Consider the following 144,179-nt stretch of genomic DNA (forward strand, 5'->3'; position numbering starts at 1 on the left):
TCAGAGCTTCTCCCATGTCTGTTGTCTCTCACAATAATCCTTATGCCAAAGAGACATATTTTGGCACAGACTATTCTGCTACCTTTCAGGGGAAAAAAGCAAATTAACAAATGCAGAAGAATACACAAAGTATTACACCATTTTTATAAAGTTCAATACTAAATAATATGTTCAATACTAATAATATGCAATACTAAAGAATATGTTATACATGGCAAATCTATAAAGGAAGGCAAGGGGATGACCTAACAAATTTAGGACAAGGGTCACCCTATGGGATGAGGCGGGATGGAAGACAGAGCAATGAGATAGACAGAAATCCATAGAGAATGTCAAGAGTATTCCATGCTGAGGGACTGGCTCATAGGTGTTTATATTATATTACATCTCCTAACTTACATGGTATTTTATTTATTCTCTTGGAGGTATAAAATATTTTATTATTTCCAAATGAAATAAAAGATTTAAATGATTTAGAGTAGGAAATGTATATCCCTCTATCCCTGTGCCCCACAGACGTTCCAAGCACATACAACTATGGGTACATCTATACACATTTTTACACATATGGTACCATAACACACAGAGCGCACTACATCCTGTATTAGACTGTTGCATTATAACATATTTGACTGTCTTATTCTATATCCACCTTGTTTTCCTGTTGAGTTGTTGAGCTCTTTCACATTTATTTGCAGGAGCTCCTTTTATTTTTTTTCAATAGCTTTTTCATATGCAAATGTATTTGCCTCAGCTTGTCTCTTATCGCCTGATTTTGTTGATATTTTTCCAAAACACTTTTAAGTCTTAATACTGCTGATTCATCAAACTCTGTGGGTTTGTTTATGGCTGTCTTCATGCTTAGAAAGGCCTTTCCCATTCTAAGTGTTAGTTCCCATATTTTCTAAGGACACTTTTATGGATTTGTTCTTAAATATTTTTTTATCATCTGTAATTTTTTTTAAAGATTTTATTTTATTTATTTATTTATTTATTTGACAGACAGAGATCACAAGTAGGCGGAGAGGCAGGCAGAGAGAGAGAAAGAGGGGAAGAAACAGGTTCCATGCTGAGCAAACTGTATCTATCTGAGCAGAGAGATGTGGGGCTCGATCCCAGAACCCTGGGATCATGACCTGAGCTGAAGGCAGAAGCTTTAACCCACTGAGCCACCCAGGCGCCCTATCATTCTTCTGGCGTGTTAAAAAAAAAAAAAAAAAAAAAAAAATTCAACCAGGTAAATTGAAAGATCTAATTGATTTTATTCAACAATTCATGAGCCAGGCAGCATCCCACCTAGTAGGTGGAAAGGAGCTCCAAGGAGCTGTACAAGATGGAAGGATTTTCTAGGCAAGAGGATGGAACAAGGAAGTTAAGAGTGGATTATTTCAGACAAGACTTGCTTCCCTTAGGGGAAGTCAGAGGGTCTGAAGCAGGTTACCTCACTAGTCTCCTGATGAGTAAACGGAGCAAAATTTGCCACAGAATGTATCTCTTTGGCATGTAAATTATTCTAGGCGAATTATGTCTAAGAAACAGAAGGCCCTGGAAGAACCTTTGGTATTCCCCTCATCTCTCTAAAAGAATGCAGATAACTGCAGGATAATATAAACTAGACAGGGAGTATCGTAGCAAAGTCTGTTAAAATTTCTCTCTATGGTCCACCGTTTCTGTACGGCTCAGCACACATTTGTTTACCAACAATCTATTCTTTCATATTCCTGTGAATTGCAATCCTTCCCTCTGAAGTCCCAGACTCCTTGGCTCTGGATGGCATATGCCTGTGGGCCTCATGTTCTTAGAGAGCCGAAGTACGGACATAACTAAATTTGATTTTCTCCTGTTAACCTGTCTCACCTTAGTTTAATTCTTAGACCAGCCAAAAAAAACCAGTTAAGGTTAGAGGCAATTCTTCCTCCCGAACATCAGAGAATTCCAGACTGACTGGTTTAAAATTCCACTCCCATAGAGGCTGAAACTGTGATCAGGTTAGGTATTCTTGCTGTGGCTTAGAAGTGACTCCATTTTAGGCAGGTTGTTTCTTTTTAATAGATATAAAAAGTGAAATTGGGATCTCACTTTTTTTTTTTTTTCCTAAACGGTCATGTGTTTTTCCAGCGCCATGCCCTAAGTCAGTCATATTTTCCCCCACTAATCTGATATGCCGCCTTTTTCATAGGTGAAATATGAAACTCATATTTCATAGTAAAGGCAACAATTTGGAGAGAGTAGGGAGGGTAGGTAGGGGAATTCCAAGGCGCCTGAGGCAGGCCCTGCTTCCCAAGATCAGTCTGCACAGGGGGAGAGGACCAAGAAGAATGTAGTTAGGAATTCAGCATTGATTCCCTTGATGAGGTTTAGCTCCTGGACCCAGCCAGAGAGCTCCTTTAGCCTGTGCTAAGTAAGGGCAAGCATTCTCTTTTTCCTACGTAACCGTTTCCCTCTGGCACGTTTTCTCTTGTATTTGAAACAGAAGCCAGGATCTCCCGGGCTCTGCCAGTCACTGCTGCCTCGGCCTTCCACATGGCTGCTGCTAACGAGGTTCTCATTAGAAGACCATTTACTGTCTTTCCACCTTATTTCACTAAATACTAACACCCCCTCCATCCTGACATAACAAACAAATCACTGCCTTTGTTCGTCCAGCCCCATAAATTCTATTTTGCTTCCTCCTTGAGTGACAGAGGTTAAGAAAACACAATCAAAGTATGCCTTAATTATGCTGTCAGAATGAGGCTTTTCTAGGATATTTATCGGGTCTACAGGGGTGGAAGAGAACAAACATAGGGGAAAGCCATGTTTTCAAAGATTTAAAGATGCATGAAATTCATGTTTAATGAGAAACAGATGTACCGTAACTAATCGAACGAAAGTTTTTTTGAAAACAACGGGCCCTAACTGGAACCTACCAAAAATGCCAAGTCCAAAGCCGAGGGTGACAGCAGCAAAAATAAAGATAAATGGCAGCTACTCAGGAAAAATAAAGATCGGACATCACCTCTAACCAGGCGAGACAGGGCCAGTATTTAGAATGCATTCGATTTGCCTAACCTAATCAAAGGCAGAAGGTGGCCCTAGAATCACATCAGCACCGAGGGGATGGGTTCAGGGAGTCTGCTCTGTACAGCGTAGTGAGCTCTTATAAAAGGTAGATCAGATGATGTCACACCCTCCGGGACCCTCCTCAGACCCTCTTCACCTTTCTGACCTCCCCTTTGACCCCCTTCTCCATGGCTCCACCACCCTGGCCGACCTACAGATTTCCTGACAAAGCACCACAATATCGTGTAGGCTCAGTGCCCTGGGCACTCTTCTGCCAGACACCTGCTGGCACCCTTCTCGGTGAGGCCGTGGAGACTGGAGCAGCCCTCCTGCCCCCGAGACCCCAACACGCCTACTCTACTCCACTTTTCCCATATCACTGATCACTAGCTAGCATAATACAATGAATATATTCTATTCTATTTGTTCTTTCTTTCCTATCTGCATCTCCCAGAATGTAAGAACATAAAGATAGGAATTTTTGCTGCTCATTGGTTTACGTCCAAAACAGCGCACAACACAGAGTTGGTCCTCAGTGAATACTGTGAGATGAGTAAGTGACATTTATACCAGCAAAAGTATTGTTGTTCGTTTCTAAATGATAACCAAATTACAGTTGACCCTTGAACAGTGCAGGGATTTGAGACATTGACCCCCTGCATAGTCAAAAACCCAAATATAACTTTCAACACCCCAGGAAAACTACTGATAGCCCACTATTGACCAGAAGCCTTACTCATAACATAAACAGTCAGTGAACATGTATTTTGTATGTTACATGTACTATATACTGCATTCCTATAATAAAGTAAGCTACAGAGAATATGTTATTAAGAAAATCATAAGGGGGTACCTGGGTGGCTCAGTTGATTAAGCATCTGCTTTGGCTCAGCTCATGGTCCCAGGGTCCTGGGATCGAGCCCCACATCAGGCTTCTTGCTCAGTGGGGATCCTGCTTCTCTCCCCCCTCTGCTTGTGGTCTCTCACTCTCTCGCTCTACGTCTCAAATAAATTTAATTAAATTAAAATAAATAATTAAAAGAAAATCATAAGGAAATAGTAGGTCATAAATAAGGCCTCAGCAAGAATAAAAAGTCTGAGATCACATCATGTATATTTTCTCACCACAATGCTATGAAACTTGAAGTCAACCACAAGAAAAAATGTGGAAAGACCACAGGTACATGGAGGTTAAACAACACGCTACAAAACAATGAACAGGTCAACCAGGAAATCAAAGAAAAAAAATTTTAAAATACATGGAAACAAATGAAAATGAAAACACAAGGGTCCAAAACCTTTAGGATGCAGCAAAAGCAGTCCTAAGAGGAAAGCAGACAACATTACAGACCTACATGAAGAAGCAAGAGAAATCTCAAATAAATAGCCTAACCTTACACCTGAAGGAGTTAGAAAAAAAACAACAAATGAAGCCTAAAGCCAGCAGAAGAAAGGAAATAATAAAGATTAGAGCAGAAGTAAATGACATGTAAACTTTAAAAAAAAGTAGAACAGATCAATGAAATCAAGAGTTAGTTCTTTTAAAAAATTAACAAAGTTGATAAGCCCCCTAGCCAGACTTATCAAAAAGAAAAGAGAAAGAACCCAAGTTAAAAAATCACAGAGAAGAGAAAGAAAAACCAATACCACCGAAATATAAACAATTATAAATGAATATTATGAAAAACTCTATGCCAACAAATTGGACAAACTGGAAGAAATGTGTAAATTCCTAGAAACATATAAATTACCAAAACTGAAACAGGAAGAAACAGAAAACTTGAACAGACCTATAACCAGCAAAGAAATTGAATCGGTAATAAAAAAAATCTCTCAACAAACAAAAGCTCAGGGCTACAGGCAAAATTTTACCACTGACAGAAGAATTAATACCTATTCTTCTCAAACTATTTCAAAAAATGAAAAAGGAAGGAAAACTTCCAAATTCATTCTGTGAGGCCAGCATTACCGAGATACCAGAACCAGATAAGGATCCCACTAAAAAGGAGAACTATATCCAATATCCCTAATGAACATGGATGCAAAAATTCTCAATAAAATGCTAGCATACCAAGTCCAACAGAGTATTATAAGAATCCTTGGCCAATATCAAGTGGGATTTATTCTTGGGTTTCAAGAGTGGTTCAATATTTAGAAATCAATCATTGTGACACACCACATTAATAAAAGAAAGGATAAGAATCATATGATACTTTCAATAGATGCCGAAAGGGCATTTGACAAAGTACAACATCCATTCTTGATGAAAACCTTCAACTAAGTAGGATAAAGGGAACATACCACAACATAATAAAGTCCATATACAAAAAACCCACAGCTAATATCATCCTCGATGGGGAAAACTTGAGAGTTCTTCTTCTACAGCCAGGAGCAAGACAGGGATGTCCACTCTCGCCAATGCTACTTAACAGTACTGGAAGTCCTAGCCTCAGCAATCAGACAACAAAACGAAATAAAAGACATCCAAACTGGCAAGGAAGAAGAAAAACTTTCGCTGTTTGCAGACATGACATTCTATATAGAAAATCCCTAAGACTCCACCAAAAAAACTGCTAGAACTGAATCCAGTAAAGTTGTAGGATATAAAATCAATGCACAGAAGCCTGTTGCATTTCTGTGCACCTATAATGAATCAGCAGAAAGAAAAATCAAGGAGTCAGTCCCATTTACAACTGCACCAAAAACCATAAGATACCTAGGAATAAACCTAACCGAAGAGGTAAAAAACCTGTATCTGAAAACTATGAAACACTGATGAAAGAAACTGAAGATGACACAAGCATCCCATGCTCATGGATTAGAAGAACAAATATTGTTAAAATGTCTCTACTACCCAGAGCAATCTACAAACTTAATGCAATCCTGATCAAAATACTGACAGCATTTTTCACAGAACTAGAACAAACAATCCTAAAATTTGTGTGGAACCACAAAAGACCCTGAGTGGCCAATGCAAACTTGAAAAAGAAAAGCGAGGTTGGAGGCATCACAATTCCAGGCTTCAAGTTACATTACAAAACCACAGGGATCAAGACAGTATGGTAGGGTGACTGGGTGGCTCAATCTGTTAAGACTAGACTCTTGATTTTGGCTCAGGTCATGATCTCAGGGTCATGAGATCAAGCCCTGCACTGGGCGCCATCTTCTGCACAGAGTCTGCCTGTTCCTCTCCTTCTGCTCCTCCCCCCACTCATTCTCTCTCGCTCACTCTTGCTCTCGTTCTTTCTCTCTCTCTCTCTCAAATAAATAAATAAAATATTTTTTTAAATAAATAAATAAATAAAAGACTTCTAGGAGCGCCTGGCTGGTTCAGTGGGTTAAGGCTCTGCCTTCAGCTCAGGTCATGGTCTCAGGATCCTGGGCTCGAGCCCCACATCGGGCTCTCTGCTTAGCAAGGAGTCCGCTTCCCCCTCTCTCTCTGCCTGCGTCTCTGCCTACTTGTGATCTCTCTTTCTGTCAAACAAATAAAAATAAAATATTTTTTTTAAAAAAAGACCAAAAAAAAAAAAAAAGTATGATACTGACACAAAAATAGACATGTAGATCAAGGAAACTGAATAGAAAACCCAGAAATGAACCCACAACTCTATGGTAAACTAATCTTCGACAAAGCAGGAAAGAATGTCCAATGGAAAAAAGAGTCTCTTCAAGAAATGGTGCTCGGAAAATTAGTCAGTTACATGCAAAAGAATGAAACCAGACAACTTCCTTACATTATACACAAAAATAAATTCAAAATGGTTTAAAGACCTAAATGCGAGACAGGAAACCATTAAAATCCTAGAGAAGAACACAGCCAGTAACCTCTTTGACATCAGCCAGAGCAACTTCTTACTAGAAATGTCTCCTGAGGCGAGGGAAACAAAAGCAAAAATAAATTTTTGGGACTTCATCAAAATAAAAGCTTCTGCACAGCACAGGAAACGATCAACAAAACTAAAAGGCAAAAAACCTACAGAATGGGAGAAGGTATTTTACAAATGGCATATCTGATAAACAGTATCCAAAATGTATAAAGAACTTATATAATAACTCAACCCCAAAAACAGATAATCTAGTTGAAAAATTGGCAGAAGACATGAACAGACATTTTCCCAAAGAAGACATCCAGATGGCCGACAGAAATATGAAAAGATGCTCAACATCACTCATCATCAGGGAGATGCAAATCAAAACTACAATGAGATGTCACCTCCCACCTGTCAGAATGGCTAAAATTAGCAACACAGGAAACAACAGATGTTGGCAAGGATGCGGAGAAAAGAGAACCCTATTTCACTGTTGATGGGAATGCAAACTGGTGCCGCCACTGTAGAAAACAGGACAGAGAGTCCTCAAAAAGTTAAAAAATAGAACTACCCTACGACCGGGCAATTGCACTACTAGGCATTTAGCCAAATAATACAAAAGTACTAATTCAAAAGGATACGTGTACCCCGATGTTTATAGGGGCATTATCTGTAATAGCCAAATTATGGAAAGAGCCCAAATATCCATCACCTGATGAATGGATAAAGAATATGTGGCATATCCATACAATTGAATATTACTCAGCCATAAAAAAGAATGAAATCTTGCCATTTGCAATGACTTGGAAGCTACAGAGTATAATGCTAAGCAAAATAAGTCAGAGCAAGACAATATGTCAGAGAGACAAAATATGTCAGAGAAAAACATACGATTTCACTCATATGTGGAATTTAAGAAACAAAACAGACAATCATGTGGAGGGGGTGCAGGGTAGAGAGAGGCAAACTAAGAAACAAACTCTTAGCTACAGAGAACAAACTAACGGTTACCACAAGGGAGGTAGGTGGGGGATGGGTTAAATAGGTGGTGGGGATTAAGGAGGGCACTTGTTGTGATGAGCACTGAGTGTTGTATGGAAGGGCTGAATCACTAAATTGTACACCTGAAACTAGTATTACACTGTATGTTAAATAATTGAAATTCAAATAAAAACCTATTTTAAAAATGAAAATCATAAAGAGTAGAGAGTACATCTACAGTACATTCTGTACCATACTTAATGTTCAAAGCTGTAATTTAACATGTTTAAGAGTTTTATGTCCGTATCTTCAAGTTGTGGGAGGAGAAGATAAATGCTATATTCCTGATTTGTTAAAAGGACAGGTTAGTTGAAGGGTTGGACCATAGCATTCTCCAAAGCCATTGGTGGGGAGGGGGCATTTTGCCTGGTCTTTTCATTCACATGTGTCAACAGCTTCTGTAAAGAAAGAGTATGTTTCAGGGCACCTGGGTGGCTCAGTGGGTTGAGGCCTCTGCCTTCGGCTCAGGTCATGATCCCAGGGTCCTGGGATGGAGCCCTTCGTTGGGCTCTCTGCTCAGCAGGGAGACTGCTTCCCCTTCTCTCTCTGCCTGCCTCTCTGCCTACTTGTGATCTCTCTGTCTGTGTCAAATAAATAAAATCTTTAAAACAAAAAGAAAGAAAGAAAGAGTATGTTTCTTAGGATAGTTGGGAAATTTCTGAGTTTGACTTTAGTAGGAAGCAAACCAACCCCCTTGAACAACCACACTGCGTTATAAACTCACCTCATTTTGTCTTTATTTTAACTTTTCATTGGAAAAAAAAAGTCACCCTTCATAAAAGAATACTGCAATACATACCTATATATCCCTCATCTAGATTCACTGACATTTTGCTACATTTGCTTTTCTGTCTCTTGTAATACCCTGAGAATTTTTAAACATCAAGACTTCTTCTCTAACTACTTCAGCTGTACTGAAATCCATGATAATGAGCTCTAAGGAGACAGCAAAATCACTTGAACTTCTTTGAGTTTAGTGTTAAGTGTCAGGTTGCTACTGAAGTTGACAGTGTAGTTATAGGAAGCTGGAACCAAAGGATTAGCAAACCAACCCCTTTCATTTCATAGACAAAGGAAACAAAGCCCCCAAATCAAGGGTAGTCATTATGGGAAACCGTTGGACCCAAGTCAGGTCAAGGCACTAGGATATGGGAGACACTCAGACAAGGTGGACAGACTGTGATGCATACATAATTGGTCTTGGACCCAGTTAAGTAAGACATGACTCATTGCAGGCAGCACTGGACAGGGAATGAATCACCTGCCTGTATACTGTTGTGTATTTGAGGAATGAGGGTCCTGAGCTTTGGGGTCAAAGAAAGAAAAGAAGTAGCAGAAAGCTGAAGATTCCCACATGTCCCTGCAGTTAGTTTTTTGGTGTGTGTGGTACACCGATGTTTGAATCCTTTGAAAAATAATATAATTTAAGGTGGCAGATCTTTGCAATGCTCTGGCTTGTTTTATCCACGATGAGAGTTAAGAACTGGAGATCAAATTGAAGTCATTGATAAATACTATTACTTAGGCAGCCCAGGTTGAGGTGTTTTGGCAGTGATCAGGGACAAGTAGTCGGCCGCTTTTTATCAGAAAGGCCTCATTCCAGAGGCTACTTGGCTATAGGAGAGACATTGTGGTTCACATAATGAACGTCACAGATAGGTTTTTCATTGGTGAAATTAATAGGCTTCGTAATCAGCATAAGATTGTTAAAAGTGAGCTTTTTTAAAACAAAGATTTTATTTAGTTATTTGAGAGGGAGAGAGCATGCATGCGTGAGCTCAGGGGAAAGGGCAGAAGGAGGGAGAGAATCTGAGAGTCCCCACTGAGTGTGGAGCCTGACACAGGGCCCATCTCGTGACCCTGAGATCATGACCTGAGCCAAAGCCAAGAGTTCATCGCCTGACAGCCACTTATGCACCCCAAAAGTGAGCTTTTATTTAGGGAAATTAATGGTATTCATGATATGTGGATTGGTTCAAATATTTCAGAGACTCTACCCAATCATCAATAACCCAAACAGAATAAAAGAACCCAGGGATATCTGTCACCTGTGATCTTAGGGACCATGCCCCAAGCTAAATCCTATATTGTCCCACCGTGATCTCAGTGTGCTGATTACCTGATGTAACCATCAGTCTAACAGAATCCTACCTTAGAGCACAGTTTCTCAAACTTGGCTCTGTTGCTATTTTGCCCAGATAATTCTTTTTTGTTGACAACTATCCTAAGCACTGTAGGATTTTGAGCAGTAGCCCTGGACCCAGCCCTCTCTTCTGACAACCAAAACATCCCCAGATATTACCAAATGTTCTCGAGGGAGATAAATTGCTCTCAAGTACTGCTATTCAATAGAATTTTCTGTGATGTTGAAAATGTTCTACATCTGCATGAGTCCAACACAGAAACCATTATCACATAAGCCTTATTAACTTTAAAATGTGCTTAATGAGTCCAAATAAGTGAGTTTTTAGTTTTACTTCGTTTCAATTCATTCCAGTTGAAATCTGAATAGCCACGTGTGGCTAAAGTCTACCACACCGGACAACACAGCTCTAGAACATACCAGATCTGCCTTGAGTCAACCCTTCATGGAAGGTGGTGGCCAGAGTGTCTACAAAGAGAATTGAGACTTTATTAAGGTGCCAAAACAAGTTGTATGAACTGGGTTTATGACAGCTAGCTACCAAATGTTTGTTTTATAGATTGAGAGGAAGAAAAAGGAAAGAAAAAACAAACAAACAAACAAACAAAAACACTCCAACCAGATCTGTCCAGGGCCATTTTCTTTCCATTTTTAAAAATTGGGTTTTACTATTTACATGTTTCCATCCAGCCATATCCTACACTATAATATTTTGCAGAGAATTTTTTCTTACACAAAGAAAAATGGAGCAAAAGGAAATGACCATAGGTTTTTTCGGGATTTGTTAGATCTATTACTTAGAGATAAATCTTCGTCTTTCTTTTCCCTCATATTCATAATTTTTTCAGTTCACATTTTATCTTTTCTTTATTATCTAGTCTTCCAAAGGTCTCTGATCCAAGGTAATAAAAACTATGATCCCAGCCTTTCATCTTTTATCAAAATAATCTTTCAATATATTCAAATAATTTTTTCATTTTAAAAGTAAATATTTAATTCAACATTGCAATAAGAATTGAACAGTATTAAAAACAGAAGCATATTAGTGGTTTTAAAAAGTGTATGTTAATCTCTAGTCTCCTTTGGAGATTTTAATTGCCAGCTCTCTACAATGAAATGATACTAGGAAAATAGGTATCAAATAGTATCTGGATAAAGATTCTGACTTCTCCAGTAGCAGAAACTGATGATTGGATATATTTGTAACAGTCATTCTAGAACTTTGAAACAACAGTATTCTAAGGTGGGGAAGGAGCAAAGCCAACAGCACAATGAATCATGTCTAGATAGGGATTATGACAATCCTCATATTGTGAATGAGACAAAATTGAGGTCCAAAAAGGTTAAATGACTCTCCAGAATGGGAAAATCTTGTCTGTAAAATGGACTTGATCTTGTGTCTTCTGACCCCATATCTAATGTTGCTGCTGCTTCTATTCTTTAAACATAAGTTGGAAACAAGAGAATTTATGATTGGTTTTTAGAATGTGTATTTTCCTACACCCCTGATAACTGTACTGAAATCACAGAAATAATCTCATTTTAGAAATGGAATTATCATAACATCCTAAGTATAAAAGGAGTACTTTGTTGATTTTGGAGAAAAAAAAAAAAAAAAAACAATGGGGCGCTTGGCTGGCTCAATGTCTGTCTTCAGTTCAGATCGTGATCCCAGGATCCTAGGGTCGAGTCCCACCTCGGGCTCCCTACTCAGCAGGGAGCCTGCTTCTCCCTCTCCCTCTGCCTCTCCTCCTGCTTGTGTTCTCTGTCTCTCTCTCACTCTCTCTCTCAAATAAATAAAATATTTTAAAAATAAACAAATAATAGTAGAACTACCAGCAATCCTACTTTTCGGTATATGTCCAAAGAAAATGAAAACAATACCTAGAAGAGATACAATTGCACTCCCATGTTCAATGCCCCATTGTTCACAACAGCCGAGACTTGGAAACACCCTGTGTCCTTCAACAGATGAATGGTCAAATAAAATGTGGTGTATGGATAGAATGGCATATTATTCAGCCATAAAAAAATAAAATAAGAAAATCCCACTATTTGTGACAACCTGAACCCTGAGGACATTATGCTAAGGAAAGTAGGTCAGAGAAAGATAAATAACGTATGATAAAACTTATGTGTGGAATCTAAAAAAGTTGAACTTGAAGAAGCAAAGGTGGGTTTGGTGATCGCCAAGGCTGAGGAAAGGTGAAATGGGGGAAAGGAGTGATGTTGGTCAAAGTGTATAAACTTCCAGTTATAAGAGGACTAAGTTTTAGAGGTTGAATGTATTTCATGGTAACTATAATTAATAATACCACATTATATACTTGAAATTTGCAGAGATTAGATTTTAAATATTCTTAGCGTACACACAAAAAATTCTAACGATATGAGGTGATGGATGTGTTACTAACTTTATTGTGGTAATAGCTTCACAATGTGTATGTATCAAATCATCATGTAAACTTACAGAAAGCTATATGTCAATTACATCTCAATAAAGCAGAGGTAAAAGAATTTAAAGGGAATCATGAACAACCTTGAATTTCAAATCCTTAAAAAAAAATAAATAAAGGTGTCGGGTTCAGGAGTCTGGTTAAATCCAGGCTATCTCCCTATCTTTGGATAATTTATGTAACCTTTCCTGCCCTGATTTCATATACTGAGTGGACGTATTTATAAAAGAATTGTTGTAAGAATTAAAATCACGAATATTGAACGCCTATTACAGAGTAAGTGGCCATTGCTTCTGTATTCCCAGACTGTATTCCCAGAAACTTTGCTTGGCATATTGTTGGAGTTGACAAAAACTAGTAAATGGATGGATAGATGGGTGGATAGCATGGATAAATGGATGAATGGATGCATGGATGGATGGATGAATGGATGGATGGATGAAAGAGTGAATGAAAGAAAATGAACAAACAAACAATGGGAATGGTCCAACAGAGAGGAATCTGAAGTGCTCTACATAGTAAATCCCAATATACAAATGCAGGATTATAAACAATGCAGATCTTTGGATCCTTCCCCACAGACATTTTCTTCTCTTGGCTTCTTGACTCCACCCTCTCCTGGCTCCTGTTTTACCTCACTTCTGGCACCGTCTCAGGGTGCAGAGGAAGAGGAGCTCGAAGAGATTAGAGTACATAGACAAAGAAGAACAAGGGGATCAATCTCGAAGAGATTGAGATGGTGCCAGCAGTGAGGTAGGAGACAGTTTGTCGCCAATAGATCACAAACATTTTCACATTACACTGGAGTTGTTCCAGGTATCTGAAGATATCATTTACTTTTTTATTACTTTGAAATTACGGTCATAATTTCTCAGAGCTTGGGTTGTTAGTTTAACCCATCTTCCTACTAGACCTGTTACTGAATGTATTAATACAGGAGCATGTTATATTACTCATCACAATTTTTTTTAAGATTTTATTTATTGAGGGGTGCCTGGGTGGCTCAGTGGGTTAAAGCCTCTGCCTTTGGCTCAGGTCATGATCCCAGGGTCCTGGGATCGAGCCCCACATCAGACAGTCTGCTCGGCAGGGAGCCTGCTTCCCTTCCTCTCTCTGCCTGCCTCTCTGCCTCCTTGTGATCTCTCTCTCTCTCTCAAATAAATAAATAAATAAAATATTTTTTTAAAAAGATTTCAAATCCTTAAATTTCAAAAAGATTTTATTTATTCATTTGACAGACAGAGATCACAAGTAGGCAGAGAGGCAGGCAGACAGAGAGGAGGAAGCAGGCTCCCTGCTAAGCAGAAAGCCCGATGCAGGACTTGATCCCAGGACCCTGAGACCACGACCCGAGCTGAAGGCAGAGGCCTCAACCCACTGAACCACCCAGGTGCCCACTACTCATCACAATTTTTAAAAACTTGCTTATATTTTAATGTGGTTTCCTGTGTAATCATATGCATTTTATGTTATGCATGTAAAAACATCATTGTAAGAAAAAATCTAGTGGCTTCACTAGATTCCACAGGGGTCCATGGCATAAGAAAAGTGAATCACTCTTGATCTAAGTGCTAAGTCCTAAATTTCTATCTTCAGTTCTGAGTTGGCTATAATGGCAGCCTCAAGAATTCTGTTGCCTCCTTGACCCCTCTATCATGGGTGTTCAGAAGGCATCTCAACATCAGACACAGAGAAATAAGCTCAGGGGTTCCAACCTTAGCTACTCTTCCAGTCCCCCTTCAAATCGCTGGAACTCCAGGACCACCACCTCCAGAACAGCCCCTGAAATTCTCTAGTCAATGAGCTTCAGGAAAAATTAACAAGCCAGGTGTCCCCCAGAAAAGGCAAGTTGATTCTTTTTTCTTTCTTTAGAGATTTTATTTATTTATTTGACAGACAGAGATCACAAGTAGGCAGAGAGACAGATGGGGGGGGGGGGGGGGCGGGGGAAGCAGGCTCCCTGCTGAGCAGAGAGCCCGACTCGGGGCTCGATCCCAGGACCCTGGGATCATGACCTGAGCCGAAGGCAGAGGTTTTAACCCACTGAGCCACCCAGGAGCCCCACAAGTTGATTCTTATTTTGAAGAAAGGAGCACAAAAGGATTGGAATAGCTAGGAGGAGACTTCAGAAAATTTCCAAACCAGAAACTTCCCTTAGTAGTTACTAGGGATGAATTCTATCCCCACCCCCCTCCCTAGAGTTGAAAAATTCTTATTGTCCATCCTTGTGAGGTCTACCCTGGGGTAGGACAAATCAGGGTGGGTGGGGCAGAGTGGAGGATGAAAACAAACAGATCCTTTAAAATGGGTTTATCCACACCCAGCCACTAAGACTCACAAGGCATTCTCAAAGGGTATAAGGCACAGGTGAGCTGGGGAGTGAAACTGGCATCTGGCCCTCCCATCAGATCCACCAGGAAGGAGGCACAGGAAAGTGTAGAGATCATCTGTGGCTCCAATGGTGGCACAGAGAACCAAATTTCCTTTCCTGAAATGGTTTTCTTTGTGTAACTCAGCAAGTGGGTGACGGGCTCATATTCTGATTTAGCCCCATGACCTATTTGTATGTTTAGCCTTTAAGGTCACTCTGGTTTGGGATTAATCGTTGACTATGAGCTCATTGAACAAGTATTTTGTGAGGAGAGGGAAACTAACATCTACTGAGTGTGTGTCCCATTCCAGGCACAATGCTGGAGGTTTTTAATGTGTGATACCATTTAATCTTCGATGAAATGTCAGATCTCTTGGGATTAATACTGGACCATTGGCTCATGTTCACCCTACATGTCTACATGCTGTCAACTCATGTTTCTACCTTCAGCATGGCTTCTAAGGGCACATCCAAACTCACTCAAACTTCCCTCTCTACTTCTCTGCTCACATCCCTTATGAGAATCCCAAACATCGCCAGGACTCTCCATGCCCTCCCCACGTCACCCCACGAAACTACTAATCTCTAAGGTGGCTTTTCTAAGTAAATGATAGCCAGATTACCTTTAAAGACTCCATATATTTTTTCCACATTGCCGCTATCCTTCGCCCTAATCACCAAATGCTAGCCTAACTCTCCATATCTGTCCAGATGGTATCCCAGCTTCCAGTCTGGCCTCTTCAATAATTCATTCTCCCTCACTCAGAATATCCCAGTGGCTTCTCATAGTTTCTTAGAACAGAATGCAGTTGTCTTAAGGGGAAGCCCCAGACTTTGGCTTTATTTTCTGCCACTCTAGCCACAAAGGCCTTGCAGATTCCAGATTCCATCCCATGTCAGGATCGTAACCTCCTCCACACCCATATAGACACAATAGTAGTCTTTAGATTTTTTGCAATTTAATACTTTACAGCAAGGTCCTGTCATTTGCTCTTAGGCTCTGATACCAGCTGTAGCTTTCAGGTTAAGTCCAAAGACGTTTTCATTTGGACACCCCGTTTTAAACCTTGATGTATACTTCATGCACATGCTTTCAAACGCACCCGCAAACAGAATGATATACAATTATTGTGCACCAAATTACTCTTTTAAAATGTAACTTGCAGAATCCTTTTATATTGATTCTTACAGATGTGCTTTATTCTTTCTGTTGCTTACTCTCTCCTGGTATGAGTGTACCATAATTCGCAGTTTCCCCTAGGAGCTGTTCTAACGTTTTTCTTTTATTAATGCTACAATGAACATCTTTGTACATGTGTCCCTGAAAACTTGAGTGTTTCTGTAAGTCAGTTTCCTACAAGTGGAATGCTGGAGCATATATGAAATGAGCATTTTAAATGTTCATCTCTTTTGTCTAGCTGTCCTGAACCCAGGTATTAGAGAGCATGTGGTCGGTCTCTTGTGCTTTGTAACAGAAGAGGAAAACTTACAACAAAATGCCCAGGCAGCAATTGGAGACCAAAACAGAGCTAGGATGGGAGGAAGAGGCAAGAGAGGGCGATTTGAAAGCCTCCTGGTGGTGATGGGAGGGTGAGTCCTCTGGGACTACCTCTAGAGGAGCAGCACCCTCCAAGGTTGGGAAGGGCAGAGAAGCACCAGCAGGAGTGAAGAGAATCCAGCAGAGTGTCCAGCAGAAGGCAGCACTATCAGTAGAGCCAGGGGTCAGGTAAGTTAAAGAGAATGAGACCTGAGGAAAGTTGCTTGCATTTGGCAAGGAGGGTTTTCCGGAGCGTGGTTTCTGAAATTCTTTTTTTTCTCTATGCCTCAGTTTATTATTATTATTATTATTTTTTAGTTTTTTATTTAAATATCAGTAAGTTAAAATACAGTGTAATAATTAGTCTCAGGTGTACAACATAGCGATGGTCTGGATTCTTATCAAGGATGTATCTGAGTTTCGGAATGTAGAAACTAGTACCATTTATTGGCTGTTTGCCCCTAAAGCCCTCTAGACCACCTCTGAGACAGGGAGGTCAAGGACCCACCATCACACAGCGGTGAGGGGTTAAGACGTCACCTGAGTCAGTGTTCCCTGGACACAGAGAGCTGACTGTGTCTCCTGAGCTAGATCAGAAGATCCCAGCTGCAAAAGTGTTGAGTTAGCTAGTCGTCCCCACCCAGACGAAGGATGGAAGCGCTTATTACCGTGAACCTCCTGACCATTTCCACCAGGGCTCAGTTCCCGCCCAGCCTGGCCACCCACGCGGACCACGCCTACCAGACACACCCACTCCAGGCCACACCCACAGCCGGCAGCGTGGAGGGACCCATCCCAGCAAGCAGGTAAGCGAGGCTCACCTGGCAGCCTGACGGGTTCACTCACTTGTGTCACTTCAGGAGCTGCTCTCTTTGATGACGCTACTGTTGTCTGAGTGCGCAGGTGAAGAGTGTCTACAGGGGCCGACCATTTAGCTTCGCCACTTATTAGCCAAGTAATGTGGACCCAGTTATTTGATGCCTCTGAGCCTTCGTTTCCTTGTCTGAAAAGAGAGGAAAGTAACAGAACCTGCCTTGGGGTTATTGTGAGGATTAAATGAGGTAATATATGTGGTGAGCTTAGGAAAACGCTTTTTAGATGAATGAAAGCTGGGAGGGGGCGAGCGGGACCGGGGACCGGGTGGAAAGGCAGTGTGGTACAGAGCGCGGACTCTGGATGTGGTCTGGCTGGTTTGAGTCCTGCTCTAACAGAGTCCTGCACTCTGTCTAATCCACCTGTACGTCAGCTGCCTCAGCGATGAACGGGGATGAGGGACAACACCACAGACTACTGGGAGGAGCCCGGAGGAGGCGTTGAGAGCCATGGCTGGCCCAGGACACCACGAAAGCATTTGCCATCCTTCGGCATTCTCCCCCCAGCTGTTCGTAGAGGAGCTAGTGCCTGATGGGCACCCTGCTTCCTCAAAGGCATGATGAATTAATTCCCTAAGAATTCTCCGAAAATGTCTTCTTTTGAGTTCCTTATTTTACACATTCATTCAGAAAATGTACTTAATTCTTACTAGGCTAAGTGAAATAAGTCAGACAAAGAAAGACAAAGACCCTATGATTTCACTTATATGTGGAATCAAAAAAAAAAAAAAAAAAAAAAAAACCCACCCACACAGCCAGAGAACAAACTGGCAGTGGCCAGGGGGAGTAGATGGAGGCAGGGGCAAAATGCAGGAAGGGGAGTGGGAGAGACACGCTTCCAGGTGCCCCCCCCGCAAAAAAAGAAGTCCTGATTTCTTAAAATAAAAAAGTACTACCTTTGTCTGTTATTAAGAATTCTTTTCTCACTGGTGGAGAACTTCCAGAGTTCTCTGCCTAGTTAGTTCTAGGCTCTGAGGGAAAAAAATTGAAAACACAGTCTTTGCATTCAAGGCAGAGGACATAAGGTATGTACATAATCACTGCAAAGTGCACGGAGCTCTGGGTGCGGTACCACCTCACTATCTTGTTTAATCCCCACAGTCACAAATAAACCTCAACCTGCCATAGAGGAATGGGTGACACAAATGAAATTAAATGAGCGACAAGCACATGTGAGTTGTAAAATTCTCCCTTCGCCCCCTTTTAGCTTGGAAAGATTTAGATGCCCAGACCTCTGCATGCAGGCTTTCTTTTTGTTCCTTCCATTAATCTTGCTTTGGTTCTCTATATACAGAGCAAGAGTGCTGCCCTGTGTAAATCATTTAAGGTTGTAGAGCCTTGCTTTAGTGTAAAATGAAAATGCAGTGGTGGGGGGGTGAAACTTGGAGGTGTGTAGCTAGGTGGGCTAACCCGGGAAGTGCGCAGATCCCAGGAGTCTGGCTTATGTCACCTAGGAAAGCCAGGAAGCATAACAGAGGAGGCATCCCTTGAAGGAGAAGCTTGAAGGGTAGGGGGAGATTTGCCTGGTAAATTGGATGGGGAGAATGAGGGGGCAGGGGTGAGGAGGTGGAACGTGATGTTCCCTACCGAGAAGCTGAATTCGCAAAGCAGAGTGAGAAAGCTTAGCATATTCTAGAGGCCATGGGGAGTTCAGCATTGCTGAACCAAATCACGCTGGAGAATTAAAAGATGATGGAAAGTGGCAGGCAAGGACCAAGGTCTTCCTTACCGGGTTCAGGTGTCTTTTTCGGTGAGCAATGGGAAGCCACTGACGAATACTGAGAATGAGAGTGACATGATTAAATGTGCGTGTATGAAATACTTGGGCAGTCACGTGAAGATGGACTAGACAAATGAATGAGAGGCAGGACATTGGCAAGGAAACTATAGCTCTGATTGAGGTGCGTATCTGAACAGGGCAGATGCCGAAGGATGGAAAGAAAGTAAGGATGGAGAGGGAAAACTGGTGATTGGCTGGGTGTGAGACGTAAGAGCAAGTTTTAACCCACTAAACGCTCCCTCGAGGTTCTGACTTGGGAAGCAGGGGGAAGGGCAAAGCCACGCACAGGTGATGGGAAAACAGGAACAGGAACCTGTTTGGGGGGTTGATGTCAGTTTTAGTCACATTGGGCTGGAAGCACCTGTGGGAGCATCAGGTGGAGATGTCCAATGGGCAGTTTCCAAATATGGGTGTGGAGCGTCTGCCACCTGCAAACTTGGACTTCATCCGTGTCCTTCCCTCCCTTCCTCCTACCCTCTCCCCACAGGTTCTTATGGGGTTGTGGGTTCTCAAGAATGATGAGAGCTCCAGACCCTTTCTTCAGGAAAATACATATGGACACGTGTTGAAGAGACACCTGTTCTCTCCCTGGGCATCTCCTTTACTCTCACACGACTACCAAGCCATGGGCTTCTATCCCACAACAGGCAATTCTGTGACACCAGTTGGGTGTCCCGCAATTTAACACCATTCTGACACCATCTGTCTGGAGATAGCAGCAGATCCCACAGATTAAGGGCTCAGTCCCACAAGACCACAAGACTCTCCATCTCCACCCCCACCTTTGCCCCCCCCACCACCACACACACACTCCAGACACCAGTCCCAAGTCCAGGTTGTCACCTGTGCCTCTGACCCATTGGCTCTAAATCAGAGGCTTCCACAAACCCCTCACCAGGTTCCGTTAATTTGCTAGAAGGCTCACAGCACTCAGGAACACAGTTTACTTACAATTTACCAGTTTATGGGGAGGGAGAGGATAATGGATACAAGAGGAATCTCCAGAGAGAAGAAAGGCATAGAGAAAGGTCGGTGGGAAGGAGAGAAGAGCCCCCATGTCCTGTCTACACACACCACTCTCCCCACATGTCCATGTTTCCACCAGCCCAGAAGACTTCTGAGCCCCATCCTACTGAGATCTTTACGGAGGCATCGTGTGCATGACTGGTCAATGGCTCCGTTTTCGGCCCCGTGTCCCCTCTCTGCAGAATGGGAGTTGGAGCTGAAAATTCCAAGCTTCTAATCATGTTCAAGTCTTTCTGGAGACTGGGCCCCATCCAGGAGCCATCCAGGAGCCATCCTGAGTCACCTCAATAGAACAAAAGATGACCTCAGTGCTCTTATCACTTAGGGATTTACACGGGTTTGGGGGAGCTCTGTGCCAAGAACAGGGAACAATATCCCAACAGCATTTTTTAAATTTAAGTCACAGTACCCCAGCATGCATGCTAAACAGGCTCTCAGGAGAGCCTATGCATGGATTCTTATTAGCAAAACTGAGTCACACACCCATGGCAGAGTGAAAGGAAGCCCTTGGGACACTCCAAGGGTAGGAGAAGGGGAGCCACAAAGGCAACTAAGGGGGAGTGGCTGAAAGAGGAGGTGCAAGAGGGGCCCTGGGGGCCAAAGTGTGGGGCCACTGCGACCAGGGCGGGCCAGGATCCAGCATCACCACCACCAGCACTGCCAAGGGTTTACGGAGTCGCTGCTGGCATCGGTGAAGATTCTGTAGTGTGATGAGTGAGACACAAGGAGCCCCGCAGATCAAGTGGGTTTAATGAGTGCAGACTTTTCTCCCAGCTCGGGTCTGGTGAGATCTGAGGTCGTCATTCACAGATCGCCGCGGAGCCCCCTGCTCCCCGTAACCAGTCATCACTGTGTCTTTCAACAGTTCTCGTCTCTTAGGAATTGAACGTCGGGGATGGTGCGAATACTTTGAAGAAAGAGTAAGGAAACAGGGAGCGGTGAGCGGAGGAGGAAACAAAAGCTACGGAGAGATGTGAGTCACAGAGGGAATCACTGACTCGGGAATTATATGACACTCTGTGCATGCATGAGTAGGTTCCCCTAAGGACTAAAGCCTGAGTTATCTGCTCTCCTATTCTATATGCACAGCCAGGAATTAATAAACATGCTGGGAGTGTCATCGCACTTAAGAGGCAATATACAAAGATCTCTTTCCTCTCGGATTTGGTTTGCAAACTAATTGAAGGAGAAAAAAACTTACTGTGCTTCAAGATAGACATGCACTTAAATAATCCACGTCTGCAGTGAGGCTGATTCACCCCACACGTACACAGCAAGGTTTATCACGGAAAGATCGATGATAAGAGCAGCAAGGAAACAATTTTGAAGAATAAGAGAGAGAGAGAGAGCACCAGCCTTGTTATCTAGAAGGGTGTGAAAACAGCCTTGGTGTTTTGCTTCTTGGAATTCATGCTTCCTGCTTACACATTACTAATTCTTCCTGGAAACACAAGGAAGAGTCTTTTTTTCCTGCGATGTCACTGAGGGCATCAGGTAAATGCTCTGGGCGTCTACAAGGCCCCCTACATGGAGGGGCCTTCCCTCCAGGGCCAGCTCATGGTCTCATGGTTCACTCCACACACAGACCCACATGGAGGGAGTCTTAGGGCCTCAGCAGAGCTTCTTTACTCAAGACCGCAGGATTTCTTTGCAGTTATAAAATCCTAGGAATATTCTGTTGATTAATTATAATTACTTATCATTCTATTCTTAATTCTAAGAACAAGAACAGGCAACACTTCAATAGCCCTTAGCTACGTGCTAAGAATGAGTCTGTGTGCTTTCCACATAAACTCACTCAATCTTTATAACATGAGAACAGAGAGACTGGCTGAGTCACTGCCCAAGGCCACACAGCTAATAAGTAACAGAGTTGGAATTGAAGCCAGGTACCTGTTCCTAACCACCACCACCTCGTTCTAATCTGTATGCTTACCACACAGAAAATGCAAGAGTGAAATAAGAAACAACCACGTTCCCACCAGTCAGAACTGACTACCAACATTGAATCCAATTCACGCTATGACATTTCTTTTTTGAAGAGTCGAAATAGTGCCTACAGACAACTCTTGTCAAGGACCCCTGGGCCACTGGCCCATCCTTCCTCCTCGTGCACTGTAATTATTGTCACAAATATAACTCATCTTCTTCCAACCCGATTGGTTGGTGCCACTGGCACTAACAGGTAAAACGGTGCCCTTTACTGTCACCTGACTGCTGCCTGTCTCCTGTTTAAGGAACATGACAGTGGCCCGCACCTCCCAAAATCCCACCCTTCTTTACTGCACTCAGATGCCATTACCAAACCAAAGACTGAGATAAAACTGAAGTACGGTGACTAATAAAGCTCCATCTGGAGAATAGGTTTTTTTTTGGTTTTTTTTTTTTTTAAAGATTTTATTATTTGACAGACAGAGATCACAAGTAGGCAGAGAGGCAGGCAGAGAGGAAGAAGCAGGCTCCCTGCATAGCAGAGAGCCCGATGCGGGGCTCAATCCCAGGACCCTGGGATCATGACCTGAGCCGAAGGCAGAGGCTTTAACCCACTGAGCCACCCAGGTGCCCCTGGAGAATAGGTTTTAATGTTCAGGCAGATTATGTGGCAGAATATTCGGGCAGGACAGGGGAGGAGCAAGGATCACTTCTACAAGGGGCTTTAAGAGCCGGACTCTCAGCTCTGCTCCCAGGACTACCCACCACAGACTCCATCCCAGGCCACGGTGACTCCTTCCAGGAGCTCAGGCCAAGTTCTTGGCATGATCTTCAGCTCTTTCTCCTGAATTCCATGGCCCCCAGAGGTCTTTGTTTTGTCCCCTGATGACTTCCAGGTGTCTAGAAGAGTGCCTAGCTCCTGGTAAGCTCTCAGTACCTATTTGTGAGGGAACTGAAGGTGCTAAAGGCAGACAGGAAACACCTGTCTATTGAGGGGGAAGCCCAAGTCTATAAGAGAGACAGGCTGGGTTGGATTGAGTCTGGGCAAAACCCAACCTTCTGTGTATTGTGGACACACATTACACATCCTTACATCAGACCTCACCTGTGCTCTCCAACACCCCTGGTGTTTCCCTGGCTCAAAACAGTCTTGGATGGAGACAAGTGAATATACCCATTTTACAGACTGTTAGATATAAGCCCTGTATTTTATAAAAGCAATCAATATCCATGCTGCCAACTTAAGATTTTTGAACAATTAAGAAAATATGTGCCAAATATTAAGTGTATGTCAGGTACAGCTGTCGGTGTTGCAGATGCATCAATGAGCAAAACAAAAATCTCTGCCTTCATGGAGCTTGCAGCCTAGCTGGGGAAGCAGGCAATCAGTGTAGTCAATAGCACATTGCAGTGTTTTAAAAGGGGTGAAGGACAAGGAACTTTTATTCTGGAATAAGAATAATGATCATTTAAAAAATGAAAGGATATAATAAACCCATATTTGCTCACTAAATCCTGGAAGGACTAGAATCAGGACAGCCCTCAGTTTTATTTTGGAAAAATTAAGAAAAACAGGGTCAGTGTGCTGTCCCCTGAGTGGGAGAACCATCACATTTTATCTAACATACAAAGTGCCCTGGGGTTTAGAACATAGTCATGCTGAAGACCACCTTCCTGCGTGGTCTGTGTGGTCTTTCTCCCTCATATGCTGCCCATTTGATGCACTATCCTCTTCGCCCACCTCCTTTCCAGGCTCATGATCAGGAAACTGAGGATCAGAGCCCTTGAGTGACTCGCTCAGGTCCTGCACGTGGGCTAATGACGGGAGAATGGGGAGCCCAGGCTCTGACACGTGTAGGTGTTCTCGAATCATCCCTGGGCTACAAGTGTAGAATCTCAAGGGCTGGACTGGGGTGGGTGAAGGGAGAGATGAGATCCAGAGGTATAGACAGCTCTCGTGGCTACAGTATTCCTTTATTCAGGAAGGACAGCACACTCAGGGGACAGCACACTGACCCTGTTTTTCTTAATTTTTCCAAAATAAAACTGAGGGCTGTCCTGATTCTAGTCCTTCCAGGATTCAGTGAGCTCTCGTGGCTACAGTATTCCTTTATTCAGGAAGTAATTATTTATAATAAAATAAAACTAATCTACTGAGCATAGTATGGTCCAGCCCTGGTCCACCCTTTCATAAATAGTCTAATTAGATCCTCATAAAATCCTAAGGCGTCTAGGAAACTGAGGATCTGAGATGTTGCATGAACTGCTCAAGTCCCCAACCTAAAAGTGGGGGAATCGGGAGCGGACAGACCCCTGCAGTCTCACTTCTGAGCTCTGAGGAAAAAAGAAACCAAAACATACGCACTCAAAAAGAGAAGCGATAACACATACTTCATATTACTTCGCATCAGAGGCTCCTAATGGCTGGTAGACCCACTTAAAAAAATGGAGGAAGGCTGCTCGGTGGTTCGGTGGGTTAAGCGACTGAGTCCTGATTTAGGTCATGATCTCCGAGGTGGGGGAAGGCAGGGCGGGTATTGTGAGACTGAGCCCCGCATGGGGCTATGTGCTAAGCAGGAGTCTACCTCAGATTCTCTCCTCCCTCCACTTGCACTGTTTCTAATTTAAAAAATAAAAATTAAAAAAAAAAAAAAGTGGAGGAGGTCGCATTTGCATTAAAATTAGCCTGATGTCCTTATTCTGCTATTTTGTGGCTCCCTGTACTGGTATGTCCTCTATGTGTAGAGACTCTGGCTGCATGGAATGTCCAGCTCTTCACGAACTATCCACCAAATAATTTAATGCCAACCAATCAACCTTACTTAGGGGTCTCCAAACCACACCTTTGGAATCTTAGCGTTCCTCTTCTATTTATGCTAGCATTGTTACATAAAGTGTAGCTCCTCATAGACTGGGCTATTTGATTACCCTGAAATGCAATCCCTACCAGTCAATATAAATGTTCATTTTACCCCTTAACTACTTTCACAGTAAGGAATTAATCCTGCTTAAGTGAACACAAAGATGAGAGGTATTTTCTAGAATTTTTTTTTTAAATCTTCATGGACTTGTGAGTTTTCATATACTTGGTGTCCTTCCACTATGAACATTGTTCTTTTTGGTATGCAAATCACCTTGACTTGGACTCCTTTTGATTTCTTTTTAAGATCACTCCTTCAGATACAAACTCAGGCTTAAAAGCTTCCTTGTTTGCAGAACTTGTTTACAAGTTCTTAAGTGTCCTATCTGCTTCCTATTAGGACGATAGCATATAGAAGCCAAGATCCTGGCCCTAAGAACTTCTATATAGCTCCCCGCTGCAGCCCCCAGGAAGGGTCCTGTCCTGGAGAGGAGATTCTATGGTGCACAAGACAGTCAGGTCCTTGACAAGAGGTGGGCTAGCTCTTAGAAGATTCAGAGGTTTGAGACAGCTCAGTGGGGAGCTGAGGACCAAGCAATGTGAAAGAACCAGTCCAAGTTCAAGTGAAAATTCTCCAAGGCCAGTCTGAGGGGCCAGGAAGATTAGTGGGCAAGGAAGACAACAGGACAGGATGAGTCGAGGCCAAGGTGTTTCTGCCCTATTCCTCTGCCAACAGAGAACAATGGTGAACAATATCCCAGTGTGTGCAATTCTCAGAAGAGAAAGCTGAACATAGGATTTCTTTTTTTTTTCTTTTAGTCATTAAAATTTGCACAGAGTGAATGAATAGAAGTTACTGGAATTTTTTATAAGTTTTGATAAGTTTTGAAACCTGCCAATGAATGCTAACAAAGCAAAGGATGTATAATAAACTAAAATTAACGGAAGAACTCAGGAACCAAAGTTTTCTTGCCTAATTTTACCTAGTTTTGACAATTTGTGATTGTGATTGTTACAGTGCATATGTAGAATATAGTCCTTTTCTGCTTGTAAACTGTTTCTAGCACAGTAGATCAAATAGAACAAAATACTGATATTTCCCAGTGTCCCCAAATACTGTCCAGATGTTCTAACACCCGGTTCAAGATCCCCAACACTACCTTAAGCTTCTGCCAATATGTGAAGTAATAGGGTAGTGATTGGTAAGGCTGAAATGAAAGTGAGCTCAAGATGTCATTCAAACATTTCCTTTCACACTTAGAGCAAATGTTAGAGCAACTTACAACATTTGGGGTACATCCTTAAGTTCTTTAAATTCAATGTCACTGATTTGAATTTTTATATCACTGTTGGCATTTCTGTAATCAGGAGCTACTCTGCTTGACCAAGTCATCCCAAATCTTACCATTTTATGGGTGTGTTGTATAAGAGGAAACCCCTATACCAAAAGTCGTAACTTCCATCAATAACAGAATTTTTTATGTTGTTATTAATAAATCCATCCCAACTCTGACCTCAAATGACAGAATGTGTATGGAATCGGCACTTGACCACATAGGAGGAATGTGTGGAATAATTATAGATTCAAAGATTTAATACACACACACACACACACGTGCACGCACACACACACACACACACACACATACATACATATACATGGGTCCATATATATATGGGCTTTCTGGGGATGGTGAGCGGCTGGTCAGTAGCGGAACATGTCAACAAGCACTTAGCTCAGCCAGCCGGGTCTACTTCCTCCAAGTGGGATAAGAGACCTTTGAGTCAGAATATCCTCAGTGATATGTGGCTGCCAAACCCCTTTTACAAGAGAAGACTGAAACGACACAGCCCTCATCGGCCAGTATGGAAAACCATTAGTCAACACTGGATGAATTGCAAGCCTTCCATTCCTCCACCTAGGAAGTAGCTACCATGCATCCAAGTGCAAGGTCCACTCCAACCTGCTTAGCAGGCATCCAAGTGCAAGGTCCACACCAACCTGCCTACCATGCATCTGAGAGCAAGGTCCACACCGTCCCACATAACACAGTCCCACTGAATGTCTCACAACAGAGCTCTGAGACCAGCATGGCCCACCTACACGACAAATGGGTCCCTAAGGAAGACAGGCACGTGGCTGACGTTAGCTCCCACTTTCAAGAAGCATAAACTTTATTGACTGTGTCAGGGAATAGGGAGGCAAGGTTCTGGTCCACTGCGAGGCTAGGATCTCCTGTTCACCCATCATCTGCATGGCTTAGCTCATGAAGACCAAGTAGGTTGCCTAAAAGGGGCCTTATATTACATCAAGCAGGGGAGTATGATCTCACCCAACTTTGGCCTCATGGGCCAGGTCCAGCGGGATCAATCTGGCATCCTGCCTTCCACACCTGCCTCCAGACTCCCTCCAGGCAAGGGGATGCAGCAAGCAGGCTCTTCATTTACGGACGGTTTGCAGTCACTGAGCCCTGACGTGCAGAGTTCCTATGGCACACACGCTATTTCAGTACCCCACCTACCTGATGGAAGTCCATGGGCACAGGCACATCCTGCTAAACCTGGGGTGGGGGCAGGGCCCCTGGGTGGCTCAGTCAGTTAAGCGTCTACCTGTGGCTCAGGTCACGATCCTAGGGTCCTGGAATGGAGCCCCATGTTGGTCTCCCTACTCAGCGGGAAGCCTGCTTTGCCCTCTCCTCCTGTTCTTGCTTTCTCCCTCGCTCTCTATCTCTATCTCTCAAATAAATAAATAAAATCTTAAAGAAAAAAAAATAAAGCTGGTGTAGGGCAAACAGCCCAGCCCTAAGAGCAACTGTGATTTTCTTTTTGGCTCATGTACTTTCCATACCTGTGCCATGCTAAAGACCTCACTCTGTTCCCCTATCCCAGGGGGAGAGTGAGCAGTCACCAGGCTTGCGGATGAACTTCAGACAAACCTGTGGGGTAGGTTCTCAGGGCCGAAGGAAGGCCAGGCCATCATGAGAGCACAGTGAGTACCGACTCCCGCACTTTCTGACCCCCGCCTTCTCAGGGCTGCCCAGTCGCTGCACCTAAGAGCTGCCCTTTCACTTGGAGCCTCGGTAATAAACACGGGCAACAACAGGGAAGACAGCAGCTGCTAGCCTGGGGGGAGACAGGCACAAACACAATTCATTTTTGTTTTTTTTAAGATTTTATTTATTTATTTGACACAGAGAGAGAGATCACAAGTAGGCGGAGAGGCAGGACAGAGAGAGACAGGAGGAAGCAGGCTCCCCACCGAGCAGAGAGCCCGATGCAGGGCTCAATCCCAGGAGCCCGGGAACATGACCTGAGCTGAAGGCAGAGGCTTCAACCCACTGAGCCACCCAGGTGCCTCCCAATTCATTTTGAAGGAAGCAGCACTTCCATCTTAGTTTTTAACATTGGTGGCCTCCATGTCTGTCTCTGTTACCTCAGGACACACATTCATCACCATGCAGGAAAATAACCCTACAGGTTTTGTAGGGACACCATATATATGCTGACCCCTCAAATTTTTTGAGGTTCCCTCTCGAGTCCAACAGAGACAGTTGGTTGAAGTAGCAAGATATTGACATCCTGAGTCTCCTTTTCCCTGTAGGTTCTTCCCTGACCTTGACCTTCTGCTTCGGCATGATTCTTATTCACACTTGAACATTTCTCCTCGCACAACTCCTCAAACACACTCTGTGTCATTCGAAAAAACATTCTTCAGACCATAGACCAAAACTCATCCCTTTGAGGCGGCAGCACTGGGCGCCAAGAGAAAAAGGGTACCTTACTGTGTACTCCGGGTCCGTGGTGTTGAAAACAGAAGTGATCCGTTTCCACAGCTCAGGGTCCATCTCTTGCAACAAGTGTGTTTGCTTCCCTGCCCCTGGGGGTCGTCTCCAAGCTACTGACTTCGGCAATCACCCATTTCACAAGGTGGTACTGCTTTTTTGTCTGTAGATTATTTCTCCAAGGGAAAAAGCAGTGCCTTCCTAAAATCTGTATGAATGGGAAGAAAAACTCTGTTATGGGTTCTTGTTTTCTATAGGGCAAAATAAAAATAGTTCAAGAGGAAATATATGTTTATAAATTAACCATTCCATTGTCCACATACATAACTGACAGGCAAAATTTATATGTTCACATATTTGAATAATTCAGAAAACACCTCTTTTTATGACTTTTTACTTTGATATCATCTTAAACTTATAGAAAAGTTGCAAGAATAACATAAACTCCCATAACTTAATCAGATTCACCAGGACCACATCGCCTCATTGGCTTTTTAAAATTTTCTCTCATACTCATATACATTTATACATCATTGCTTTTTTTCCCTAAGCCATCCAGGAATAAATTAGAGACATCATATCCCTCTATTCGTAATTATCCAGTGTTTACTTAAGGACATTCTCTTGTATAACACAGTATAGTTATGAAGATGAAGAAGTTTAATATTGATGCACTGCTGAGACCAAATTCCAAATTTGGTCCGCTTGCCCCCTCTGTGGTCCTTTATAACAAACACTGCCCTTGGTCTAGGACTTACCCCCAGGTGACGTGCTGCATTTACTCATCCTGTATCTTTGGTGTCCTATAATCTGAAATGGTCTCTCTGTCTTCATCACCTCCCACAACCTTAACACTTTTAAAGAATACAGGCCAGTTATTTTGTAAAACATCCTTTGATTGGTTCTAACATTTTTATTATTAGATTCAAGTTACTCATTTGGGGCAGGAACACCACAGAAGTGATCTGTCCTCCCCTGTGTACCATTTCAGGAGACACCTGATGTGGCTTTGTCCCATTCTTAGTGACCATTTGGTTAAGAATGCATCTTTCAGGTTTCACAGTGATAAAATTTCAACATTATAAATGCTCTTCTTATCAAAATTTTCCGGCTAAGTTTCGCACCCATTCGTGATTTTTGCCACGATAGTTATGAAATGATGAAGAAAACATATATGGGTGTTCCCTTTCCCAGAAATAACAATGTTTCGCTTCTCCGTCCCCAGTGACAGCCTTCTTTAGCTGACCATCCAAAACCACCCACCATTCCCCCATGAGCAGTATCCTATTTTCCCATCCATGAAAAGGGACAGTGAGTGTTTCCCACAACAGAATGTCCAGCACTGTGGTACTTTGGAAATGATGCCTCAGTGTTTAGACCTTGGGCTGGGTCCATGGACCCTGAAATCACATAAGATCCCAGCCTGATCCCATCAGAACACAGCGGCCACTCTTGCTAAGCACTCTTGGGGGTAAGAACTGGGGAGAGTTTGTACCCAGCCCCAGCCCAGTATGAAGCTTTTCTGTAGATCACTCACACAGCAGTCTTCGTCTCTGAACATACAAAACAAAGGGGAAGGTTGTTTATCTCTGGGAATCTCGTTTTCTCAGCCTCCAAATGGTCTTCCTAGAAAGTCTTTGCTCCTCCACGAGGATTCTGTTGCCATTACCATAACCCAGACCACACCCATGCTTTTTCTTCATTCCCTTTGTTAACCTTTTTAACTAGGTGTGACAGTAACCTGCTTGGCCTACTAGACTCTTCCAGAGCCCTAGAAGTCCACTCTGGCTTGCCTCCTGGGCAGCGGCTGGCAGGTTTCCCTTGGACTCTCAAGTGTGCACACTCTTACTACCCAGTACCCTCCACTTTCCACCCAGTACATTGTTTAACCCCCACAGCCAGCCTGCTGTAAGATCGGTGCCCCTATAAAGCTTTTTTTGCTGGGAACGGATGTATAGAGAGGTGACTGCTGAAGTGACTTGCCTAAGGTCCCAGCCAGTTAGTGTTCATCAGAGGCAAAGCCTGGATTGGAAGCTGAACCGAGTCCAGAGCCCATACTCATCCTGCCTACATTACACTGGTCCAAAATAAACCCAGAGACTGTTCTTGGCAGGGCCCGGGGTAGGGTGAGCAGAGCCAGCTGCCTAGGGGGCCAAGTTTAAGAAGGCCGTCACTGCCAGGGGCTGTTCTCAAGTTTAAGAAGGCCGTCACTGCCAGGGGCTGTTCTCGCACTTGCACAGCACCGAGATGTGTGGCCCCTGAAAATCTGCACCCTCAGACCAGCCCCGGTTCTCAGGAAGGGCTGGTCAGTGTGAACTCATCTCCCTAACCACTCACTGTGCAACTCACACAAATCTCCAGGCTCCTGGGAATGCAGGGACTTCAGTTTTCTTCCTTTGATCAATGGACAAGCTATTCAGCCTCAAGGCGACTCTGTTTGAGAGCTCTCAAGAGAGAGCAGAGACAAAGATGGGTACAGCCCCTTCTAGATCTTGGAGCCCAAACATTCATTTCCCGTGGAATCAATACATCCAGCCAATACTTGGGCCTTCTTACAAATCCCCTCAACTAAGCACTGGCACATTTTTTGAGGATTTCAAAGTACACAGATGGATGAAACTCTGCTGTCTTGACAGGCCCATCATTTTTCCATTTTATTGACCTTTTTGCCTTTAGCTTGGTAAGTGGTTTGCTTTCCCCACTGACAGAATGAGTACTTCCGGATATTAACTCAGTAGTGCTTCCCCTGGGCTGCCTTTCTTTCCAGAACTCAGAGCTCTTATTAGGATGAGGTTTCAGAGCCATGGGCTCAAATGAGGCTTTGCCACATACTAGTTACGTTCCTGGAAAAGTCAATTTGTCTCCCTGAGCCTCGGGGGTTTTGTCTGTGAAATGGGGATGTTAATACAACATTTGCAGAGTTGTTGTGACAATAAAATGGAAACAACATTAAGTACTTAAAAGACTCATGGCAGTGCTCCACAGACTAGTTCTCTCCCCTTCTTTAGGCGCCCGCCCTTGGGCCAAGATCATCCTTCCCAGAATTCTAGCTAAATTGGTACAAACGGGGACACCTGGCTGGCTCAGTCAGTAGAACATGTGACTCATTTTTTTTTTTAAGATTTTATTTATTTATTTGACAGTAGATGGAGAGGCATGCAGAGAGAGAGAGAGAGAGAGAGAGAGAGAAAGGGAAGCAGGCTCCCTGCTGAGCAGAGAGCCCCCTGTGGGACTCGATCCCAGGACCCTGAGATCATGACCTGAGCTGAAGGCAGCAGCTTAACCCACTGAGCCACCCAGGCGCCCCGAACGTGTGACTCTTGATCCCTGGGTCATGAATTCAAGCCCTCAGGCTGGGCATAGAGATAAAACGGGGCACCGGAGTGACTCAGTCTATTAAGTGTCTGTCTCTTGGTTCCCGCTCAGGTCTTGATCTCAGGGTCCTGGGATCAAGTCCCACATTGGCTCCCGCTCAGCACAGAGTCTGCTTGTCCCTCTCCTTCTGCTCCTCTTCCTGCTCATTCTCTCTCTCAATCAAATAAATAAATAAATAAATAAATAAAATCTTTTTAAGAATAAATAAATAAAAATAAAAACAATAAAGTGATACCTATTGCCAAGCCATGTTAAATCACAGTTAGGTATTACTCAGGCCACAGATCCTCTGACCCATCTTTGACTATAGGAAGTGCTCTGGCTGGCCTTTCCTAGTACAGTGGGAGTACTGAAAAGCAGGGTTTTGTTTTGGTTTTTTTTGGAAAACCTCCCATAGTATTTATTTCAAATACATGTTATTGTGCTATTGGTTTTTTTCTCTTGAATGATCTGAATAGAGTTGGTTAATTAGTTTAAGCTTTGTAAGCATCCCAGGATTATATTTTTGGTTTATTAAACTACAAGATGTATAAACAAATGTTCATCTGTAATACACGAAGTGTTTCTTGTGGGGGAAACAGCAGGGAGCAGAAAAAACTCATGTTCTTACGTATAATACATTGTTGTTAACATGGGACAGATGTTATACGTAATTTTTTTTAAAAATTCACTTTACTCGTTTTGGAAACAACGTCACCAAAAGCAAAAGAGTGACCTTACTGTAGAATTACATGTACAAGGCAAGATCTATTGTCATGTATTGAAATTGTTTTTACTTTCGTAGTTTAAATAAATTTGGAGGGACTTGGGTTTGTTTTTTTTTTTTTTTCATTTATTTTTCTTTAATGAGCTTATACGCACAGTCCATAAGTTTTCAGTCTTCATAAGCCAATTCTCGGGGAATGGAATATAGAAACAATTTGATTAAAATTCCAGCAATTAGTTGCTACACAATGGCTGCAAAGTTTAAAATTGAGTTTGAGGAAAATTGCCATGAAAATAGCTCAGACTCAGAAGAGATAAGGGGCCATTCCTTTGGTCTTGGTACAAGCTATTCCTTACAAATAATGATTCTGCACGACTAGGGAAGGATTTAAAATGTAGCCCTTTCAAGTTGAATGGGTCTTTCACCTCATTTTCTGATCATAATTTCTATTTCCAAATTGGGCAAAATGAGCCACAGCTTCTACCAAGGTACTCATCATTTTAAGTGATAGTCCCATAAATCAAATGAATTCTTATGCTGCAAAGAAAGTCTGCATTTTCATTACTTCTTAAAGCTCTTAACTACAGGTTTCAGATAGATAGCATTTTAAGTTAAAACTTCTCTGCAACTTAAAAAGTAAATACACAAAATAAAATAAAGTAAAACAAAAAACTTCTTTGCAACTGACCATTACTTTTGCATTTTTAGCTTCATTGTTGTACATATAATTTATTCTATTTAGGATTCCATTTTCCTTCTCACTGGTGTAGGTGGAGGATGGAAGCGGCTCTTGCTTGCACAGTGATATGTTCTCAAATATGCTTGTACTCTTCAAACCTAAGTTTAAAAACAGCCTAGGGGCTGAGAAAACACTGGGTTGTGCCTTGTAAACGGCTCATATAAGAGTATTTGCAGGAATGTCAGGTATGTGAGTCAAGCTTCCTGCACTTATAGCCACAAATGGCAGAATAAAGGGGTTTTGTTCTTTGGGGGTTTTTTTTTGTTTTGTTTGTTTGTTTGTTTGTTTGTTTGTTTTTACTTTCCCCCCCCCTTTCCAGAAAATAAGAATCCTCCATAATCTTTAACTAGACTGAGTCTTGAGTTCATGATGGTTTTGATATCTGGTTGCAGCAACCGGCTTCTTCCAACAACACATTTTTACAAAGAAAGCTCCTCATATTATCTGTTTTCTGTTTATCTGCACCTTTCTTGAGAAATTCCAATTGGACTTTTTGCCTTTGATAACATGGCGGCAACTTACTACAACATATCACAATTATGGGGAAGAGCTGATAAAAAAAATTCCCAAGTCTCCCATTTATCAGTGACAATCAAAAAGAGCAAAAGCATAAAGAACGCTCTGATGATGTTAATAAATGGTGAGGATTTGGAACAGGGGTCCAGGAGCACACAGTGAGAGATCACTTTTCCCACCACCAATATGGTGGGGCTTTGGGGAGGGACCAGCCTGACTGCCAGGCCAGCGAGAGCACTGTGCCTTCCTGTGTAAGTACAACATAGCACCTGTTCAGCCATAGGTTTACCTGCCTCAGGGAGAAAGACTGTCCCTAAAACACATGCAAACTACTATTTAGAGATCATCATGCTTTTTTTTTTTTCAACATTTTAAGTATAATCTTATCACAACAAATTTACTTTTTGTCTAGGACTCTTCCATGTGTTTTTAAGTGTACTAACACACTTTGTCATCTCAATCATATAGCATAAAATGGGAAATATTATCTCCATTTTTTAGATGAAGTATTGAGGCACAGAGAACACAGTACCTTGCCCAGATTCACATGGCTAGTGAGTCAGGAATCAGCACACACTTTCCAAATAGAGTCAGGTAGTGAATATTTTTTACTTCCAGCCTCCAGTCCCTGTAACAATTACCCAACCCTGCCCTTGTGCACCACCAGCAGCCATAAACGATACATAAATGGATAGACATGTTTGTATTCCAACAAAATTTTATTTATGGATACTGAAATTTGAACTTCATATAGTTTGCATGTGTCATGAAATATATGTTCCTTTGATTTTTCCCAACCATTTAAAAATCTAAAAATTATTCTTAGCTCTTATGTTGTAGGTATAAAAATAAGCAGCTTGGGGAGCTGGGTGGCACAGTGGGTTAAGCTACAGACTCTTGGTGACGCTTGTTTTCGATTCAGGTCTTGATCTCAGGGTCATGCAGTCAAGCCCCGCATCGGGTACCGTGCTCATTGGGGAAGCTGTTGAGATTCTCCCTCTCCCTCCGCACCTGCCCCCACAACCCGCTGCGGCGCCTGTGCATTCTCTCTCTGTCTCTCTCTAAAATAAATAAATTAAAAAAGCTAAACAGCTGGCTGGGTTTAGCTCTTGAGCTATAGTTAGCTGCAGTAGGCGGTAGAGTCAGAATTTGAATCCACGCCATGTGTTTCCAGTGAGCTCTTAATCACTATATCCTCTAGATCATGATAATAATAGTAAATCATGCTCTTTATAGAAAACTCAGCGAAGTCTGAGAGAAAAAATAAAAACCACCCATAAAACCACAACCCAGAACTAACCATTAGTAATATCTGATACCTTCTTCCATTCTTTCATCTGCTGTGTGATGCAGTATTCCACTTAGTAATTCTAGCTTTTTCACTTATCATAAGCATATTTCACATTTCCGCAGAGGCCCACAATTGTAGCTCATTTGAAATGTACTAAGGGAAAGTGCTATTTTGAAAGAATCCTATAGCTAATGATTTCCTAAAGAATCCTTTTATTAAGTGAGCCGTTGGTCACATCCCATTTATCTGAGGCTTATTTGCATTTCTGGGAGTTGGATTCTTTAAAAGCCATCCAGTCTGCAGTCAGGGATGTAGTAAAAAGGCCTCAAAATCATCTAGACATGAATTTGACTTCTCACCATCCCTTTACTAATGAAATGATCCTGAGCAAACCATTAACTTTGCCACACTTCCGGTTTTGCTTATATGGAAGATAAACCATAACCACAATATACAATCATACATATGCATGAACCTAACACAGAATAGTGGTCCATTGGTAGCAAGGAGCCCTTACATTCCTTGCCCTGCCCTCCCAGGATTCCTAGTCCCCACCACCACCCGCAGGAAACAGATTCTCTCCCTCCTGACCATTGGGAAAGCATCCTTTTCTGTTCTGTGCCCTGTAAGAGTTTTCCTGAGTAAAAATGGGGCCCCAGTTCCAGGGCTAATCAGGAATATAATGAGATGGGAGGATCCAAAAGCCTCCACGCCTTCCCCCTCTGGCTCCTGCTCCGCCCCACAGACTCTGGTTTACAAAAGTAAACCGTGCCCAGGTTCCCACAAACAGCAGGTGGCATTCTGACATCAGCAGAGCCTGGGATCCTCTTCAGAGCTAACAAGGAACCTCTAGAGCAGACGTCCGAAAAGAATGCCGACCCCAGCCAATTCCAAGAGCAGCCACGATGTCCTGGAGCTGAAGAGTACGACAGCCCCCCCAGCAGAGGGCTACAGCAACATGGGCTTCCAGGTGAGCCGACGGTTCCTCTTGTTTATGACAAAGTCATTGCAAATAATGCTCTTTCTAACCACCTTGGCAAGTTTCTGAAAGAAAGCAGCAGGCTTATGGAAATGCAGGAAGATTTTCTCAGGAAACACTTTAAACCTATTGTTTTTTCCTTCTTGGGTTCTTCTTGGGCAGACAAACCTGAAAAGTCTCTTTTAATAGAACTTGTTTTGATCCCTGACTTGCCCTGTCACTTAGAAACAAGTCTGTCCTCTCTGGCTTTTGTTTTGGGCTCACGGGCCCTGACAGTATTTCCCAAAGAGCTGGAAAAGAAGGAAAGAATGAGGAGAATCCAGATGTTGGATGTAAGGAACACCTGAGGAGTTCTTCCTCTTACTGCAAGTCCCAAAGTCCCTGTCCCATGGTGGCCGCCCCAGTGCAGCCAGGTTAGGCAAACCAGTTGCATGTCATCAACCAAAACTCATTGAGTGATTAATGTCTCTGACCTCTGGTCGAGGTGCTGCAGAGATCTAGAAGGTGTCCTGTCCCAGGGAAACACTGGGCTCTTCTGACGGGCTCTGGGATGGGGATTTTTCAGGGATGTCCCTAGCTGTGTTTCCTTCCTTAAGCTGACACAAGAGCCCACACCAACAGGTGTCAGAAACCTCTTGGGATTCAGGGTCACCTCAGACAGGGTTACCTCAAACACCTCACCTTAGACACTAGCAAAGAAACAAACAAAGAAAGTAAATGTCTTTGGCACAAGTTCTAAGTCTTCCACCCACAAATTACTGTAACTTCCCTGAGCTTCAGTTCAGTTGTCTATATGTAGTCACAGTGATCTTCATCTCATAGGTTACAAGTGTAAGGGAAGAGAAGTCTTATCCTCTCCTCTTATATTCAGCACCTGAGGTCTGTGAATTAAACTGAGAAATGGCATATTAACCAGAGAAAGACGGACAAATTTTATTAGTATTTTTAATGTTGTGTTCATGCAACTTCACAGAAAAGAAGTGGAAAATCCAAAGAAATTTCAGACCCAGGGGTTTATATACCCTTTTAACAAAGGACAAAAAATTGTGGAAAAATGATTAGACAAAAAAAAAGAGAGAGAGAGAGAGAGAACTTAGGTTTTTAGGGCCAATAGTCTGTGGAGAAGTGAGTAGGAAATACTTTGGAGAAACTTATGAAATATAAGGTTTGATATGAGGTTATGCAATCTTATCCCAGTACCATCTCTTTGTCCAGTTCTGTTACGGGAGATGGGACACCTGCATAAGGGAAAGTCATGTCCTGCTTGTAGACAGAGAGACAAAGACCGAAGTGATCTTTTGGTGTCTGCGTTTTCTCAATTGCTTTCAGGTCAGAATAACTCTCAAACCAAAGTGGTATATTTTGGGATGGCACATCTTGATTCCCTTCATAAGAGTTAAATGAGAAAAAAGCCCAAGTCCGAGGGCCTTTGTGGTTCAAGAGAATGGAAGGGATAGAGTCAAAGTGAGTATGACAGCAAGACAAAGATGTCTGCAGAGGAGGGAGATCCATGTCACCCTCAACTGACAGCCTAGTGAGTGGGCACACATCCACCAAAGGTAGCCTTGACTTCTATCCCTCATTCTCTTCTATCAAAACAAAACATCTCCAGAGCTCAAACCCAGCATCTCCAGGTCTCAAACCCAGCAGAATACCACACACCAACACCAACAAGCAGTGACCAGGTTATTTCTTCTAACTCTTGCTGTTTGACAAGAATTTCCAGAGACACATATTTACTCAGCAAAACCATTAACTCCTCCCAGATAGGTCACTATTGGAAAGGGATACCAATTCAAGAAGGGATAATACCCTATTCTTGCCCTCCAGGAGCAAAGCAGGCAGAATCGTAATATGATGTAAAATATGATGTTACTGTATATGATGTAAAAACAAAATATAATGCTAGAAGTCAGCACCAAGTGCATTGTACATACATAAGCAAGTGGAGTTGGGCTGACCTGGGAGTCTCTCAGTTAGGGCTTCAAGGATGGGCAGGGATTCCCCAGTTGAACTGGGAGGGGTGTCAGCAGAGCACTACAAGCAAAGAAAACTGTCTGCATAGGCCCAGGAGCCTGAAAGAACATGTGTGCCCAGGATAGAGAAGATGAGCTAGGGCTAGAGAGTAGGGACAGGGCCAGGGTGGCCCCAGATCACACAGCCTCCATGTGTGAAAAGGCATCGGGAAAGAATCCACCAGGATATACACTGCCAAGTTATTAAAATACTCTACTAGTCCTGCTGAGAGTGGACAAAATAGAAAGAGATTTGTGTGTGATTGGGACAGCATTTAGGAGGTTAGGATGATAATCATGGTGGAAACCAGCTCTATGCAGAAGTACCGATACTGGTAGGAAGTCCCCTCGGCCATGGAATTAGCATTGAGTCAGGGTGACATAAGGGCTGCTCTGGTTATTAATATCTCCATTTTCTTCTCTGTACGGTAGAGTAACAATATCATATCTTGAGGCTGAGAGAATCAAGTGAGGTAATATATGTTAGGAAAAAAAGCATGTAATATTTGTTTTAAAAAACTGTTCTGTCCTAGTTTGTTCAGGTCATTGTAACAAAATACCACAGACTGGGGGGCATATACACAGAAATTTATTTCTCATAGTTCTGAATCCTGGAAGTCCAAGATGGTGGCCGCAGAAGATTCAGTATCTGGTGAATGCCACTTCCTGATGGACAGTCATGTACTTGGTGTGTCCTCACAAAGCAGAATGCACAAGGGAGCTCTCTGGAGTCTCTTTTATAAGGACACTGATCACCTCAAAGGCTCCACCACTTAATACTGTCACATTGGGCATTAGATTTCCCAAAGAGGAAATTTTGGGGGGTTGGTGGGGAAACATTCAGACCATAGCAAGTGCCTAGCACACAGTGTAAACACAGTAACAGTAGCTCTTGGTGTTGGGGCAGATTAAAGAGTGACCAAGTCAACATTTCTAGCTTGAGAGCTCAACTTAGAGGTTCCCTTCATATAGACGGGAAATCCAGAAACAGGGTGGGAACAAGGAAGACCATGAGTTCATTTTGAAGCCTGGTGGATGAAATTAGGGTGATTCCCTACCCCTAGATGAAGATGGAGAGGAGGCAGGAAGCTCTAGGCATGCGTGCACCTGGGTCTGGAAAGGAACATGATGCGCTCGGGGGCCATTAGCACAGCGATGACCCACTGGCATGAATGAAATCAGCAGGAGGGAAACCTAGGGAGCCCCAGTGGTTTTTGTTTGTTTGTTTGTTTTGTTTTTAATTTTTAAAATTTATTTTCAGCATAACAGTATTCATTGTTTTTGCACCACACCCAGTGCTCCATGCAATCCATGCCCTCTCCAATACCCACCACCTGGTTCCCCCAACCTCCCATCCCCCGCCCCTTCAAAACCCTCAGATTGTTTTTCAGAGTCCATAGTCTTTCATGGTTCACCTCCCCTTCCAATTTCCCTCAACTCCCTTCTCCTCTCTAACTCCCCTTGTCCTCCATGCTATTTGTTATGCTCCACAAATAAGTGATACCATATGATAATTGACTCTCTCTGCTTGACTTATTTCACTCAGCATAATCTCTTCCAGTCTCATCCATGTTGCTACGGAAGTTGGGTATTCATCCTTTCTGATGGAGGCATAATACTCCATAGTGTATATGGACCACATCTTCCTTATCCATTTATCCGTTGAAGGGCATCTTGGTTCTTTCCACAGTTTGGCGACTGTGGCTATTACTGATATAAATATTGGGGTACAGAAGGCCCTTCTTTTCACTACATCTGTATCTTTGGGGTAAATACCCAGTAGTGCAATTGCAGGGTCATAAGGAAGCTCTATTTTTAATTTCTTGAGGAATCTCCACACTGTTCTCCAAAGTGGCTGCACCAACTTGCATTCCCACCAACAGTGTAAGAGGGTTCCCCTTTCTCCACATCCCCTACAACGCATGTTGTTTCCTGCCTTGTTAATTTTGGCCATTCTAACTGGTGTAAGGTGGTATCTCAATGTGGTTTTAATTTGAATTTCCCTGATAGCTAGTGATGATGAACATTTTTTCATGTGTCTGATAGCCATTTGTATGTCTTCATTGGAGAAGTGTCTGTTCATATCTTCTGCCCATTTTTTGATATGATTGTCTGTTTTGTATGTGTTGAGTTTGAGGAGTTCTTTATAGATCCTGGATATCAACCTTTTGTCTGCACTGTCATTTGCAAATATCTTCTCCCATTCCATGGGCTGCCTCTTTGTTTTGTTGACTGTTTCCTTTGCTGTGCAGAAGATTTTGATCTTGATGAAGTCCCAAAAGTTCATTTTCGCTTTTGTTTCCTTTGCCTTTGGAGACATATCTTGAAAGAAGTTGGCTGATATCGAAGAGGTTACTGACTATATTCTCCTCTAGGATTCTGATGGATTCCTGTCTCACGTTGAGGTCTTTTATCCATTTTGAGTTTATATTTGTGTATGGTGTAAGAGAATGGTAGAGTTTCATTCTTCTACATATAGCTGTCCAGTTTTCCCAGCACCATTAATTGAAGAGACTGTCAAATGTCTACTCTGCCTAGAGCAATCTATACTTTTAATGCCATTCCGATCAAAATTCCACCGGTTTTCTTCAAAGAGCTGGAGCAAATAATCCAAAAATTTGTATGGAATCAGAAGACACCCCAAATCACTAAGGAAATGTTGAAAAAAAAAATAAAACTGGGGGCATCATGTTACCTGATTTCAAGCTTTACTACAAAGCTGTGATCACCAAGACAGCATGGTACTGGCATAAAAACAGACACATAGACCAGTGGATCAGAGTAGAGAGCCCAGATATGGGCCCTCAACTCTATGGTCAAATAATCTTCGACAAAACAGGAAAAAATATATAGTGGAAAAGAGCCCCAGTGTTTTTAGAGCTATCAGAGAATGAAGAGGCCATGGGGAGAGAAGGAGAAGGAACATCAGGAGAGAGAAGTGTCTGGGGAAGCCAAGGGAAAAGAGAACCACAACATGAGCAGCAAAGACAAGTTCATTCGATTTGCCACCAAGAGGTCACTGGTGACCAGGGGTGTGGATAGGGGCAGTTTGTGTTACGAATGGGAGCTGAGAAAAGGGGAAAATAAGGGAAGGGAGGATGTTCCTTCTCCTGATGGAGAGCAGAGTGGTGAAGAGAGAGACAGACTCAAGGGAGGCAAGTTTGGGGCTGTAAACAGGGGAAAAGAAATCTCATTGTGAAATATAACATGCAGAAAAACACACAAAATCAAATAGACAACTTATTATAAAGTGCCATCCATGTCAAGGAACAAGGCATCGCCATCCCTCAGCTCAGATACCCCAACCCTGCACATCTGCCACAGCTGCCACTCGCCCCTGGGGGTGACAATGATCCCAACTTTATAGTAATCATTTCTCTGCTTTGTTTAATATCTTAACTTATAATTATGAATCCCCAAGCATTGTTTTTGTCCATTTTTAAACTTTATGTAAATAGAAAATTACAAGAGATTTCTTTGCTTATTTTAAAACATTTATATGGAATTGGGCAAGAGGAATCATTCTGTATCTGACTTCTTGTGCTCAGTTTTTTGTTTCTGAGACTCAGACATGCTGTTGCATGTAACAGGAGTTCATCCAATTTCATTGATATACAGTATTCTCCATAAACATTGCACAATTTTTCTATTTTACTGTTGGTGGACATTTATGTCATTAAGCTTGGAGATTTTAGGAGCTTCTACAAACAAAGGCAGCTATAAATACTCTTTGACACGTCTCCTGTTGCACATGTAACCAATTTATTTGGTGTTATATTTAGGAGTAGAATTGCTAGGTCATTGGGAATGCATATATATTTTCAACTTTAGCAATAATGCCAAACTGGTTTCCCAAGTGGTTTTACCAGTTTACACTTCCATCCACAGAGTGTGAGTTCCTTTTACTCCAGAGCCTCACCATATTTATCTGGCTTTTTAATTTCAGTGATTCTGATAAATGTATAGTAAGTGGTGTTTAACAGGGAGGTTTCATTTTCATTTTCCTTTGTTACTGGCCACTAGATGCCAACTTTAAGAAATACTTGTTCAAGTTTCTCACCTATTTTCTCTACTGGATTTTGTCTTTTCTTTACTGATTTGGAAAGAGTTCATTAAATGTTCTGAATACAAACCCTTTTTCAGTTACATGCTTTCCAAATACTTTCTACCACCCTTAAGCTGTCTTTCACTCTGTAATAGTTGGGTACAAAAAAGGTAGTTATAGTGTGGTCCCATTTATCAAGTGTTTCTGTTTTATATATCCTGTTTATATATCCATCTTTTTCTGCCTTGAAAGATCATAAAAATACTCTCCCAAAAACTCGTTGCTGCCTTCTACATTGAAGACTCTAGTCCCCCTGAAAAGAGATCTTATGTATAGTGTAAGGTGGGCATCAAGTTTTTGTTTTTCTACACAGGTATCCAATTATTTTGGCATCACTAATATATAGATACAGATATAGATATAGATATAGATAATTTTCCCCAATATTTAGGGTCAGTCTTCTTAGAATAGAGCAACTGAAAGATTTTTCCAAAGTCCAAGTTGGGGGAAGGATCCAGAAAAGAGAGAAAGTGGAAAGTTGGCAGCAAAAGAGCTCAGATAAAGCTCAGAATTTCTAAGTGTGAACATTCAGTCAATTTTTGAAGGAATACTTTTACTAAAGGGTGTTCCTTAGAAACCCAGCTAAAGTTGCCTCTTGCTTATGAGTCAGCATCGATTTTACCACCAGTGGCCCTCAGAGCCACAGAGCCCATGCTCACTCTGACATCAGCTAGGTGGGACCCACTTACGCAAAACCCGAGACAGGACTAGATGGGAAATGTGCTCCACTCTACACATGCAGAGAAAAGCTGACCTACTCCTTGAATTGCCTGGTAAGCCCGTCCAGTTTGAAGAGTTTGTTCAATGGAAGTCAAAATTTGGGAGGTCATCTAAGTGCAAGAATTATTTGGCACAGACCATTTGAATAGAGAAGTTCTGAGGTTGGAAGTAATTATGTAAAGAGGAAGAGCACTGTTTCCCTCTAACCCCCTGGAGGATGGCCACATGAATCACACCAGGTGGTTGAGTAGGTTTTCACTAACACAACAGAGCAAATACATGGCAATAATTGCCTTTGTGAAGGAAGTTAAAACAAAAATTTTTCTCTTTTCCTCAAATCAGATCATACCTAGACTTATTTCTAACAGCCTAGATGGCTAGAACCCAAGGCTCTTCCATGACACCTCAGAGGGGATGGATTTAGGGATTCAGTTTTTTTTTTTTTAATTTATATATTTTCAATCTCTTAATTTAAAATGAAGGTGGTAGCACCTACTGACCCATTTCATCCAGACATTGTTGATGTTGATGAGAAGCCCTAGATGCTAGCTGAGCTGTCATTGGTCAAAATGAAAAAAAACAAAGGTAAGAATATTTGGAATTTTACATAGAACAGATTACTGTGAGCAGTAACCCCAAGTCTCCATCAGGCTACAGAAGTTTGGGATTCTGTCTTCAGACTGCAGATTTAGACATAGTACAGTATGATTTTCACACAAACCAGAGATCTGGATTTGGAGACACCTAATTCTACTCCACACATGGCCTAAGGTATTTGACCCAGAAGCCGCTTATAGCCTTGGCATGCCTAATTGTTCTTTCTTTTTCCTGGAAGGGAATTTAAAAAGAGAGAGAGAGAGAGAGAAGAAAAGAAAGGGGAAAAAAAGAAAAAGATGGTATGCGTGTCTTACAGCTTCTGGAAGTAAAATAAAGACAGAGGTTTCTTCGGAAAATGCTGTGAGTCACATGGTTAAAGACCCTCCTGTCGGTGTTCAGGAACAAAGTAGATGATGTGTAGGAATGGTGCCACTGTGAAGCAGGAAAATGTACCTGAAGACTTCTCAGTGTTCCTTTCAGTCTCCTGATTCTGTAAATTTGAAACTTTGTTTGTTACCCTTCCAAGAGTCAAAACTCTTTGACATAAAGCATGACATTTACTGATTCAACGAAAATGTATCAACACTCTACCAGGCATCATGCAAAAAGCTGGGAACAGCAACCATTTGGTTAAAATTAGTTAACAATGGCAAATCGTCACAACATAGTCTGTAAAAAGCGCTATTCATGACATGAAAAAGTGGTCTCACCTAGACTGGGAGGTGGGGAATATTTCCCAAATGCTTGCATTCATTCATTCATTCAACAAATAGACACACACACACACACACGTGTGTATATACATATGTATGTGTGTGTATATATACATATATATATAAAAAAATGTTTTAAGATAAATTTATTTATTTAAGAGAGAGAGCTCTGGAGGCAGGAAGGGGCAGAGGGAGAGACAGAGAGAGAATCTCAAACAGACCCCCTTGAGTGTGGAGCCCTACACCAGGCTCAATCTCACAACCCTGAGCTCATGACTTGAATCAAAATCAAGAGTCAGACACTTAACTGACTGAGCCACCCAGGTGGCCCCCAACAAATACATATATTGAGCACCTACTGCATGGGTGCTAGGCAGAAGGAAATACCAGTATGGCACAAATAATTCCCTAAGCTACCATGTCAAAAATTATTGGTTCCCATCTCACACTACGCAAAGAAACTAAAGCCCTGAGTGGGAAGGTATGAGATGCATGTGCAGGGAACAGAAAATGTTGTAAAGAGAGAGCCAGACGGACGAGAGGCCAGTTCTGATTCACCTCAAGGCTCTTTGCTGATTTCAAAATCTTGGTCCTAAGAATCTAAGAACAATGATAAGTTTAGGTTTAAAACTGAGTTTTTATACTCTGCAGACTCAGGAACATTCTAGAATAAACTATCCAGCCAGACTATAAGGAATGGTATAAACTCCTCCATGAAACATGGTCAGAAAACAGTCCATAAAGGTGAGGCAATGCTTTTTGTACCATGAGACAGTGTCAGCCATAGCTTAAAAGGGGACAAGCCAGGCATATCTGCTCCCCTCTGGACTATCTAGCTGCTTTACTCCCTCCGCCTGCTCAACTTCGGGAGCATAGCATAGTTCCAGACAGCACAATCGACAAAGTTGTGCAGCTATCCAGCCCCCGACCCCTTGGGTCCTACTTCCCTGTCAGCGGCCCTCCCTTTGAATTCTATTACCTTTGACGACTTTTCTAACTTTTTATTTTTCTACTTCAAATTACTGCATCCTAGTTTCTCCTCCATCTGAATCCATTAGTTGAGAAATATTTGCAAGGAGGAAGTTGGTTAGAGGCTGCTGGTCTAACTTGCACCATCAGGAAGGTCTGAAATAGAAATTATGTAATTGAGGGCCAGACCCATTCAGAAAGAGCAGGTGAGAGCAAAGGTCTTGGTCCATGGTATGTTGGATCCAGCGAGGAAGGGAGAGAGAGACAAAGACACACACAAAACCAACAAGAGACATTTCCAGGAGTCAGCAAAATTAGGCTTCCTGTTGACCCACATGGCTATTTCCTCATTCCTCCTCAGAGCATGAGGTCTTGAGGTCAGAGAAGAGGGAAGAAAGAAGTAGGAGGGGAGGTATTTAAAAGGCACAGGTGTAATAAGAAGTGGTCTGTAATAGTCCAAGAACTGACGGTACTGCGTGTGACTTTGAACTTGGCTGGCGATAACAAGGGGCCCCTTCTTAAGGAGGAAGTGGAGAAGGAAGAAAGGGATGAGCTTTCGAGAAAAGCCACAGTGGGGTGGGGTGTGGGGTTAAACACAGATACTAAGGTTAAAAGTCACATATTGAATCATTATGAGAAGAGAGAAACATGGGTTCTTTGGGTCAAGAGTTGAGGTTTCCACTGCCATTTAGGCAAGTTACCTAACTTCCATATCTATTTCCCCATCCAAAAATAGACTCTAATACCCTACACCCACAGGACTATGGGGAGATTGGTAGAAAGCACTAGCACCTCCCAAATGCTCAAGTATCAGGGACCATTAACCAAATCATTTAGGTGCTATTTTGGTCCAGGGGCCAAACCAAGCTTTGAAATCCATGTGTGAAGTCTGCCTCTTCATATAGCAGATACTGGAATCTACTGATGGGAAACTACGAAAGACACCAACAGGCAACTTTCAATTGTTTTAATGTCAACCAAATGTGAACGTCAAGCCCCTTGGGTCCCTGCCAGACTGAGAGACCTTGGCTCCCAGCATCTGTGTCTCTTCAATAGGCCTTTGTAAAGTTATTGTTCAAATACTTTGGTTCATTCTGATCCATTTCTAATTTAGTCAACTGCATCTCTAAAAAATATTTTACAGGCTCCAAATTTGTTCCATGTGTTTCTAATTAATTTATATTCATTTAGTCAGTGCTCTTTGGAAAGATGTTCTCAATTTTAAGAATTGTCAAAAAGCAACGTTTTTCCAAATGTAAGCAAATTCAAATGTGTACGGAGCAGTGATTATTCTCTTTAATGCCTAACTACCAACTGTTCTGGCATCAAATAGTCTGGTTCAAGGTAAGACTAATACTTAAGAAGTGACCATGATTTCCCAAAATAGCACAAGAGTAAGGCAGACCTGAGAAACCAAGGCTTCATCCTGGAGGTGATTCAGGCTTTGGCATCAAATGCATTTTCATAAAAAAAAGAGCTCTAGTATCACCCTTGATCCCTTTAGACAGACTAGAGATTTGCCTACTAAAAACAAATCAAAGCAGGAAATGAGAATAAGAAGAATTTTAGTTTCAATTGATAGAGTCAAAGGAATTATATCCTTGTTTCTTTATTTTTTTTTTCTCAACTATAAGAAGACATTTAGCTGTTAAGAACATTTCTATTTCTCCCTTGACTAAAGGGGTTGCATCTTTGGAATTCTAGACACAGCTAAGTTCATTCTAATTAATTTGTAAACGCATTACAATGTGTAGGAGCTGAACTTTTTAAGTCTTTATCATGACTATAGTAAAATAATTACTATATGTGTAACTTTATGGTTGACAGCTTCTCTTCTAAATTCCCTAAGGGGCCATATATGCAGCACTCGGCAACAACATTCTCTAGCCCATAGTAGATGCATAAGAAATTATTTGTTAGAGGACTAAACGAGAATGCCTAAGACAGAACCCTGAGGAACTGTATGTAACATTAAGGGTTGAGTAGAAAGGCTGATAGGGTCCAGGAAAGGGAGAAGTCTGGCGGGAGGAGGAAACTAACCATGTGTAATATCACAGAAGCCAAGAACAAGACTATTTTAAGGAGGAAGTGGCCCATTGTGTATGACGAAAACTGGATTTAAGGACATGAAAACTATCCATGACTTTGGCAAGGGTGATTTTCATAGAGTAGTAGCAGTGAAAGCCATATTGGAATGGGTCAAAGACCAAATGAGGCAAGAAAATAGAACCTTAGTCCATTGGGGCTTCTACAACAAAACACCACAGGCTGGGCAGCTTATAAACAACAGACTTATTTTTCACAGTTCTGAAGGCTAGAAGTCCAAGATTGAGACACCGGCATGGTTATTTTCTCGAGAGGGCCCTCTTCCTGGTTCATAGCCAATGTCTTCTTCCTATGGTCCTCATACAGTGGAAGGGGCTACAGTCCCTGTGGGACCTCCCTTGTAAGGGCACTACTCCCATTCCTGCGGGCTCCACCCTCATGACTTAAGCACCTCCCAAAGGCCCCATCTCCTAACACCCTCATCTCTGGGGGTTAGAATTTCAACATGATGAATTAATTATAGGGGCACACAAACATTGACCATAGCAACCTGTAAGTTCAGACAGAAGACTGGTTTTTAAAAGGAGGAGAAAGGATGTTTCTCTATGAATTCTTGGTTTCACAGCAATGAAAAATTGATATGGTTGCAAATATCAGAGAAGCAGGGGAAGGAAGTGTTAAGTAGAGTAGTGTGAGGAAAAGTACAGAGCATTGTGTCTGGCTCAGTAAGTAAGGAGTCCAGGTATTGTCATATTATTGCTCTAAGAATAGGTTGTCCAAGCTGAAATCACACATTATCAAATACAAAGTAAGAGATGCATCAGGAGGAAGACGGGCACCGAAGCCTTCTCCCCAGACCTGAGACAGACAGAGCACCTTCTAGTCAACCAACCAAGAGCAGGTGGAACTGCTTCTTGAAATGGATATGAAAGATGGAAAAGAACCCTCACTACACTGAGTTAATATATACAAGTACAGGAAAAACTCAGTATCTGTTGCAAATACCTCTAAATGCGATTTACATCAATGGCTCCGAAATGAAGATAGTTATTAGAACTTGCAACTGGACCCTGTTGGGTTTTTGGGTTTTTTTCATATTCTTTAAAGTGTTGATAAAGATGCATATAAACTATCACAAATTAATTTTAATATTTTAATAACTGGATTTCAATACCGTTGGCTCCCTTTTAGTATTACATATGCAATTTAATGTATTTTAAAACATTCTCCCATGCAAGTACTAACCAGGTTCGACCCTGCTTAGCTGTATTTTAAAACATTCTGAAGGAGCCCATAGGCTGCAGCCACTGTCCTGGTTTGGGACACTTCCCTGAAGCTTCAATCACAGTGGCAGAATTTAATTATAGCCACAGGGAGGTTAGAAATGCAACTTTATTCTGGGAAATCATGGGCCCCACTAAAATTCAGAGCCCTATATTTAAAGGAAATAGAGAAGGGGCACCTGGATGTCTCAGTTGGTTGGCTGTCCTACTCTTGATTTTGGTTCAGGTCATGATCTCAAGGTCATGATATCAAGCCCTATGTCAGGCTTTCTGCTGAGTGTGGAGTCTGCTTGGGATTTTCTCTCTTTCTCTCCTGCTGCACCTCCCCCCTGCTCTCTCTCTCTCTCTCTTTAAAAAGAAGGAGGGGAGAAAGGAAGTAGGTATTAGGGACAGGTATTAGGGACAACTAGCAGTCTTGGTAATATTTCCTACTGAGGTTATAGAATTCAACGGATGTTAATCGTATCATATTATTTATTGTTTGGGTCTTCCTTATCCTTACTTTTGCCCATTTGATCTGTCATAGACTGAAAGAGTTCTATCAGCCTCTTTCTAGATGTGTTTCTAGGTATTTCTCCCTCAGTTTCCTCTACATTAATCTATGCCATTTGTACACAGAGAGTCATGCTTCTCAGAGTGTGAGATTATACTATGATCATTGTTTCTCTTGGAACATGTTAATTGCTTTTTTTAAACCTATATTCAGACTTGGTCAGTTAAGATCATGGACATTGCATGTTATATCTTTCTGAGTCACTGAGTCACTTCCAGTACAGATCCTCCTCAATTTACAATGGGGTTATGCCTCAATAAACCAATCATGAGTTGAAAGTATTGTATGTCAAGAATGTATTTCATATACCTAATCTACCAAACATTATAGTTTAGCCTAGCCTACCTTAAATGTGCTCAGAACACCTACATTAGCCTACAGTTGGGCAAAATCTTCTAACACAAATCCTATTATACAACAAAGTGTCGAATATCTCATGTAACATACTGAATACTTTAAAGTGAAAAACAGTGGTTGCATGGGTACGGAACAGGTTTAAGCATATCAGTTGTTGACCTTAGTGATCTCATAGCCGACCAGGCAAGACCCAGCATCACAGGCAAGGATCATACTCCATATCACTAGCCCAAGAAGAGGTCAAAATTCAAAATTCAAAGTACAGTTTATGCTAAGTGCATAATACTTTCACAACATCATAAATTTGAAAGATATCACGGGATATGGCTATGTTTATTTGTTATTCCCTCTAATTCAATCAAACCTATTGATCTGCCAGATGGGTTTATTTGTTCTTAGTTCCTCTCAGCATAATTGATATTATGCTTTGTAAAAATCTTTTCGCTGTATGTTTGTGTTTTTTTTATTTTTGTTTGGTTTCTTCTGAAGACTTATGTTTTCTTTTAATGATTCCTTTTATAACGAGCTTAAGATTATAAGTAACCACGAAAGTAATATATTTTCTAACTTCTTTTCTTTTCTTTCGTTCTCTTTCATCACTTGATTTTAGCTGAATATATATTTAAGCATTTACCTTTCTCCCTTAAACACTGCTGCTTATCATCTCTTTCGGTTCCCAGAAATTAAAAGATAAGAAAATTGGCATACTCACCCTAACTTCTACTTTTTCTTTCCCTTCTCCTTCAAGTAAGTTTTCTGAGTATTTTTCTACATTGTCAGGGGTTAAAATATTAAAATTTGTTCTGGAATCTTAATCCCTGGATTAAGGTTTTAATTTATTAAATAGATTCAAAACATACTATCATTCCTTTTGCCATAATATCTCATTAATCTTTTGTTTGGCTGTTCCTCTAGTTTTTTCTCTGAGAAAATCATGGAAACCATGTTCTTTGAGTACATTCAGGCTTCAATTTATTTTTATAAATCTTATCATTACAAGCCTTCCTCTGATTTTTCTTACTGGATCTAGAACTGTGCCTTTCCTTACCTTCTTATACTTAGGGGTTCCGTTTGCCCCTGGCTTACAAAGATCACGAGGGGAGAATGTCATCAGTGCTCTGTGGCCCTGCCTCCACACACCCAATTCAAAGCTCCCTTCAGAGCATTCAGAGGTGACAGAGAATTGTGCCAGAGAAGTGTGACGAACCACAGGCGGTTTCCTTAATCCAGTCCATAACCCCACACAGGCCCACAAGATAACCAGGACCGTCTCAGGGAGGAACGGTCTAGCTAGAGCTCATGAACTACATTAAGGATTCCATAAACCTGAGACTTGAGTCAGAAGGCCACCTGAGCCAAGAGGGTCATGTGTAACAGACAAAGAGCAAAGGCTTCTGGGATACAGCCTTTGAAAATGCAGTCATTCCGAGACAAACCCCATGCAATTTAGAGGAAACATTATAGAGAAAATAGCCTTAAAATAGTGGACATTTGTAGGTTTTCATTTTATTTTTTTTAATATTTTATTAATTTATTTGTCAGAGAGAGAGAGGAGAGAGCACAAGCAGGGGGAGCAGCAGGCAGAGGGAGAAGCAGCTCCCTGTTGAGCAGGGAGTCCAATATGGGGCTCAATCCCAGGACTCTGGGATCATGACCTGAGCTGAAGGCAGAGGCTTAACAAACTGAGCCACCCAGGTACCCCAACATTTGTAGGTTTTAAAATGTAGAAAGTAAATAAATAAAGGGGAAGCTACATTCCCAAACAATGTGAAGAGATCAGATTCACCAAACAGATGTTGACTTTTCCATGCCAAATTTCAACCATAGAAGAAAAGTGGTTACAAATGCCTGAAAACCAGCAAACAAGTACCAAACTCAACTATAAAATTAATATAAAAGTCAACCGACAGAAGTCAATTACTATATGTGGCACTGGGTAGGTGATGAATGCTACTCTCCTATACAGTTGAGAATACGGCCTCAAAAAATTAAGCCTGGATGTGAACCCAGAAATGACAATGGACCCAGCCTTTCATCATAATGTAATACCAATTAATATAGATAATTTGTCAATGTTCCTGAAAACGGTCATCCTAACATTCATGGTGAGCCATTTCCTTGGATCTCTTTATGTTGCATTTTGGAATTTTAAGTCACTATTTCAAACAGCTGCTCCAATCCAGTCCCATTTCATGTTCTTAGAAATGGACACAGAAAGGTTAAGTCAATCACTTGAAGCTTAAAAAAAAAATGGAGGTGTATTTCTGACACCTTCATTTCGGCATCTAAGGTTTAGAATATTAGAACATATAGTAACCCTCTTGGAGAAGTAGAGAAAGCAGTCCTGTACCATTTTGTCTCTCCTCAGTCGTAGGGACATGATTTTAGCTGCACTATAATGAGCTCAAACAGCCCCCTGAAATATCCTTCTGTTGCAAAACAGTTACCAAATACTTCCATGCCTGCCATTGTGTTATACTGATGGTATCCAGCAGAGAACAGGGGACAGAGAATCTGGTTTCTCAGCTTAGAGTCTAGGGGTATAATACAGATTTACACAGTTCCAAGTTTTCCAAATGGTATCATATTCCCATTTTTGCCACTGGTCTTGGGATTTGAACATCTATAGCAATTTCTCAGGCACCACTCCTCAGAATGTATCCCACTGACTGCTTCTGGGAAGATTGCTTCAAAGATGTACAGAAATGTGGAGATAGGTAGAAGGATAGATGATAGATATAGATAGATAGATCGATGCATACATATATATATATATATATATTTTACAATGTAAAATTGTAAAATTAGCAACTGTAAATTGTAAAAATTTAGCAACTCTCATCATTGTAAAATTGTAAATTTAGCAAATTTGTAAAATTAGCAACTCTCATCATCAATCTAAATCTGTTTTGGTGGTATAAATCCCTCCGGCCAAGGTAGATTAGCAAACACTTCACAAAACTTGCTGTGAAGTGTCAAGCTCTAGAACAAGGTAAAGATCTTCATACCAACTCCTCAGAGTCCTTATGAACACATTTGCCTGAAGGTACCCCAGGCTCAAGCCCATCACAGCCCCCTCAGCAAGAAATCAGAGTGCACCAGGCCAAGCACTGTCTGCAAAAAAAAGTCAGAGAAAGGCTCCCCGGCAGCAGAGTCACCCTAACCACAAAAACTGAGAAATGGAAGCCACATGGTGCAATCAGGGCCACCCTGGGAGGCCGACTACCCTGTTGGAAGAAATGACCACCAAAGCCTAGGTATAGTTGAAAAGTAGCCACAGGTATCTCTCAGCACCTCTGCCATTTCTATCTAGTCTTTTTTTTTTTTTTTTTTTTTTTTTTAGTGTATACGATGTTACACAATGATACACAATGTTACACTAGTTTCAGGTGTACAAACGTAGGGATTCTGCAAGTTTCTATACCATACTATACTTGCAAGCATAGCTACCATTTGTCTCCATACAGGGCTATTATAATACACTGGCCCTGCGCTGTACCTTTTATGCCCGTGACTTACTCATTCCATAACTGGAAGCCTGTCTCCCCCTCCTCTTCACCCATTTCATCCAACTTCCCCCCACTCTGGCAATCAGCAGTTTGTTTTCTGTATTTATGGGTCTCATTCTGCTTTTTGTTTATTTATTTGTGGGGGTTTTTGATTCTATGTATAAGTGAAATCATACAGTATTTGTCTTTCTCCCCCTGACTTATTTCACTAGCAAAATACCCTCTATGTCCATCCATGTTGTCCCAAACAGCATGATCTCATCCTTTTTTATGGCTGTGTGATATTCCACTCACTATCAATACAGACCCCATCTTCTTTATCCATTTATGTACTGATGGACACTTAGGCTGTGTCCATGTCTTGGCTATTGTGAATAATGCCGTAGTAAACATAGGGGTGCATATATCTTTTTGAGTTTTTGTTTTCTTCAGATAAATATCCAGAAGTGGAATTGATGGATCTTCTGGTAGTTCTGTTTTTAATTTTTTGAGGAACTTCTACACCCTGCTCCAGAGTGGCTGCACCAATTTGCATTTCCACCAACAACGCACAAGGGTTCCTTCTTCTCCACATCCTCGCCAACACTTCTTATGTCCTGTCTTTTTCATTCTAGCTATTCTGACTGGTCTTTTAATATCTAGAGTTCAAATCAGGTCTTGATGGAGGGGAATTTAATCTGTAGGTGTACCTCTATCTTTTTAGATATTCCTGAAGCCAAAGTGTCCTGGCCCAAGGTTCAAACTCTACAGGCTTCATACAGTTTGGGTTGGACAGTGAGTCCAGATCCCATTTTGGACATTCCGGTTGTATAACCTGAGTCACCCCATCCATTTATCTCTGCTTTAGATTCTTCATCTATCAAAATGGAGATCACAGGACTTTAAAGAGTTTATGTGTCCTGTACCTACTACATATTATATCGAAGCAGGTGCAAAGAAAAGCAAAAGCCAAAAGTAACAAGGGAGAAGCTTACTTCCCGCAGATAAAAGTAGGACTTGGGGAGTACAGAACTGGAGTGGAAGCATTGCTCAAGGTTTGCAGAGCCCCAAGTACCCTGCAGCTTCCCACTCTGGCGTCCCCAGGATGAGGCCCTGGCGTTCATGGCCCGGCTGGAACCATCCACACACAAGGCAGCAGGACGTAGGGAAAAATGAAACGGGAAGGGAGCACCTGCCAGCCATCCCTTAAGGATTATTCCCGAGCTGCCGTACTCAGGGTACCACATCTATTTATATTTTGATTGGCCAGAATTTAGCTGTAAGTGGAAATGTAGCCTCTTTTCAAGGTGGCTATCTGTTCAACTACAATTCTATAGAAGGGAAATACCATAAACACATGAGGGGGTGGTTTCAGTAATTTCTCAGGTTTTAGAAGTTGTGTTTAGAAACTGGGTGAAAGGAGTAAATTAATAATAATTTTAAAAAGAAAAGAAAACCTCTGTCCATCTGTACTCCCTGCAACACTCACTGGGGACGTATGGAAAATGTGGGATCGAAACCCAGGCACAAAGGACTCCAGGCTCAAGGATCTGCCCTTCAGAGAGTCTCAGGCCAGAACTGAGTACACTCAGCAAATAACACTAACTAGAGAAATTAAGTACCATGCTGTCAGCTGCTTAGAAATACTCATACACAACACCGCGACGTTGTCACCCGCTCAGTGGAGTGACAAGCTTGCACGCAGAACACAATATTGTTTGTAGCGCAGTGTCCTAAGATAGGTAGTCTTCTGTATGAATGTATCTACTTAATCTGAATTGCTAAGTAGATGTAAAGAAACAAGGAGCTAAGGAGTCATTATGGACCACCCCTTCAGGCCCTCGGACTCCAATCTGAAAAGAAGCAATAAAACAAAGCCAAACAATGTCTCAAGGGTTATTTTTCCAGCACCAGTCTACACACACTGCGCCCCCATTATTGCCGTTGGAAACCCTCCAATGAGACACTTCCTGGGACATGTTAAAAAGCCAAGGCGTACACTCCCATTACATGTGACAAAATACGTCCAGGGGTGCCCATGTCACCAGTTAGGCCTACTCTACCCCAACCCCAAACACACACACACACACACACACACACACGCACGCACGCACGCACATGCACGCACGCACACGCACGCACACATCCCTACTTGCGTGAACTTGAAAAAGGCAGGCCCCTTCCTTGCGCGCCGTACGTTTCAGATTCTGCCACCAGGTGGCGGGAGTCATCAAGAATTTGCGGGAATTACCACGAAGGTCGGGCTGCTCCTCCGGCAGCCCGAAAAACGTCAGGATTCTGGAAGAGATCACGAGAACACCCAGTGGAAACTGGGGTATAGACGGGTAGACTGAGGCTGAGTAGATGTGACCGACCCAGCATGACACATGTAATTAGGGACCCCGAAGACCAGCAGCCTCCTCTACCTGTGTCTTGTATTTCCACCAACTCATGCTGTTTTATTTTTAACTTTTTGTTAAGGAAATTTTCAGCATCTGTGAAAGTGAGAATCATAAAATGAGTCCCTAAGTGCCCACCAGCCGGCCTCTGTGATGCGCAACATTTTGTCGTTCTTCCCCGCGGTATACAGCGCCCCCTACTGTCTTTGTTACCGAATACTCAGATGTACACAGGGCTGCACCCATTAATGCAACACTAAAGTCACTGCGGTTCATTCAGCCAAAAAGACTTGTTAGCGTCTCCTATGTGTGGAGACAGTGCTAAAGTAAGATATACAGCCATAACACAACGGGCAGTGTGGCAGCAACCCTTCCACGCATAAATCATGAGTGTGCTGGAAGTTAGATTTTATTCATGCTTTATACACTCTCGGGTTTCAATAGATGGAAAATGCAACCCAACTCAGGACTGTAATTCTTTTATAGCTTCTTGGAACCAGCCAGAGAGCCAAAGGTAAAATCAAAGTCATACACGTGTTCTTTCAAAGGCAAGGTCACAGGCCTAGCAGAGGACACTTCCTAAAAAGCTAAAGGGACCTACCTGACATGGTTTATCTATCTTGTTGCCTTACTTGGAATGAAGTGCCTGAGGAAGGCAAATCGGGATGAGATGGGAGAAAGATTGGGCTCCCCCTCAGAACAGGTAAAGGAGAGGTGAGCCAAATGTCCGTCACACCTCAAAGCAGCAGCTCAGGGGTGAGGACATGCCTCCAAGAACACAGCTTACTCACTTCCTTAAGGTAAAATCACGACAGCTTGACAAAAGAAGGCATTTTTCTTATTCTCTTTCTTATTCCCATTACTACCAGAGATTGCTTTAAACTAAACAAAGCACATTTTAGCATCTCAAAATTCCAACGTCTAAGAAGAAAATTATCTGTCCTGCACTTTGCTTTATTTTATACGTTGGAGGTCTATGTTATGTGACACACCTTTGTCTCAACTCTTACTATAAAGTCGCATGACTTAGATGCAGGCACCTGGTCCTCCTCTCTCTCGTTTTCAAGTTGGGCCACACCATTCCTTCTAGCAGAGCAGAGCAAAACAGAAATCATCTGTTTCTTTATGAGCCCAAGATTCACTGGTTCTTTCTTTATTCAGCTGACGCATCTGAGCACATCTCTGCCACCCCATCCTTCAAAAGTCTTCTAGGTCCTGTTTCTTGAGAGAACATTGGGGTTTGGGGGTTCTGAAATTGTATTTTTGCAATTTATGCTTTTTTCTTAGAATGAAGACGACTTTGGTGAGAGCCAGAAAACATCAGGAAATAACTCGCTAAGGTGTAGAGTTCCGCAAAACGGAGAACACAAAACCGCGACGCAGGTACTCGGGTGATGGTTGAGTGACTCTATTACCATGGTAACTGCTGTGCTGCAGGGACTGAGAGCTGTGGGGACAGAAAGCTGGTGCTCAGCTGGCGCTCAGAGGAATGAATTAAATGGTAATTAGGTTGTGTAAGGCAGAGTCGTGAAGACAATACACACACTCAAACAAAGAGATTTTGTATTGATACACCTGTCCCCAGAGTTTTCTGCTGGGAGAGTACGTAGGCTCTCTCTGGACATGTCACTGGCACAGATTCTAAGCTCCATCCTAAAGCAAAAGGCACTGGCTTAAACCTAAGTGTCTCAATTTTAAAGCAGGTGAGGCAGATGAGGTAGGATGTGGTTCTAAAACTGTCCATCATGCCCTAGGGCTCCCAGAGACACCAAAGTGTACAGCACACTGAGGCATTCTGTCACAAGACCACTTTTCTTTTTTTATATATTGAATTCTGGGCAGGAGCTCCTCGGAAGAAAGCCTTCTGTTCCTAAAAACTAAGCAGATTATCCATGTAGATCATCTTTTTTTTCTTTTTTTTTCTTTCTTTTTTTTTTTTTTTGGTAACACCTGGGTGCTGACTATCAAGCCATTTATTTATTATTGAAACAAAATTTGGAACATAAAAAAATTACCTATATAAATCCAGAAAAAAATAGATGCCTAACATCTTAAAATATGACCTTTTAAGACAAATATACACCCATGTGCATATGTCATGCTATCCATATCACTACTGTCCATTTTACTTAGTATATTGTAAAAAGTATCCATTTCACTCATTATTCAAGAAAACAACACTTCTGTGATATGAAACCTGCACATAGTTTATAGTACCTTTGCTCATGACAGCCAAAATGTGGAAGCAGCCAAGATCTCCTTTAGCAGATGAATAGACAAATGAACTGTGGCTCATTCAGACAATGGAATATTCTTCAGCACCAAAAAGACATGAACCTTTGAGCCAAGTAAAGACGGGGGTGGGGGGGAGAGAAGAGACTAAGAGCAAGATGGCAGAGGAGTGGGAAACCTAAATATGGTTGGGTCCCAGGAATTCAGCTAGATAGTTATCAAACCTGAACACCTACAAACTCAACAGGAGATCCGAAGAGAAGAAGAGCAGCAATTCTTGGAACAGAAAAGTGACCACTTTCTGGAAGGTAGGATGTGCAGAGAAGTGAATTCAAGGCAACATTCGGGAAGATAGACTGTGGTGGGGGTAGGGGCCGGCTCCCAGCAAGGGGTAGAGCAGCGAAGCACAAAATCAGAACTTCAAGAAGTCCACTCCATGGACAGACATTGCTCCAGAGGCTAAGTGGGGGGTGGAGCCCTTGAGGGGACAGTGTGGTCTCAGGACCTGTGGGGTCACAGAAAGACCAGAGGTGTCTGAGTGCAGCAGAGCTCCCAGGTATCAGAGTGGGGAAGCTGGCTACAGAGATGGAGCCAAGGGGCGGGCTCTAAGCTAGGGTTACCTTAAACGTGATCCAAGGCACAGCTGGGCCACTGCTCTTAGAGTGGCGTGGAGTGCACTGCAGGAAACAGCTGGGTTTGGAGACTCTAAATGTGGCTGGGCCAGATATAGAAACACTTGGTCACAGGTCGGGTGAGCTCAGAGTGGAGACCAGCGAGATGGGAGGGACTGACCGCTTTTCTCCGAGGACACAATGAGGAGTGGGGCCCTGAGCTCTCGGCCCCTCTAGGGCAGGAGATTGGGAGGCCGCCATTTTCATTCCCGTCCTCCAAACTAGTACGGAAAGCATGCAGGGAACAAAGCTCCTGAGAGCAAACCCAGATTACTTAGCCTGGCCCCTGGCAAGGGTGGTGCAATTCTACCTCAGGTAAAGACGTTTGAGCATCACTGCAACAGGCCCCTCTCCCAGAAGATCAACAAGAACATCCAGCCAAGACCAAGTTCACCAATCAATGAGAACTGCAGAACTCCAGAGCTGGGGAAAGCAACACCTAAAATTCATGGCTTTTTTCTCATGATTCTTTAGTCTTTCAAAGTTATTTTTTTTTCTTATTCTATTTTTAAAATTTTTCCTTTCTTATTTTAATTTTTTAAACTATTTTATCTTACCAATACCTTTTTTAAAAAAATAATATTTTTAAATTTTCATTGTTTCCATCCCTTTATTGTATTTGACCTTATTTTTTAATTTAAAAAAAATTTAAGATTTTATTTATTTATTTGACAGAGATCACAAGTGGGCAGAGAGGCAGGCAGAGAGAGAGAGGAGGAAGCAGGCTACCCGCCAAGCAGAGAGCCCGATGTGGGGCTCGATCCCAGGACCCTGGGATCATGATCTGAGCCAAAGGCAGAGGCTTTAACCCACTGAGCCACCAACGTGCCCCTAACCTTATTTTTTATATACATATATGTTTCTCTTTCTTTAAAATTTCAGGATACAGTTTCTTCTAACAGATCAAAATATACCCTAAATCTAGTGCATGGCTTTGTTCTAGTCTCAGCCTGATCACATTCTTTCCTCTTTTTTTCTTTTTTCAAGCAACTTCTTATCTTATCAATTCCTTTTTTAAAATATTTTTTTAATTTTCATCTTTACATTCATATTCCATCCCTTCATTGTGTTTACCCGTATTTGTGTGTGTGTGTATGTATATATACATATAAATGTGTGTGTGTGTGTGTGCATATTTATATATATTTTTTTTTCCTTAAAACTTTGGGAGGCAGTTTCTTCTAACAGACCAAAATACACCCAAAATCAAGTGTGTGGCTCTGTTCTATTCATCAGTCTAATATATATATATAGATAGATAGATTTTTTTTTTCTCCTCCTTTTTTCTCCCCCCAATTTCAGGTCTCTTCCAATTTGGTTAGTGTATATTTTTCTGGGGTTGTTGCTACCCTTTTTGTATTTTGTTCTCTCCTTCATCTATTCTTATCTGGATAAAATAATAAGGCAGAAAAACTCACTTCAGAAAAAAGAACAAGAGGCAGTATTGATGGCTAGAGACCTAATCAATACAGACATTAGTGAGATGCCAGAACTAGAGTTCAGAATGATGATTGTCAGGGTGCTAGCTGGGCTCGAAAAAATCATGGAACATACTAGAGAATCCCTTTCTGGAGAAACAAAACCCCCTTCTGGAGAAATAAGAGAACTAAAATCTAACCAATTTGAAATCAAAAAAGCTATTAATGAGGTGCAAACAAAAATGGAGGCTCCTACTACTAGGATAAATGAGGCAGAAGAAAGAATAGTGATATAGAAGACCAAATGATGGAGAATAAAGAAACTGAGAAAAAGATAAACAACTACTGGATCACAAGGGGAGAATTCTAGAGATAAGTGATACCATAAGACAAAACAATATTAGGATAATTGGGGTCCCAGAAGAAGAAGAAAGAGAGAGGGGGCAGAAGGTATATTGGAGCAAATTATAGAAGGGAATTTCCCTAATTTGGGGAAAGAAACAGGCATCAAAATCCAGGAGGCACAGAGAATCCCCCTCAAAATCAATAAAAATAGGTCAACACCCCATCATCTAATAGTAAAACTTAAAGTCTCAGAGACAGAGAGAAAATCCTGAAAGCAGCTCAGGACAAGAGGTCTTTACATACAACAGTAAAAAGATTGGCAGCAGACCTACCCACAGAGACTTGGTAGGCCAGAAAGAACTGGCATGGTATATTCAGAGAACTAAACAAGAGAAATATGCACCCAAGAATACTATATTCATCTAGACTGTCATTGAAAATAGAAGGAGAAATAAAAAGCTTCCAGGTCAGTATTTACTCCAAAGATACAAATGTAGTGAAAAAAAGAGCCATATATACCCTAATGTTCATAGCAGCAGTGAGCACAATTGCCAAACTGTGAAAAGAGCCAAGATGCCCTTCAACAGATGAAAGGGTAAAGAAGATATGGTCAATAGATACAATGGAATACTACAACTACATCAGAAACGATGAATACCCAACTTTTGTATCAACATGGACAAGACTGGAGGAAATGATGCTGAATGAAATAAGTCAAGCAGAGAAAGTCAGTTATCATTTGGTTTCACTTCTTTGTGGAGTATAAGGAATAACATGGAGGACTTTAGGAGAAGGAAGGAAAACGTGAATTGGGGGAAATCAGAGGGGAAGATGAACCATGAGAGACTATGGACTCCGAGAAACAAACTGAGGGTTTGGGAAGGCTGTGAGGTAGGGGGATGGGTGGGTATTAAAGAGGGTACATATTGCATGGAGCACTGGGTGTGGTGCATAAACAATGAATCTTGGAACACTGAAAAAATAAAATTAAATTTTTAATAAAAAGCTTCCAGGACAAACAAAAACTAAAATAATTTGCAAACACTAAATCAGTCCTACAGGAAATATTGAAAGGAGTCCTCTAAGCAAAGAGAGAGCCTGAAAGAAATAGGCCAGAAAGGAACAGAGACAATACACAGTAACAGGCACCTTACAGGAAATACAATGGCACTAAATTCATATCTTTCTATAGTTACCCTGAATGTAAATGGGCTAAATGCCCCAATCAAAAGACATGGGCGGGGTGCCTGGGTGGCTCAGTGGGTTAAGCCTCTGCCTTCGGCTCAAGTCATGATCTCAGGGTCCTGGGATCAAGCCCCACATCAGGCTCTCAGTTCAGCAGGCAGCCTGCTTCTCCCTCTCTCTCTGCCTGCCTCTCTGCTTACTTGTGATTTCTCTCTCTGTCAAATAAATAAATAAAATCTTAAAAAAAAAAAAAAAGACATAGGGTATCAGAATGGATTAAAAAAACAAGACCCATTGATATGCTGTCTACAAGAAACTCATTTTAGACCCAAAGACACCTCCAGATTTAAAGTGAGGGGGTGGAAAAAATTTACTATGCTAATGATATCAAAAGAAAGCAAAGCTGGGGTGGCAATCCTTATATCAGATAAATTAGATTTTTAGCCAAAGACTATAATAAGAGATGAGGAAGGACTCTACATCATACTTAAAGGGTCTGTCCAACAAGAAGATCTAACAATTTTAAATATCTATGTCCCTAACGTGGGAGCAGCCAATTATATAAACCAATTAATAACTAAATCAAAGAAGCACATCAACAATAATACAATAATAGTAGGGGATGTTAACACCCCCTCACTGAAATGGACAGATCATCTAAACAAAAGATCGACAAGGAAATAAGTGTTTTACATGACACACTGGAACAGATGAACATCACAGATATATTCAGAACATTCCATCCCAAAGCAATAGAATACACATTCTTCTCTAGTGCACATGGAACATTCTCCAGAATAGATCACATCCTGGGTCACAAATCAGGTCTCAGCTGATACCAAAAGACTGGGATCATTCCCTACATATTTTCAGACCACGGAGCTTTGAAACTAGAACTTAACTGCAAGAGGAAAGTTGGAAAGAACTCAAATACATGGAGGCTAAAGAGAATCCTACTAAAGAATGAATGGGTCAACCAGGAAATTAAAGAAGAATTTTAAAAATTCATGGAAACAAATGAAAATGAAAACACAAGTGTTCAAAAAATCTTTGGGACACAGCAAAGGCAATCCTGAGAGGAAAGTATATAGCAATACAAGCCTTTCTCAAGAAGCAAGATAGGTCTCAAGTACATAACCTAAGCCTACACCTAAATGCACTGGAGGAAAATAAACAGCAAACAAAGCCTAAACCCAGCAGGAGAAGGGAAATCATGAGGATCAGAGCAGAAATCAATGAAATAGAAACCAAAAGAATAGCAGAGCAAGTCAATAAAACTAGGAGCTGGTTCTTTGAAAGAATTAATAAAATTGATAAACCTCTGGCCTGACTTACCAAAAAGAAAAGAGAAAGGACCCAAATTAATAAAATCATGAATGAAAGAGGAGAGATCACAACGAACACCGAAGAAATAAAAACTATTATAAGAACATACTATGAGCAACTATACACCAGCAAATTTGACAATCTGGAGGAAATGGATGCATTCCCAGAGACGTATAAACTACCAAAACTGAACCAGAAAGAAATAGAAAACCTGAACAGACCCTAACTCCACAGTAGGGAGATTGAAGCAGTCATCAAAAATTTCCCAACAAACAAGAGCCCAGGGCCAGACGGCTTCTCAGGGGAATTCCAACAAACATTGAAAGAAGAATTAATACCAACTCTCCTGAAACTGTTGCAAAATAATAGTAATGGAAGGAAAACTTCCAAACTCATTTTATGAGGCCAGCATCACCTTGATCCCAAAACCAGACAAAGACCCCATCAAAAAGGAGAATTACAGACCAATATCCTTGATGAACATGGATGTAAAAATCCTCACCAAAATAGTAGCCAATAGGATCGAAGAGTATATTAAAATGAATAATCATTCACCACAACCAAGTGGGATTTATTCCTGGGCTGCAAGGCTGATTCAACATTTGCAAATCAATCAATGTGATACAATACATTAATAAAAGAAAGAACAAGAACCATATGACACTCTCAATAGATGCTGAAAAAGCATTTGACAAAGTACAGCATCCTCTCTTGATCAAAACTATTTACTGTATAGGGATAGAGGGTACCTCAATATCACTGAAGCCATTTATGAAAACCCACAGCAAATATCATTCTCAATGGGGAAAAACTGATAGCTTTTCCCCTAAGGTCAGGAACATGGCAGGGATGTCCACTCTCACCACTGCTATTCAACATAGCACTAGAAGTCCTAGCTTCATCAATCAGACAACAAAAAGAAATAAAAGGCATCCAAATCAGCAAAGAAGAAGTCAAACTCTCACTCTTAGCAGATGATATAACACTTTATGTGGAAAACCCAAAAGACTCCACTCCAAAACTGCTAGAACTCATACAGGAATTCAGTAAAGTGTCAGTATACAAAGTCAATCCATAGAAATCAGTTGAATTTCTATGCACCATCAACAAGACAAAAGAAAGAGAAATTAAGGAGTCAATCCCATTTACAATTGCACCCCAAACCATAAGATACCTAGGAATAAACCTAACCAAATAGGCAAAGAATCCGTACTCCAAAAACTATACAGCCCTCATGAAAGAAATTGAGGAAGACACAAAGAAATGGAAATATGTTCCATGCTTATAAATTGGAAGAACAAATATTGTGAAAATGTCTATGCTACCTAAAGCAATCTACACATTTGATGCAACCCCTATCAAAATACCATCAATTTTTTGAAAGAAATGGAACAAATAATCCTAAAATTTATATGTAACCAGAAACAGACCCCAAATAGCCAGAGGAATGTTGAAAAAGAAAACCAAAGTTGGTGGCATCACAACTCCAGGCTTCAAGCTCTATTACAAAGCTGTCATCATCAAGGCAGTATGGTACTGGCACAAAAACAGACACATAGATCAGTGGAACAGAATAGAGAGCCCAGAAATGGACCCTCTATGGACCCTGCATGGTCAATTAATCTATGGTCAATTAATCAGCTCTATGGTCAATTAATCTTCAACAAAGTGGGAAAGAATATCCAATGGAAAAAAGACAGTCTCTTCAACAAATCGTGTTGGGAAAACTGGACAGCCACATGCAGAAGAATGAAACTGGACCATTTGCTTACAGCACACACAAAAATAGACTCAAAATGAAAGGCCTCAATGTGAGAAAGGAATCCATCAAAATCCTTGAGGAGAACACAGGCATCAACCTCTTTGACCTCAGCCTGAGCAACTTTTTTCTAGAAATATCATCAAAGGCAAGGGAACCAAGGGATAAAATAAACTATTGGGACTTCATCAAGATCAAAAGCTTTTGCACAGCAAAGGAAACAGTCAACAAAACCAAAAGACAACTGACAGAATGGGAGAAGATGTTTGCAAACGACATATCAGATAAAGGGCTAGTATCCAAAATCTATAAAGAACTTATCCAACTCAAAACCCAAAGAACAAATAATCCAATCAAGAAATGGGCAAAAGTCATGAACAGACATTTCTGTAAAGAAGACATCCAAATGGCCAACAGATACATGAAAAAGTGCTCAACATCACTCAGCATCAGGGATATACAAATCAAAACCACAATGAGATACCACCTCACACCAGTCAGAATGGCTAAAATTAACAAGTCAGGAAATGACAGATATTTGCAAGGATGTGGAGAAAGAGAAACCCTCCTACACTGTTGGTGGGAATGCAAACTGGTGAAGCCACTCTGGAAAACAGTATGGAGGTTCCTCAAAAAGTTGAAAATAGAGCTACCCTATGACCCAGCAATCACACTACTACATATTTACACTAAAGATACAAATGTAGTGATCTGAAGGGGCATGTGCACCCCAATGTTTATAGCAGCAATGCCCACAATAGCCAAACCATGGAAAGAACCTAGACATCCATCAGCAGATGAATGGATAAAGAAGATGTGAGATAGATAGATAGATATAGATATAGATATAGATATAGATATAGATATAGATATAGATATGGATATAGATATAGATATATTAGAATACTATGTAGCCATCAAAAAATGAAATCTTGTCATTTGCAATAACTAGAGGGTATTATGCTAAACGAAGTAAGTCAGTCAGAGAAAGACAATTATCATATGATCACTCTGATATGAGGAATTTGGGAGGCAGGGCAGGGGTTCTTGGGGGGAAGGAAGGAGAAAAAATGAAACAAGATGTGACCATGGAGGGAGACAAACCATAAGAGACTCACGAAACAAATGGGTTGCTAGGGGGTGTGGCGGGGAGAGATAAGGTGACTGGGTTATGGACATTGGAGAGGGTATGTGCTATGGTGAGTGCTGTGAATTGTGTAAGACTGATGATTCACAGACCTGTACCCCTGAAGCAAGTAATACATTATATGTTAATTTTTATAAAAGATAAGACATGGGGGAATATTAAATGTGTATTGCTAATTAAAAGAAGCAGTCTGAAATGGTTACATACTGTATGATTCCAAGTATATGACAAAGGAAAAGGCAAAACCAGTGAAGACAGTAAAAAGACCAGAGGTTACCAAGAGGTGGGGAGGGACATGTGGGCAAAGCACAGAGGATTTGGGGGCAGTGAAACTACTCTGTGGGATACTATTATGATGGATATGCATTCATCCAGACCCACAAAATGTATAACACCAAGAGGGAACCCTAATGTAAACTATAGAATTTGGGGGCTAATATGTCCATGTAGTTTCATCAGTTGCAACAAATTTACCACTCTAGTAGGAAACGTGCTAATGGGAGAAGCTATGCATGAGTAGCGTCAGGGAAATTTCTACTTTCTCCTCAATTTTGCTGAGAACTGAAACTGCTCTTTAAAAAATGAAGTCTCGTGGACTCTGAAAAACAATCTGAGAGTTTTGAAGGGGCGGGGGGTGGGAGGTTGGGGGAGCCAGGGGGTGGGTATGGTGCAAAAACAATGAATTGTTATGCTGAAAAGAAATTTAAAAAATGAAGTCTCTTTTTAAATTGTTTCACAAAACAATCAAAAACCAAAAAATTAGATTTTTTTTATTTTTATAGAAGAGAATATAAAGAGCAAGAAGGAGCCACTGGGTTTGCAACAATGGTCCTTAGGTGATCTTGGCAGCAGCCATCTCAGTAGAAGTCTCAGTGAGTACGATGTGAGGATCACTAAAAATAAAGGCAATTCTTCAAGTGGTTTGTCTGTGAAGGAAAGGAGGGAAGGCAGATGTTGACCCCATGAAGATTTTGTTGTTATTATCATTTTTGGTTGTTGTTGTTAGTTTTGTTTTTTTTTTTTAAATTTTTGACGCTAAATCTTTATTTCACTTTAAAGTTTATAAATAATTTTTTTCAAGTGCTATTTTTAACATTTTTTTAAGATTTTATTTATTTGACAGACACAGATCACAAGTAGGCAGACAAGCAGACAGAGAGAGAGAGGAAGGAAAGCAGGCTCCCTGCTGAGCAGAGAGTCCGATGCAGGGCTCCATTCCAGGACCCCAGGATCCTGACCTGAGCCAAAGGCAGAGGCTTTAACCCACTGAGCCACCCAGGCGCCCCTGTATTTAACATTTTATTTAATTCATTTAATTTTTGCACTAGCTTGTTAGGAGATTGTATTCTTTGGCTCATTTTATAGCGAATAAAAAATAAGAACATCAAATTGTATAAAGCCATTTCAGTATAAACTCAGGGTGCAATTGTTTCGCAGAATTCATAAGTTTAGCTCAATTCATAAGAATTCATAAGTTTAGCTCAATTGCTATACTTCTTTTTCTTCTTACGTAATGTTAGTCACCACACGGTACATCATTAGTTTTTGATGTAGTGTCCCATGATTCATTGTGTGCATATAACACCCAGTGCTCCATGCAATCAGGTTTGTTTTAAAGATGGAGACAGGTTCTTACTATGGCAGCACATATACTAAAATTGGAAAGACAGAAAGAAGATTAGCATAGCCCCTGCACAAGAATGACATGCCCATTTGTGAAGCATTCCATATTTTTAATACCAAAAAACCATAAGCTGATTAAAAAATGGGCAGAAGACATGAATAGACCTTTCTTCAAAGAAGACATCCAGATGGCCAACAGACCCATGAAAAGATGCTCAACATCACTCATCATCAAGGAAAGCCAAGTCAATACCACAATGAAATATTACTGCACACCTGTCAGAATGGCTAAAATCAAAAACACAAGGAACGACAAGTGTTGGCAAGGACGGGGAGAAATAATGAATCACTAAACACTACATCAAAACCTAATGATATACTATATGCTGGCTAACTGAAATAAACAAATAAACAAATAAATAAATAATAAAATTTTTAAAAAGAAAGATGAGGAGAAAAAGGAACCCTCAAGCACTGTCAGTATAAATGCAAACTGGTGCAGCCACTGCAGAAAAAGAGTATAGAGGTTCCTCAAAACTTTAAAAAGAAAACTACCCTGGGATCCAGTAATTGCACTGGTGGGTATTTATCCAAAGAACACAAAGAGATACATGCACCCTTATGTTTATTGCAGCATTATTCACAATAGCCAGACTATGGAAGCAGCCCAAGTGTCCATCGATAGATGAATGGATAAAGAAGAGGTGATATATATATATATCCTATATATATGTAATATATAGCATTATTATTGGGCTATTAAAAAAAGAGTGGAATGCTGCCATTTGCAACCACCTGGATGGATCTAGAGAGTATAACGTCAACTGAAATACATCAGTTGAAGAAAGACAAATACTATATGATCTCACTCATATGTGTAATTTAAGAAACAAAACAAATGAACAAAGAAGAAAAGAGATATACCAAAAAACAGACTTAGCTATAAAGAGACGGTTACCAGAGGGGCGGTGGGTGGGGAAATGGGTGAAATAGGGGAAGGGGATTAAGAGTATACTCATCATGATGTAAATAAGTAGATGTAGTGTGTAGAGAATTGTTGAAGACTATATTGTACACATGAAATTAAAATAAAAATGTATGTTAATTATATTAAAATTAAAATTTTTATTTATTTGTTTATTTTTTTTATTTATTTGTTTATTTGACAGAGATCACAAGTAGGCAGAGAGGCAGGCGGTGGGGTGGGGGGGAAGTAGGTTCCCTGCTGAGCAGAGAGCCCGACGGGGGGCTCAATCCCAGGACCCTGGGACCATAACCTGGACCGAAGGCAGAAGCTTTAACCCACTGAGCCACCCAGGTGTCCCTAAATTAAAATTTTTTAAAAAGAAAAATGTCTATACCAATCTGATAAGTAAAAATAAACAAACAAATAAATAAAGTGGGAAATGTTTTGGGGGAGCATAGAACAGTTAATGTCAGACATTCTATAGAGAATAGGTAACTTGAAATTTCACTGTAAAAAAATAATAATCATGACTATTTAAATCAAATATTTGTCAAACTTTAACTATTGGCTAAGCTAGGCATTGGATGGGAATGAAATGAATAAGGGTCCTGTCCACCCCTGTCCTCAGCAGCTGCAGCTTGGACTCCAATGGTCTCTTTCTATTATCCTTCACCTTCCTAATTCCTGGGGTCTAGCCCAGAAAATGAAGGTAGTCTAAATGAAGTGTATAATGGAGTTTGGCATCAAATGACTATATGATCTTTGAGAATCCTTTCAGCTCAGAGACATGTTTATGACTTCATTTTATATTTATTTTATTTTATTTTATTTTATTTTATTTTGAGAGGGGTGTGGCCTAAAGACTCTTAAGCAGGCTCCATGCCCAGTGCAGAGCCTGATGCAGGGCTCAGTTTCACGACCCTGAGATCATGACCTGAGCCAAAATCAAGAGACAGACACTTAACCAACTGAGCTACCCAGGTGCCCCACTTACAACTTATTTCTAAGTTCTCACACAGTCCAATCAACGGCTACCTGGGATATGACAGAAAGTAAAAGCTGAGATTTGACATTATCCCTCCTAGAGTATGTTCAAAACTCTTCCATGTCTGCATACTTCCTTGCCACCTTCCCTTGCCATGCTTACAATAGATGGAACTGTTTGTTTGAGACATTATTGCAAAATGAAGGGAGGCAGAAAATCCTCTATGCTATCCTGAGAACAGAATAGGTCATGGATATTTAAAAGTTTGAATGGTACATAGAAAGATAGCCCAAGTATATACTTCACTCCATTAATCAGAGCAAGGGTTTGATGAGAAAGGGAAATACTTCCAAACTTTAGCCCACTGATAGAAGGACCCTAGTTCCCAAGAGAAAGTTTATCAGCTCTTGGAGATCCTGGGCTTGGAGATCCATCTGCAGACCAAGCGTTGGACTGCCAGGAAAAATAAACTAGCCTTGGTCTTCGTCCTATGGAAACCAGGATTGGCAGAGTATAAAAGGAGATTTATGCAGCCTCTGAAATTGAGTTCATTTAACTCCTGCCTGAAAACAGAGCAGCGGTTGAATGACTGCAGTAGAGACAGGAAGAAAAAGTAGAGATATGAACCTATCCCCTAAAGAAAAGAAGGAAATACCAACAGCTCCTCTGGAAGAAAAAGGAGAGAGAAGTGTGATCCTGGATTTTTTGTGATAAAGGGGGAAATGTCTGCACAAGAAGATAATAGGAGCTATTTTCTTGCATAATAATTTTAAAAGAGCTTTTGTCAGTCCTTTGCCGAAATTCTGAGCAAAAGAGATGAGGGTCCATTATGCCCCGGCTTCTCACTGTTCCATCTCTGCTGCAATGTTTGATTTCCAGGACGAAGAGCAAGTCACCATTGAGCAGGATTCTTTAAGAAACAAAGAAGATGAGGCGGATGACCCAGAGACACATCAAAAAGGGTACAGGTTTAAATTAGAGGAGTAACCTTACTGACCTCCTATTTGGTTTTGTCACTTTGTTTTATCCTCATCTAATTTCAATCATTTATTATTATTCATTATCTATTACCACCACTACCACCCACCAACAGCATTTTCAGAAAAATTAATGCTCTATGATAATCACCGTGGTAAATTCAAACTGCTGATGTCCTCTGGGAACCCAATATCCAGGACAGTCTTCTAATTAAAGCCCTAAATTACCAACTAATTGCTCCAGTCCATGCAAAAGTAGTTAATTCATCTTCTCAGTGTCAATCAATAAGCAATTGATTTCTCAAAACCCGATCCACATTAAGTCCCCACAAACTTGCTCTTACACTATAGTATCTTAAAGGTATTCCAAGTCCTTACTGCTCCATGAAGTAAGAGAGGCAAATTATTTTCTTTATTTTTTGGACCAGGAAAATGAAGCTCAGAGAAGTGACTTACTCAAGGTTAGTCAACTAGAGAGGAACAAATCTAACTTAACAATTTCAGCTTCTGATTCCTAGTCCAAGATTGTCTGGTTCATCATAACTTTCAAGTATTTGTCAAATTTCTGAATGTCCATTTAAATTTTATTTAAAATTTATAAAAATTTTATTCAAATTTCTATGTCTCTGAGGAACTTTGTTTTTATGCATCAGAAGGTCTCTCTGGAGTCGGTGAGAATTAAGATTAAGAGCTCTTATCACCATCCACATATTTACTACCCTAGAAACCTGAGCTTAGATCCATCTTTCATTTTACTCTATGGATCTCTGACCCCCAGGGGCTGAGAAACTGTCTTGGGTGGGTAGAGATACTCAGGTTTCCCCTAATGATAATGGGATAGAAGTAATCTCCAGGAGGACAGAAATGATCTAGTCAAGATTACCAAATGGCTGAAGCCTCTATTTTGAGCTACTTTAATTTACACAGTATAAGACTGCTGTCTTGGACCACACACACTCCATGCAATTAAAGAATCTGATTAACCCAACCTGAACTACATGCATGCGCCCAATTCAATGTTGCCTTCCACCTCTGCCACTTTGAAACACTACCAGAAATCGAAGACAATGGATCATCAGCCTTTCCCAAGTTCAGCCACAAAAACTCAGTCTTTTCTGAACTTTTATTTCCTCCAAATCTTCTCGATCAGTGTTTGTAATTCACTCATATACATAACACCAAAGTTCTCATGATATAAAACTCATCATTACTATGTCTGATAGGCTCTCATACATCCTATTTTTTCTTATTAAAGATGGATGTCCCGCACTGTGCTCTTCTTAATCCATGGATGGGTCCCAACCCACACTGGTGCAATACTGTTCCAGATAAGCAACACACACTAACATCTCATTTATCCAGTAATTCAACAAATGCCCATCAATAGCCTCATTCCCAAGGGTCCTAATGCTACTAGGCTCAAGTATATGCTCCAAGAAGTTAGCCTGTCAAGGTTTTATCACAAAATATGACCAAAGAAGACAGTAGGAGTAAAGCACAGAAGGATGCCTCTGTCCGAGGAGATGCAAGAAGGTGTTGTAGGAGTGAGGGGCTTTGGCTGTACACTGAAAGGTGCAGGGGGTGCCAAGACTTGGACACTCAGGCATAGCTGCTGCAAGATGGAGAAGTGGAGGGGAGGTCCCAGCTCAGGCCTGAGTCCTTTGAGATCCTGAAGATGAGGAATCTCGTCTAGGGACTAGAAGTGGCCTAGAAGTGGCAATGATTAAATGTATGAATAAATTCCTTCCTCCAGTAGGAAAAGAAGAGGTCTCCATTAGAAGGCACACTGAGGAAAGAGATGAGTGCGGGGAAGCCTGATTTCAGGGCAGGAATGGAGGGAACCAGGAGCACCCCAGGAGAAGTAGAAGACAGTACCATGTGTATGGTCTTGCGGCCTCTCCAAACTCACTGGCTGATGGATACTGTCCTCCCCAGCAGAAGTAGTCAATGCACATATTGCTCACTCACTACTTACCACCCCCTAACAAAGCTCTGGACAGAAACAAAGGCATGCCAACAATGCCAGAACTTTCTGGAAAGCTATCTTACAACCTGCTAGTTGGTAGCTCTGAAATCCACAAGATTCTTCTTTATATTTCAAGCATCCAGTGAAGTCTGTAGTCTCCCACTAAAAAATGTGGTAAGCCAGGACAGGGAACAACTAACTTACTCAAACTGTATGAGACCAGAAGGGGTGAGAGTTTCTAAAATGAACATTTCATAACCATGGCTTAAAAGCTATCAAAGGCCCTCATAGTCCAGTGAGAAACACTCTCATCTTATGATTTATTTTTGGCTTTTGGTTAGTTACCGTCTCCCCTGCTCTGTTTCCAGAAGCATGTTTTCTGCATTTCTGTAAGCCCTCAGGGCTTGGCACATCCACACAGCAAACGCTGATCCAAGCCATGGCTGATTATAGTCTTAAATGAGATGAGTATCCCATTTCTATTTTGCAGGACATACACTTCACCAATTTGTTCATTTGCTCGCTTGATTTACAAAGGCTCATCTAGCTCAGTATGTCGGTTTATTTCATGTTTTTGATATTTACTTCTGCCTGCCTTTTTGTTTTTGTGTTGTTACAGATATCTGGAAAGGAAATATGATACAGTTTGTGATTTTTATAAGAAACACAAAACCACCCTTTGGTACATCATCTGGGGCATCTTAATACTAGGTAAATAATGAAAGTAAGATGGATGCACGTGTCTTTTCATGAGAATTCCACAATTACTAGTTTTCTGTAGAAATAAAATACATCTTTTTAATCTTTCTGTTCCCCTGGACTTCAGTGAATCCAGAGAAGCAGAAATGTTAATCAAGAAGCCCTGAGTGATGGGTCTCACCTGTGGTTGCCTATGCAGACTGTTTCCCTTTTTGGTGTATGCTAATTATTCAGGTCCCCTACTCTTATGGCCTTCATTGTTGTGACGGATTTAAGGGTTGGTTAATGCAAATCCAGGTAACTAGAAGACATGGTGATACTCACCAGGTGGGGGTCTAATTGCAGAGGGCAGGGCGCCTGGGTGGCTCAGTGGGTTAAGCTGCTGCCTTCGGCTCAGGTCATGATCTCAGGGTCCTGGGATCGAGTCCCGCATCAGGCTCTCTGCTCAGCAGGGAGTCTGCTCCTCCTCTCTCTCTCTCTGCCTGCCTCTCTGCCTACTTGTGATCTCTCTCTGTCAAATAAATAAATAAAATCTTTAAAAAAATAATAATAATAATTGCAGAGGGCAATCTAGTGAAATTCATACTTCATGCAAATACAATGTGAGCAGGAGCCTAGGGTCATGTAGGCTGTTCCTCTTGCCTATCTTTGCAGATGAGCAGGTCCCCCTATTTTGACTCCCTCCAAAGCAAAGTTTTCCACAGCCCATTTTGAAGAACACTCCTGTCTATAAAATGAGAACCCATGCACCCAAGTCCATTGGCATTAATTTAAAATCACTGCACCTCCAAGGTCAGTAGCTTGGTTGGTGGTCAGATAGCTGAAATAAGGAACAGCAGCATTAAAAGCTTCCACTATACTGGGCCACCTAGTATTCTAGGCTTTTCAGGCCATGCAGCGAAGACCAAACAACTCTGCATTCAGTGTCTTCTTGGTTGAACCTCCCCTTGGCTGAGCCAAGTCAGTGCTAGAGGCTGGTCAACAGCTTGGTGTGGGTGATGTACCCTGTCTGCACTCACTTTCTCAACAGGTTACCTGGCAATGGTGATTGCAGCTTGTGTGCTGAACTTTCAGAGAGCCCTTCCCCTTTTCGTGATCACCGTGGCCGCCATCTTCTTTGTGGTCTGGGATTATTTTATGGCCAAATACGAGCATCGAATCGATGAGTGCCTGTCTCCTGGCAAAAGGCTCCTACAAAACCAGTGGTTCTGGATGAAGTGGTAAATGTACCCAGTCCTCTTGTTGCATTTGAGAGGGAAGTTAGTCTTTTCCAACAGTGTTATAAAAATGCATTCTGAAATTGCTCCCTCGTTTATGGGCTATTGAAACTAGAAATAACCAAATTATAATGCCTTCATTTTACAAACAGGAAATCAACATCTAAATAGGGCAATGACTCACTCAAGATATGTTCAAATGTCCATACAAAATGTTTTAATTTCAAGTGCCACCAAATGATAAATTGTTGTGCAAGCAATGGGACAGTTCTGACTTGGGGAGGCAGCTTTCTGCTCGGGGCCTCTTTGAGAGGAAGACCCTGTGAATTATTAAAGCTGACTCTTTCCTATAGGACCCCATGCCCTATGAGTGAGCGCTCAGGGCTTTTCCCTCTGCCTATTTCTGTGGAACCTCCTCTTCCTCCAGGTGGCTCTAATGGATTGGACACAGGACAGGTTCTCCCCAGAGTGGCTCACAAGGGATGTATCAGGAAAGTTCACAAATCCTTGGCCTAATAACACAGAATTGTGCAATCTCAACAAGCTTTCTGGCTCTGCCCTCTAAGCTGTGAGTCAAACTTGTCATACCCACTAGATCCTCCAAGGAGTCAGAACACATTCTGAAGTCCAACTTAGCTCTCTGAGGTTCAGTTGAAGTCCCCCATCTCCAGAGAACACATCTCAAGTTCTCCCCTAAAGGGAAGAAAGGTAAAACCTCTCTCATCTCCCAAAATGAAAGTGAGAATTCACAGCAGATCTCTCAAAGATATCACCAGACTTCCCTCTCTAAGTGTCCTTTCTCATCTCTCACCCCTTTGTATGTCCTTGAACTAGTGAAGAGCCCAAGAGTTGTAGAATGTGTTTAAGACCGTGCTTAATTTTTGTTTTAATTTTTTTATCTTTTGGCTATTTGCCTTTATAGCCACAACAAAAGAGGGTTTGCACAATATCTAGAAGCATAACTTCCTGGTGCCAGGGTAGGCTGCTCTTAATACATTTTATTATTTGTTAGTTGAAGTCTGCTCCAGATTTTCAGGTTAGCATATCAAATGATGTCAATGCCTCCTTTCTGATTCTCTTAGGGTGATTTGGACCTTACTGATCCTGGGAGTTATTTTCTGGCTGATCTTTGACACCGCCAAATTGGGCCAACGGCAGCTGGTGTCCTTTGGTGGGCTCATAATGTATATTATCCTGATATTTTTATTTTCCAAGTACCCAACCAAAGTAAGTGTGAAATCTATCTTTTTCAGCTTGTTCCCTCTTTTCTCCCCCTTCATGTCTAAATTGCTCAAAATAATGAGTGTGAGAGAATTTCACTGTTATTCAGTGTTTGTCTTACCTTGCTATTGCTACATTAAGTGGCTAGAGTGCCTTTCTTCCCAAGCTTTCTTAGCGCTAGTACTCTCTCATTTCTCATTCTCAGTAATTTTCCAGTTACACCACCAGTGAGGTGTTCTCTCCTGCCAAGTCCAATTTCTACTCATGTACCCCACCTCCCTCCATCAAACACACAAAGAAAATTTATCTATTTTGATCCCGGTTTCCCCAGGTCAGTAAATAATCTAATATTCTACCACCGGATTCTGCCATTTATCAAATTTCTATTTGCAAGTTAGGTTATTTTACTGTAAAAATCTGTTCTTAACCAGTTTTGTTTCCAGAAGATTTTATTGGCTTTCTGAAAGGCTGACCCAAGAAAAACAAGTCACCTAGTAGGATTCAAAGTGCCTGCCCACCTCCGGTCAACATCTCCACTGGTATCTATACCTCCGATACCACAGTTCTTTGGAGCCCGCTCATCTCAGCACCGAAAATGAAAGCAGATGATTGTCCCTTCCTGCTGCACTCCCTGGCTCTGCACTAGAGTTAATTCGTTCCTTTTACAGTGAAATGGAAGCCCTCACCAGGGTGGAATTTCACTTAATTCACTTGCAAATTGTCAGATTAACAAACCTTGGGCACACAGAGAGAAGCCATGTTCTGCCTTTCCATTTTCCAGACAGGGGAAGTAATTATATGTCTCTGACATTACAGCACAGCGAAGAGGACCCAATCCCTCCTCCTTTAATGGCCCCTCTAAGACTATTCTTTAAGTCTAAGTTATTTTATCATGATATAATGGGTACATACTCTCCAGGGACCGAAGCCTTCAAACTCAGGGTTTGAAAGGGGGAATGCAACCCTGAGATCTAGAGGCATGATTCTATCAAGAGATTCTCTGCTCACAACTGCTTTGGGCTCCCAAACTGTGGATCACTGGCCACATGTGAGAAGTTTCCAAGGAAATCGTGACCCTCTGGGCATGTATACTGAGCTTAGCATTCATTTTCTAGTAAGATCTCTCTCTCCATCTTTCTGCCTAGGTTTACTGGAGGCCTGTCTTTTGGGGAATTGGGTTACAGTTTCTTCTCGGGCTCTTAATCCTAAGGACTGACCCTGGATTTATGGCTTTTGATTGGTTGGGCCAACAAGTTCAGGTAAGTTGGGTTCAGATGAACATCTTGCTTATAAGTGCTTTTGACATTTGGCTATAATCCTCAAGACATGTCAGAAATAGGTTTCTTCATCTGCATGAGTTGACCCACATTTTTGTTTGTGTAGAATACATTAATCTGTCTAGTTTATTAATATTACATATGCCCCTCCCTCATATCATCCATTGCACCACTCCCCTATCCCAAATGTCCCTTTCACCCTGGCCCAGAGGTGTCATACTTCTAAGATGGTACCACAAACAGAAAAACAGCCTTTCTTCATACCAAGCGCTAACTAGTGCCGACTGCGTGCCATGTATGGTTTGCTGGAACAAACTGACACACCTGGCTCCTTCTTGAGCCTCCTAGAGTCAGACTGAATGTCACTAATGACAGGAAATCTGTATGTGGGTATAGTTCAAAAATATTCTTCCATACCATCCATTGGAGCAAGGAAAACTACAAAAATCTACCTTCCATGTCTAACCAGCAAGTTTGCTGGGCTCCCCATCTGCAGAGCCTGGGAGGTCCTGTAGACACAATTCCGTGGTTGTAATGATCGTCTGCTTTTCCTTTCTTTAACTCAGACCTTCTTGGAATACAGTAACGCTGGTGCTGAATTTGTCTTTGGCGAGACATACACAGAGCACTTCTTTGCATTTAAGGTAAAACCAAATCCCTTTTTGAAGTAGTTACTTCCTTTTCAGTACCTTCTGGGTCTTTGTCCCAGATATTCTGATTAGACTATCTACTAGATATTAATATCTAATACCTAATTAATACTAATTAGATATTAATACTAATTAATATTAATACTACTATCTATCTAGACATTCTGGTAGAAACTGACCAGAAACCAGATATACACCTGCCAGGCATGTCCTGGGTGGATATCACATCACTGCCTTTTCTCATTTATCAGATTTTTTCTGAAGTCAGTAGATTGCAAACATTTTTCTTGGTTACCATAGCATGGAGGGAAACAGCTATAAATCAGACATATACAAATACTTTTGAGGGGGCTCCTGGCTTTGCCTGAGATACTTCTGAAAAATCGTATGGGACAATACTATCTAAAGGCATCTGGGGAAGGAACATCCGGTAGCTGGCAGTGATGAGGCATATGGCCACTGATGGCTTCCAGGCCTGGGATCAGTGACAGCTCTCTGCTCAGGAACCTTCTCCATCTCCCAAAAGGAGACAGCTGCTCACCCCATTAACCTCTCTTCTTCCAGAGCCATCTTCATGCTAAACCCTTCCTGTCTTTCCTTCAGCATAGCAGGCCTGGAGGCTGGGCCTTCTCCCAACCTAAGGAGGCACATTATGCTCCAGGGGAAAGGGAAGCTGGCCTCCGTGCACTCCCACAACCCCCAGGAAGCTCACTTTCCCCTGTGAAGACCCTACAAATACTCGTTGATGAGGCAGAAAGATGAATTCAGCTTTTCCTTCAGCATTCTTTTTTTGTGGTATTGTTATTCCTACGCTTCTAACTTATTTTCTCACTTAGGGACTCTGAGTTTACCTCCAATCTACCCAGGCTTCAGTTGGGTCAACATTTATGCTGAATCTTTTTTTTTTTTTTTTAATTGCTGAGCCCAGAATTGGGAAAAACAAAGTCACAAGGGAGGTATAACTTGCTGCCCAGATTGTGCCAGTGTCTTTGGATACTTCCTACCCACCCACCTCCCTCTTCCCCAGAGCAGTGGCCTCTATCCTTTCTGCCAAAGCAGAATCCCCGTGGGAACATTCAAGAGATAAGCCCCTTTAATTCCCTGAAGCTTTCAGGAAGGCTCTGCTTGCCCATTAAAGCCAATAAAAGCACATAAGTGAGTGAGCTCTGAATAATGGCACAAATGTCTTTTAATATATATTATTAATAGATTTTTCTAAATTAGATCCTGTACAAATTGTCCTCGGTCATTCTATGCCTCTGGTGGCAGCTTGTCCCTGGTCATTTAACTGGGGAACAGAAGGAAAGGGGTACAGACGGGTAGGGGTGTGGAGGGAGCCAGCCCACGGCTCCGTGTTCTCTGCGGGGTAGAAACTGTTCACTGTGGAAACACACGCTGCATCAAAGGCACACAAATAGCATCAGGGAAACAAGATCCAGAGAAAGACAATTGTGGTATCACAATTGAAACAAACTAAGTTTCCCAAGTTTACTATTTTAAGTGATTAAAAAAAATCTATAAGTAAAATAATAATTATCTTAAAAGCTAAATGGGGGGCACCTGGGTGGCTCAGTGGGTTAAGCCTCTGCCTTCAGCTCAGGTCATGATCCCAGGGTCCTGGGATCAAGCCCAGCAACAGGCTCTCTGCTCACGGGAAGCCTGCTTCTCCCTCTCCCACTCCCCCTGCTTGTGTTCCCTGTCTCGCTGTCTCTGTCTCTGTGAAATAAATAAATAAAATCTTAAAAATAAAATAAAATACAAAATAAACAAATGGGCACTTCCTTTATGATGCAGTGTATGGAAGCACCTACCATGCTCTATCTGATCTGTACAGCCTCTGTAAGGAAGGATCTGAGAAGCTCCTCACACTGTTTAGACCAGCATCCTCCGCTAATAAAGCTGTTTAACATCAGAATGTCAAGAACATCTGCCCATGGTCTTCAGCTTCTTGATCTAGTTATTACAAATTCCCCCGAAACTGTATTACTTCTCTGAGAAACTATAGTAAGAAAAGCTCATTATTGCAGAGAAACAAAAAATGTCACATTTCCTATGAAATATACTCAAGTGTATCCAGAGGAAATTCAAAGAAGGAAATGGCAGATAGGGTGCGCTGGCTGGTTAAAATGTCATTTAGTTCAAAATGACATCGATGATGATGATTTGGAGGATGTTTCGGTGGGGGTCAGGAGGCAGAAAAGTGACCTGATCTGAACCCTACTGATCCAACTGAGGCCAACATCAACCCATGATTGCGTTCATGCCCTCACCTTGCCCCTCAGGTCCTGCCAATTGTGGTTTTCTTCAGCACCGTGATGTCCATGCTCTACTACCTTGGCCTGATGCAGTGGATCATTAGAAAGGTACTGGGACTTGGAGAGGTTGGGTGACAAGTGTACAGCAGCGATTTTAGGGACAAAGTCTTAAATGCCTTTTATCCAGGTTTTCTCGAACAGCCTTACTGTTTGTACCAAGATTCACCACCACCTCCTCTTCCATCCCAAGTTATTAGACCCGAATCAAAAAAATCCTACGTGGGGCCCTAAGGCGATTTCACCTTAGGAACTTCTAACAGGGCTTTAACTCTCTGTCAGTGGTTACTGGCTATCTTCCTAAAACCTTAGTAATTATATCTTGAACCAAAGAATTGACTCCAGCAGAGCACATGCCCGTGGGGAGAACAGCATCCTTCCTTCAACCTGGCTGTGTTCCCTGAGCCTTACACAGAGTCCCTCCTTCTCCTCGGGACATTGCAAAAGTGGAGGCTCTTAGTCTAGGAGTTGCCAGAGGATCCAAGTAAGAACAGGAAGCTGCTTTGCGTTTCTGAGGGAGTTTGATAAGCACACACAAATTAAAAAAAAAAAAAAAAAGCCTGAAAAGTTCACCTTATTCCTGTCATCCCAGCAACTATCAGTCCTAGTACATTCGTGTTAAATCAGAACATGAGGAAATGTGTGAGTTAGTTTGATTGCACACATGAGCCAGGCAGTGCATACAGAGTTTGGACAAGCCATCGCCCTCCTTTGATCCGTGTAAATACATAAAATAGAGGGAAGGAGGGATGGAGCGAGACAGGGAGAGCGAGAGAAAGAGAGAAACCAGAACACCAGCAAAATTCAAAATTTCAGCAAGAATATGCCAGGGCCCATAATTTTCTGATTGTTGACTTCAACATTCAGCATTCATTTCTGTACTCAGATCTAAGCAGAAAAGAAGGAGAGAATGCAACAGAAGGTCCCCATCCTGAAGCGGACACCACAGTCTCTAGTTGGAAGGGCCAGTACAGAAAGGGGACCATCAACCATGTTCATTTGAGAGTTCAGTAGAAAAAGCCAAACCTCACTACATCCCACTGCTTCTTAGCTGGGTGATCTTAGACAAAATAACTAAGCTATTCTGTGCCTTGGATTCCTATTCTATAAGATGGCCATGATTACGGGACCTCCTTCAAAGGGCTATTATGATAATTAAATGTGTTCCCTGGATCAAGAACATAAAACAGTGCTTGGAATGCAGTGAATCTTATCATGACTGTTAGCGATTACTATGATTTATTACTTTTATACAATGTTTCAGTAGACAATTGTTTGCCTACTGAAAGTATGAATTCAAAATATATACAATGATTCAGCCTTACCATTCACATAGGAGGACTGGATGCATCCGCTCTGTAGACTAGATAACCTACACTCACTCTTAGCACCATCACAGGCCTGCCAACAATGGTGGAAGGCATTTTCCCCCCAAAGACTTTCATCCCTATTTTGAAGTATTGTGTATACAAAGAGCTCTTCGCTGACTTTGTCCCTTTACCTCTTTAGGTTGGATGGGTAATGCTAGTTACTATGGGATCATCTCCTATTGAATCCGTAGTTGCTGCTGGCAATATATTTGTCGGACAGGTAAGTTGTAATCTCAAAAAAACAAAAACAAAACACCTGTTGAAATGTATACTTTTCCTAGAAAGCAGAATAAGTAACATAACAGTATTATTGTTTTTTAGTGTCAGGGGCAGGGTGTCAAAATAGGAAACCACCAGCACTGACAATGTCCAGATTCCAGAGAGAGAAAGAGTGTATGAGAGAGATCCCTTCCGAGTGTCCCAGCGCACTAGTGTCAAATTTGGGTTCTTGAAAGTTTATGGAGAGGAGGAAGGGTGGAATCATTTTATCAAAGTGCTGGGCTTCTCCTGTGTAGATTCTCAACCAGTCTTTTGTGAGCTGATTGAATTGCTGACGTCTCCAACCCACCGTCCAGAGGCTAGAGGGTCACCCACTCAAATGGAGTTCACCACTTACCCAGAAGCTGCAGAGATGTAACAGGCAGCCTCCTTTTCTGTGGTATAATGCTTGTGGAAATGAAAGAGGCCAAAAAAGGCTTTCCACCAATGACCCTGCAGCTGTATAAATACTGGAGATTATTCTTAACTTGTCTGAACAGGCCAACAGTCTGTCTTAGCTGGGCCTGAAGAAAGATGCTGATGAGCAAAAGCATTTTCATCTTCCTGATCCATCACACGGATAAGTGCTTTGCCTGAAGCCTACTTAAGCAAGGAAATATGAAGCCAAGAGGTGTCCTTCAAAACAGCAGCCTTCCTAAGGGGTGGATAAGGAAGAGACCGTAATCCTCCTCACCACTCAGAATAGGTAGCTTCAGGCAAAATGGAATCACACCCAGGAAACGTGTGAATGCTTGCCAGTACCACTACTCAAGGAAATTGGATTTGAAGCAAAATTCAAGTCACCCAGAGAAACGCACAGTTCCAACTCCAACTCCAAATCTGAGGCTTACAGCTGCTCCAGGCAGGCTGAGCCTTATTGGTAAGCCCAGCTTGCAAGCCTGGAGGATAGTCTTTAGGGCGGGGCCCATACTTCCTTCCCTAGGAGTTGAAATCGTTATAATTATAGCCATAAAATCTCTCAGGACTAATTAGAACACCTTCTTGACTTGATTACTCCTACCTGCGGGGTAAGAGGGCTTATGTACTGAGTTTCTATTTAGTCCATGAAGTGAAGCTCAACACATTCAATCTTATAGAACAATTACAAATAATGAGGGGAAAATTGTAAAATTGCACACATGCTTCTGTGATGCTCAATTTGATACTTAATATGCTAAAAGTACAGCTATTATTTATGGAGAGCTCCACATTGCAGGCCGCCTGTCCTCCTTAATGGGACTCAAGCCCTTACAACTGCACTCTAATTCCTTTCCATCCAAGGGGAAGAGTGGGGTGTCTGATTACCAATTAGGAAAGTGCCTGCAGGCACCTGTCCTTGTTATTGCTGGTTTTTTTTTTTATACTTGTATCTCTATGTTCGTGTGGTATAAGCAAAGAGGTATATGGTCTGTCAAGAAGAACCTGGAAGATGGGAAATCTCCAGTTCAGAAGGCCAGGGCAGTTACTCAGGCAATAGTATTCCAATCTTAGAAAAGAGTATCTGGCCACCAGACTCTAATCCTATACTGGTGGGGACCTTATATGAACTGGCCTTACAGACTTTGCAGACTTGACACATGACTCTATCTGCACACTGACGTGGAGTTCAGTGACCCAGACATTGATGGTGTGGGTTCTCAAATGAACATGCATCAGAACCACCTGGAAGGCTTGTTCAAACATGATTGCTGGTCCCATTCCCAGAGTTTCTGAATCTGTAAGTCTGAGAATTTGCACATCTACCAAGTTCCCAGGTGATGCTGATAGAGCTGTCTGTGGTTCACACTTAGAAATACTACTTTAAGTCCAACTCTTGGTTTTAGTTCAGGTGGTGATCTCAGGGTGGTGGGATTGAGCCCTGCATCAAGCTCTGCACTTGTGTCATGAGTCTGTTTAAGATTCTCTCTCCCTCTCCCTCTGCCCCTCCTGCTTGTGTCCTCTCTCTCTCTCTCTCTCTCCCTCTCCCTCTCTCTGGAATAAAGAAGTAAATCTTTAAAAAGAAAGAAAGACATACTGCTTTAGAAAATGGAATCTTGGGGCACCTGGGTGGCTCAGTCAGTTGGGTGTCCAACTCTTGGTCTCAGCTCAGATCTTTATCTCAGGGTTCGAGTTTGAGCCCCACATCGGGCTCCACTTTAACAAAAAAAAAAAAATTAGAAAGAAAGAAAGAAAGAAAGAAAGAAAGAAGAAAGAAAGAAAGAAAGAAGGAAAGAGAGAAAAAAAGAATCTTGAGTAGATTGGCAAATCCTCCTAAGGTTTAAAAAGGAACGTTCAATCTGGTCTTCCTTTGCTTCCAGACAGAGTCTCCACTGCTAGTCCGACCATACTTACCACATGTCACCAAGTCTGAACTCCACGCAATCATGACCGCTGGGTTCTCTACCATTGCCGGAAGTGTCTTAGGTGCATACATTTCCTTTGGGGTAAGGATATTTGAAGATAAATTTATGGAAAATTCGACCTCTTATTTGTTTACTGCTTTATCTCTGTCTTTTCTTTACCACTACTGCCAGAAAAGGAGGCAAAACGTGTCCTTCACTCTTCCTTTGGCATTTGAGTGGAGTAACCCTGAGGGGCTTTGTGACTTCACTTTCAAATCCCTGCCACCCAAATGTGAATTAGATCCAACTGTGGCAGAATGAAATCGTATTATGAGGTTACTGTGGTTGAACACTTAAATATGTAAAACAACAACAACAACAAAAACCACTATCACTGTCACTAGTAAAAGCAGTCAAGACCAGGGTTCAGCAAAGTATGGCTCACGGGTCAAACCAAACTGCTCCCCCTTTTGGTAACTAAAGTTTCACAGGAAACCAGCTCCTTCTATTCATTTCTGTATGGCAGCCTTCCTGCTACAGAGTTGGGTAGTTGTGGCCTGAAAAAGCCAAAAATGTTTACTCTCTGCCCCTTCACAGAAAAATTTTTTTGACCTTTGCTTTGGAACAGTGGTTCCCAAAACTTACTGCACATTAGAATCATCTGGGAACTTTTAAAACCCTAATGCCCAGACCCATACTGCAGAATAATTAAGCCAGAATCTCTTGGGGTGAGGCCTAAGCAGCACTGTTTCTTTAAAAACTCTTCCTGTATATTCTAACATACAACCCAGTTGGAGAGCTGGTCGGCTGTGGCCCAGTGCAGCAGACCATCATTAACTGATGCTCATGCTCCAAGCACAGAGCTTCTAAGCTCCACGTAGAGGCAACCCCCAGTGGAGAAATGGAAGAACACACAGCTGTGGGCCCAGGTGACTAGCAGTTCTTACAAGATAGGTGAGTTTCATCCCTCCGCCTCATCCGGGCCTCTGAGAGCCAACCACGAGGAAGAGAGAAGAGTAAAAAGGTGACAGAAATCTCAGGAATAGCAGCTTGTCTGGATCCACAGATGGCCCACTCCACCACCACTGTAGGAATTCTGCCGGCAGAAATGTGCTGGCTGCAAGGGAGTGGGGGAGGAAATCCAGATACTGCTATTCTGAAAATACAGGGAAGGGAATCCCGAAACAAAATAAGGGTTGGGGAGGAAAGGGAAGAAAGTTTAAGCAGGTCCACAGTGAGGGAAACAGAAATCCCTTACAGATTACAGGGACTCTGGATAAATGGATATTATATAAGGGCACCACGGATTTCAGGAGAGCGAAAGGAAGACAGAGAGGGGAGTGTCTGAGCCTGCATCCCCAGATACTCCCCCAGTCTATACTGATGATGTGATGAAATATGGGCTTTAGGGACTATTTAAACATTCAGAAGGACTGCAGAGAGGTAGAGGAATCTGGAAGTTCTTACACAGGATTAATTCTCTTCTGAAATGATTAGATTTTGGTTTTGAGCTTCTCCCCAAAAGATGTGGTCAATTAACACCAATTCCTCCCTCCTCCCTCTGACTCTCAAGGTGATACCGGCTTGGCTCACTGAGTGCTTCCAAGCCTCCAAAGAAACACTTTCCTGGCATAGGGTTCAATTCTACCCTTCTCTTCCCCTGTAGGGCTTTTGGGCTGTTCATCCTGAACTCGACAGAAAAGCTAAACCTCAGTTGACCTTCTTTCTCCTGAAATCACAGGTTTCCCCCTCCCACCTGTTAACTGCCTCAGTCATGTCTGCACCTGCTTCGTTGGCTGTGGCTAAACTCTTTTGGCCTGAGACAGAAACACCTAAAATAACCCTCAAGAACGCCATGAAAATGGAAAGTGGGTAAGTGGGACATCGAATTCATACCAGCTGGGGAGTCGGCTGAGGCGGGGCAGGGGCGGGTTCCAGATTCAAAGCACAGCAAAACGTTGATCATTGGAGAGCAGAGTGAGTCATGGTATTAAGGTGAATTTAATTTCTCAGTGACTTTTAGACTTCATGAGACTTCCAAAAAAAATCCCTTTTTAATACTTGAAAATCTTCCTAAATACTTGAATGTCAGTGCACTTCCTGAGCAGTTCAATGTAGATGCTTCATGTAAAATATAGTGTAGTGTTTATTGAGCCCTGATTCACGACCACTGGAGAGCCATGGGACAACCATTTCTGGAACTTTCTTATATAAGAGGGAGAATGAAGGTGTGATATAGGTATCTTTAACCTCTCATCAATTCCTTTTCTTTTGTCCTGTGCAAAAGAAGAGAAAAAAGGGTTAAAAAGATGAAGGAGTTTAGGATAGTCAAAAAGAATCTAGTTCAGTAACAGAATCCATCAACGGGCATGTTGCTGAGCTTTATCCCTGGTTTGTATGTAGCTGCAGTCAGTGAAGAGCAAGTTGTGAAAGAATACACGTATGGGATATGTGTGCTTCCACTTAAAAAGTTAAGCAAATGTGCAAACCTACACAACATATCAATTAGGCAGACCCTCATGTAGGAAAAATGAAAAGAAAGGGAATGATAAGCAACTTCTAAGGAGACAGATACCTCTGAGATTGAAGAGAAGAGAATAAGATTAGGGAAGGGGAAGTGCTCAAAGGTGATGGTGACATTCCACTTCTTCAATGAGGTCATAGGTATTCAGGCCTTCTTTGAATTATTAGTGCTTATACCATGAATATTTTATAAATATTTTCTGGTGGTTACATTAATAGAATTTTTAAAACCTATAATTTTTTTTAAAGATTTTATTTATTTATTTGACAGACAGAGATCACAAGTAGGCAGAGAGGCAGGCAGAGAGAGAGGGGGAAGCAGACTCCCTGCTGAGCAGAGAGCCCGATGCGGGTCTCGATCCCACGACCCTGAGATCACGACCTGAGCCAAAGGTAGAGGCTTAACCCACTGAGCCAACCAGCCGCCCCAAAACCTATAATATTTGTATCATTTCCCAAATTTTTCATTATAAATCCCCCCTAATTAACAGAGTAGTAGAATGGTTAGACACCCATTTGCCATCACCTACACTCAGCAATTATAAATGGCATCAGATTTGATGGTATTTTGACCAAGGCAGGAGGCTGACAGTTTGTTTCTAACCAAATGAGCTCTGATTATGACGTTTCTACACCTATGATGTCCATTACTGACAATACCTTGAAAATTCTGAAATTGCTGTTTTTTGATAAAGCGATTCAAGGAACCTCCTAGAAGCCGCAACACAGGGAGCATCCTCATCCATCTCCCTGGTGGCAAACATCGCTGTGAACCTGATTGCCTTCCTGTCCCTGTTGTCTTTTGTGAATGCGGCCCTGTCCTGGTTTGGAAACATGTTTGACTACCCACAACTGAGTTTTGAGGTATAATGCTATCACGTCTCTCCTCCATTTTGCTTCTGCCTATCTTTGTTAAAAAAAAAAAAAAAAAAAAAAGGAGGTTTGTGAATTGCCTTCCCTAACCACCTGTAGTATACTCTTACACAGTGCACACACTTCTCATGTATCTCCTGTCTTCCCACCACTGCCCTTCCCCCCTCCATGTCCTATCACCCTTCAGGAGAGAATGACTGGCCTCATGCCAGGAATCCAGGTTCTCTCAAATGACTCGATGCCAGCTTGACTCCTAATGGGTGGAGATGGGAAAGGTGATGTGAAGGGAGTTCTATGCTTCAAGGAGACACCGAGGGGTTGGGAAAAATCCTGTCACAACAGTGACAGAAGAACCAGAAGCAAATCACCACTCTAATAAAGTATCTATTTTTGGGTTTTGTAGATAATATGCTCCTACATCTTCATGCCCTTTTCCTTCATGATGGGAATAGACTGGCAAGACAGCTTTATGGTTGCCAAACTCATAGGCTATAAGACATTTTTCAATGAATTTGTGGCTTATGAGCACCTCTCAGAATTGATCCGTTTAAGAAAGGAGGCCGGACCCAAATTTGTAGATGGCGTGCAGCAATATATGTCGGTGAGTAAATACATTGATTTCAGAACCCACTTCTTTATCACATATATACATTCGTCAAATAGTCACAGGTGCTTCTGTGTAGTAGGCTAGGCACTTGGGGATACGTCAGAGAACAAAACAGAACAAAAATCCCTGATCTCAGGGAACCATAGTGAATGAACATAGCACCTCCTAGTTTTCCATTATGTTGAATTAATCCATATGCCTGTGTCTGTGTGAGTGTCAACACAGCTAATCCTTCCTGCTCTGATCATTGACTCTTGCGAGCCATAGATCCAAACCTGGAGTCGTAGGAGCTGGGGCTGGAATCAATCAGTCAACAAATATTTGCTCCATGCCTTCTATGTACAATGCGCATGTGCACGGAGGTCACAACATTGAACAAGAGATAAGGCCTCTGCCCTCATGGGCTCATTGTCTAATAATCTTGGAGTTCTCTTCCTTCCAGTTTTAGAAATTCTGTGGACTCGGAGAAACTGCCCAAAGGCAAGATAGTGCCTGGACATCCTAAAGAAATAGGGAGACACAACTGCTCCTCTCCAAGTGGGTGAGGAAAGAGAAGAGCTTGGCTTATGGCCTGAACTTTCTGGACAAGCATCCTCTAACTAGCTAGCCCTTCAGGTCAATGGGCTCCAAGGAGATGCCCATGCCTGCTTGGCCTTGAATGGGATAAGGGAGCTTAGGTCATATTTAACAGCCAAGTCTCCAGCTTTTCCCTTCCTGAAAAACAGAACGGTCACACACATGGAAACTCTTAGGGAAATGGGGAATATTTCGGACCACCACAATTACTCATCAAAACAAGCCATTTGTAATGAATGTTCTGGGCATGTATTTGGCTTTAAAAGGAAAGGGGAGGAAAATCACACTGCCCAGCGTTCTGGGATTGCCTACCACTGAACACCACGATCATCTCTCCCAGTACCCTAAAGACCAAACATGCGAATTTACTCCTATGTATTCTACAAATACAACAGCAGACTCCAAGAGAGTTCTGATTCGTGTTTTATGGCCAGAGGCATTGGACCCATACATCTGATAACAGTGGTTCTGTAGGTCTCCTGTTTCTCAAATGTTTATTCTTCAACTGGCCATACAATGGAGCTTGGCCAAATGTCTTCATTGTTTGGATGCCACCACAAACCAGTCTGCTTCCCTGCCAAAAGTAAACAATGGGCTAAATTAAATGAATTGCTTTCCATCTCCAAGTTCCAGTTGCCAGGAGAAAGTAGTTTTTTAATGAGCAAAGCAAGCTCACGATCCTGGGGGTGCCAATCAGGTTTATGAACAGTCATTATGAGAACAGAGACAGAACAGGAGGGCCGACTTGGGTTGGGTGAGCCCAGCGAGAGGCAGACCCACAGAGGACGTTTGGAGACAGGAACCCAAGGGCTTCTGCTACTGTTGAGTCATAATGGCAAAAGCATTTTGTTTTTCCTAATTTCTTATTTCCAGTCAACGAAATGGGGATGAGTCCCTGCAACTTATGTTTACTCACCAACAAGTGGTGGGAGTGTCGTAGCATCTCCCGGAAAAGGGACCACACAACCGAAGCATGAGATCTGGGTCTATGAAACAAAACCCAGTGTTGTCCGGGTCAGACTATGTATGGAGCACATTGTCCACAGAATGAGCTCTTTGCTACTCCATCATCTTTTCTTTCTTAGCATAAAAATAATATTTTGCATGTTTGTTTACATTTGATGTAAACAAATATCATGGTTCAGAATTCAAAAGGTACAAAAAGGCAAGAGGGAAAAGTAAGCTTCCTCCTTATTTCTCTGCCACTCAGCTCTTCTCCCTGTACCAGAGTATGCTCGTAACTTTGCTCTATGCCCGTAATAACATATCTTGGATGCCTTTCTCCCTCGGTATCTGTGAAAGCATATTCTCTAGTATGAACACACCATTGTGTATTTTAACTAGTCTCTTGTGGATGGACACTGTGACCAATTTCCTGCCATTGGAAGCAGTGCTGCGAAGACTGTCCTTGAATACACAGCATCTTCGCTCAGGAGCTAGGAGAGCTGTATGATATATTATTCATTTCCCAGTGTGGTGGAGCTGTTCTCATCATGTAATCTTGCACATGTATGGGAAAAGGCAAAGTAGCATCATTTCACCTCCTTTTCCTCTTATTATAAAACCCTATATGGCCACATCTGTGTATCCCCTTCCCACAGATCCCCAGAAACAGGAAAGGGGAATCTCAAGTGCTCTGTGCCATCTCCCTCCCCACGGTCTCTTAATAAGCCTGCCTGTTTTTAAAGCCAATTGAACTAAATGAAAAGCACTAGAGAGCACTGGGAATGAGGGTGAGCTTTTCCAGAAACAGCAGATTGCTCAAATACGTTATTTCTTTTCCTGCCTGCTATATGCACGCTGATTGAAAATATCAACAAAGGCGTTCTGAGAAAACCATGAAAGAGAAGAGAGGCCTTATAATCAACAAAAAAATTTATGTGGCCACTTGAGTCTCGAATGTGAGCTTTTAAAAAAATCTAGTTAGTTGGGGGATAAAAAGGCATTACTAATTTTGAATGTCATATTTTCCTGGTTTGTTCTTTAAACCAAATCAGAGATTTTTCAGGGTTTTAGAAAAGAAAATTATTGCCTCAATTGTGTGGGTGCCTTTGCCAGATTGGATGAGTTTCTGGTGAACAACAAAGTCCACTGAAACTTTTGAGTGTCCTGTAGTCAGTCCCTCAACCTGAGAAAGAATTATCTGGGCCAAGCAACACCTCTTGGCCATCAGAGTAGAGCTGGAGGACCATGCTCTCTTCCTTCTACAAGTTCATCTCCCATCTCCTTACTGCCCATGACCATTCTCCCACCTAATACTTCTAAGGGATGGTTAGATCTGAAGACCAAAGAAAGGCAAGCACACCACAACCAGAATGAAGGGAACTCTTTGATACCTAAGAGTTTCATTTTTACTAATATAATTCCTTTTCACTGAAGTATAATTTACGTACAAAAAAGACCCCTTTTTGGTTGTATATACAGGTTGCGACAAATGTACCGCCTGTGTAACCTCATCCTCCGTGATTACATAGAAAACCTCGGAAATTTCTCTCATGGCCGGTTGCAGTCAACAATATCCCTACCCGCCCCGTCATTCCCAGGCAGCCTGATTTTTCGTTCACTATAGATTACTTTTGCTTGTAAAATTTCAGGCAAATGGACTCACTCAGCATTCATTTTGTTTCATGCCTTTTCCTTCTAACTGCAGAGTAGTATTCTATTTTATGGATAGCCATAATTTATTTATCCATTTGTCTGTCTCAAGACATTTGGGTTGTTTCTAGCTTGAAGGTATTATGAGTATAGCTGCCATAAATACTCAAGTACAGTCTTGTTATGGACATATGCTTTTATTTCTCCTGGGAAAACTTCAAAGGAGTGTTATTGCTGGGTGAGACCGGCTGTGTCTATTAACTTGATAAGAAACTGCCAAGTATGTTTGTACTTTATAAACAGACTGTGTCGCTTTATATTCCCACCAACAACATACAAGAATTCCTGTTGTTCCACATCCTTGTCAGCACTTGGTATTGTCCATTTTTTAGCCATTTTCATGGATGTGTAGTGGTATGTTATTGTTCTGATTTGCATTTCCCTGGTGAATGAATGATGTTGAACATCTTCTCATGTGCTTATAGCCATTTAAATGTCTTTTTTGAAATCTCTTTAGCCATTTTTTATTGGATGTTTGTCTTATTAACAAATTATAACAGCTCTTTATACATCTTAGATAAGTCCTTCATCCAACAAATGTAATGTGAGTAGCTTCTGGGATCAATCTGATATCCTCAGTGGGCTAGCACTGTGCCTGGCACATGATAGTAAGTGGCCATGAATATTAGGGGTTATCATTGGGCAGAAAATAGCATCTGTAGAGACTAAGACTTGTGGTCCCAACTCCCTTGTAGAGTCTCCAAATCCGCACAGCCCCTTTCCCTCTCTCCAAATTCAAGGGAAGATGGAAAAAGAGAGGGGGAGGTGGTCTAGGAAACAATAGGTGTTTGACACCATGCACTGCACGTTCACTTGTCCATATCAATTCCACAGTCAGAAAAGGAAGCCTGGTTAGGATGTCAGACTTACTAAGCTGAGTCGCACCATGTATACTTCTGTGTGTTTGTGCTTATTTACAGATTCGTTCGGAGACAATTGCCACCTATGCTCTCTGTGGCTTCGCTAATTTTGGTTCCCTAGGAATAGTGATCGGTGGACTCAGTAAGTGAAAAGAATATTCTTCAACAATGTATGTGACATAAACATACTTTCGATCTCCATCTTTCTCTGTAACATTATTGGCGTCTGGGGGGAAAGAAGGTCCTGTGACAGTAGTAAATGCTTTGAGGTCTTTTTTTTTTTTTTTAATTCCTGCTCTACAATATAGTTTTCTTATGTAACCCCAGCTAATGTCAGGAAGAATTTGTTCAAATATACCAGTGCTTCTCTACCCAGGGACGATGCATAGACTTCGCTGTGCATGCCAGTTCCAGTGGACTTAAAAAGGCCACGTGGAGAAGGATTCTGAGGCCAAGGGCAAGCAGGGAAATGCTGTGATTAGTTAGTGATGTCAGCCATAGGCACGGAGCAGCTGGTGATGATGAGCTGGAGATGTTTGCGTCCCACCTTGAGATCCATTTGCGTTGCCATGGCCTCCAGACGCTGTGGTGAAACTTAGAATAAAATGGAGAACTTGCTTCTTCTTCAGAAAAGGGAAGCTTCTGGACCTTCTGGTGTGGACATATTTCTTCTCTTCTCCCCCCGGCCAGAGATCTCTGGATGTGGAGCTCATCACGAAGCCCCTGAATCTTGACTTTCCCTGTGAATTTGGGGAAAAAAAAAAAAAGAAAAGTCTCTCACCTGAGACGCCCAGCCCCAGAACAGTTCTCAGAGGTGGGGAATTTGGAATTCCCAATCAATGACGTCAACCTTAATCTCCTATTTCCATGTCTCCTAGCATCCATGGCTCCTTCCAGAAAGCACGATATCGCTGCAGGGGCAGTGAGAGCGCTGATCGCGGGGACCGTCGCCTGCTTCATGACAGCCTGCATTGCAGGTACTGCAGGCCATCCCTTGTGTCCTGTGTCCCGGAGGCCACAGAGCGGCAGCTTTCAGGGGTCTGTGCCCCCCACCCTGCAGAGGCAACATCAGCCGCTGCGGGAAGCTGAGAGGCAGAGCTGCTGTGTATATTGTAAAGTGAAACGTGCAGAGCGCGTTGAAGAAGCTAAGAACAGGAGGAGGGCTTGGTGATGTTGATCGTTATTAAAGCGGAGGGCACTCTATTTCACTTCCAGGGATACTCTCCAGCACCCCCATAGACCTCGACTGCTATCACCTTTTAGAGAATGCCTTCAGCTCCAGTCCACCTGCAAACACATCCGATGTGGTAACTTGTTGTCAAACTCTACTGAACAGGTATTGCACCCTTGAGTCTGACTTCTTTGTAGCCATTATTAATAAACAAATTAGGTGTACAGACCCCATCTGCTTACTTTTATAACTTTATAACTCTGTGTTCAATAATAAGAGCTTATGGGGTACCTGGGTGGCTCAGTCTGTTGGGCCTCTGGCTCTTGACTTTGGCTCAGGTCATAATCTCAGGGTCATGAGATTGAGTCCCCGCATCAGGTTCCCTGTTCTGTGAGGAGTCTCCTTGTCCTTCTGCCTCTGCCCTCCCCCCACTCACACTCACATACTCTCCCTCTCTCAAATAAAAACATAAATCTTTTAAAAAGAGAAAAAGAAGAACTTGTGCAATGGTTCTAAACCACCTTTCGTCTTGACCTCTCTCAGCTGAGACTAAGAAGTATGATACTAACTAGCAAGTGCTACACAAGCATTTCTTATGCCCCCAGCTTTGTGATAGGCCATTGGTGTGAATTAGCTCATTTAAACCCCAAAACCTGCATAGAAGTTAAAAACTATTGCTCTTTTTGGTGTTCAATAAAATCAGGCCTTGAGAAGGCTATCCCACTTTCCCAAGCAGAATGAATGCAAGCACAATCAAGATGGAAAATTTACGTCTTTCTGTCCAAAGTCCGTGCCCTTAACTTGTGCCCAATAATTAATTAGTTGGTACTGCCTCCCTTTCAAGGGCACCAAGCCGTGCACCGAGCTGTCCCAACATGAGGGGCCACCAGGGGCCCGTGACCCATACTGGCACCTCCCATCCTGTACGCTTTCTACCTGCAAAACCAATCCCCCTACCCCATCCGCCCTTCTTAATGTGCTAGTGCTTTATGAGGATTGATTCTTAGCTTATTCTGAAAGAAACGGGGGGAGTGCTTGAGGCCAGACAGAATTTGAGAATCAAAACTAATTCTCTGGGGCCTCTGTCCTTAACCCACCCTAACCAGAAAGTGGGGAGGAAATCAGCTTCCCACTCTATGCTATTTTTAATGTGTCTTCTGCCCATCTACCGTTCTGTCTTCTGAGGCTCAACTCACTGTTTTATCCTACTTTCTACCAGCACTATTGTCAACGGCCCTGGTGACGTCATCCCAGGAGGAAACCACAGCTTGTCTTCTTTAAGGGGCTGCTGCACATTGTTGGCTCCACCAATGCTGAACTGCACTTGGATCCCTGATGCACTTTGAGTTTGCCCACTCCTCCAATGGAACTCTAGGTACAGATGCTGAATTTCCTGCTTTGGGGTGGGAAAAAAAAAAAAAAAACACACTATTCCTCACAGATGGATATTTCCATCATGGAGTCAGCTTTAACCGGAAAGAGAAAAATGGGAGTGAACCTTTCAGATCTCCAGCATCGTCCTCCTCTCTTTCCCTCCCTTCCTCAAACCCATCCCCACTGAGAACTACTGTGATATCTCAAGATGGGCCATTGCCTCCAGTCCCAAAGATGTTTTCTGACCCTACAAATTTTAAGACATGTTACCAGAATGCAGGTATAAATGTTGGCTCACAACAGTGGGGCTATGGCTCAGACACACTCTGACTCACTTCCAGAACATCTCAGGAGAGGTCAGTGCATTCACCCTGGTTGACCTGAAGTAGCCAAGAATCTTACAAGGAGAAGGATCAGTCATTTATTACCCATTCATGGCCTTCCTCAGGAAGTCCTACAGAAATCAGGAGTCTTTTAAAAAAGCATTTAGATCATTCTAAAACCAAGTTTGAAATCCTGTATGCTTAGAGAGTTATACCAGTCAGCTGACCCTAAATATTGTTGCAATAAGAAATAAGCCAAAAAACTTGGTGACTTACAAGTTTATTTTCTCCTTGCAGCTTATGCTTACTGAGGGTCAATTCTGGCTGTATTTCATGTTGTCTTTACTTCCAGGACTCAGGCTAAAGCAGCAGCCACTATGGCGGGGTGGGGTGGGGGGTTAGTTTCCTAACTTCTGTTAGGAAAGACCTTTCACTTCTACTACATTCTATTACCCAAAGCTAATCATATAATAAGCATGATATCAATGGCTATGGATGAACTATCATGTCTGAGGGAAGAATAGTGAGTATTTTGAAGAAACAACATGATAAAGTACATGGATACATGATATTCATTTCTCCCTTCAAGGAGTCAACCTGTTCTATCACAGAAAGCCTACTCATGCAGGATTTGTTTCTCTTCCTGCTGACAGGACTGGAAAATGGCACTACCTTTTGGTCAAAAAGTCACTTTAAGACCATTTGAAGAGGAAAAATAAGTCCTGGTTGAGATCCAAAACCTTCCACCGATACTTCCATTGACCAGGAAAGCATCAGCATCAAAGCTGCTTAGTAGGAAATCAGAGAAGAATCTTCCTTAATGGGTTCTGAGATATAATGTGTGTCAAAAGAAAATTCTGGAGACAATGGCTAGGTGCTCTTTAATGAAATGCTCATCACCAATTCTCTTAATAGCCCATTGTGTGAGAAAACACAAACACCAATGACCGAGTCAAAAGGTGATTCACAAGAAAGAAAAAAAAAAATGTGAAAAAGGTTTTGGAATACCTTGGGTAATTTATTTTAGTTATGTTTTCTTTCTTGTTCATGCACAGTTTTTTGAAATGTATATGTAAATAGCTGAGGGGTGTGTGTGTGTGTGTGTGTGTGTGTGTGTGTGTCTGTCAGCAGAGGAGAAGGGTGAAATTAAATGCCCAAAGGACGCTTTTTCTCTGAAGTACAATATACTAGGTTATTTCTATTGATCATTTGTATCAAATTTTCTTGGAATTCATGTGCCCTTTCAGCGTTTAGATTTTATTTTAGGAAAGTATATTTACATGTCTTTTCTCTATGTTCTTTGTGTCAACCTTCAGAAAAGCCTGTGACAATAGCATGCCAGGGTGCTGGTTATTCATATGTTGGTTCTCGTTGGTCTGCTAGGGCTACTCTCTTTCTAACTCATTTTTCTCTTTTTAATTCTTTACATCTATTTTATTTTATACCTGAGACTCTCTAAGAGGATTTCTGTGCTATTTCTAATGTGCTTCTGTAACCAACTCATATTCAAATTCTGTCTGTTGCAATTACTGTTCTTTGGAAGTTTGTATCTCTGCTCTGAGCTCTTTTATTTCAAGGAAAACTTAATAATTACTGTCCTGTTTTTTAAGTTTCCTTCTTTTTTCAACTGCAGAAAGGAATATCCATTTCTAGTAAAAAGTCACACACACACACACACACACACACACACACACACCTTTCTTTGAACATATATAAGAGCATGGAGGATTTGTTGCTTCTACAGAACTAGAATGAATCGACTTAAATACCACGTACAACTTCTTTTCACTTGGCAACATACCTTGGACATTTCTACCAAGTCATTAGATATAGTTCTAACTCGGTCCTTCCCTTTCCACTAGTATGTGTGGAGGGAAGGGGGGTACAACTGCACATAAATGAGGTACTATATATGCTGGGAGAGGGAGGGAGTTAAACGTTGTAAATTCTACTCGCTTCCCTCCCTCCCCTGGCCTTGGCCCACCACATACAGGTAACCCAGGTTAAATAATCTGACATACAGCTTTCTGTACTTTTTTTTTCATGCTCAGGTCATGTTTTATAACATATGCTATTGAGGATTGGTATGGTTGTTTTATCATACTGGGATATTCTGGGACGACTCACATTTCTCTGCAGTCTGTTTTTCTTCTATAACAATTCTTCATGATATTCAAGTCCACTGGCAAAGCTGTGTTTTTCAAAGGCTTCGTAATAGTCCATGACATATTATGTGTATGTATTATCCATTCCTCTAAGGACAAGCATCCACTTTTGGGGGTTTTGCTTTGGTTTTGGCTACTTCGAATAATACCTGCCCACTTATTTCACATCCTGGTGGCTTTATTCTATAGCAGTGCTATCTAGAGATATAATGCAAGTCACATGTGATTTAAAAAATTTCTAGTTGCCACTTTAAAAACTTAAAAAGAAACTCATAAAATTAATTTTATTAATATTATTTCACCCATTATAACCATGATATTATCATTTCAATGAATTATTTTATATTCTTTTTAACTGAACTAAGCCTTTAAAATCTAGTACATATTTTATACTTAGAACATATCTTAAGACACATTTTCATTGGCAATACTTGATCTGTATTTAGATTTCATAAAAGTTACAGTCGCAAGTAAATTCACGTGCCCAAATTGTTCCAAACACACTAAAAAGCTTTCCAATAACTGAAATGAGTATCGGTTTTTAAATTAAAATTCTAGTTCCTCAGTTGCACATAGGAAATAGTTCCATAATTCAATTATTAGTAGCTATCAATTCAGACAGTGCAATTCTATAAGGTGGTTTCCTAGGTGAACTGAAGTAAGTGTGTGTATATTTGGTATTAATATATGTTGCCAGATTGTGTCTTAGAGAAATACGTTGTCTTAATTTTTGTGATATAATCTTTCTAATGTGTTTTATTCCTCTACCTCTGTGTGTATATGTGGTATTTCTTTTCAAATGCAACATGTTCACATAAATCCCATGCTGATTTCTTTTTTAATATGTTCTATCCTTGAGCTGAGGAGGGCATGTTATTCTTGAACCATATGAGAAAGAATAGTAAGGGTACGGACCGGACGAATGAGGTGGTCACTTTGGGCCTCTTGTGTCCGGAAACCTTACCAAGCCCCTGTGAACGATGAATGGCTCTAGGCTGGCTGAAAGGTTCCCTCCTCCCAGTGAAACCACTCAATGGAGTTTGGGGCACATGGTAACGTCTCCCTTCTTCTTCAGCAAACATAAAACCTGGAGGGCTGTTTCTTCCCCTCAATTTATCCTACAATTTATCCTACACCCTTAGTTTATCCTACACCCACCTACCCATGGTTTTCTGAGGTGGTAAAGATGGGGTGTCTGTGTGCTTCCTATATGTTTGTTTAATCGTGGTCTGAGGTCACTCGGTGCTGACAGCATGTTACTAGGGACCTCTGCACCCTGAGCTTGTTTCAAGTCAAGGCTGTGACATCGCTTTTGAAGAATTCTGCACTCTGCCTATTCTGCCCAAGAAATCTGAAATGTTTGTCTTCACACCAGTAGTTTCCACTAGTCCGAAAGACCTTTTTTAAACACAGTATTATGGGTCCAGATATGAATATTTCCTATTTTTAATCAAGATGAAAGTTTACTTTGCTGCTTCTTATTCTCTCTGTTGTTTTCTGCTGACTTGTAAAAGGAGAGGGGGCCAGAAATGGCATTTCTGTTGCCAATCCAGAAGCTATGGTTATAATCAAATTCTCTGACCCTGCAGAGGCCTTACAGTCTCAGCAAAGAATAGACTGCAGTCCTGGGGTATGGAGAATTTATTTAGATTTTTTTTATTATTATTATTTCATTGGTAAAATCGGCACAGCCAAGCAGTTAGATCTGAGTGGGATCTCTATAACTATACAGATTACCAACATGCATTCATTTTGCAAGTGCTCCCAAATAATTGCTTTAATATTTCTGTAGCTTAATTAGGCTGGTAGGCCACTGTGAGGAGCTTAAGGTGTGCATTTGCCCAGTGAAGCTGACTTCCAATTACAGAACAATTCCCAAACCAGGCACGCTTGTAAAGAAGGTATTGAAGGACACCGTGTGCCAGGAAGGATTAAACTACCCTCTATGTACTGGAGGCAGGGACGGGGGAAGCAATCATTCACATTTTAAACAGGCAGGAACACAGGACTTCAGAAAGAAATGTCTGGTCCAGGTGCACCATACTGTGCTAATGAACCATATGGTCCTGAGAAAAGCTACTTTTTACAACCTGTTACTTAATTTTAAAAAATTGCTTTAAGCTCAAGCAGGAAGGAAAGTATACAGGTACCCATTCTTTTTCTGGATCTAAAGGCAGCATAAGCTTAGTGCAATTACTTTTTCTTGTCTATCACAAAGGCCACACGATTGACCTCTGGATGTAGAGTGAGTCATTTCAACTCGGGTCCTTCGTGGACTACTTGGCATTTTCATTTCAAGGGACTCTAGGAAGTAAACAATAAATCTGCATCAAGCCAGGCCCTCTTACCCATTAAGTATTTTAAAAAGTGGAAGGACACGTTTCTGAGAGGCAGGGAAATAGCCTGGAATCATGTAAGAGAGAAAAGCATTTAAATGACAGCCTTGAAACGTAGTCCTACGGCAAATGACAACCAACCAGTTTGCCATGAGACGCTGGGATTAGGGAAAAATTGATGTCTTGGACCCTGTGTTAAATGCAGAATCAACCCTCCATCTTCCACGCGCTGGGCATGCGTCATTTCCACAAAATGAGAGAATTGTAGAATCCTAGGTCATTCAGAAATGCTTCCATCTCCTCCAGCAATCCCCCGCCCCAGTCACTTAGAGCCACCAAACCCATAGATTACTATGGCTAAAAGTAGAGTTGAGAACAGTGTTACCTGGTCTACTCTAGAATCCCTTCAACTGCAAAGTATCTACCTCATTCCATAACTGTTTGCCCTTACGTCTGTCTGACCACTAGACTACTAATTCCTATGTATTTCTAGTACCTAGCACCTGGCATCTAGTATGTATTCAGGAAATAGTTGTTCATTCCATGAATAAATGAACATTGCAAAATGGCTCACCTTCACATAATCAATAACAGTTAGTTGGATCAACATTTTACAGTCTCATCAAAAATGCATGCGCCTAATAAAAATTGCAAGTGATACCCTAGTATATAACTGAGATATTGGAAATCTCCCTCCCATCTCTCTCTATGCTCCATAGTCAGCCACAGTGTGCACTTTGGTGTTTTCTTTTTATATAATAAACCACAGTGAGTTATAACAAACCAAATTGAACGCGTTTTCTTTCAAGCCGGATGACTGAATCACTTTCACATTCCATTTCTTGACAACATGGGGTACATGATTTTGCCTGTCTTGTAACACTGTGTTGTACAATGATAGGAAACCAAGTTCAGGAGACTGGCCTTCTGGATATTCTGCAAGGCTAAGCTGCAACTTAGTAGTGTATTCTGTGTTGAAGCTAAATGGAACCACTAAAAGCATCCTCATGCCCAACATAAATAGATGTATTTTAAGTAACCAGATTCTTTCTGCTTAACTGAGCAATTGTTCTGCTATTCTGGAAAAGCTCTTAGAGAAAATGAAAAACAACAACCCAATTGCTCCTTCTGATGAGGATGGAAGTATGTTTCAGCAGCTACGAGTCCAGCCCTGGAGATGAGCTGCCAGGGTTCAAACCCTGGCCCTAGACTCTACTTCCATTACCTTAGAAATTTATATAACTCTCTATGCCTCATTTTCCCCATCTGTAAAATGCAAATAAACCTATTTGCATATTATTTTAAGAATTAAATGAGTTTGATCATGTAAAGCACTTAACACCTTCCTTGGGGCACCTGGGTGACTCAGTTGGTTAAGCAACTGACTCTTGATTTCAGCTCAGGTCATGATCTCAGGGTTGTGAGATTGAGCCCAGCGTCAGGCTCTACGCTCAGTGGGGAGTCTGCTTGAGATTATCTCTCTCCCTCTCCTTCTGCACCCCACTACTCACGCACACGCTTTCTCTAAAATAAATAAATCTTTAAAAAATAAATAAAATATTTAAGAAATGTTAAAAAAAAAAAAACACTTTAAAGTTTGAAAGCACTGTAGGAGAGCCCAATGAACATTGCAAGGTGAACTCTGATCATACCATAACAGATTTTTGGCTCCAACAGCTTGCAAGGTACAGAAGCAACCATTAGCTGAAATTTTTGTTACTGGAGCTATAATAAATTTAATCCCACTGATGGGAAAGGACAGCCAGTTCTTAAAAGCACTTGTGCAAAACAAAGACTCTAATTATTACAATTCACCCATCAGAATCCAACCTGACCGCTCTGAGAAGGACATCACCAATGGCTAAGAATTATTTGCTCCCTTTGACTATCCGTTCATCAGTCTGGCCATGGAAACAGGTTATTCAGAAAGCGAGGGTTTCTGTGTCTCCTTAAACCAAGCAGAAGGAAACAGTATGTTCTTGAGGACTCGGGAGAGGTCCTCTTGTGGCAATCTGACTTGACTGCTGTTTCCATAGCAACGGACTCCAGCGTTCTCAAACAAGCCCCACGTGCTCCCGGGAAGCTGCAGCTGGACACTCAAGAAAGTTCTTTCTCAAAAGCTACTGAAGTATTCAGAAAGAATTCGATCAAATTCCACCTGAAATTGGCAGGGAACTGGTCTTCTAGATGACCTGAAAATTAATTTCTTAAACGTTTTCTCTTCATTCTGAGTAGGAATACCAGGAATATGTTTGGAGGGAGTTTCAATCAGGTTAGAAGTTTTTACAAGGGTCTCTGCTCAGGGGCATAGCCCAGATACGGTCCAGCCAGCAATAGCAAGGAACAGGGCAGGGATCCAGACAGCTCACACATGGGCCGGGAAGGACAAAGCAGAGATTCCGGCTCCAGAGGCAGGTTCCTCTATCTGCCACTGCGGCTAATTGGAAAAGGCACTCACAGGCATTTCTGCCTCTATCCCTTCTCATTATAGCTTTCATCAGAGGCTTTATTGCAAAAGTAGTCAATTGTATTTGTTTTAGAAAAATAGTCATAATCTTAAGAAAAAATAAAACCTTCACCCATATCACAAAAACATCACAAATGCTAATAATCTGTGGTTATAACCACTCAGTGTCTATGTGTATAATACTTTTAAAATGAGATCACTATTGTGATTTATTTTGAGGCCATATTTTCCCCCCTTAATATATGGTGAACACTTTTGCATGTTGTTAAATATTCTTCTATCTCATCATTTTTAAGAAGCTGCAGAGCATCCATTATATGACTGTACCGTAAATTAATTTGTCTCCTATGGTTGGCCACAGTGGATGTTCCCCATTTTTCATTAGTAACACATTTGCAATAAACATTCTTGTAGTCAAATCTTGGCACAAATTCACAATGACTGCTTTGTAAGACATTCAAAAATGCTCCAGACACATAGAGATTTATGTCCCAACAGAAAGCTTTCTGCCTTATGCTAAGCCTCAAGGCAAAGCCAAATGATCAATCTTTGAATGGACTATATATTTCCAGTACAAAGCTAGACTACATGTAATCAAAATCCCAGGTTCTGCTAGCCATCGAGAAGGTAGTTGAAACATGAAAGCAAGCCTGGGCTTGTCAAGATGTCATACACTAATCACTGGTAACCACTTTGTGAAAGCCCTTGGTAAGTGACATACAACGTTATCTTTTTTTTTTCTTTTTTAGATTTTATTTATTTATTTGAGAGAAAGAACACATGAGCAGGATGAGGGGCAGAGGGAAAAGAGACTCCCCGCTGAGCAGGGAGCCCAATGTGGGGCTTGACCCTGGGATTCCAAGATCATGACCTGAGCCAAAGGCAGACGCTTAATGGCTGAGCCGCCCAGGTGCCCCATATCTTTATCTAATTAAAGATAAATTTTCTAGTCCCAAATTTGGAACTGAATCATTTCTCTATTTCTTCAGTGAGCTTTTATAATGCCAACACGGACTAATGGGATATGAATTAACTGAAAGTGAGCACGAATGCTACCTCCCAACAACCCTTAGCCCGAACACCGCCCCCACCCCAGGAGGAAAGAAGTCCTACAAAGAGTGAAAACATATGGTTCCCACCAGTACAACTGGATACGGGCATGCTGATGGTGAGGGGTGAGCCCTGTAGATCTGGTCACCTAGTTAGGGGAGGACCAACAGTTTCCCCAGAAAAACAGCATCCAGGATTGTGTGTTCTATCTCCCCCAGCTGTCCAGGAGACCAGCCATGGATCCTCCTTTGCTGGGAGAGGGGAAGGTGTCAGAATCACGTACTCATGATTCACAAATGGTAGAACATTATGCATACCGTTCTGTACCTGGCTCATTTTCACTTAAAAATGTATCCTAGAGCTCTTTCTAAATCACTACCTACAGATTTTTTTCTTTTATACATATCCTATGGATATTCTATGGATTTATTACTACTTAGTAGTCTTCTATTTATGTTGTATCCCATATTTTACAAGAAAAAAGAAAGCTGCAGTAAGTAGCATCTACATGGGTCACTTTACACATCTGTGAGTATAATTGCAGGAGAAATCTCTAGGAATGGCATTACTGAAACTTAGGGCATATACATTTAAAATTTTGAAAGATACTGACAGAATGCCCTCCATGGAGATTAGACTGATTGATATTCTCACCAGTCAAACACAATACAGTATTTTATTAAACTTTTGGATTTTTGCACAATGCAAAGAAACTGGCATCTCGGTACTGGTTCAATTTACATTGCTTCTGTTTTAACAGAAGACTGAGTACCTTTCTGAGGGTTTAAGAGCCATTTGCATTTCTTCTATAAATAGTCTCTTCCTATCCTTCATCCATTTCTCTATTCGGTAAGTTTTCTTCTCCCCAGACATTTGTAGATGTTCTTTATCTATTAGGAAGCATAACCCCTTGTCTGTGATATGAATGGTCTGTGATATCTCCCCAATACTGTCATTTGTATTTTTACTTTTTTGGTACTTTTTGCCAAGCAAAACCATGTCCCAACATTTCTTATTGAATGCTGGCCATTTATATTTTCCCCGTATATTTGAGTTGCCACTTCAATCACATAACAAAGCTCCATTTTTTGAGGTATATGTGAACTTTCCGTTCAGTTCCATTGGTCTATCTACTCCAGTGGGGATCAACTGTTTGAATTTGGGGGGGATCAAAGTATGCTACCCCATAAGATGTCACTTTAGTACAAGGACTATTTTGAGCTGAAAGAAATTAGCTCTCCATCCTCCCCCTTGCTTTCTAAAAGCAGGGCATTAACTACCATTTGTAAAGGTATCTCTTTGTCCTAATGCATAAGACAAGCACAACTCAATCACTGAAGATGGTTTTCATCAGTGGGGAAGGCAACAAGTCGAGTCCGTGTATCAAATCTTCCTGAAGAATTCTTTCCCTCCATTAGTTCCCCCATATATTTACTTTCCACAACTTACTGCCCCCAGAAGCACAATCTACTGCCAATTTCCTTCCCAAAGTGTACTCCCTTCCTTTGTCTATTTACAGCACAATTGGTGACTCTTTGTTAAAATGGTACCACCCCAGGTCAAACCATTTCTTTGGGTTTTCATGTCTTTCTTCTGAGTCCCCCAGCAGCAGAAAGAATAAACTGTTTCTCTTGTTAATCTAAGTTTAATTCATGGGCTCCAGCTACAGAACCCTCCCCTACAATCTCGAAAGCGGAGATTATATTACCTACGGCCAGAGCATTAGCCTTAAGATTTAAATGAATGTAGAATGTTTGGCCCATACCAAAACTCAATGAATTTCAGTAATGATGATGAAGGGAAGAAAAATATTGCCTCCTTCACTCTTGTACAAAGAAAAGTAGATACCCAGAGAATTTGCTTATTACAGTAGTTCAAAGATTAGCTTTTCCATTATACTTTGAACTATAGACTCCTTTACACTGGAAAATGGTATTATCAATGACCTTGATGGCAGGTTTGAGATGATCTTAGTGAATTTTTCACTAACCCAGTTTAAAGGGAATCTCAAGGGCAGTTACTCCCCGGCTGAAACTGGCCTGCCAAGGCACAATGGCAGGTAAGACCGGATTTGATTTTTAGTTCAGCCACTTATCTCTGAGACTTCGTTTCCCTATCATTAAAAGAGGGATAATTTTACCTCCTTCTCATTCTGACAAATAATGAGATAGTCCTATCAGAAAAGTGGCTAGCACTGTGCTTGTCATTATGTTCAATAAACGGTAGTTCTTTCTGTTGTTACCGTCATGTTCTTGTTATAATCATTAAAGATGATGGCTTTGGGTGAATCAGGACAAATGAAAGGAGTGCAATAACACCAGAACTGGAATAAAATAAAGGAGAAATAATAATCATGATATTAAAATCAAAGTTAAAAAAAAATAAGATGTGTTGACTGAGGGAAAGTTTGCTGTATGTTTGAAAAAAATTTCATACCTTGGGGAAAACCCAAGGCTGCCATCCCTCTCTCCTAATCTGAATTTTACCATAACCTCCACAAACACTCAAAGGCAAAGGTGATCAATTCTCCTTGTGTCTGGATATTTCACATAAAGTGAAGAACTTGCAATTCCCCTCCTGGCCTAAATTTCAAGCTGTCTTTATGACTGTGCTTTTGTTCCTTACCCCTAAGATTCATACTTCTTATTTCCTTGCTGGCGCAACTGACAGCTCCAATTTATACACATCTGTCACCAAGAGCCCATGCCCCCAAATCCCTCCTCCCCCCAACACACACCCTATTTGTCTCAGGTCCCCAACTCCCAGAATCCAAACAGCTATGCACCCAGGAAACTGCAAAGGGGGAAATGTCAGAGCCTGGGACCAACACCCTGTTTCCAGGGCACCTGGAATGCCAAAATCAACTGCAGCTTCCTCCTGGTGTTGTGACAGAGGTGACCCTCTGGAGTCGCAAGCCCAGAAACTGATGGACACGGGTCAGTGTGTACTGGTTGCCATGGTGAGGAGCGACTTAAGGGTACTTTCTCCAAGCCCATTGGAGCCTGGCCCATTAGGTGCCCAAGAGCTACAAACAAGTACTAAAGGCCCCTCATCGAATCATTAACATTTTAGGCAGGAATTCTGTTGTGTTCCATGGGACTGAGGGTCCAGCTTCACAAAAGAGATGGGGGAAGGGGGGAGGGGGAGGGGAGGAGAACGGCCGGTCCCTTTAGAAATCTAGAAAATTAAGTATGTAAAGCAAACTCTGCATTTCTTTAATGACTTGTTCTTTTTCAAAGGAAAGTTGAATCGACTCCATTTAGAAAAATTGAACTTCAGACACTCAGCATCCTCTAGCCCAGTATTTGGCCAAACGCTGTCCCTGAGCTACAAGCTACCGGCTCAGAATCTCTGGGGGTGGGTCCCGGATATCTGCAGTTTTAACAATGTCCCTCAAGTCCTGTGCACGCTCAAGTCTGAAAGATGCTGCTGTCACGGAGCTCTGTAACCTCAACGTCGCCCGGCAAGATGACAAGTGCAGAGAGCAGCACCCAAGATCTTTCTCTATTCGGAATCCTTTCATCACGTTCTTCATCACTACTGCACCCCAAGAGCCGCGCTGCTTGAAAGATATTTGTCTGCCAAAGGACTTGCTTGTAACTGCATGTCATGATGCTCCCCTCTTTGACCAAAGATGTATAAAACCCCCAACCTGATGGGCAGAGAGAAGCACATGAAGCTATTACACTGATAAAAAATTAGAAATTCAACTAGAGGGTATTATGCTTAGCGAAATAACTCAGTCGGAGAAAGACAACTATTATATGATCTCCCTGATATGAGGAAATGGAGATGCAACATGAGGGGTTTGGAGGGTAGGAAAAGAATAAATGAAACAAGATGGGATTGGGAGAGAGACAAACCGTAAGAGACTCTTAATCTCACAAAACAAACTGAGGGTTGCTGGGGGGTGGGGAGAAGGGGGGTGGGGTTATGGACATTGGGGAGGGTATGTGCTCTGGTGAGTGCTGTGAAGTGTGTGAACCTGGAGATTCACAGACCTGTACCCCTGGGGATAAAAATACATTATATGTTTATAAAAAATTAAAAAATTCATAAATAAATTTAAAAAACTAAAAATTCACTTCATATCAAAGAAAACTGATCTTCTTTTACAGCCTCAGTGCAGGTGAATGTCTACTGCTCGTTAGGCTTTCAGAGACAAAAAGAATACCCTGAGCTTGCCAGTGCTACCCCTGCAGACACTGAGTCATCTGAGAGTCTCAAAGTGGGATCCACAGAAACGGTTAAGGAACTCCGTTGCATCAAGGAGCCCATTCTGAGATTCTGAGACATGTCAAACAGAAACAATAACAAGATCGACCTGCCTTCTAAGGAAGGTAAGCTTATTTATTCCTTCATTTACTTATAATTGCCCTTCCCCCAGAATGGAGACAATTTAAAATGGTTCACAAAGATCCAGTAAGTAATCTAAATTGCAAATAGATCCACATGCTGTGGCCTACTACTTGTTTCCCAAATGGCTCATCGCCCCTTCCTCATTTTTAGCTACAAGACATGGCTGACGACATTTCCCAGCTGTCCTTACGGCTCGGTGAAGTCATGTGCTAGGGTCTGGTCAATGGGACCTAAATGGAAGTTGTGTGTGTGTAACTTCCAGGAAGTATCCTTAAAAGGGAGGATTGGTTGTGTCCTTTTTCTTCTTCCTGCTGCCTGGATGCAGACATGATGGTGAGTGCTGGGGCAGCCATTTTGTGCCGTAAGATGGAAGCTGTGTGTTGAGGATGACAGAGAAACACATTAGAAGTCTGGGTTCCTGATCATAGAACTGACATTCCAAAATTGGACCACTAACTCAGAGTTTTACCAAAGAGAAAATGAAGCTTCTATCTTGGTTATGTCACTGGTATTTTGGGTTTTCCATTCCTCAGAACCAAACCTAATATTTACTTCTAATATAAATGAAGGTAGGGGTGGGGGATAGAAACATACTAAGAGTCAGAAATAAACTTAACCAAAAAATATGTACCGTAGAGTCTTTATATTTGCTATGAATGAGTTGCAAATTTAGCTTCAGGCTTATAGTGGTTAAAGTGACAGTAAGATTTTTAAGGACACAATTCTCAGTGTCATAAGGTTCCTTTTTTTTAATTGTCCAGGAGAAACACAACTGTTCCTGATGTTGTGAACAAATTAATTCACCCTAAGATCTTCATAAAGAGGACATTCATCGTGTAATATAATTAACAACACTGTAACAACTTCCTTATGGGAGAAACAATGTGTTTCATGATATTCTTCAATACAGGCTGGGAGAATCAAAGTGTAGATAATTTGAAATCACCCTGTGTACAGGCTTATAGATCACTAGATTGAATGCTCCCTTTCCCATTCCCCACAAATACTAGCTAGGTAGGACTTAAAGAAGTAACACGTGGTATGATAAGAAGGGGCTTTAAAAGGCCAAGTTCTCACACACCCAGATCCAAGCTGTCTACCACCAGCACCAGCACCAGAGAGAAATGGGCGGAACTGATATGTCCTCCTTTTCACATACCCCATTCAGCCTTTATTTTGGGTTTATTTTCTCCTTCAACACATCCTTAAAGTTATATAAATTAAAATTTTACAGGTTATGTAAAACCTATTAAAAACTCTGTGTGTGTGTGTGTGTGTGTGTGTGTACTGGGGGAGGAATTCAACCTGTGTTTTTTCTACTTCTAGTCCCTGTAGATCTCTGAATATATAATGCACGTAGATAGTAAAATCAGCTATATAGGGTACTCATCTACCCATAAAACACAGGGACCAAAAATGTAGATATTTAACTTGTGGGTCATGTGACCCAACTGTGAACACAAAGTGGTAAATGTCAGCAATTTCTATCTCCTAGAGCAAACCCAAGTGGTTCCCAGCATGCCATCCCTTTGCCGGGGGCAGCAAGACAGGCAGCCCTGGACTTATCCTGTAGGAGGAATGATTTGTGAGAGCAGTGTGAGGACAATGAGTGGTAAGTAGGTGCTAAACCAGATGGTTAAGGACTTCACATGCATGGGGTCCCTTTATACTTTACGGCTGGGTTTTGCTCGTATGTGCTCCCGACAGCCCAACATTGGTTTTGAGGGAAAAAGGGGTGTGTTGCTTTTTGTTTGGTGGCGTTTTACTCAGAGCATTACTTATTTTCATGCTACACATACTGCATTTCCATTGGGAAAGCAGACTGAGAAGGGTCTATGGGCAGGATACCCAGTCATTCCAAGGAACTCAAGTCCACCAACACAGAACACAAAACGAAGTCCTCTGTATCCTTTAGCGAGAATAACTGCCCCTTTTCCTTCCTTTATTTTAAATTAACTGTCCAATTCACCTAGCAACAGGCCAAAACCTCAAAACTTGATCACATAGATCTAGCTTTCCCAATGGTGCAAAGCCAGCCTTTTCATTTATATGTTGAATTTACAAATAAATTCATTTCCCACAAATAGAATCTCTAATTCAGACCAGCTTCATCTGAAACCATGAAGCAAATGAGAAAACGAGAGAATTAGGGAACAGTATTAATAGCTACTGCAAGGAACTCCTTAATCCACGTGCCTATTTCTCTCCAAGAAGTCACTCTTCTCTTCCATTTTCGAAATAGACAGTCTTTGCCTGCAGTTAGCAATCATCTCAACAGCATGCATCATAAGAGTAATAACGATAACTTTTTAGAATGTCAACCAACATCTGGAGAGATCTTTTTTCATTGCAAAATGCGTTCATTTGCATCATCATCTCTCTTGATCTCACATCTGCTTTGTGTGCAGGAAAGGAGGTGTTTTAATTCATTTCACAGACACTAAGGAGGGGTTTGTAGTGGGGACATGTGTTACTTATGTTTGGGGTTCAGTTCTACCTTGTGTCACCTGAATGACCTTGGACAAGTTACTTAGTGTCTCTGAATTTCCATAAAGCTATAAAAGGAGGATAAAAATAGTATCTATCCCAGACAGCTGTTGTGATATGCAGTAACAGACACTAACAAACAAGTGGCAAGTCCCAGTAAAATGCTGTAGCTCTTAGTTAAGGACAGAGGAGGTTTTTTTGGGGGGGGTGGCGGGGGGTCTGCCCAGAGGTAAACAGTTTGATCTGCAGAACCAGGAAGAACCTGGCCACTCAACTCCAGATCTGGGACTTGCCTGATGCCCAAATCGATTTAGGTCCAGAACCAAGACATTTCCAACACAAACTTCTCTCCATTTCTGCCATCCCATCAGCTACATGAGCACTTTAAAGAATGAAATGAATACTGGCTCTCTTTGGGGGCTGGGGTGCAATGAAAATATTTGATGGCCAAGAAAAGAGTCTATAAATAACATACGGAACTTACAGAATTATGTTGGTCGTCCTGAAGCCTGGAAATGCCTGCCATAAATTGCTTCTCCACCCTGGGCTCAGCTTAGAAGAACCTGGGCTTAGGGGACAATGCCCAGTGCTGAGGTCCACAGCTGACCACAAGGTGGCAGCATGTCCCCAGCAAGGATTGTGGAGCCCACTCCTCCCTGGGGAGCAAATCTTTGCTCAAGTCCAGATCCACACTGGAGCAAGTCAGGCCAGGACACCGACAGACGTCTCATGCCCAAGATGACACACTGGACAATTCTAACTCACATTAGCCCTGAACATAAATTAGTGCCCCAAATGCCATTCATGAGTCTAAATGCTCAGCTCAGAATCAAGACAGGAAAAGGGGCATCTCAGCAATTTCCATCCACAAAAAGAACCTCAAGGTCACCATAAACTTTCCAGTACAGATGACTACTTTTGTTTCCATGAATCCCAATTTTCAAATGTATAAAGGAACTGAGAAAGTTTGGGTGACAGGATCTCGAGAACCCTCTGGTTACAGTATTTTCTTATAAAGATGAAAATGTCTCAAAAAGAAGAGTCAAATCTAAATGATTTCCACATAACCCAATTACCAAACACATTCTAACACCTGGATTTTCCTACCAACCTATTTCTCTTTTACTCCTTACAAAAGTGAATGTTTACAGATTATACATTAATTTAAATAACAGCCTAACAATAGGTAAAGTTTTACAGAGACTCTTGTTGTTTAGGCAGATGACTCAGTCTGGGAGATTATCCATTTTAATAAAGCCCTCATTTTCCCAAGGAAGAAATTAGTATTGCCAGAAGTTAATACATTTGTCTAAGGCAACACAGAAAGTCCATTCAGGACTGAGACCGGAACTTTTGTTCCCTGACTTTCAGCATCATTTGGACTAATTTTGATCTTTTACTTAACAGTGTCAAGGAAGTCATGATTTTTCTCTACCCCATAGAATACAAAACCACTCTCAAGCAAAGCAACAAGGAGAGAATCTGTGTGATTCTAGGTTGGGGGGGAGGTGCCTGAGTGGTTCAGTGGTTAAGCATCTGCCTTCAGCTCAGGTCATGATCCCCGGCTCCTGAGATGGAGCCCTGCTCAGCGGGAAGCCTGCTTCTCCCTCTCCCACTGCTTGTGTTCCCTCTCTCATTTTATCTCTCTCTGTTAAAAAAAAAAAAAAAAAAAAAAAAAAAAACTCTTAAAAAAGAAAATAATCAACGGTAGTTAGGACAAAAACTATCTGAAGAGCATTGTAATTACTACACTAGTAACGCCCCTAACCCCTCAAAAAGCCCTAACAGGTAACCCAGGGTTAAGTCTCTCTAGAACCTGAAAAAGAACCTGCGAGATCACGGCCACTCAAGTGCAATATGAAATTAAATCAATTGAAGACAGGAGGGACGAAATGCCACTCTCTGGACTCTGGAGACCCTGAGCCCTGTCTTACAAGGTGTGACTCTAAAGTAATGTGTGTGATTTTAAAATAAACACAACCAGAGCTTTCTAAGTGAGCCCTGCGGCCCCTCAAGCTGTCACTTCGGGAAGCTACATATTTGAACCAGGGACGCGGCAGCAACCCTATTAACTCTTCTTGGGGACTTGACTTCAGAGAGTCAGCATGCTCTGCAAAATATCTACCGTGGCATGAATCTTGGTGGTGTGAGGGTAGAGGGTGGAAATTTCCAGAGTCAACCGAGGAAAAAGGTGGATAGTCAAGGCAGCAAAAGAACATTCGGGATAAAACTGAGTTGCACATAGTCACTGGGTTGCTTTCCACTGTGGTTCATCTAGTGGAAAAGAGTCACCTGCATGGAGCCAGCCAGAAAAAAACCTGAAGGCTTTACTGACAATATGTGTCTTACCGATTTCAAAACAAAGGCTTCTTAATCATTTTGCCTCCGTTGATAAGTTAGTCTTCTGCCTCCCAACTCGTGTTTAAGTTCCTCTAAGGGAAAGGCCACTTAGTAGATTGAATCCTACGAAATGGCTGCCATGTGACCGTATTCGACCTACAAAAATTATATGGTTCAAGCTAACCTTTGACCTCTTAATATTTCAGCACAGTGGCTAGCGGAATTCAACAGTGTTAATTACTATTACCATGCCGAGATAAAAGATGCCAAACGTTTATTGTCAGGGAATTGTCAGGGAAGGTACGAGCATGTGACGCTAACCAACCTTGCAAGAAGTAAACATCCGTTTTCTCCCTTAGTAGTTCTTTTTTTTTTTTTTTTAAGACTTTATTTATTTACTAGAGAAAGAGAGGGCACAAGTGGTGGGAGGGAGAAGAAGAGAGAGAAGCAGTCTCCCTGCTGAGCAGGGAGCCCCACATGGGGCTCCATCCCAGGACCCTGAGATCAGGACCTGAAACTTAGCCAGCTGAGCCACCCAGACCCCCCCTCCCTTGGTAGTTCTACTTTTCATACATTTCATAACGAATTTAAACAGCACATCTGAAGGGTGAAAAAGTTGGTCAATGACAGCAACAAACAGCCTTTCCCAAACAGAGCTGTTCTGAGAGAAACATCAGTTTTATCCTAAGTCATAATCTATATATCCCCGCCGTTGTTGAAGGCAGGTTTGTCGACTTGGTACCTCCATGTCCTAGGTAAGACTCGGCGACACTGGCCGGATGATCTGATTTGAACATAATCAATTTCACTAAAGGACAGAGTGTACCTTTGGCCTTCCCACCTCCTTCCTGCAGGGCAGATGTGACCCTGCGAATCATGTTTAAAGTCACTGTGCTACATAAGCCATCTTTCCCCTCTGGTTCTTCCAGGCTTCATTTCTGGCTTGCTTTCTCCTTAGCCTATATTTACCATCAAAATATGATTAGAGAAGCCTCTCTGTTCTTCATTCATTCGCGTGCGCAGGAGGGACCAGCCAGTACCTCTCTCCCTCTGGAGACAAAGGACTAATTGGTTATAGCACAGAGCATTCTGGGTATTACTTTAGTCTAAATTGTCACTTCACGTTCAGGTGATGGCAAACTGTGTGCCATCCCGATGCCTCTCAGAGAATACTCCTCTCAGGGGGCACCTGGGTGGCTCAGGTCATGATCTCAGGTTCTGGGATCGAGTCCCGCATTGGGCTCCCTGGTCAGCAAGAGAGCCTGCTTCTTCTCCCTCTGCCTACCGCTCCTCCTGCTTGTGCTCTCTCTCTCTCTTTCTCTCTCTCTCTCTCTGACAAATAAATAAAAATAAAATCTTAAAAATAAATAAACAAATAAGTAAAATTAGAATACTCCTCTCAGGAAAAGCTTTGATTAAGGAAAAATGTCACCAATAAAACCTGGCCCTGAGCAATTTACAGAGTGATCGACAAAGCTATCAAGATCCTATGTGAAAGAGGTGCTTCCCCTCTAGAACCAAGCAGATGCTAAACAGGCCCTGAGCAGGTGCAGGCCGGCCTCCCAGCCCCGACGCCGGTGAGCATGGCCTGTGCCTCCCACCCAACGGTCCCTACTCCTCCAAAACCATCTGTAGGACCTCACTCTGCACATTCAGTTACATTGTGACAAATTTTAAATTGTCCACCTGTGCCTCCAAATAAAAATTCTGGCCGCAGAATTAGGATCTCTGCTGGGGTCTTCCTGCTAAATCCCAGGCAGGCAGGGAGGTATTCACCATCCTTGGTGTCAGCCCACAAGCGACGGAGCTGACATGGCTGCTGCGGCCCTTTTCCTTGTTGTTTCTTGCTTGTGTTTCTTCTTCACGATCTTTTGTGATTACAAAAGCAGTATCTTTTCAATATTAAAAAATTATATTACTTTGCAAAACCTACGTATATGAAATCATCACGTTGTATACCTTAAACGTGCACAATGTTGTATCTCAGTTATACCTCAGTAAAGCTGGGGGGGATTAGAAAGTGTCAATATTTTAAAAAAAAACGGAAAACTAAAACATTATGTTCTTATTCCCCAAGATTATCAGAGTTAACACCTGTGTGTGTATCCTTCCAGCTTCCCTCGTGCACAATTACACGTATCATCTATCTATCATCTGTATACATACTGACAAGGAGTCATCTGTCTTCCCATGTTTATAAACATTCCTCTAATCTAATAACTTTCAAATCCCTGCCTCTGGCATTGTACTCCAAATGTGTGTTATTGCTAGATTAGATGCACCAGCATCCAATCCAGGGCCGTGTGTTACAGGAGATTGTTATGTTCATCTAGAACACTCATCGCCTACTGCACATCACTGAGTTATTGAAGAGAGCAAGTCAGTTGCCAAAGCAAAGTCCTATCCTCTGGATTCCTCTGGATTTATTTAATTTGTTGCTTCCTTAGGCTATCTGTCATTAACCCTGCCCTCCCATCCCCATATCCCCGTAAACTGAAAATTAGATCCAAAGGATTAGATTAAAGCATTTCCTGGCTAGATCCATCAGAGAAGTAGTGCACTTCCTATAGGGCTGCACCAGGAGACACGTAACACTTGGTTTTCTACCATCGGGGATCCGAGGATTGCTCATTGGATGAGGGGCTTAATCCATCCAACCAGGAAGTGACTTCTAGAGTGTTCCAGACTCAAATGGGGCCCTCTCCCAGGTACCCAGACCATCGGTACCCACCACCACCAGGGAGCAAGGACAAAGATCATCCGGTGGTCTAGTGAGCCACACACAGTGCAGATGGCACTGCTTGCTTTTTCAAGATGAAGGTGGTAAAATATTTAAGTAAATATTTAAGTAAAATATTTTTAAATTAAGTAAAATATTTAAGACAGCAGGAGAACCCTCAGAAGGAAGATGTCTCTGAAGACATTTGCCTCCGTGGCCCTGAACAAAATATTCACACAACAGCTCAGAACTGAGGTAGCTCCGACTGAGTCAGCCAGGATGGCCTAATTTCCAGAATGATAACACAGATGTGCAATTAAACTGGAAAGGGGTCCAGGATGAGAGAGGGGGAGAAAATAAATACCACTGTCCCAGAGGCCAAGTACAGGGGTATGCACACACACACACACACACACAAACACACACACACGGCCAGAATTTGGCCTCAAGCCACTATAATAGAGTTAGACAGTCTAGTTCAACTGAAACTCTTTGGGCATCTCCAGGAAGTGTCCCTGTCTTCCCTACCATCTAGAAAGAAGGCTTGTTAGGTCTCCTGGAGCTACCTGGAGAGCATCAGCCTGCAGTGGCCTTCTGAGGGCTCTGAGTTGACAGGGAGCTCTCCATAGGGCTAGTGGATGCTGTCTTTGCTCCAAAAACTCAGTAAGTTCTGTCTAAAAGATCCAACCATGGGGTGCCTGGGTGGCTCAGTGGGTTAAAGCCTCTGCCTTCGGCTCAGGTCATGATCCCGGGGTGCTAGGATGGAGCCCCGCATCGGGCTCTCTGCTCGTTGGAGAGCCTGCTTCCTCCTCTCTATCTACCTGCCTCTCTGCCTACTTGTGATCTCTGCCTGTCAAATAAACAAATGGAATCTTTCAAAAATAAAAAAATGATAAATAATAAATAAAAGATCCAACCAGGTAAATGTTGTCCTAATGGACATCAAGGTGAAAATTATAAGGAAGAAGAAGAGCACAGCACTTAGAAAAAAATGGGCCCTTTAGGCTGCAGCACCTGCTGCTTCAACTCTGGGAAGACTCCCCTCGTGTCTGCTTTTAGTCCAAGCTCGTGCAAGCAGTTCCGCTGTGCACACGCCCGCTGCCCTGCCAGCAGCCCTCGTCAGCTGCCTCTGACCTGTGGAAAAGCTGGAAATAGAACCTTGAGCCAGTTTCTCGCAGCTCAATTCTAAATATTCACAGCAGCCCAGTTAGGCCATCAATTTAAAGTACTTGTCCCTCTTTGCCTTTTTGGACACCCCCAACCACCACATTACTTTTCTTTGGGAAAAAACATTTTATGTAAAAGGTGAAGTGCCTTTCTTTTTATTTGCTTTCTCCCTATGTAGCCAGGGATGCTATTTTTCTTCTTGATGGCTTTTATACTTGGTTAAAATCACCTGGAAAAATCATTAAGGAAGAATAGAGTATTTCCTTAGTTACCCATTAGCCGCTGTAACTAAAGTCCACAGAAATCCATTTTCCATTTCTTGTGAAAATTTTATAAATGTTTAAAATATTCACTTGGATGCTGTGTGTTTTTCTTTTGCATCTCAATGGAGTTGCTTTTCTACCCTGAGGACTAAAGCCCGACTGATTATCCTCAGTGGCTTTACTCAAAATAAAATCTTTTTTTACTAATAAGTAAATACCCAATTCTGTGTATTAAACCAGTGACCTTTGCATTTTCTGACAGGGTTCTCCTCCTGAGCTGGAGCCAATCCTTGACAACGCTTCGGTTGACAGGCACGCACACAATAAGCTGTCTGCCCCGGGGTGTATTTTTCTCCCTGATTTAGAAGAAATCTCTGCATTCGAGGATGGGCTCCCTACAAATCATAACCAAAGTTCACCTCAGCTTGCCTTTCCCGGGTTTAAAGCTGAGAGGAAAGTCCACTCGGGGCACATCAGTGGAAAGAATTGCGCCAGTCCCTTGATATCACTCTCCAGATCCCTTATTCTAAAGGGACCAAAACCCAACCTGGCTGAACACATCTTGTAAATCCCTAGAGGCTCTCAAAAATCAGACTTCTCAGGGAACTTCCCCCCCCCCTTAGGATTTATTTATTTATTTATTTATTTATTTGAGAGAGAGAGGGAGCACAAGCGGGGTGAGGGGCAAAAGGAGAAGCAGACTCCCCGATGCAGAAATTCATATGGGACTCGATCCCAGGACCCTGAAATCATGACCTGAGCCACAGGCAGATGCTTAACTGACTGAGACACCCAGGTGCCCCTCAGGGATCTTACTTAAAACACAGATGCCTACACTAGGAGTTACATGTAAGTGATGAATCAATTCTATACCTGAAACCAATTTTACCATATATGCTGACTACCTAGAATTTAAATAATAACTTGGGATATACCTGGCAAAGGAGTGGGCTATGAGAAGAAATGTGAGTAAACTTCAAGCTGCCCCGGGCTAGTAGCAACATGGCGGCCCTGGGCATTCGCTCAGTGAGGGGAGAAAGGAAGTGTACTGAGCTCTTCTCTGTAAGGATTCCTCAACCCTGCCGTCCAGCCAGGACCCTCATCCATTATTCCTCAGAATAAGATGTCCAGTGTAAGCTCCCACGTTGCCTTCCTCTAACCTATTAATGTTCCAAAAGGGCTAGAGGTTTTGTTTTGTTTTGTTTTGTTTTGTTTTTAAAGATTTTATTTATTTATTTGACAGACAGAGATCACAAGTAGGCAGAGAGGCAGGCAGAGAGAGAGAGAGAGAGAAGCAGGCTTCCTGCGGAGCAGAAAGCCCGATGCGGGGCTCAATCCCAGGACCCTGAGATCATGACCCGAGCCGAAGGCAGCATTCCAAACCACTGAGCCACCCAGGCGCCCCCAAAAGGGCTAGAGCTTTAATCAGTGGATTTTACCACCACAGAGCCTGTAAATGCACCTCGAGATGGAAGGATGAGAAAAAGTGTCAAGTGAGAGTATGCCATGCTCTCTCGCTTTTATCCTCTTGAGAACACTGCTACCTTTCCAGGTATGCTGCAACACATAACACACACACACACACACACACACAGTCAGAACTTAGGAGAGCCTGAGCTATTCTCTGCTGGCAGGCTAAAAATAAAAACACAGTGGTATTGAGACCAGACTTTCCCTGACAATATTTCCTATATCTGGTTTGATGAATTCATTTTATTTATATATTTAAGACTTTGTAGATTTGCATGGCGGGTGGCCCATTCTCTGATATCTGCCCAGGGAAAAGCTGGACCATACCTATTTGTTGTATCATGCATTCTGCCATCCAAATAGTTCTACCTCCCACACACCATTCCCCACCTCGGATAGAAGTCCCCCACTCAGGGGCCGACCGTCCATCTGCATATCAAAAGATTCTGTGAAAATCCATAATTAGAAGGCTAATGCCTCTGAATGCACTTCAGAACCATCAACAGCATAAATTACATGAGCAAATTATATCAATATATTCAGCTGCCACCCTATTTTTCACCTTCTGTATTCCTAATCAGAAATACAAAACAACATGTGCGCGAGAAAAATGAATTACAATCCGAAGCAGGGACCCAGAAGAAGCAGATGGACGTTAGGATTACTGGCCCAGGTAATGGGTCATTTCTCCAGGAAATCTAATCAGAGGCGAGAATAACAAGTACTTTTCCGGGGAAGGGGAGGGAAGGAGGGTTGGTTTTGTTTTTTGGGTTTTTGTGGTTTTTTTTTTCCTGTTTGCTTTGTGACAGCAACACAACCGTTAGCAAGTTGCAATTTGTCTCCCGTGACATCTTCCCACGTCTGAAGTTATGAAGAACTGTTACACAAGGAGATAAGAATACAGCGCCTCCCACCCTACCCTCCGCCGGTTTTCCTCCCGATGGGGGGGATATGCCAACAAATTAAAGAGATGTATTAGCGGCCTCATCCTGCTGCCCTGTGGGTCCACACCTCCTGTAATGGGATAATTGTGGGTCATGCTTTCTGAGAAGCCTGGAGGAATGATCTGAATGCTCGCGTACCCTCTATAGGAACGTGCCCTGACATAGCCTTCAATCAAGCTTTCCAGCAACCTTATCTTTCTGCCAGAGTTTCGCTACACTGGGATGTTTCCCCACAACCTCATGAAGAACAGGCAGAAAACAACTCTTCAGCATCAACCCGACCCCGTGAAGATAGGGGAAAGATACTCCCTGCTCTGCCTCTGGGAAACAGAGCCGTCTGTCATTCCTCTTCCATTCCCATTCTTGTGTTGTCACCATCGTGGTGCGGCCATCCCGGGGCCGGGCCATCGCAGGTGCAAGTGCAGGTGGACGAAAGCGGAATGTGGGGTTACAGTTCACAGTATTGTCTTAGATACTCGAAACGGCTCTGAGAGCAAAGCTTCCATGTTCTCACCATAATGGCAACGGCACCAAAATGGTAATCATGTGAAGCGAAGGATGTGTCAACTAACCTTACTGTGATACACATTCACAATATACACATGCAGGAGATCATTGTACCCCTTAAACTTACACAATGTTTTATGTTGATTATATCTCAATAAAACTGGAATAAAAATTTTTAATTAAAAAATGGAATATGGGGTACCTGGTGCCTCCGTTTTTTAAGCCTCTGCCTACAGCTCAGGTCATGATCCCGGGGTCCTGGGAACAAGCCCCACATCGGGCTCCCTGCTCAGTGGGGACCCTGCATCTCCCTCTCCCTCTGCTGCTCCCCCTGCTTGTGCTCCACCATCTCTCAAATAAATAAGTAAAATCTTTTTAAAAAATCCATTATCGGGGCACCTGGGTGGCTCAGTCATTAAGCATCTGACTTCAGCTCGGGTCATGATCCCAGGGTTCTGGGATCGAGCCCCGCATTAGGCTCCTTGCTCAGCAGGAAGCCTGCTTCTCCCTTTCCCACTCCCCCTGCTTGTGTTCCCTCTCTTGCTGTATCTCTCTCTGTCAAATAAATTAAACAAAATCTTTTTAAAAATCAATTATCTGATATGAATAAAAAATATTTTTAAAAAAAATGAAATGTGTACCCTCCATAAGTCAATGCTGGCCTCTGTGGAGACCCAGAATTAGCTTCTGGCCAAGATTGGCAAGACTGAGGCAGGGATAGGGGATCTTTAGCAGGAGATCAATTTGCAAGCTGATTCTTGCTGGAGGGACATACAAGACCTGCAAAAAACAGTCCCTTTTTTTCCTCTGGGGTACCTGGGATGTCTGCCAAGGCTGCTGGCCATGACCCCCTCCCTCAGGCATAGCATAAACGCTCACAAAAGTAACCTACAAATACACACACGTGGGGGCAGACATACACACACACACACTCACACATCTGCAAATTGTCACTGGCTGGAAGGGCTGGAAACAGATCTCTACCGAGGGAAGCTTGGCACAAGCCTCCATCCCGGAGCCCTCAGATTTCTGAGTCCTGGGGCAAATGGTCTAGAACTCTGCTCTTCAGTGTGATAGCCACTAGTCACGTGAGCGGGGCACTTGACATGGCACGAGATCTGAAGTGAGATCTGAGCTGGACTTTTAAAACTTAGAGGACTTAGCATGGAAAACAACAAACGTAGAATATCTCGTGAATAATCTTTGCATGATCAAATGTTGACACAAGAATGTGTTGAATTGTATTAGCTTCTTATTGTTAGTGTGACAAATTGCTACTAAATGTAGTGGGTTAAAACAACACAAATTTATTATCTTACAGTCTGGGAGGTCAAAGTCCAAAACAGGTCTCAGAAACTAAAATCAAAGTGTGCAGGGCAGTCTCCCTTCTGGAGACTCTAGGGGAAAACATTGTTTCCTTGACTTGACCACCACATTAGTCAGCTCACAGCCCCCTTTCTCCATCTTCACACCGAAAGGCAATGTTCCACCTGTCTGACCTTCTCATGTAGTAACGTCTTCCTCTGACCACAGCCAGGATAGGCTTTTAGCTTTTAAGGATCCGTGTGATTAGATCAGGCCCTGATAATCCAGAATAATCCAGAACTCTCTCCATCTCTTAATTTAATCATACCTGCAAAGACCCTTTTGTCATGTAAGGTAACATGACCCAGGTTGCAAAAATGAGGGCATGGACAGCTTTGGTGCCATTATTCTGCCTACCACATGGATATGTTAGATTAAAAACAATCTATTCTTAAAATCAATTTTGTCAGTTTCTTTTCATCTTTTTAATGTGTCCGCTGAAAAAATTTTAACTCATGTATGTGGATCACATGGCATTTTTATAGGACAGTGCTACTCTAGGGCCTTCAAATCACTGATGTTCACTCTACAGACCAGTCTCAGGGGCTGAGATCCTCTCCAGGGCATGGGGTAAAGCCCTGAGGTGACCTCTACTCCTAGAACAGAGCCACATGGCATAGACTTGAGGTTCTATGAATGTCCTGCGCTTAGGGTGGCCATATGTCCCTGTTTACAGGGCAGTCCTGGTTTACACTAATGCTCCTGTAGAATTATTCCTAGAATTCCCACTCATTCTCAAAACATCCTGGTATGAATGATACATTAAATGTGTGTCCTATTGTTGTGAAAAATGGTGCCGCTCACTCATCATTAGGCAAGGGGAACCTCCCATCCAGGTGCTAGTGATAGTAATAGGTTTGAATTCGTCTGTGCACCCCACCCCTTGGCCTTTCTTTCTCAGTCCTCCTTATGATTTGGCTTCGAGCAGCAAGCACAGCTGACTGGAGTGTCCACCTCCACCGGCCACTGCAAATTCATCATCTGTAAGCGGACCAACTTCTGGATTTTTAAATTATACTTTGTTGTTGTCCTTATAAATTATAAAATTTTATAAATTGTTGTTGTTGTCCTTATAAATTATAAAATTTTATAAATTATAAAAATCGCACATGTTATACATATAAATCATTATAGTAATCCATATGGGGAAAATGTGTGTCTCCTACAATTCGCTCACACTTGTCCCCCTAGCTAAGCACTATTAACTCTTTGATAAATACCTCTTCAGGGGTTCTCTGGGCAACAGGATTGGTTGAATAGTCTCGGTTCAGTGAAGAACAAGGGAGAAGCTGGCTTTACTATTGTTTGATGGGGCTCCCTCCCCCCACCATTCCGCATAAGGAAGATGGAATGTAGTTCAACCAGTTAAACTCAATCATTCCATAATGGTGATATCTCCTCCAGTTTCAGCTTTCTCTCTAGGTCACACTCAGTGAAACTCAGAAGTGTAATTATCGGTGATCAGTTAGTTCAAAGTCCCAGTCTTTGAAAATGTTTGAGGTAGAGGAGGGGATTCCAGACCCACCTCCTCACACCCTCTGTTCCAGCACTGCTCCTGGTGGGCCATATGCATGCCTGTGTGTGGGTGTGTATGCACAATCGGAGGGTACGGTCTTCTTTCCACTGCCTCGAGCTACCTCTGTGAAGAAGTGACTGTGGAAAGCCAGAGCTGTTTATTGTACAGTTGGTCTCACAGTTGTACCCTCCTACACAGATTCTAACGTATTTTGTGACAATATTCCCCTAGGTCTTAGCACTTAAATTAATTATATATAATGACTTCAGTTGTTAAATAAAACACACAGAGGATTCTTAATACTTATGTAATTGCAACCTAAAAACAAAAAGAAAAAAATCTAAAGAGTAGTGAGAGAAAAAGAAACCAAGCAAATCTTACACAGATTATCCCTGTCATAGTAAACGAGCAAGCCATAAGCAGTCTAAGGGAGATGTGAGGCCCCGGGGCACTCAGGGGGTGCCTGCCACAGGACTTGGCTGCTGGCAAGACCAAAACATAAAACTTATCAGATATCTTACAATTTGGAGTAAAGAAAATTATCCAGAGAGAACCAGAAAGAAAGACACCCCCCCCCAAAAAAGAGTACTATAAGAGGAGGGAGATAAGTATTCTATGGAAGTCTGACCCAAGAGGTCCAAGATCCAATGAAGAGAAGTTCTAGTAAAAGAATGGACAAAGTGGAGAAGATGAAATTATAAATAATCAGGACAATACAAATAATACATTTCAGATTGAAAATTCTCAGCCTGGTGAATGAAAAAAGACTCATGAAAAGGAATTTCAAAAGCTAATCTTAAAAGAAAATGAATGACTCCTGTACAAAGAACTGACCATGAGAATAACGTCAACTTTTAGATGGAAGATAGAATGATGCCTTCTAAATTCTAAATGAAAATTATCTTCCACCTAGCACTCTACCCAGTCAAATGATCAATCAAGGAAAATGGAGGAAATTATATTTTTAGAAAGGTTCTCAAAATGTACTTCCCTTGAACCCTTTTTAAGGAAGCTTGCGAAGGATATATTCTAACAAAATAATAGCTGATATAAGTATAAAGCACTTTCTGCACCAGGCACTATTGGAAGTTCTTCACATATATTAATTAGTTTACTTCTTACCATATTCCCTTTTCCCAAAAGGAAACTACACACAGAGAAGTTAGGTGATTTGCTTAAAACCTCACAGCTCATCAATCGTGGAGAAAGAATGAACTAAGAAAGAAGGCAAGGGACCCAGAAAAAAGGGATTCAATCAAGATAATGGCACAGAAAAACTCAGGATTGCACAAAGGGTAGCCCCAACATGCTCACTGGAGAACTGATATGGAGCACAGGTGGTCTAGTGTGGAGCTCAAGAATGAGGTGGAGAACTCTGGCAGGGAATTCTGCGAGGGGAGGAATGAGTTGATAAATGATCTGATATTTTGACTATCTGGAAAATGACATTGATCAGTGTTTGACAGATGTGGTGGGATATATTCACACTACTTGTCTCTACAGCTAGGACATAGTGATGTGAACACTGATTTGATTTTGTAAAAAATATGTTTTGATATTAAAATAAAATGGGAAAAGGAATAAAGTATGTGTGGTAAGAGACAGGAGAGTGGGACACGGTGTAAGAAATCTAAATCCTTGTTGGCCAAACAGGGAGATGAGAGAAAAATGTCTAAAATCAATTAATCAAGAAATGGTGTAAGTAAATTCTTCAGTTAACCAGCAGCAAATATGGGAATAAATGGTTAAAAGTCTTTTTGCCTTTGGGAAGTGGGACACAAGGTGAGAAAGGGTGGAAAATTTTAATACTACTTAATTTTCTAAATTCATCTTTCAAAATATGAATCAGTAATCAAATTTTATTATTACATTTAAATTATATACAAAGAAAGAGATGACTAACAAGAAGTATGGAAAAAGATGTTAACCTAAATGTATGGGGTCTGACCTGGGAGAGAATTCAGATATATTAATGATTTTTTGCAAAGACGGTATAATATGGAGTATGGGATATTAAATACAAGACATTTAAGAAGTTTAAAACATATATAATCATTTAAAACCTTTTATTTCATATAAATACATCATGCAAATCCATATACTTACAGCCTGTGGCTTTTTTGCTGCTTCTTGAGTTTAAAATTAGAGATGAATTTATCATTTGGGTATTATGAGAGTCATGTTAGGTGTAGGTTTTTTCCTTTAAACTTTTTTGAATTTTGATAATTTTCTTCAATTAAAATACACTGATTTTTAATCAGAAAAAAAGTGTAAGGAAGTTTTTTTATTAAGAACTTTGGCAATATATTTGGGTTTTAAAACCAGATTCAGATACTGCTTTGATAAAACTGGAAATTTAATTAGAAAAGAAAGAACTTACGAGAGGAAAATTAATTAATAAAAGAAGAGGATTGGAAAAGCAAAATGTCCCTGTGTCATATGATAATTTGATTTTTCTTAGTGACCCAAAAACCTAACGTGACACATTCCACAAGAATTTGTTTCACGGGGCGCTTGAGTGGCTCAGGGGGTTATAGCCTCTGCCTTCAGCTCAGGTCGTGATCTCAGGGTCTTGAGATCAAGCCCCACATAGGGCTCTCTGCTCAGCAGGGAGCCTGCTTCCCTCTCACTCTCTGCCTGCCTCTCTGCCTATTTGTGATCTCTGTCTGTCAAATAAATAAATAAACTCTAAAAAAAAAAAAAGAATTTATTTCACATGTTTTGTTGTAATGGGACTCTCATCAAATGTTACTCCAAATGAATGGCTACAGGCTGAGGACTGGAAATCCTTTGTCACCTAGAGACTGTTCAATGTGATGGTAAATGCTAGAACAGAAAATGGAGATGAACTCTGGGCTGTCTTTTACTCAATGTATAATTCCAAGAAAGAAGGGAGAGAGAAGATAGTAAAGTAATGGTCTTTTCTCCGAAACAGTTCCCCATGCCCAGACAATGAATCTAAGGAAAGAAACCAAGAGGCCCCTTAAATGCACCGGGCTCCGTTTCTAGGCTGGAGACCTGGCTGTTAACACAGAGGACTGTGCAGAGTTTCATGTCAGAAGGTGGCTTGATGGAACCCTCTTCCCTCACTGGTAATTTACTTAAATGTCAAAAACCTTAACTCTGCCTGTCAACAGCTCCACGTAACATTTAACACGCATGACCTCACTGGAGTCCCTGCCTCTCTTTAAGTACTTTAAAAACACATTATCATTTCATCTCAATTTACTCAGGGTCTACAAGAAATGCCATTTCTCAAAATGAAATGTTACATGAATCACAGCTGCAGAGCACTAGGACAAAGCTCCCTGACTGCCTGACACCCCATCGCACACTCCAGGAGAGAAATCTTCTGCTCTCAAAACAAAGAGAAGGCACGAGTGTCTACTACAGAAGTCCCAGCCCCCAGGAGGGGCCTCGAGGGGCACACAGATTCCTGTTCAAAAACAGAATGCAGATTTCTGGGTCCTCTTGGCGTGCTCCCCAGGTCGCCACATAACCACTTGGTCCAAGTTTGGGGAAAACTCTTAGAATGGCCCTGAAATCCGAGGTGCCTTCCAAGGCCATGAGACTGCCTGGAGTAGAGGCGTATGGCTTCCAGTGTCTCTAGAAAGTCTGCCCAATACTCAAGAGCACTGATCGTAGAGTACCTTGGGATAAAGGTCTGAGACGTGGCTGGACTGAGTCTGAAGCAGATTCTCTAACGCTTTCAGGCGAGTTATCCCCAGATGTTCTTAATGATAACCAACCTGCAGGGTCCCCCGATGAGGGTAGGTTCTGAGGAGCCCCCAAAGGCACCAGAAGAGCCCAAATGTTTTATGGCATTAGGTATAATAACAGACTCCAGAATAACCTGGTGCTTCCTGAAGGCCGCACCCAGCCCCTGAACTTGTCTTCCTCAGCGCCCACATTCTGACAGGCACTGATCAGAACCTTTCCCCAAGTCCTGCCTGCATTCACTCTGCCTCCATTCCCTGGTCCTTCTTACCCGCCAGGGGGTGCCCGAGGCTTCAGCCTGGTGACTCAACTCTCCATTAACCAGCCTCCTCCACCACCGCTGAGATTGCTTTCCAAGCTCCCGTTTGCCCAACTACACAGCAGCTTCCAACCAGCCTCCCCCGATTAGGAAGTGCCCACCTATCCACTCTGTCCCCTGTCCCTGGGGCTCTGTGCAGGAGGGCTGTGAATGGTGTCACATGCCTTTGATTGCATAACTCAAGTGCAATCCCTTTCAGATGCCCACTCTCCTGACCTGGTAGGAGGTCCAAATCTGTCTGTCCCTTTTCTAATTGTACTTCCTTCCCCCTAGTCAACATGGGCTTACAGAATCCAGACGTGGTGAGGAATCTCCGGGCATCTGGTTTCCTGCCTGCCCTTGCTCCTTGCAGAAAGCAAGTGGTCTGCCATTTGGCCACCCTCATTGTTCGCCAGGAACAGGTTTTCCGGAGCAGGCCCGCAAAATTCTGCAGGTTCCCAGCTCAGCCAGAACACTCCGAGGAGCCCCAGGTGCTGCGTCTTGGGACCTGGGCTCAGGGCTCTGCAGGATTGGCCACTCACTCCTGAGCTTTCTCCTCTCCAGGTCCTGAAATCCAATCCCACCCTGGGGCCAGCCTGTTTTCTGGACCTTGGAAATACAAAGCCTTTATTCGCTTGCTTGTCTTTAATAAAGGGGCTTAATTGGCAGAGAGAAGGGATTTGTTTATTCCAGGGGGCAGATCCCAGACTCTAGTATTGGAAAAAGTTTGTTTATATTTAAGAAAGGCAGGAAAGAGAAGAGAGAGTAAGATCAGTTTAGATGCACTGGAAGAGTGATTTTTTAGATAGCAGTTCTATAAAAGGGGATTCTTTTGTAATACATAGGTTTATTCATCAAATATTTATAGAGCCTGCTATGGGCCCATTAAAATGCTAGACAATGGGAGATGCAGAACTTTCCCTCAAGGTAGGTGTCTGGAAGCATCTGGAGAACAGCCATCAGAGACCACTCCCATCCTCCATGAAGAAAGGCTGTTTATTATCACTTAAAGCCATTTATTATTACTTGTCTGTAGGCACATAGCATAAATTTCCATATCTAAAATTACCTGTTAGTTACTTTACTTTTTACAGAGTATCATTGATTAGATTTCCCTAGGATAGAGCCCGAGCAAAACCAACAATCACATGAGTTTTCATGGACTTGTGGCTATGAAATATAAAACTCCTTCCCTTGCATCACTTGATCCCTCTTACAGCATTACAGGTGGCAAGCCTGCAAGTCCTCTAATTGCATTTTACAAAGAAAGAGAGCAAAGCTCAGAGCAGTTAGTTAATTTCCAAGGAGGGTACTAATCCACGGGGGAAAGGACCAGGTATCTAACCAATGACTCATCTGCATAATAAGCAACTCCCCACCCCCAATTCACAAAGTTATATTTTGTTCCTGGAAGCCCTGAGAAAGCCAGAAGCCTTGAGCTGCGGGGAGCCGAGGTTGGAAGGTCAGGAGTGTTGTCATCAGAGGGATTTATTGTGAAGCTAATCAATCTCAAGCTTCAGGCCCTCCACTTGCCCAAGCTCCTTTGGAGGCTTATGATGTGAAAAAAGGTAATCCTTTATATGCATTCCAATTAGGAGCCTATAATTTCTCACTTTTTTAAAAAAAGATTTTTTTTATTTGTCAGAGAGAAAGGGCACGCACACACATGCGGGGGGAGAGGCAGGCAGAGGGAGAACCAGGCTCCCCGCTGAGCAAGGAGCTGGATACAGAATTTGACCCAGACCTGAGCCAAAGGCAGATGCTTAACTGACTAAGCCACCCAGGCTCCTTCTCACCTGTTTTAAACTTCTCATTTGTTGGGTTCTGTTTTCTTGCTTTAAATATGTGTTTGCAAACAAAAATTTGTTAAAATTTTTTTAATTCTTTTTTTTTTTTTAAGATTTTTATTCATTTGTCAGAAATAGAGAGAAAGCACAAGCAGGCAGACAGAGCCACAGGCAGAGGGAGAAGTAGACACCGCACTGAGCAAGGAGCCCAGTGCTGCACTTGATTCCAAGACCCTGGGATCATGACCTGAGCCAAAGGCAGATGCGTCCCAGAAATTCTTTTCTTTTAATAGTCCCCAAAACAATGTATGTTCCAAGGAACCTAGTTGTCCCTCTGGTGGCTGGTCCCATGGTTCTGTTTGTTCGGCAAGAGGAAGTGGATACAGGGCACTGAAGCACAAAGAAGGGGTCATCTGCTCCGGCAGACACCATTCCTCACCTTACTCACCCAGGAGGGAAACCCATACATAAATAACACTTACAGTAAAAAAAGAAAAAAAAAAAAAAAAACTTAATGACTCCCTACATGTCAAAGAATAGAACAAAGACTGCCAGTGCTAGGAAAAAAATGCTGCACAAGACAACACCCACTAGTGAGTAAATTAACTGAGGAACTCAGAACTGGAAAAGTCAGGGATTTTTAAGTGTCATAAATGAGGTTTGCTGGTGGTTACGCTAACTAAGGATTGAGAACTCGTGGGAGAACTGCATTAGTCCATAGGTCTGTGCACTGGTTGGTTAAGCAGCCTCATTGTTTATTCATCAGGAAAGCCTTTAGTTAGGTCTGGAAGTGTCTGGGGTCCCTCGGGCCACTGAAGGCTCATGGTCATATATCAGCTTCTGTTGTAAGAACAAGCTATGATAACACATGGCCTTCCATTTTGATATCTCCTGGGCAAGCACTGCTGGAAGTGGAAAATTTTCTTTTAACATGCAATAAACCAGGAACAATAAGTACTCAGCTTAGGGCTAATCCACCTGACAACCGTGAATGATACATATTATTAAATGATTAAATAAATAAACTGGAAGCGCTTCCAGCAGGATCTGCACATAACAAGTGCTACCTTGTTATTTGCTAATATTATTATAATCCCATACATTTTATAGTTGGACAAACTGGGATCCAATGAGGTCAATAACTTGCTCAGGTCACCCAGCGAGTGGTGATGGAGCTGGATGCCCAGCCCAGGGCTCTCTGACTTCAGAAGTAATATTCTTTCTTTAGCTGAACCTGCTCCCAGGCACAGAAATCCTGACACACGTAAGTCCTTGGATAAATGTTCACTTTCCTGCATTTGTATGAAAACTGTTCTAGAAAGAGAACTCTAAGTGTGTGCTTATTCACCACCACAGAGTACTCAGGATGCAGCTGTGTGTGCTTATTCACTACCACAGAGTACTCAGGATGCGGCTTTGGTCTGTGAAAATTAGTAAAAGGAAACCTCACTAAAATGAAATGAAGAGGTTTCAGCAAGGGGAGTTCTCACAGCCTACCATTCAGAGTCAGTCGCAGACAAAGGGAAGAGACAGACTTCTTACATGGTCTTGGCCTTGCGTGGGATAGTACTCTACCATTCCAGCCAGAGGAAGGGTCACTTTTCTTATCCCCCGGGCAACAGCTCAACCAGTGAGAAGCCACCATACTTCAAACTCTTAGGTCACTCCAATTAACTTTTAGTTTATAACAGCCTTCCCAACTTACATCTTTTCTCCTTAAAAAAGCTTACTTCTTCTCTGATCCCGGACTTGCCTGTGGCTTTGCCAGCTTGTTTTTCCCAGATACAATTCTCTTTTATTCTACAATAAACCCAGGTTTTGTGGGTAAAATAACTGGCAGTTTTTATTTTTTTTAAAGATTTTATTTATTTATTTGACAGATAGAGATCACGAGTAGGCAAGCAGAGAGGTGGTGGTGGCGGCGGGGGGGGGGGGTTAGGTAGCAGGCTCCCCGCTGAGCAGAGAGCATGACATGGGGCTCGATCCCAGGACTCTGAGATCATGACTTGAGCTGAAGGCAGAGGCTTAACCCACTAAGCAACCCAGGCACCCTGGAAGTTTTTATTTTTAAGGTTAACATTACTTGTGGCAGGGGTGGGGTCCAGAGGACTGCTGATGGCTCCAGGGCTGGGGAGCAAACAGGCACAGTACCACAGAGCTGTATGCACTCACTGCTTTCTTGCCAACCCTGGTGCAAGGGTAAGATTTCTACTGGATTTCACCCTCTACACTTCGTTTCTGAGCTCTCTAGGCCTTACTGGGGATCTATTATAAGGCCTTGGTTTTTCTTATCTTTGAGAATATTTATTGGGCCTTCAGTCCAATTCCTTTTCAGAATCAGAATGCTCCTGGGGTGCCTCCTGGATGGCTCAATCAATTATGTGTCTGCCTTCTGCTCAGGTCATGATCCTGGGGTCCTGGGATCGAGCCTCGTGTAGGCTCCCTGTTCAATGTGGCGTCTCCTTCTCTCTCCCCCTTTGCCCTCCCCCCGCGCCCCTCCTTGTGCTCTCTCTCTGTCTCTCAAGCTCTCTCTCAAATAAATAATTTTTTTTTTTTTTAAAAAGGGGGGGAGGTGCCTGCGTGGCTCAGTCATTAAGTGTCTGCCTTTGGCTCAGGTCATGATCCCAGGGTCCTGGGACAGAGCCCCAAATTGGGCTCCCTGCTCAGTGGGAGGACTGTTTCCCCCTCCCATGCCCCCTGCTTCTGTTCCCTCTCTCACTGTGTCTCTCTATGTCAAATAACTAAATAAAATCTTAAAAAAAAAAAAAAAAAGAATCAGACCATTCCTATTAGAACTTTGCTAGCCTTCAGTCCAAGCTCTATTTGGGACTGGACAGTTCCTCCTGGAACTCTACTGGCCTTTGATCTGATTCCTTCTGGAACCAGACTGTTCCTGAAAAACCTCTAAGAAATAGGATCCCAATCATCAGAATGCTTTGAGGGTGCCTTCCCTTACCGGAACTCTGGCCATTTTTATGTTTAAAAACTACAGTCTGTCCACATGTGCATTTATAAATAAATGGACTGACTTAACCAAAAGTAATTTAAAATTTCAGTGGCTATTATGGTGAACTTTCAATCTCCCCAAATTAAATTTTCTGTTGAAAGCTGAGTTAGACAACCATGGTCCTAAAATTGACAAAACTGAACGGGAGTCCTATTTTAACTGGTATTTGGAAGCTTCCAAATACCATCAGGAATCTAAAATTGGCTGTCTCCATCACAGTTTGTAAACTAAATGAGGCAAACAAATAATTTTAAAAGGGGGGAGGGGGCGCCTGGGTGACTCAGTGGATTAAGCCTCTGCCTTCTGCTCAAGTGATCATCTCAGGGTCCTGGGATTGAGCCCCGCATCAGGTTCTCTGCTCAGCCTGCTTCCTCCTCTCTCTCTGCCTGCCTCTCTGCCTACTTATGATCTCTTTCTTTCCATCAAATAAACAAATAAATAAATAAATAAAATCTTTTAAAAAAGGGGCAGTAGCTTCTGAGGCCTCTTCTGCCCCTCCCCCACCTTCTCTGTCTGCTGACACTTGACAGCCATCTTGTGCTCTGGCTTTGCCTTGGGTGCCATCTTCCTCTGTCCTCTCTGCACTTCCTCATCTCCTCTGCTCCCTCATTCCAGTCCTTTTGCAGACCCCTTCTTCCCCTCTGAAGCTCCCTCCACCCCTTCCTCTCCTAAACCTGTTAAAAACTGCCCTTTTAAAGTTAAATCTTCTGAGGATTGAAACAGAACCCAAGTTTCTTATGTTCCCTGGACTATGGCTGAATTGGGAGCCATAGTCAAAGAGTTTCTTGACGTAAGGAAGGGACCCCTCATTATTTTGCTGAAGAATTTAACATGATTATTCGAACTTACCAACCTGGTTTCTCAGATTTATATCAATTGGTCCACATGCTTGTTGCTGAGGGCCAGGCCAAATACTGGATGAAACTAGCCCAGTGGTAAAAATCCCGAACAGGATTTAGAGGAACGGACCCTTAGGTTTTGGCAAGATGCTAAAAATAACACGTTGGAAACTTCCATGGAGCAATTATAATGGCTTTTCTGATCTGTAATGGCCTGCTGATGTGAACAAAATTCGGGCTTGTACACAAGAGCCTGATGAATCTGTTCATGATTACTACAATTGACTCTAAATTGTTCTTAAAGAAAATTCTGGTCTTCCTTTAGATACTGAATCCACCTGGGTAGCATTTAACTCTATGTTTACTGATCCAGGATCTTTCCCTTTTAGTTAAAAGGACAAGGATGGGATGGAAAACTATGTCTATGCCAGATTTAACTATCCTGGCAAACCAGCTTGCTCAGAACTTAGATGAGTCACCTCGAGAGGACCACTAAAATTTTCAGTGTTCAACTCCATTACATGAAAGCCCCTAAACAAAACTGGAAGTCTAATTTCTGCTATTACTACAAGGAACCAAGACACTGGAAAGAAGATGGTTACAAATGTAAGCCTTTCAGGCACCTCCAGCCCTCTAGCCAACTTTCCCATATCCTCCCAATTCCCAATGACAAGGCTCCAAGGAACTACGGGGCTCTTCCCAATTCCTCCCTCTTTATCAGCTTGGAGAAACTACACTCCTCCAGATTGGGAATGAAGCTCTTTCTGTCCTTATTGACGCCGGAGCTACATTCTCAGTGCTTAACTCCACTGCTACAGTACAGCCCCTGCCTCCCAGTACTGAGTTCCACCAGTGCAGGTCTCTAATAAACCTCAACAGGTCCCTGTCTCTGAACCTATTCTCTTTTGTCTAGGCTCTTTGAGAGATACTCGCCCTCTTCTCCTTAGTTCCTCTGGCCCATTCATTGATTGGGCTGAGGTTTCTCAGAAAAATATTATGCTGGAATTTCTTTCTCCCAAATGGAGAAAATAATTCTAGAATTTGACAGTAGCAACCAAAATAGCGAACAAGGGGAAATAAATGACCCTTTGCCATCTTTTCTATGCTCTGCCCCGATGGCACTACAGCTGTGTCTGGGGGTAGTCGTTATTTATTCCTGTTGGATCAGCTACCATCATCTTTCTGGGCAAAATCTCCAACTGCTATTTACAGAACCCACAGAGCACCTCCCTTCAGGATTCAAATAGATCCCTCAAAACCTGTCCCTAGAATTAATCAATACGCTATAGATCAAGTAGTCTTTCAAGGCATCAACCCCATAATAGAGGACTACAAGGCTCAAGGCCTCGTTCTCCCCTGCACTAATCCCTGTAACATCCCTATTTTACCTGTGGGTAGGGGAGGTTGGGGTAGCCAACAGCCTAGGTTGGAGGTTTGTCCAGGATCTCCAAGTAATGAATAACATTGTTACCTCTCAGCACACTGTTATTTCCAACCCTCATCTACTACTGACATCCATTCCCAGTGAAAGCAAAGTTTTCAGTATAAATGACTTATGTGGTACATTTTTTTAGTATTCCAGTTGCTAAGGGTAGCCGATATCTTCTTGCCTTTACTTGGGAAGAACAGCGATTCACCTGAACAGTAATGCTCACGGTATTGCTCACAAACCCTAAAGGCTGATTTGGATGACACACAGTTTCCTGCAGCCTCTACTTTGTTGCAGTGCATCGATGATTAACTTAAGACGGCATTCTCCTGTTAAAACTTTTGATTTTTTTAAAGATTTTATTTATTTATCATTTGAGAGAGATAATGAGAGAGACAGAGCATATGGGGGGGTGGTCAGAGGGAGAAGCAAACTCCCTGCAGAGCAGGGAGCCTGATTCGACCCTGAGACTCCAGGATCATGACCTGAGTCGAAGGCAGTCACCTAACCAACTGAGCCACCCAGGCACCCCAAAACTTTTGGCTTTAAAGGGACATGAAGTCTCCAAAGAAAAACTGCAGTTTGCTCAAACTCGGTTTTCAATATTTAAGGCACCTGATCCCAGAACAAGGACTAGATTTGGATCTTTGAGGCATCTTGAGTTTTCTAAAACCTAAAACTAAAATCTTTTAATTAAGATCAAGTAGTTTTCTGAACCTGGCTAGCTATTGTCAAAATTGGATTCCAAATTTCTCATAGGGTATCATAGCCAACGCCTAGACTCTACAGCTCTGATGTATCCCCCCTAGCCTCAGCCATTCCTGCCATGACCCTCTTAGTGAAGCCCCCTGAAGATATAGTCATGGGGTCCCCTTAACCACCCTTGCACCCCCATGCAGTAGAAGCCTTCCTAACTTTTCATCACACCCAACACTTCTAGGACAGTCTCCTCACCTCCAATGAAACTCTCCTGCTAACTGCTCATAGAACTCTTCCTTGTTGCAAAGCCTTAACCCTGACCTACTTCTCCCTGCTTAATTGACAGAGCCCCTTTAGACCCTCCATGACAATCTATAAGAAACTCCTCTAACCAATGCCAACTTTTCATGGTTTACCAATGCTTCTCATTTAAAGGATAAACATAGTAAATATCAAGCTATCACAACCCCCTTTGAAGTCATTAGGGCAGCACCTCTACCTTTGGCCACTTCAGCCCAGCAAGCTGAATTATACAGCCTTACACAGGCTTGCTTGTATTTTAGCCAAGGGCAAAACCACAAATATTTATAATGACAGTCAGTATGTCTTTGGAGTAGCTCATGACTTTGGAATGTTATGGAAACAAGGTTTCCTTACTTCCAAAGGGATTAAAAATAGCTTCTATGTCCAAAACCTATTAGATGCCATACTCTTTGCTGGTGGCTCGAGCCATTACCAGGGCCCCTGGGCATTCCAAACTCAACTCCCTGGAAGCCAAGGGAAACCACATCACTCATCTTTCTGCCAAAAATGCTGCTTTCAAGGAGATTGATAGCCACACCCCTCTCCTATTCCAAAGAGATGTCCTCCCAAATAACAATTTTGGAAAAATTCACCAGAGATGCCCAACAATTGGCCCCAGAAAAGGAGAAACGATATTGAAACTCTAATGGTTATTGGATAGGTAAGAAGAGAAAACTCTGGTTTGGACCAAATAACAATCTGGCTCTACCAGAAATTCTAAAACTCCCACCACTTAGATGTCTATGCATTATACCATTGGTCTACTGACAAATAGTAGCATTCATGAACCAATATTGGTGGGGAACTATCAAGAAGGCTGCCAAAAATGCCTACCTTGCTTGTCCCATTTGTCCAAAAAATAATCCTGGGAAGCCTGTCCATACTGCCTCTGGGCATTTTAAATTGTCCAGTTGGAGGCTCCTGGGTGGCTCAGTTGGTTAAGTGTCTGCCTTTAGCTCAGAGCATTGTCTCAGGGTCCTGGGATGGAGCCCCAAATTGGGCTCCCTGCTCAGTAGGGTATCTGTTTCTCCTTCTCCCTCTGCCCCTCTCCCTGCTCGTACATATGCAAGCACTCTCTCCTAAATAAATGAATAAATAAATAGAGTAATAAGTAATAAATAAAGTAAATAAATCTTTAAACAAATAAATAAATAAATAAAATCTTCTAATAAAGAAATAAATTGCCCAATGGACCATTTGAAGTTTGGCAAATGGATTTCATGCAGCTCCCCCACCCCTTCCATCTCATGGATATAAGTACATTTTAGTCATAGTTTGTATGTTTTCTCACTGGACCAAAGCATTCCCTTGTAGACAGGCCAACACTTCTATAGCTAAAATTCTGCTAGAAAAGAAGAAAAGATGATCCCTATCTTGGGAACCCCTCTTGAACTACAAAGTGATGAGGGGACCCATTTTACTGGTCAGGTGCTTCACAAATCTGTGTTGTTTGGCCAGTTTGACAACACTTTCATTATGTGTACCATCCTCAATCTTCAGGGTTGGTCGAAGGCACTCCCGGCACTCTTAAGACTCACCTGGCAAAATTCACAGGGATTCTCCAAGTACCTTGACTAAAGGCATTGCTATTCGTCCCTCTAAATCTCAGATCCAAGGTGCCTCATTAGCGCCGTAGGTAGCGCGTCAGTCTCATAAATCTCAGATCCAGCCCCTTAAGAACTCATAGACACTCACTCTTGGAGATAGAGGACATCCAGTGCCTTTGGTCCCTGCCTGTTTTTGGTTTTGTTTTTGTTTTTAAGATTTTATTTATTGATTTGAGAGACAGCAAGCAAGAGAGAGAGCAACCAAGAGCAAGGCTGAGCAAGAGAGAGCAGGAGTGGGAGTCTGGGGAGGGAAGGAGGGACAGAAGGAGAATGATAAGCAGACTTCCCACTGAGCAGGGATCCTGACAGGGGCTAGAGCAAAGGACCCTGGGATAATGACCTGAGTTGAGGGAAGACACTTAGTTGACTGAGCCACCCAGGTAGGCCTGGTCCTGCCTCTTTTGACCCACATTGATAAGAGGGGATACACTTCAATATTATAAGGGCCCAGTTGCTTCTATTAAAAATAATTATGCTCGGGGTGCTTTCCGCTCATCACCTGCCCATCCCCCAACTCATTCTCTCTCTCTCAAATAAATATAAAAAGTCTTTAAAAATAATAATAACCATGCTTTGGGGCATCTGGGTTGTTCAGTCGGTTGGGCATCTGACTCTTGATTTTGGCTCAGATCATGATCTCAGGGTCACAAGATCAAGCCCCACTTTAGGCTCTGTGCTAAGCACAGAACCTGCTTGGGATTCTCTCTCTTCCTCTCCCTCTGCCCCTCCTCGTCCCCATTCACACATTCTTTCTCTCTAAAATAATAATAATAACAACAATAACCATGCTTTGATAGAGCTATCTTTCCACAGTGTGCTCCCAGAAGACAATGACCTTAAGCATCACACCTCTCAAACTGGAGATACTGTCTATTGGAAATGGCACCGCTAGAAAAACTCTCTTTAACCTTGCTGGAAAGGCCCTTATAAGGCACTGCTAATGAACCCTTGTGCCACCAAACTCTAGGAAACAGACTTTTGGATTCATATGGTGCATCTAAAGAAAGCCCCAAGCCTTGACTAGACCTGCATACCATGTGGTATCCTGAGAGTGAAGATTTCCCAGAATCAAAACAGACAACATCTGGGGAGATAGTGTTCCAAGACATCCGGCCCAGGCCTATATACCTTTTCTCACTTTTACTTCTATATCTTTCTAGAAAGAAAAATGCCCTTTTCTGCATTTTCCCAGGTCTTGCAAAAGATCACGATCACGATCTTTTCAGAATCAGCCTCATTATGATCCCGTGAGCATTTCTGAAGGGTTAGAAGTTTTGGAATTCACAAAAGTCTTTATTTTATCTGAACTATTAACTGACTCTGGATTCTTATGCAAATTCAGGGTTTCTGAATTTATAACTTGACAGACTGTATTATTTGATAACATTTGTTCTTTTGAGATAACAATATTTTTTTCTCTAGTGCATCTTTGAAGTTTTGCTATTCTTGGAAAAAACCTCATTAACTCTTGCTTCATGTTTAGACTTGGACTGTATCTTCCCAAAAGCACTCGGTTATTTCATGAAGTGACCTCTCACAGTACTTCACCACATTAAAAGGAGACTTCTAGAAGGCATACATGACTCTGGGTTTGCCTTTCAAGGGAGACACCTTTCTTCCCTTAGTCCAAATAAGTGCCAGTAAGTATTTTCAGACCTAGAGTCCTAGTTTAGAACCAATATATACAGTTTGGAATTGTCACATTGCTTTTGACTATGTACTTGTTGTCTATCAATCTTTTGCAGAAAGGATGCACCCAATAAGGTGATGTTGGCTCAATGCTCACAGTCTGGAGAAGACGTAGACTTCAGATGAGAAGTACCCAAGAGTTCTCCCTTCTAGCCCTCCCTGTTACTCAAATGTGGCATGACTGGTTTCCAGCTGCTCTGCACTTTCCTTCAGACGTGAGACATGACAACCAGGAAAGGTCCTTCCTGGTCCTGAGAGACAAAAACCACTAAATAAAAAGAAGCTATTGATCAGTGATGCTTTCAAGGAAAGATCTTTATCAAAAGGGGCAGGCCAGGGCAGGGAGATATGAAAATCAGTAACTGGAAACCTCACTAAAACGGAGTCAAGAGGTTTGGGCAGAGGGATTTCTTATGTCTTACCACTCATAGTCAATTGCAGACTCAAAGGGAGAGACAGAGTTGGCCTTATACAGACTTAACCTTGCATGTGGATCCTACTCTACTATTCCAGCTGGGGAACGAGATGCTTTCCTTTTCCCTCTAGGCAATAACTCAGCCAAAGAAAAGCTTCGAAATCCCAGTTCATGCCAATGAACTTTGAATCAGTGGCAGAACTAAAACTTGAACCCAGCACTCTTCTTGAAAAACATGTGATGAAAACATGTAAAAAAGTAGTTCCGCTTCATGAACCAAGAAACAACTTATAGACTCCACCAGCACAAAGGTCATTCAAGCTGATCCTAAGTTTAAAAAAAATTAAAGAACAAATCATTCTGGAGACAGTAGGGTCATATAGGATTGAAAGGACACTAAAATATCTGGAGATCATATTACAAAAACCTACATTGATATTAAAGAGAGATCTGTCATGCCTCCATTGTACATTTTTCTTAGACAATAAGTTGACTGATTTCAGCCAACAGGAAAATAATTGTCTTTATTTAGAACCATCTTGGGTTTTGCCTCTCTCCAACAAAGGGCTTCTAACTGTTTTGGTAGATGGATATCCATGGATAATGATTTAATGATTCTGCACATCTTATGATCAAGGCATTGATCACTTTTGTTCTGGACTATCTTTTCAGGGATGACTGTCTAGCGAACAGCCTTGGAAGACAGAGACAGCACCTCCCTCTGGAGCCAAGGGCAGGCATGCTTACTTCCCCTTAGAGAACATCTGTGTTCCCTCTGCTCAGGGTTCCTCTCCTCTCCTGCAATCCAAACACTGCATGTGCAGCCATCTATCTGGGGTCATCTGTGCCACCCCCATGGGACTTAGGAGCGAGGGGCACTGATGCAGCTCATGCTGTTTTCTGGGATGTGAGTAATTATGTCCTTTGTCTCTGATCCAGGAGGCTTGTGTCTTCTGCCACGATCCATGATACTGTGATGGGCTAACTTATTAGGTGGGAAGGAGGTTAGTCTCAGACCCTTTACAGACTTGATACTCTTTCCTTTTGTGTTGGAAATGAGGCCAGATCAACAATAAAAGGACTGAGCTCTGAAGGTAGAAAGAAGGATTACATTCATCAGTGGGAATAATGAACCCCAGAAAGTGTTAACCCCCTATTTCAGGGTCTGACAAACTTGCAAATACTTCAGTTCTCGGATAAGCTGTACCTGAACCTTAATTCTTTCAACTCCAACAGGACTGAAATCTCAGAATACTAAAAACAGAGACCAGCAGTGGGGGTGACACCAAGAAGCTAACGAAGCTTAGGCTCTGGTGGCCTCACTGCCCAGAACCTTCTAAGGCCTGGCAAGAGATCTAACAATGTGTTCACATGGTCATGTGTTTTGTAAAGATCGCAAAAATAAGATTTTAAACCTCAATTGGTCAATTCCACAGTCTCTTTCCACTTGGACTTTTCCTCCGTTAGGCCTCCCTTCAGTAGGGTAGTTTTGTAGTGGTCGCAGGTATTTGGGGATACTAAAAAAGGAGAGTTGGTAATACCCATAGCTTGCGTTTAGCTCAGGACATAGTTACATATTTCATGGTCACCTCTGCGTATGGCTTACTTGTTCTACACAGGGTTGGATTCCAGGATGAATCCCACAGGCCAGAGGCTGTATCAGGAAATGAAAGGGCCCCACAGCACTTGGCACGATAAAGATAGGATAATAGAGAAAAAACAGGGACTGAAATGCATTCCCCCAGAACCAGTTTGGGGGAAATTCTTCCAGTCCTTAGAAGTGTAAAACTGGTGATGGGGTTTGGGGGTAGGGGTGGGGGGTAAAAAAAAAGTGTAAAACTGTAAGCAAAGGACTCCTGGTCAAAATGCCTCTTATTTGGAATATTCAGCACAGGAGATCCAATGATAAATCTACCATAGCATTTTTTTCATGTTGTTGGAAATTATGCAAAATGGAACTTATCAGACTTCCTGTGTGCATAGGGTAAAAATAGCAGTATAAACAGTTGCTCTGTGAGTTCCCATGTTTTATGCAGGCCAAGGTATCAGACTGCCTCTTTGCATATCAAATCCATCCTATCCTGACAAAGTCTCGTGGTTCCTGAGGAGCCAGGAATATGGCCACCAATGCTCAGAAATAACCTGGGAGAAACAGCAGCCAGTACTCCTGCGACAAAAATCCCTCCACGTATTCCTCAGTAGGTCAATGCAGATGTAATTTAAGTCTAATTGGATCACCTGACTATATAACACAATTCAACGTGGTGGCAATCTGAAACTGCACCCAGATTGCTCCTATGGACCTTATCTTCAGATTAATTTCATGCCTTGGTTTCAGAATTTCTGATTATACCAAAATAAATACAGTAGGAAGGCAAGATCCTCATAGAAGCCACCAGTGTAAAGCAAAAAGTGAAAAAGAGCAGAACTTCAAAGGGTCAGAAACTCTCTTGCTATTATAAGATAATGGAAACGACAACTTCTGATGGTCACAACTGGGAAGGTAGGGGGAAAAAGGAATCACAATAGCCAATAAAATTAAAATTAAAAAAGATACAGGTGATTAGAGAAGTAGGACACAGTCCTACAGGAAAGAAAGGGAAGGAGCTGGACGGCATTGTAAAGGAAAATGCAGTTTGCACAGACAATGAGCAAGCCCCAGACCCACAGCTGCTTCGGTTCAATGAATTTGGTGACTTTGCTATGTGTCCTTTATATGTCCTTTTCTATTTAGCCATAAACACTGGGGGGAAAGCATTCTACAGATTTGTCAGACACACAATTAACAGCCTGTTATGCTATTTTCTGCCCTTGGTGAAGTTTCTGATGTTTGTCTGCTTTTTAAAATTTGTAGGTTGTTGTGATTTCCCATTCTAAGTATTCCCTTTGATAACTAATTTAATTTGTAATTTTTTCCCATTTTTCTTCAAGAAAGTCCCCAAATTATATGAGCCTCAGGCTCTGCTAACCACAGATCTGGCTCTGGAGACGAGTCGTGCAGTGTTACTCCCTGTCAGTCTGTGTCAGACAATATTCAGACATTATTCTCTGCCTGAAGGAGAGGAGATTCAATCGTCTAAAAGGTTCTGGGCTAAAGAAAAGACAGATCCAGATGGACCAGAGGTTCACTTTCTTCCTGCTTTGTGGAGTTTAGTTAAAAGGTCAACCAGGGTTGTAGCTTGGGGGGGAAATAGAGTATGTTTGTTGGCAAGTGTTGCCTCAAATATCACTGTCAAAAAAAAAAAAAAAAACACAACACAAAAACTGGGGAAAAAAGTGTCATAGAACAGGACAATTCTGAAAATATTTGTTTACCACTGGAAGTCTCTTCTAAGGCAGGAATATTTAGTTGACTATAATTTTGAATTATTTAATATTATAAAGTTGACTTTGTGTTGCTTATGTTTGGAGCAAATGACAAATATCTTATGTCTCCAATAAATATAGCAGGTTCTCTGGGACGGGGTGTAGGTAACTGCTATTACAGACAAGTTAAACTCTTGTAACTGTATAAATTCTTCATGATACAACAGCTTGGTACCATCAATGACTTCTAATTATTGGTAGGAGATACTTTCATATCTTTGATACAGATTTCCACACATAGATTCACATAGTTCAGGGAACTTACTAAGTTTGTTTCAAGGTAATGACACAGACACGTGGTCTCTCTACAAATGCGTGGCTCTTCGATACCTCTGGCAACAGACCTGAGACTATTTGGTTCACTAATTCCTTTTTGGACTCAGAAGTATAAAATTTCTCTGCAGGATTTTGTCCTCTGTTCAGATACTGTTTTTGAAAACTAGAATTTTTTTTTTTTAATCTTACAGAAAAACCCATCAGCAAAATTTTTTGACTTTGCTACCCCTTACCCCAGCTCATCTCTCAGCAATGACAGCCAATGTTTACCAGATTCCCCTAGGTTCACTTTTCTATCCTGGCACCAATTGAGTCCTTCCAGATACCACTTGTGGTCGTTTGACTCCGTGTCAACTTAGCAGAGCTGGAACTATGCTTCCCAAAAGTCCTTTCCCCATGCTGTTCCAAGCTAAGATTGCACACAAGAGAAATTCATGAGATTTAGAAGCCACAAGTTAAACAGCAGCCTTTATGCTTAGGAGATGAGTGCAGGTTGGTGTCGTTGGCTGATGAGCTGGGGCTCTTCTCCTCAGCCTGGGGCAGCGGGAGGGTATGCAGTTCCTTTCAGCTCCTTCGGCTTCTCCTAGTCTTGGGACAGGCCTGTGTACAGCTCCCAGAGCGAAAGGCACCAGCTGGTTCCACCGGTCCCCAACATCAACGGAGTGAGACACAGTGAAAGACGAATACAGTGTGCCCTTATACGTTCCACTTGTCCATTTTTCTCTGCTTCACAAATAGCTTTTCTTCCCAATTGGCTGCCCTACTGACCTACTGCAACTTCGGGCCAACCTGTAGACAGCTCCCCAGCACAGTCCATGCCTGGTGACTTTTCTCTGATCCTCCAACCTGTCTCCTTCTGGAACCTGACTTCCTTAGCTCTTCCACGATTTCATAAAGTCTGATCCCGGTCACAAATCCCTTTTTCTGTGCCACTCACAGTGGTTCCGTTCTGCCTGCACTCTGACTGATGTGCACCTGCTGAGAAAGCAGTTGGGGAACGGAGTGACAGATGAACCCCAGAAATGGACTCCAGATCTGTGCTTCTTAATTACTGCAGTCAAGCCGACGTGCACCCCGGAGCACTGGCGGAGAGCAAATCAACGCACCTGATTCCTGAGAGTCATCAAAAGTCTACACATTTTTTATGTTCTCTGATAGAGCCATTCCACCCCTAAGAATTTATCTCAAGGACTTAGTTATGGATTGTTTAATACTTTGATAAATCATTTGGTGAAACTTTCAAGGGACATATTTCAGTGAAAATGGATGGTCCACGAATTGCTGTCTCAAGACGGTTAGTTCCGCTGACGGCAGAACTTTGTGCTGTGCTGAGGGAGTGTGCAGAGATGAATAACTCTGAACTCTGGACATCATAGGGGCCATTTGGAAACTATGTCTGGGGAAGAAAAAGGAGAGAGAAGAGGCTACTGTCTGGAGAAAAGAATGGAGGATAGAAAACACGAATATCAAATGGCTAATGGTCCTGTATTCCCACTGTGTGTTGGGTGTTGGGTGTCTCCCCGGGAAACATTCATGTCTGATCCTTTGCAGTGGGGCTCGTTCTTTTGGAGACAAGTCAAAGTGCTGAGTCTTCTTCAAAATGAGCATAAGGGGAAAACTGAAAAAATAGGGAAATATTGGAAACAGTCCAAGAGTTCGAAATTGGAAATTATTTAATTGAATCGTGTCATTTCCAGACAACAAAATACCAAGCCACCATCCAAAACTACTTTGGTAAAGAATGTTTAATAATATGAAAAATGTCTTAAACAGACATTTATTCTACATATAAATGTAGAGTATTGGCAAAGAAAAACAACTGGACGAGTAAACACCAAATACTGACAGCTATGCTAGGCTAGGCTGATTTTATTTTCTCCCTTTTATTTATTTGTAATATCTTAATTTCCTAAAATAAACATGTATCCTTTTAGTAACAAAATGAAAACAGCAGATGTATATAGGTTTTCATAAACTGGGAGAGTCTTATTCCCAAAGTAAGTGTTCAAAGGCATGAAAACAAACAGCAGGCATATTTAGGCAAGCATCCGTGTTCCAGAAAAAGCTAATCTGAGCCAGCTGCATATTATCACACTTTCATTGTCTTCAGTAGGAGGAAATGGATCAACCCATTCCTATTCCCCACCCTGGGCAGAGTCAGACCTCAAAGGGACAAAGAAGGCCCAACACAGAGATGTCCTCAAAGCGAGGCCATATGAGTTCTTTACCTGGATGCTATGAAACGCTGTCATTCATTCTGGACTAGCCAGTAGAGCTGAAGCTGCCCTTCTAAGTTTAGATCCTGAAGAAACTCGCATATGTGCATAAGGAGTTATGCACCCAATTTTTATTTCAGTATTCTGTCCTTTCCACTCATTTTTTTCAATAGGAAATTTCTAACATACACAAAAGGTAACAGAGAGGTTTATTTTTTTAAGATTTAATTTATTTATTTGAGAGAGAGAGAGAGAGCGAGCATAGTGGGGGAGGGGCAGAGGGAGAAGCAAACACCTACCAAGCAGAGAGCCCAATGTGGGGCTCGATCCCAGGACCCTGAGATATGACCTGAGGTAAAGGTAGACACTTAACTGACTGAGCCATCCAGGCACCCAACAGAGAAGTTTAATAAATCCCCACATGCCAATTACTCAGCTTCAAAATAATCAATTCATGGCCAATCTTATCTCACCTCATCCCTCCCACTCACTGACACTCCTGTATTATTTCAAAGCACATCCTAGACATAACACTTTATCCATAAGTATTTCAGTATAGACATATCATGCACACTGAATACATGCATATATGTATGAATATAATATGTATATACAATACTTTAAAAAATAACCCAAAACCCAACCATAACATCTTCTTACATCGAAGACAAAATAATCAATTCTTAATATCCTTAATCATCAAGTCAGTATTCAAAGGTTAAATTTTTCATAAATATGATTATCCTCAAGACAATTCAGAGTCTGGAAATGAAGAAATATATATTTATATTTTAAAACTATTATTAAATTTTTTAGATGTGATAAAGATTTTTTTAAATCTTACATTTAAATATTTATAGATAAAATGATACATTATCTGGAATTTGCTTCAAAATGGGGTAACTGGGGTAGAAATGAGATGAGATTGGCTGTGACTGGATCATTATTGAAGATGAGAGATGGGTACATGGGGCTCATTGTACTAT

At 42.0% G+C, this 144,179-nt stretch overlaps 1 protein-coding gene, 1 non-coding gene and 1 pseudogene across 3 annotated transcripts; all 3 read left to right on the forward strand.

Moving 5' to 3' along the window:
• The first annotated feature begins 26,528 nt into the window (after positions 1 to 26,528).
• Positions 26,529 to 28,482, forward strand: LOC116570000 (annotated as a pseudogene).
• Positions 28,483 to 36,031: 7,549 nt separating this feature from the next.
• On the forward strand, positions 36,032 to 95,419 carry SLC28A3 (solute carrier family 28 member 3). Of its 2 annotated transcripts, XM_032307710.1 has the most exons (19): positions 36,032 to 36,248; positions 56,790 to 56,885; positions 70,040 to 70,122; positions 72,723 to 72,814; positions 73,833 to 74,022; positions 75,102 to 75,246; positions 76,386 to 76,499; positions 77,084 to 77,161; positions 79,450 to 79,530; positions 80,989 to 81,069; positions 83,405 to 83,530; positions 85,170 to 85,300; positions 86,647 to 86,815; positions 87,228 to 87,425; positions 91,583 to 91,664; positions 92,401 to 92,499; positions 92,738 to 92,858; positions 93,913 to 94,068; positions 95,044 to 95,419. In XM_032307710.1, the coding sequence occupies exons 1-18, from the start codon at positions 36,150 to 36,152 to the stop codon at positions 94,037 to 94,039; spliced, it is 2,112 nt and encodes a 703-aa protein (XP_032163601.1). In that variant the 5' UTR covers positions 36,032 to 36,149; the 3' UTR covers positions 94,040 to 94,068; positions 95,044 to 95,419. The 2 variants fall into 2 exon arrangements, with proteins under 2 accessions (XP_032163601.1, XP_032163602.1); XM_032307711.1 differs by lacking the exons at positions 36,032 to 36,248; positions 70,040 to 70,122 and having other exon boundaries at positions 56,796 to 56,885.
• LOC116571211 lies at positions 67,214 to 67,320 on the forward strand. Its single transcript, XR_004277779.1, has one exon. It is a non-coding gene; the product is annotated as a U6 spliceosomal RNA (small nuclear RNA).
• Positions 95,420 to 144,179: the final 48,760 nt, after the last annotated feature.

This window comes from Mustela erminea, chromosome 12 (genome assembly GCF_009829155.1).
Source record: "Mustela erminea isolate mMusErm1 chromosome 12, mMusErm1.Pri, whole genome shotgun sequence".
NCBI classification, from domain to species: Eukaryota; Metazoa; Chordata; class Mammalia; order Carnivora; family Mustelidae; genus Mustela; species Mustela erminea.

What these genes read in the sequence shown, in the direction of transcription:
- SLC28A3 (XM_032307710.1), top strand. Translation starts at nt 36,150, where the DNA reads ATGCCGACCCCAGCCAATTCCAAGAGCAGCCACGATGTCCTGGAGCTG. An exon ending in ACAGCAACATGGGCTTCCAG is followed by an intron (nt 36,249 to 56,789) that starts GTGAGCCGACGG and finishes CTTTTTTCTTAG; the next exon opens with AATGAAGACGACTTTGGTGA. An exon ending in GCAATATATTTGTCGGACAG is followed by an intron (nt 81,070 to 83,404) that starts GTAAGTTGTAAT and finishes CTTTGCTTCCAG; the next exon opens with ACAGAGTCTCCACTGCTAGT.